General features: G+C 43.9%; 9 protein-coding genes and 1 long non-coding RNA gene across 17 annotated transcripts in view; 4 read left to right on the forward strand and 6 right to left on the reverse strand.

The window, feature by feature from the left end:
• Nucleotides 1–9501, reverse strand: part of LOC110496523 (rap guanine nucleotide exchange factor 5) — a 57416-nt gene extending 47915 nt beyond the window's left edge. The window contains exons 1-3 of one of the 3 annotated variants that reach the window (XM_036953253.1): nt 8892–9501; nt 2120–2167; nt 1299–1405 (exon numbers count right to left, since the gene is read on the reverse strand). In XM_036953253.1, coding sequence (XP_036809148.1) covers nt 1299–1405; nt 2120–2167; nt 8892–9047 — 311 coding nt within the window. In that variant the 5' untranslated portion in view covers nt 9048–9501. Of the gene's footprint in view, nt 1–1298; nt 1406–2119; nt 2171–8891 lie in introns of all 3 variants that reach the window. The other 2 variants (XM_021572478.2, XM_021572479.2) reach the window with 2 other exon arrangements.
• Nucleotides 9502–31176: 21675 nt separating this feature from the next.
• Nucleotides 31177–33745, forward strand: LOC110496949 (interleukin-6-like). Its single transcript, XM_021572949.2, has 4 exons — nt 31177–31638; nt 31779–31895; nt 32127–32270; nt 32734–33745. Exons 1-4 carry the CDS (start codon nt 31219–31221, stop codon nt 32986–32988), a joined length of 936 nt encoding a protein of 311 aa, XP_021428624.2. The 5' UTR covers nt 31177–31218; the 3' UTR covers nt 32989–33745.
• Nucleotides 33746–36072: 2327 nt separating this feature from the next.
• Nucleotides 36073–40798, reverse strand: tomm7 (translocase of outer mitochondrial membrane 7 homolog (yeast)). Its single transcript, XM_021572480.2, has 3 exons — nt 40608–40798; nt 37580–37628; nt 36073–36621 (listed from the first exon to the last, which is right to left on the reverse strand). The coding sequence occupies exons 1-3, from the start codon at nt 40708–40710 to the stop codon at nt 36606–36608; spliced, it is 168 nt and encodes a 55-aa protein (XP_021428155.1). The 5' UTR covers nt 40711–40798; the 3' UTR covers nt 36073–36605.
• A 422-nt stretch (nt 40799–41220) lies between these two features.
• fam126a (family with sequence similarity 126 member A) lies at nt 41221–62194 on the reverse strand. Of its 4 annotated transcripts, none has more exons than XM_036953255.1 (13): nt 61986–62194; nt 57318–57402; nt 55579–55680; nt 55176–55358; nt 54753–54833; nt 54488–54603; nt 54270–54365; nt 51827–51943; nt 49189–49276; nt 48830–48936; nt 47046–47104; nt 44554–44853; nt 43382–43803 (listed from the first exon to the last, which is right to left on the reverse strand). In XM_036953255.1, the coding sequence occupies exons 2-12, from the start codon at nt 57366–57368 to the stop codon at nt 44573–44575; spliced, it is 1281 nt and encodes a 426-aa protein (XP_036809150.1). In that variant the 5' UTR covers nt 57369–57402; nt 61986–62194; the 3' UTR covers nt 43382–43803; nt 44554–44572. The 4 variants fall into 4 exon arrangements, with proteins under 4 accessions (XP_021428156.1, XP_036809149.1, XP_036809150.1 ...); XM_036953256.1 differs by having other exon boundaries at nt 43668–43803; nt 44539–44853; XM_021572481.2 differs by lacking the exon at nt 44554–44853 and having other exon boundaries at nt 41221–43803.
• Nucleotides 62195–65327: 3133 nt separating this feature from the next.
• si:ch73-345f18.3 lies at nt 65328–67831 on the reverse strand. The gene is made up of 4 exons (XM_021572485.2): nt 67559–67831; nt 66986–67172; nt 66573–66782; nt 65328–66079 (listed from the first exon to the last, which is right to left on the reverse strand). The coding sequence occupies exons 1-4, from the start codon at nt 67610–67612 to the stop codon at nt 65688–65690; spliced, it is 843 nt and encodes a 280-aa protein (XP_021428160.2). The 5' UTR covers nt 67613–67831; the 3' UTR covers nt 65328–65687.
• Nucleotides 67832–68580: 749 nt separating this feature from the next.
• Nucleotides 68581–75908, forward strand: klhl7 (kelch-like family member 7). The gene is made up of 13 exons (XM_021572484.2): nt 68581–69188; nt 69255–69357; nt 69491–69584; nt 69668–69792; nt 69885–70060; nt 70183–70357; nt 73198–73340; nt 73506–73668; nt 74100–74177; nt 74322–74523; nt 74744–74841; nt 74910–75093; nt 75202–75908. The coding sequence occupies exons 1-13, from the start codon at nt 69036–69038 to the stop codon at nt 75338–75340; spliced, it is 1833 nt and encodes a 610-aa protein (XP_021428159.1). The 5' UTR covers nt 68581–69035; the 3' UTR covers nt 75341–75908.
• aste1b (asteroid homolog 1b) lies at nt 75902–82857 on the reverse strand. Of its 2 annotated transcripts, none has more exons than XM_021572482.2 (8): nt 82753–82857; nt 82059–82321; nt 78872–79005; nt 78634–78766; nt 77466–78535; nt 77029–77254; nt 76674–76839; nt 75902–76596 (listed from the first exon to the last, which is right to left on the reverse strand). In XM_021572482.2, the coding sequence occupies exons 2-8, from the start codon at nt 82294–82296 to the stop codon at nt 76332–76334; spliced, it is 2232 nt and encodes a 743-aa protein (XP_021428157.2). In that variant the 5' UTR covers nt 82297–82321; nt 82753–82857; the 3' UTR covers nt 75902–76331. The 2 variants fall into 2 exon arrangements, with proteins under 2 accessions (XP_021428157.2, XP_021428158.2); XM_021572483.2 differs by having other exon boundaries at nt 82059–82316; nt 82753–82815.
• Nucleotides 82858–87847: 4990 nt separating this feature from the next.
• Nucleotides 87848–115665, forward strand: LOC110496530 (SWI/SNF complex subunit SMARCC1). Of its 2 annotated transcripts, none has more exons than XM_036953257.1 (26): nt 87848–88147; nt 88728–88847; nt 98797–98882; nt 99038–99212; nt 99416–99491; nt 99658–99730; nt 101899–101974; nt 102063–102188; nt 102352–102437; nt 102561–102682; nt 102766–102825; nt 102923–102960; nt 103076–103188; nt 103455–103526; nt 103639–103752; nt 103843–103996; nt 104344–104514; nt 106533–106791; nt 106940–107014; nt 110620–110675; nt 110779–110911; nt 110995–111140; nt 112601–112735; nt 112883–113012; nt 113097–113183; nt 115372–115665. In XM_036953257.1, exons 1-26 carry the CDS (start codon nt 87971–87973, stop codon nt 115455–115457), a joined length of 2946 nt encoding a protein of 981 aa, XP_036809152.1. In that variant the 5' UTR covers nt 87848–87970; the 3' UTR covers nt 115458–115665. The 2 variants fall into 2 exon arrangements, with proteins under 2 accessions (XP_036809152.1, XP_036809153.1); XM_036953258.1 differs by having other exon boundaries at nt 87849–88147; nt 99416–99485.
• A 451-nt stretch (nt 115666–116116) lies between these two features.
• LOC110496534 lies at nt 116117–117988 on the reverse strand. The gene is made up of 3 exons (XR_002469563.2): nt 117759–117988; nt 116798–116922; nt 116117–116550 (listed from the first exon to the last, which is right to left on the reverse strand). It is a non-coding gene; the product is annotated as an uncharacterized LOC110496534 (long non-coding RNA).
• Nucleotides 117989–126190: 8202 nt separating this feature from the next.
• Nucleotides 126191–141234, forward strand: part of LOC110514975 (SWI/SNF complex subunit SMARCC2) — a 16581-nt gene continuing 1537 nt past the window's right edge. The window contains exons 1-23 of the mRNA XM_036951071.1: nt 126191–126211; nt 127338–127423; nt 127579–127753; nt 127932–128001; nt 128184–128256; nt 130411–130414; nt 130471–130556; nt 130676–130797; nt 130881–130940; nt 131028–131065; nt 131189–131301; nt 131565–131636; nt 131749–131862; nt 131955–132108; nt 132669–132839; nt 134873–135131; nt 135213–135287; nt 136977–137032; nt 137170–137302; nt 137389–137534; nt 138822–138956; nt 139104–139233; nt 139316–139402. Of these exons, the coding sequence (XP_036806966.1) occupies nt 126191–126211; nt 127338–127423; nt 127579–127753; nt 127932–128001; nt 128184–128256; nt 130411–130414; nt 130471–130556; nt 130676–130797; nt 130881–130940; nt 131028–131065; nt 131189–131301; nt 131565–131636; nt 131749–131862; nt 131955–132108; nt 132669–132839; nt 134873–135131; nt 135213–135287; nt 136977–137032; nt 137170–137302; nt 137389–137534; nt 138822–138956; nt 139104–139233; nt 139316–139402 (2380 nt within the window). The remainder of the gene's footprint in view (nt 126212–127337; nt 127424–127578; nt 127754–127931; nt 128002–128183; nt 128257–130410; nt 130415–130470; nt 130557–130675; nt 130798–130880; nt 130941–131027; nt 131066–131188; nt 131302–131564; nt 131637–131748; nt 131863–131954; nt 132109–132668; nt 132840–134872; nt 135132–135212; nt 135288–136976; nt 137033–137169; nt 137303–137388; nt 137535–138821; nt 138957–139103; nt 139234–139315; nt 139403–141234) is intronic.

Here is a 141234-nt window from a genome sequence, read left to right on the forward strand (position 1 = left end):
TCTCTGTTTCTCTCTATGTCTATGACACTGACTCTCTCTGTTTCTCTCTATATCTATCACACTGACTCTCTCTGTTTCTCTCTGTCTATCACACTGACTCACTCTCTGTTTCTCTCTATGTCTATCACACTGACTCTCTCTCTTTCTCTCTGTGTATCACACTGACTCTCGCTTTCTCTCTGTCTATCACACTGACTCTCTCTCTGTTTCTCTCTATGTCTATCACACTGACTCTCTCTCTGTTTCTCTCTATGTCTATCACAATGACTCTCTCTGTTTCTCTATGTCTATCACACTGACTCTCTGTTTCTCTCTATGTCTATCACACTGACTATCTCTCTGTTTCTCTCTATGTCTATCACACTGACTCTCTCTCTCTCTCTCTGTATGTCTATCACACTGACTCTCTCTATGTCTATCACACTGGCTCTCTCTATGTCTATCACACTGGCTCTCTCTATGTCTATCACACTGGCTCTCTCTATGTCTATCACACTGACTCTCTCTATGTCTATCACACTGACTCTCTCTATGTCTATCACACTGACTCTCTCTCTGTTTCTCTCTATGTCTATCACACTGGCTCTCTCTATGTCTATCACACTGACTCTCTCTATGTCTATCACACTAACTCTCTCTCTGTTTCTCTCTATGTCTATCACCCTGACTATTTCTCTGTTTCTCTCTATGTCTATCACACTGACTCTCTTCATGTCTATCACACTGACTCTCTCCATGTCTATCACACTGACTATTTCTCTGTTTCTCTCTATGTCTATCGCACTGACTCTCTCTGTTTCTCTCTATGTCTATCACACTGGCTCTCTCTACGTCTATCACACTGGCTCTCTCTATGTCTATCACACTGACTCTCTCTATGTCTATCACACTGGCTCTCTCTATGTCTATCACACTGGCTCTCTCTATGTCTATCACACTGACTCTCTCTATGTCTATCACACTGGCTCTCTCTATGTCTATCACACTGGCTCTCTCTCTGTCTATCACACTGACTCTCTCTCTATGTCTATCACACTGACTATCTCTCTGTTTCTCTCTATGTCTATCACACTGACTCTCTCTCTCTCTCTATGTCTATCACACTGACTCTCTCTCGCTCTGTTTCTCTCTATGTCTATCACACTGACTCGCTCTCTGTTTCTCTCTATGTCTATCACACTGACTCTCTCTCTGTCTATCACACTGACTCTCTCCATGTTTCTCTCTATGTCTATCACACTGACTCTCTCTCTGTTTCTCTCTATGTCTATCACACTCACACACTCAAAGATTCACACCTTATGATCCTGGCGAGGTGAATCTTGTCTTTAGCAGGGTACGGACCATGAGACAGGAACGCATTCCTCACGGCACGCCCTGCACACGGGAAACTCTGGGAGCAGGACTGACAAACATACACACGTGAGTCAAATAATACATAGTTGTTTTCACAGACGTGTTTCTCTCTCTGTGTGTGTGTGTGTGTGTGTGTGTGTGTGTGTGTGTGTGTGTGTGTGTGTGTGTGTGTGTGCGTGTGTTGACACAAGAGAACTCTGTGATATCAGTGTAACTATTGATATTGAAACAAAACATGTAGGTGAAACAGAGGCTAGGTGAAACTATGACGTCACCATTTTAACTTGGGTCAAGTACTATCTATATCAGGATTCTCCAACCCTATTCCTGGAGAGCAACCGTCCACTCCAACCCTAATCTAGCACACCTGATTCTAATAATGAGCTGGTTAATAAGCTGTACCAGGTTAGTTACAACTGGGGTTGGAGCGAAAACCTGCAGCAGGGTAGCTCTCCAGGAACAGGGTTGAAGTCCCCATACATAATGTCAAATAGCCTACTTCCAAATATTTGAGGTGTAAAGGCGAGGGGATTTTGTACTTTTGGGACTATTCTAGAGATTCCATCGTACTAATCCAACTGAAATCAAGAAAAGAGCACTAAAACAAAGTATTTGACATAAAGTATGTATTTGACCAATATGTATTTGACTATGAAGTCACGCCATCTCTGTTTGGTGAGACACAAACATTCTTTATTTGCTGACGTTTGATAACCTATGCATGCATGTGTGTGTATGTCTCTGTGTGTGAGAGTGTGTGTACCTTGTGAACAGTAGGGCTGGTGCTGGGTCCGGGGATGGTATCCGGTGACTGCTATCGAGACACAATCAAAACACAGTCAGAACACACAGTATTAAACCACACATTTCCAGACAATGTTTGGGTTAGGAGAGAAGTAGAGCATGAAATGCAGCCTACAAACTATGTACAGATCTATAATCTGTCTACATCTGTCTCCATCCCTCCGTCTCTCGCCTGACAGAGAAGGAGAAAAGACAGTCTTCTACCCCCACCTCCACTTCTTCATCATCATATTTCCCCTTTGGACAGAGACATAAGAAACCAGTTTGTTACCAATATTGATAATTCAATATATCGATATTGTTTGATATCGATATGAGCCAGGCATATTGTAATATCGGTTTATCCTTGCTGTTAACCTACACTATTACGTAAAAGAGCATACATGACTGTTCCTGCAAGCAAAAAATCCTCTCACAGACTCAATTTAGCATAGGCCCACTGACCTGCCTGCTGATGCGCCATCAACTGGCTTCTCTTTGTATTCAAACTGGTTGGGTAGGTTAGGCCCACAGAACATTCACACTTGGTCCAACGGGCAATTAGCAAGCAATTGTCTGAACTTCACAAAGCTGTCGAAGTCCACACAGTTGCAATGTTATTCATACAAACCGATGTGATGTCATTACCCATCACTAGTGCATATCCCCTCTCACACACACACCTCATCTCCTCCTGGACAGGATAGAAAGCAGAGCTGTGCTGTCACAGAGCCTGAGGCCACTACTGACAGAAAGAACGGGAGAGAGGTGAACAGGAGAGAGAGCAAGAGAGAAATATGGAGGGAGAGAGAAAGAAAGAAAAAGAACTGGAGAGATTAGACAGACAGACAGACAGACAGACAGACAGACCTAGAGAGAGAGAGAGAGAGAGAGAGAGAGACAGCACACCCCAACATGTTTATCTATGTGATGACTTCAAAGCGAGAAGGGTATGTGTGTCAGTGAATGAGTGTGTGTATATCTGGTACACACTCAGACAGAGTGTGGTACACACTCACATTTTGCAACATTTGCACATACATGTTATTCAAACCTTTCGTCCAAACTGCTGTCACATCAAAGAGCTTCTCTGTAGCCAGGAACGAAACAGAACTTGGATCTATTTTAGCGCCTGGCTACGCAGACACTCGTTGACGCGAATGTAAGTCCTGCATCTCCCATCTCCTCATTGGTTTTAAGGAGCACTCCCCCTCAGTGGGTGATTGAAAGATCAAATCAAATTGTATTTGTCACACTCGCTATATACAACAAGTCTAGACTTTTAAAAGCTTACTTACAAGCCCTTAAGCAAAAATGCGGTTTTAAGAAAAATATGAGCTAAGAAAACATTTACTAAATAAACTAAAGTTTAAAAAAGTAACACAAAATTACAATAACGTGGCTATATATACAGGGGGTACCGGTACTGAGTCAATGTGCAGGGGTACAGGGTAGTTGAGGTAATTGAGGTAATATGTACATATAGGCAGTGTTAAATTGAAGAGTTCCACACTCCAAAACATTTGGTGGTGGTAATGCACAGTGTTGTAGTAGTCGAGACCGGTCCCGGTGTTGAGTCCGGTCTCGAGACCACATAGAGTGTCTTGGCCTTGTCTCGGGGTCGGATACATTTGTACTCGGTCTTGACTGCATCTGATAATGTCTTCCCAAGACCAGCATAGTAAAAAAACAAATAATTATCAGCTCCCATAAAACCACTTAGCCATGTCAAATATATACATACACTCCTTTCTTTAAACATTGATACAGTATCTTAACAGCCTTTATACCTGTTATAGACATGTTGCGCAGTGGTGAACCTATAGATCTTCAGTATGTAACAGGTTAGTACAGTGGTGAACCTATAGGTCTTCAGTATGTGACAGGTTAGTACAGTGGTGAACCTATAGATCTTCAGTATGTAACAGGTTAGTACAGTGGTGAACCTATAGATCTTCAGTATGTAACAGGTTAGTACAGTGGTGAACCTATAGGTCTTCAGTGTGTGACAGTGGTGAACCTATAGGTCTTCAGTATGTAACAGGTTAGTACAGTGGTGAACCTATAGGTCTTCAGTATGTAACAGGTTAGTACAGTGGTGAACCTATAGATCTTCAGTATGTAACAGGTTAGTACAGTGGTGAACCTATAGATCTTCAGTATGTAACAGGTTAGTACAGTGGTGAACCTATAGATCTTCAGTATGTAACAGGTTAGTACAGTGGTGAACCTATAAATCTTCAGTATGTAACAGGTTAGTACAGTGGTGAACCTATAGATCTTCAGTATGTGACAGGTTAGTACAGTGGTGAACCTATAGGTCTTCAGTGTATGACAGGTTAGTACAGTGGTGAACCTTTAGGTCTTCAGTATGTGACAGGTTCGTGATTCTGAAAGGACCGTAACACCAGAGCACTAATGTAGGAGAGTACACTTTTTGTAAAACACAAAGGGCCAGTGGTCTAGTTGAGGGTATACGCAGGTATAAGCCATATACCCACTTTTGTTTTAGTGGGCATTGCTTATACTCTTAATCCCTACTGATGTGTATCAAAGTAGTGTAGTGGAGGTGTACGACTTATCAAATATGTAGCATTATAGAGAAATCATGCACAAAGTAGCCTACACAATCGCAAAGCGCGTGAAATACAGTCACATGCGTTCCACACACATAGGCAGCAAATGTGCAGCTCTCAACTGCTTTTGGCATGGAGCAGCTCACAGAAGAATGACATCGGTAGCCGGTAGGGTAGGAAAGACGTTTCAACTTATGATATCTACCAGTAAATGCTAACTAAGGCAACAATGGGTATGCAAAAAGTTTTGTCCAAAGTGTTGGTTAGTAGGCTATTTGTGATGCGCAATTGTCATCATGCACTGTTTGAATCAGGGGTGTAGACATGGATGGGCCTAGATGGACAGAGGCCCAACCACTGGGGAGCCAGGCTCTGACTGGCCCACACATCCAGATTGATGGGGTTTAAGCATTGTTGTGGATGAGAGCGAAAATCTGAAAAATCTATAGGAAAACTCGTTAAAAAAAACATAGGAAAACATGATTTTTCACACAAAGTGCCTTTCCTTCACTGGGTGGGAAATTTAAAAACTTTTTGGCAAAATGTTAATATATCCACTTCTCCAGCTACCACTGCACCATTGCATAGGGCCGATGGAAAGACAGGATAAGCAGTCCATAAACTCTGACATAATAATCCAGTTGGTCCCAATCATAAGAATACAAAAACACAACCATTAAGCATTTCCCAATCAAAATGTACAAGTATTACTTCCCATTGCAAAAAACATTTCACGTTTAGCAAACAAAGTAACCGGTGACAAGGTTTAAAGTGGAACTGACAGAGTTTTAACTACTTTGCAGATATCAAACAAACAGACAATCATAATATCAGTCAAAAATATCAAATTCCCAGTTTATGCTAAAAAAAAAAAACTTTATAAGAGGTTTTAAAAATAGGTTCAATTTGACTCAACGTTCCATGACGTACACTAAGGCATTGTTGGCAGATAGATGGATGCAGTTCAATGCATGATTCATATAATTCACCAATACATTTCTTGGTAGACCAAAAAATATTGCTATCAGGTTGTGAATCACAGATGTAACTAAGGCTGGGATTGTCAATACAATCAAAATATCAAGGGCAACGATCACAAGTCAGTCATAATGTGGCTAACAGGCTAGCGTATCTATTTATGTAGCAAGCTAAAAACACAGAGCTTAACATTAGCTAGATAGCTAGCTAGCTGCTAGGAGGATGTCATGCCATTGGAGTGGGTGAGCGACTGACTTTTCCAACTTATATCGTTTTTCAGTGGCTATAAACAGCTAGAGATGCAGGTGTCATTTGGTTAGCTTGCAAGAACTTGAACGACTGTTATCCAGTTAGCATATCTCTTGCATTCGCAAATTCACTCTGGCTATCTACTCCGATTTCAGAGCACTTTCATCTGAGTATGCCAGAGTGCAGAACAACTGATGAATTTACGAACGTGCAACATCGTTCTGTGTAAACTCCGGTCCTGAATAAGAGATAGTTTATTTGGTTTTATTTACTGCAGTGTCTATTAATTGTCCAAACGCACGGCCGCTTTCCCACGCTATATTGCTATAGAATTTCCATAAATGCCTTAGTATGACCATATCTAAGTGGTCGCTTGTCAGGAAATGTCATATTCTTCCTGAACAGATTTTAATAAGAATAATGAATAATGTTGCTAAAATGCTGTCAGTTCCACTTTAATTTCAACAATGTTTCACAAACATATTTTCAAAGATATGGCTAACAACAGCAAGCTTGCTGCAATAAAAAACACAGTTCCACTCACCAGATAATGATAATTTGAAACTTCTTGTTGAAAGTTATTCTTGAAAAAGGAGAAGCTAACAAATTTGTCACGCCCTGACCTTAGTTATCTATGTTTTCTGTATTATTTTGGTCAGGTGTGACGAGGATGGGTATGTGTGTTTTCGACTTGTCTAGGGTTTTTGTATATCTATGTGGTTTTGGTATGTCTAGGTAAATGTAGGTCTATGGTGGCCTGAATTGGTTCCCAATCAGAGGCAGTTGTTTATCGTTGTCTCTGATTGGGGATCCTATTTAGGTTGCCATTTTCCATTTTGGTTTTGTGGGTTATTGTCTATGTGTAGTTGCATGTCAGCACTTGTGTTATATAGCATCACGGTTGTTTTGTTACTTTGTTAAATGGTCTTTGTTTATTAATAGAAGAATATATTCTTATCACGCTGCGCCTTGGTCTCCTCGTTATGACGAACATGACAGAATAACCCACCAAACCAGGACCAAGCAGCGTGAAAGGGAGGAACAGCGCTTTGTGGAAAAATTGACCTGGGATGAAATACTGGACGGTAAAGGATCATGGACGTGGGAGGAGATTTTGGCAGGAGAGGATCGCCTACCATGGAGGCAGGTGGAAACAGCGCAGGAGGAACAGCGAAGTAAGAGAGGACAGCAACGATGTTGGGGAGGTAGGCCACAGAAACCCGTCTGAGATTGTCAAAGAGTTATTGGACAGATTGGAGGAGAGTGAAGAGAGAGAGCTGTTGGTTTGGCATAATATGCACGGCATTCCCCCTGAGGAGCGTGTTAGCTGTCCGATGCCACCTGTGTCAGTTCCTCGTACTAATCCTGAAACGTGTTAAAGTTTCGGAACAATTGATGCCGGCTATACACACCAGGTCTCCAGTGTACTTTCACAACCCGGTGTGTCCTGTTCCTACTCCTCGCACTCTTCCTCAAGTGCACCTCCAGAGTTCAGTACATCCTGTTCCCCCTCCCCGCACTCGCCCTGAGGTGCGTGTCCCCAGCCCGGTACCACCAGTGCCGGCACCACGCACCAGGCCCAGAGTGCGCCTCTGCAATCCAGAGCGTCCGGCGACAGTACCGTAAAAACAAACTAGGTTTCCCCTTTTCATCTGTGGATGAATTGTTGGAGTAGAGCACATACGATTTGGTATGACTCAACATGGGTAAAAATTCTACAAAGACTCAGCAACAAACAAAAAAAGGACATGCATTTCAGGTAAAATAACAAACCAATGTTTATCTCCAAGGACAAATTAGCTAAAAATCCATGAATGTTTTGTGTGTGTTTCAACCTGTCCCCAAATGAATATAGTTGGTTCACAGTTGGTTTTGGTATTTTAACCTGCGTGCCATGGAAAGCATCTGGTGGGGATAGACAAAATCAACATGCAGATGCACACATGGAGCCGCAATTAGCATAAAATAAATATGCTATAGGCTATGCAGAGCCGTGGTCAGGTCCAGTCGGGCCTATCAGCTGTAGTTACATAAACCCGAGACCTGATGACAATCAAACAGGACCCGACCCAAGGGAAAAGTTTGTATTTTGGACCTGCTCAGGTTCTGGTTCGGGTCTTGGGTGACCCATGAAGACCTCTAATACATACACTGGGCACACACACACAAACTCATCTTGTGTTGCTCTCTGGTAGATCCGTAACACAGGGGAGTCAAAATGGAAACATGAACTCAACCACACACAAAACATCCCTTTAGGACAAACACACACTTGACACCTTCCTACTGTGATCTTTCTACTACAGCTGTTGTCTGATAACACCTCTAAAACATACATCACAAGATCTCTATGCTTTCATCTGTGTTATACAACTATTAATTCGATTGCTGAACATGTCAGGACAGACCTAATCTCTTGTTTAGTCTCTTCACAGCCTTTCCTTCAAACCCTGGGCTCACACCTTGGACAGTCATTCAGTTCTTTATTATTGTGTGTGTAGGTTAGGTGTGTGTCCTTCCCTCCTCCAGGACAGGTCTTAGCAGAGCTACCATACCTTCACGCTTCAACATATACACTATACACTAACATACACCCACTTGAGGAGAGTTGAGAAACACCTTTAGTACCACTGTCATTGTCAGATAACATATTCGCTCCCTAGAATCCAAGGGGGCATTACAGTAGGCTACATGAATGGGCAAGTAACATCTTGCCTTGTGTGTTGCCTTGGCTACTGCATAGGTACGGCATCTAAAAACACATTCTGGACGTAACCAATGAATGGCGGGAGCCTGTAGAGCACGAGCGTACACACACGGTGGTACAGTGAGGTTGTGTGTGGAACAACAGCACATCTAGGTGAATCGTGACAGAGATAGGAGGTAACTCGACGGTAAAGAATAACCAAAACACACACACGGAAGGGACATTTTTCTGTCGATACTCACGCTTTTCTTCCTTAGGTGCAGTCCATGTTTCAACAGTCCCGGTAAATCCCGGATCTTCTGCCTTAGCTGAGTCTGGTCTCGAGCTCCGGTGTTTCGGTTATTCCACCGCCAGCCGCCGACCATACCATCTTCTCCACCGGACTCAGAGTCCTCCATGTCTGTCTCTCTCTCTTTCTCTCTTCTACTCCTGCTCCTCTCACACACAGACACACCAGCTACGGTTCATTGTCGCCTCTCTTATTCACACACACACCGACCTACACCTGTTCTGCAACAGACGAACCGCGCGCGTTAACGACCTAGAGTATCCGCTGCAGCACGCAACGCTGCTCCACCCGAATGTCCTCCTCCCTTGTACTATCAATGTGTTATGTGTGTGTGTGCAGAGGAGGGGGACTTGCAGGTGCAGAAGAACATCATTGCATAATTTCCATCAGTCAGACGTAGAGGAGTCGTAGCACCTTGCTAAACATTCAATACATTTTCGATTTAACATATCCCCGTTTTTTAAAATCCGAATGAGATAAATCTTGATAATATTAACACATTTAGGCTGCGTTTTTATGTTGACAAATGAGGGCCTGTGTATAAATGTTGTATTAAAGAGTTGTAAATGCTGTCTTTTCTGTTGCATTTAGAAACAAAATGGTGGAAAGGACGAACTGGAGGCTACGTCATCGCCTCACCTGCGGCTCAAATTTCGATAGGTAAACAAAGGGCCATTAGGCTACACCATCAGGGTGTAAGTGTGTGAGAGCTATGAAATCTACTCTAAACCTACATCACACACACACACATGCATACACACACGGGTCTGAGTGAATGGACTGAAGTCAATGCAATAGGCCAGTAGGTGTGTGTTGTATAACTGAGATGTCATGTGTGTTATCCTGATAAGAGTCTTAATCTCACATAATTGGCCATTTTCAGCCACTCTGATTACACACACACACACAGCCCATTTCTAGATAATGTAAGTGTATTTGAGTGTTTCACCCTACATACTCACTTTGTCTCAACGTTGTCCCGGTGCACTCTGGGTAGTAGCTAGTTTGGATCTCACTACAATTGTGCACAACAAGTGCACAAATGCTGCATCCCAATTCTCCACACTTCTCCGAAAGCATGCACTTGCACACTCCCATCGTGGATTTAAAACCATTGGATTGGTCTAAGTATTGACTGGAGGGAGTTTCCACCATTGATAAATCCATGACGGAGTGTACACGTGCACACTTTGAGAGAAGGGTGGAGAATCAGGATTTAGCCTACGTAAGGCTATGGTCAGACCAGCGAGGTCAGGGGTTAGGGGTCAGTTAAGCCCATACTCTCTCAGACAAGAGAGATTTTGGGTTTAGGTGTTGTATGTGGTATTATTACTTGGTCTGTATGTACTGTACAGAGAGCGTGGGGAGACTGGGAGAAGAGGGAGAGAGACTAGAGGAGGAGGGGTGAGAGAAAGAGCGAGAACAAGAGTAAACCTATTTTCCATCATAGAGCTCTTCAAACAAACTTGATTAAATATTGAAAAGTGCATGTGGCTACTGGGGCGTGGATACAATTCACTTCCAACTGAACACTGGAGAAAAAGGAGTGGAGTGGAGAGGAGGGAGAAGGAGAGGACAGAAGAAGGAATGGAGAGCAGTGGGGAGGAAAAGAGGATAGAGGAGAGAGCAGTGGGGAGGAAAAGAGGATAGAGGAGAGAGCAGTGGAGAGGAGAAGAGAGCGCAGTGGAGAGGAGAATAGGGAGCAGTAGAGAGGAGAGGAAAACAGAGAGGAGGAGAGAGCAGTGGAGAGAATAGAGAGCAGGGGAAAGGAGAAGAGAGAGCAGTGGGGAGAAGAGAGAGCAGTGGAGAGGAGAAGAGAGAGCAGTGGAGAGGAGGAGAAGAAAGAGCAGTGGAGAGGAAGAGAAGAGAGAGCAGCTGAGAGGAGAGGTTAGAGCAGTGGAGAGGAGAGGTTAGAGCAGTGGAGAGGAGAATAGAAAGCAGTAGAGAGGAAGAAAGAGCAGTAGAGAGGAAGAAAGAGCAGTGGAGAGAAGAGAGAGCAGTAGAGTGGAAGAAAGAGCAGTGGAGAGGAGAAGAGAGAGCAGTGGAGAGGAGAGGTTAGAGCAGTGGAGAGGAGAAGAGAAAGCAGTGGAGAGGAGAAGAGAAAGCAGTGGAGAGGAGAATAGAAAGCAGTAGAGAGGAAGAAAGAGCAGTAGAGAGGAAGAAAGAGCAGTGGAGAGGAGAAGAGAGCAGTAGAGTGGAAGAAAGAGCAGTGGAGAGGAGAGGTTAGAGCAGTGGAGAGGAGAAGAGAAAGCAGTGGAGAGGAGAAGAGAAAGCAGTAGAGAGGAAGAAAGAGCAGTGGAAAGGAAGAAAGAGCAGTGGAGAGGAGAGGTTAGAGCAGTGGAGAGGAGAGGTTAGAGCAGTGGAGAGGAGAAGAGAAAGCAGTGGAGAAGAGAATAGAAAGCAGTAGAGAGGAGAAGAGAGAGCAGTGGAGAGGAGAATAGAAAGCAGTGGAGAGGAGAATAGAAAGCAGTGGAGAGGAGAAGAGAGAGCAGTGGAGAGGAAGAAAGAGCAGTGGAGAAGAGAGAGCAGTGGAGAGGAGAAGAGAGAGCAGGGGAAAGAAGAGGAGAAGAGCAGTGGAGAGGAGAAGAGCAGTGGGGAGAAGAAGAGAGAGCAGTGGAGAGGAGAATAGAAAGCAGTAGAGAGGAAGAAAGAGCAGTGGAGAGGAGAAGAGCAGTGGAGAGAAGAAGAGAGAGCAGTGGAGAGAGGAAGAAAGAGCAGTGGAGAGGAGAAGAGAGAGCAGTAGAAAGGAGAAGAGAAATTAGTAGAGAGGAAGAAAGAGCAGTGGAGAGGAAGAAAGAGCAGTGGAGAGGAGAAGAGAAAGCAGTGGAGAGGAGAAGAGAGAGCAGTGGAGAGGAGAAGAGAAAGCAGTGGAGAGGAGAAGAGAAATTAGTAGAGAGGAAGAAAGAGCAGTGGAGAGGAAGAAAGAGCAGTGGAGAGGAGAAGAGAAAGCAGTGGAGAGGAAGAAAGAGCAGTGGAGAGGAGAAGAGAAAGCAGTAGAGAGGAAGAAAGAGCAGTGGAGAGGAAGAAAGAGCAGTGGAGAGGAGAAGAGAGAGCAGGGGAAAGAAGAGGAGAAGAGCAGTGGAGAGGAGAAGAGCAGTGGAGAGGAGAAGAGAGAGCAGTGGAGAGGAGAATAGAAAGCAGTAGAGAGGAAGAAAGAGCAGTGGAGAGGAGAAGAGCAGTGGAGAGGAGAAGAGCAGTGGGGAGAAGAAGAGAGAGCAGTGGAGAGAGGAAGAAAGAGCAGTTGAGAGGAGAAGAGAGAGCAGTAGAGAAGAGAAGAGAGAGCAGTGGAGAGGAGAAGAGAAAGCAGTGGAGAGGAGAATAGAAAACAGTAGAGAGGAAGAAAGAGCAGTGGAGAGGAGAAGAGAGAGCAGTGGAGAGGAGAGGTTAGAGCAGTGGAGAGGAGAAGAGAAAACAGTAGAGAGGAAGAAAGAGCAGTGGAGAGGAGAAGAGAGAGCAGTGGAGAGGAGAGGTTAGAGCAGTGGAGAGGAGAATAGAAAACAGTAGAGAGGAAGAAAGAGCAGTGGAGAGGAGAAGAGAGAGCAGTGGAGAGGAGAGGTTAGAGCAGTGGAGAGGAGAATAGAAAACAGTAGAGAGGAAGAAAGAGCAGTGGAGAGGAGAAGAGAGAGCAGTGGAGAGGAGAGGTTAGAGCAGTGGAGAGGAGAATAGAAAACAGTAGAGAGGAAGAAAGAGCAGTGGAGAGGAGAAGAGAGAGCAGTGGAGAGGAGAGGTTAGAGCAGTGGAGAGGAGAAGAGAAAGCAGTGGAGAGGAGAAGAGAAATTAGTAGAGAGGAAGAAAGAGCAGTGGAGAGGAGAGGTTAGAGCAGTGGAGAGGAGAAGAGAAAGCAGTGGAGAGGAAGAAAGAGCAGTGGAGAGGAAGAGAGAGCAGTGGAGAGGAGAAGAGAGAGCAGGGGAAAGGAGAGGAGAAGAGCAGTGGAGAGGAGAAGAGAGAGCAGGGGAAAGGAGAGGAGAAGAGCAGTGGAGAGGAGAAGAGCAGTGGGGAGAAGAAGAGAGAGCAGTGGAGAGGAGAGGTTAGAGCAGTGGAAAGGAGAAGAGAGAGCAGTGGAGAGTAGAATAGAAAGCAGTAGAGAGGAAGAAAGAGCAGTGGAGAGGAGAAGAGCAGTGGGGAGAAGAAGAGAGAGCAGTGGAGAGAAGAAGAGAGAGCAGTGGAGAGGAGAAGAGAGAGCAGTGGAGAGGAGAATAGAAAGCAGTAGAGAGGAAGAAAGAGCAGTGGAGAGGAGAAGAGCAGTGGAGAGGAGAAGAGCAGTGGGAAGAAGAAGAGAGAGCAGTGGAGAGAAGAAGAGAGAGCAGTGGAGAGGAGAAGAGAGAGCAGTGGAGAGAAGAAGAGAGAGCAGTGGGGAGAAGAAGAGAGAGCAGTGGGGAGAAGAAGAGAGAGCAGTGGAGAGGAGAAGAGAAAGCAGTGGAGAGGAGAGGTTAGAGCAGTGGAGAGGAGAAGAGAGAGCAGTGGAGAGAAGAAGAGAGAGCAGTGGAGAGAAGAAGAGAGAGCAGTGGGGAGAAGAAGAGAGAGCAGTGGAGAGGAGAGGTTAGAGCAGTGGAGAGGAGAAGAGAGAGCAGTGGAGAGGAGAGGTTAGAGCAGTAGAGAGGAGAAGAGAGAGCAGTGGAGAGGAGAAGAGAAAGCAGTGGAGAGGAGAAAAGAAAGCAGTGGAGATGAGAATAGAAAGCAGTAGAGAGGAAGAAAGAGCAGTGGAGAGGAGAAGAGAGAGCAGTAGAGAGGAGAAGAGAAAGCAGTGGAGAGGAGAAGAGAAAGCAGTGGAGAGGATAGGTTAGAGCAGGGGAGAGGAGAAGAACAGTGGGGAGAAGAAGAGAGCAGTGGAGAGGAGAGGATAGAGCAGTGGAGAGGAGAAGAGAGAGCAGTGGAGAGGAGAAGAGAGAGCAGTGGAGAGGAGAAGAGTAAGCAGTGGAGAGGAGAAGAGAGAGCAGTGGAGAGGAGAAGAGAGAGCAGCGGAGAGGAGAAGAGAGAGCAGTGGAGAGGAGAAGAGAGAGCATTGGAGAGGAGAAGAGAAAGCAGTGGAGAGGATAGAGCAGTGGAGAGGAGACGATAGAGGAAAAGAGAAAGCAGTGGAGAGGATAGAGCAGTGGAGAGGAGACGATAGAGGAGAAGAGAAAGCAGTGGAGAGGATAGAGCAGTGGAGAGGAGAAGAGAAAGCAGTGGAGAGGATAGAGCAGTGGAGTGGAGAAGATAGAGCAGTGGAGAGGAGAAGAGAAAGCAGTGGAGAGAATAGAGCAGTGGAGAGGAGAAGAGAGAGGAGAAGAGAAAGCAGTGGAGAGGAGAAGAGAAAGCACTGGAGAGAATAGAGCAGTGGAGAGGAGAAGAGAAAGCAGTGGAGAGGAGAAGAGAAAGCAGTAGAGAGGAGAAGAGAGAGCAGTGGAGAGGAGAAGAGAAAGCAGTGGAGAGGAGAAGAGAAAGCAGTGGAGAGGAGAATAGAAAGCAGTAGAGAGAAGAAAGAGCAGTGGAGAGGAGAAGAGAGAGCAGTAGAGAGGAGAAGAGAAAGCAGTGGAGAGGAGAAGAGAAAGCAGTGGAGAGGATAGGTTAGAGGAGAAGAGAGAGCAGGGGAGAGGAGAAGAGAGAGCAGTGGAGAGGAGAAGAGAGAGCAGTGGAGAGGAGGAGAAGAAAGAGCAGTGGAGAGGAAGAGAAGAGAGAGCAGCTGAGAGGAGAGGTTAGAGCAGTGGAGAGGAGAGGTTAGAGCAGTGGAGAGGAGAATAGAAAGCAGTAGAGAGGAAGAAAGAGCAGTAGAGAGGAAGAAAGAGCAGTGGAGAGAAGAGAGAGCAGTAGAGTGGAAGAAAGAGCAGTGGAGAGGAGAAGAGAGAGCAGTGGAGAGGAGAGGTTAGAGCAGTGGAGAGGAGAAGAGAAAGCAGTGGAGAGGAGAAGAGAAAGCAGTGGAGAGGAGAAGAGAAAGCAGTAGAGAGGAAGAAAGAGCAGTAGAGAGGAAGAAAGAGCAGTGGAGAGGAGAAGAGAGCAGTAGAGTGGAAGAAAGAGCAGTGGAGAGGAGAGGTTAGAGCAGTGGAGAGGAGAAGAGAAAGCAGTGGAGAGGAGAAGAGAAAGCAGTAGAGAGGAAGAAAGAGCAGTGGAGAGGAAGAAAGAGCAGTGGAGAGGAGAATAGAAAGCAGTAGAGAGGAGAAGAGAGAGCAGTGGAGAGGAGAATAGAAAGCAGTGGAGAGGAGAATAGAAAGCAGTGGAGAGGAGAAGAGAGAGCAGTGGAGAGGAAGAAAGAGCAGTGGAGAAGAGAGAGCAGTGGAGAGGAGAAGAGAGAGCAGGGGAAAGAAGAGGAGAAGAGCAGTGGAGAGGAGAAGAGCAGTGGGGAGAAGAAGAGAGAGCAGTGGAGAGGAGAATAGAAAGCAGTAGAGAGGAAGAAAGAGCAGTGGAGAGGAGAAGAGCAGTGGAGAGAAGAAGAGAGAGCAGTGGAGAGAGGAAGAAAGAGCAGTGGAGAGGAGAAGAGAGAGCAGTAGAAAGGAGAAGAGAAATTAGTAGAGAGGAAGAAAGAGCAGTGGAGAGGAAGAAAGAGCAGTGGAGAGGAGAAGAGAAAGCAGTGGAGAGGAGAAGAGAGAGCAGTGGAGAGGAGAAGAGAAAGCAGTGGAGAGGAGAAGAGAAATTAGTAGAGAGGAAGAAAGAGCAGTGGAGAGGAAGAAAGAGCAGTGGAGAGAAGAGAAAGCAGTGGAGAGGAAGAAAGAGCAGTGGAGAGGAGAAGAGAAAGCAGTGGAGAGGAGAATAGAAAGCAGTAGAGAGGAAGAAAGAGCAGTGGAGAAGAGAGAGCAGTGGAGAGGAGAAGACAGAGCAGGGGAAAGAAGAGGAGAAGAGCAGTGGAGAGGAGAAGAGCAGTGGAGAGGAGAAGAGCAGTGGGGAGAAGAAGAGAGAGCAGTGGAGAGAGGAAGAAAGAGCAGTTGAGAGGAGAAGAGAGAGCAGTAGAGAAGAGAAGAGAGAGCAGTGGAGAGGAGAAGAGAAAGCAGTGGAGAGGAGAATAGAAAACAGTAGAGAGGAAGAAAGAGCAGTGGAGAGGAGAAGAGAGAGCAGTGGAGAGGAGAGGTTAGAGCAGTGGAGAGGAGAAGAGAAAACAGTAGAGAGGAAGAAAGAGCAGTGGAGAGGAGAAGAGAGAGCAGTGGAGAGGAGAGGTTAGAGCAGTGGAGAGGAGAATAGAAAACAGTAGAGAGGAAGAAAGAGCAGTGGAGAGGAGAAGAGAGAGCAGTGGAGAGGAGAGGTTAGAGCAGTGGAGAGGAGAATAGAAAACAGTAGAGAGGAAGAAAGAGCAGTGGAGAGGAGAAGAGAGAGCAGTGGAGAGGAGAGGTTAGAGCAGTGGAGAGGAGAATAGAAAACAGTAGAGAGGAAGAAAGAGCAGTGGAGAGGAGAAGAGAGAGCAGTGGAGAGGAGAGGTTAGAGCAGTGGAGAGGAGAAGAGAAAGCAGTGGAGAGGAGAAGAGAAATTAGTAGAGAGGAAGAAAGAGCAGTGGAGAGGAGAGGTTAGAGCAGTGGAGAGGAGAAGAGAAAGCAGTGGAGAGGTAGAAAGAGCAGTGGAGAGGAAGAGAGAGCAGTGGAGAGGAGAAGAGAGAGCAGGGGAAAGGAGAGGAGAAGAGCAGTGGAGAGGAGAAGAGAGAGCAGGGGAAAGGAGAGGAGAAGAGCAGTGGAGAGGAGAAGAGCAGTGGGGAGAAGAAGAGAGAGCAGTGGAGAGGAGAGGTTAGAGCAGTGGAAAGGAGAAGAGAGAGCAGTGGAGAGGAGAATAGAAAGCAGTAGAGAGGAAGAAAGAGCAGTGGAGAAGAGAAGAGAGAGCAGTGGAGAGGAGAAGAGAAAGCAGTGGAGAGGAGAATAGAAAACAGTAGAGAGGAAGAAAGAGCAGTGGAGAGGAGAAGAGAGAGCAGTGGAGAGGAGAGGTTAGAGCAGTGGAGAGGAGAAGAGAAAACAGTAGAGAGGAAGAAAGAGCAGTGGAGAGGAGAAGAGAGAGCAGTGGAGAGGAGAGGTTAGAGCAGTGGAGAGGAGAATAGAAAACAGTAGAGAGGAAGAAAGAGCAGTGGAGAGGAGAAGAGAGAGCAGTGGAGAGGAGAGGTTAGAGCAGTGGAGAGGAGAATAGAAAACAGTAGAGAGGAAGAAAGAGCAGTGGAGAGGAGAAGAGAGAGCAGTGGAGAGGAGAGGTTAGAGCAGTGGAGAGGAGAATAGAAAACAGTAGAGAGGAAGAAAGAGCAGTGGAGAGGAGAAGAGAGAGCAGTGGAGAGGAGAGGTTAGAGCAGTGGAGAGGAGAAGAGAAAGCAGTGGAGAGGAGAAGAGAAATTAGTAGAGAGGAAGAAAGAGCAGTGGAGAGGAGAGGTTAGAGCAGTGGAGAGGAGAAGAGAAAGCAGTGGAGAGGAAGAAAGAGCAGTGGAGAGGAAGAGAGAGCAGTGGAGAGGAGAAGAGAGAGCAGGGGAAAGGAGAGGAGAAGAGCAGTGGAGAGGAGAAGAGAGAGCAGGGGAAAGGAGAGGAGAAGAGCAGTGGAGAGGAGAAGAGCAGTGGGGAGAAGAAGAGAGAGCAGTGGAGAGGAGAGGTTAGAGCAGTGGAAAGGAGAAGAGAGAGCAGTGGAGAGGAGAATAGAAAGCAGTAGAGAGGAAGAAAGAGCAGTGGAGAGGAGAAGAGCAGTGGGGAGAAGAAGAGAGAGCAGTGGAGAGAAGAAGAGAGAGCAGTGGAGAGGAGAAGAGAGAGCAGTGGAGAGGAGAATAGAAAGCAGTAGAGAGGAAGAAAGAGCAGTGGAGAGGAGAAGAGCAGTGGAGAGGAGAAGAGCAGTGGGGAGAAGAAGAGAGAGCAGTGGAGAGAAGAAGAGAGAGCAGTGGAGAGGAGAAGAGAGAGCAGTGGAGAGAAGAAGAGAGAGCAGTGGGGAGAAGAAGAGAGAGCAGTGGGGAGAAGAAGAGAGAGCAGTGGAGAGGAGAAGAGAAAGCAGTGGAGAGGAGAGGTTAGAGCAGTGGAGAGGAGAAGAGAGAGCAGTGGAGAGAAGAAGAGAGAGCAGTGGAGAGAAGAAGAGAGAGCAGTGGGGAGAAGAAGAGAGAGCAGTGGAGAGGAGAGGTTAGAGCAGTGGAGAGGAGAAGAGAGAGCAGTGGAGAGGAGAGGTTAGAGCAGTAGAGAGGAGAAGAGAGAGCAGTGGAGAGGAGAAGAGAAAGCAGTGGAGAGGAGAAGAGAAAGCAGTGGAGAGGATAGGTTAGAGCAGGGGAGAGGAGAAGAACAGTGGGGAGAAGAAGAGAGCAGTGGAGAGGAGAGGATAGAGCAGTGGAGAGGAGAAGAGAGAGCAGTGGAGAGGAGAAGAGAGAGCAGTGGAGAGGAGAAGAGTAAGCAGTGGAGAGGAGAAGAGAGAGCAGTGGAGAGGAGAAGAGAGAGCAGCGGAGAGGAGAAGAGAGAGCAGTGGAGAGGAGAAGAGAGAGCATTGGAGAGGAGAATAGAAAGCAGTAGAGAGGAAGAAAGAGCAGTGGAGAGGAGAAGAGAGAGCAGTAGAGAGGAGAAGAGAAAGCAGTGGAGAGGAGAAGAGAAAGCAGTGGAGAGGATAGGTTAGAGCAGGGGAGAGGAGAAGAACAGTGGGGAGAAGAAGAGAGCAGTGGAGAGGAGAGGATAGAGCAGTGGAGAGGAGAAGAGAGAGCAGTGGAGAGGAGAAGAGAGAGCAGTGGAGAGGAGAAGAGTAAGCAGTGGAGAGGAGAAGAGAGAGCAGTGGAGAGGAGAAGAGAGAGCAGCGGAGAGGAGAAGAGAGAGCAGTGGAGAGGAGAAGAGAGAGCATTGGAGAGGAGAAGAGAAAGCAGTGGAGAGGATAGAGCAGTGGAGAGGAGACGATAGAGGAAAAGAGAAAGCAGTGGAGAGGATAGAGCAGTGGAGAGGAGACGATAGAGGAGAAGAGAAAGCAGTGGAGAGGATAGAGCAGTGGAGAGGAGAAGAGAAAGCAGTGGAGAGGATAGAGCAGTGGAGTGGAGAGGATAGAGCAGTGGAGAGAATAGAGCAGTGGAGAGGAGAAGAGAGAGGAGAAGAGAAAGCAGTGGAGAGGAGAAGAGAAAGCACTGGAGAGAATAGAGCAGTGGAGAGGAGAAGAGAAAGCAGTGGAGAGGAGAAGAGAAAGCAGTAGAGAGGAGAAGAGAGAGCAGTGGAGAGGAGAAGAGAAAGCAGTGGAGAGGAGAAGAGGAAGCAGTGGAGAGGAGAATAGAAAGCAGTAGAGAGGAAGAAAGAGCAGTGGAGAGGAGAAGAGAGAGCAGTAGAGAGGAGAAGAGAAAGCAGTGGAGAGGAGAAGAGAAAGCAGTGGAGGGGATAGGTTAGAGCAGGGGAGAGGAGAAGAACAGTGGGGAGAAGAAGAGAGCAGTGGAGAGGAGAGGATAGAGCAGTGGAGAGGAGAAGAGAGAGCAGTGGAGAGGAGAAGAGAAAGCAGTGGAGAGGAGAAGAGAAAGCAGTGGAGAGGAAGAGAAGAGAGAGCAGCTGAGAGGAGAGGTTAGAGCAGTGGAGAGGAGAAGAGAGAGCAGTGGAGAGGAGAAGAGAAAGCAGTGGAGAGGAGAATAGAAAGCAGTAGAGAGGAGAAGAGAGAGCAGTGGGGAGAAGACGATAGAGCAGTGGAGATGAAGAAAGAGCAGTGGAGAGGAGAAGAGAGAGCAGTGGAGAGGAAGAGAAGAGAGAGCAGCTGAGAGGAGAGGTTAGAGCAGTGGAGAGGAGAAGAGAGAGCAGTGGAGAGGAGAGGAGAAAGCAGTGGAGAGGAGAAGAGAAAGCAGTGGAGAGGAGAATAGAAAGCAGTGGAGAGGAGAAGAGAAAGCAGTAGAGAGGAGAAGAGAGAGCAGTGGAGAGGAGAAGAGAAAGCAGTGGAGAGGAGAATAGAAAGCAGTAGAGAGGAGAAGAGAGAGCAGTGGAGAGGAGAAGAGAAAGCAGTGGAGAGGAGAATAGAAAGCAGTAGAGAGGAGATGAGAGAGCAGTGGAGAGGAGAATAGAAAGCAGTAGAGAGGAGAAGAGAGAGCAGTGGAGAGGAGAAGAGAAAGCAGTGGAGAGGAGAATAGAAAGCAGTAGAGAGGAGAAGAGAAAGCAGTGGAGAGGAGAAGAGAAAGCAGTGGAGAGGAGAATAGAAAGCAGTGGAGAGGAGAAGAGAAAGCAGTGGAGAGGAGAATAGAAAGCAGTGGAGAGGAGAATAGAAAGCAGTAGAGAGGAGAAGAGAGAGCAGTGGAGAGGAGAATAGAAAGCAGTAGAGAGGAGAAGAGAGAGCAGTGGAGAGAAGAGAAAGCAGTGGAGAGGAGAAGAGAGAGCAGGGGAAAGGAGAGGAGAAGAGCAGTGGAGAGGAGAAGAACAGTGGGGAGAAGAAGAGAGAGCAGTGGAGAGGAGAGGATAGAGCAGTGGATAGGAAGAAAGAGCAGTGGAGAGGAGAAGAGAGAGCAGTGGAGAGGAGAAGAGAAAGCAGTGGAGAGGAGAAGAGAAAGCAGTGGAGAAGAGAAAGCAGTGGAGAAGAGAAAGCAGTGGAGAGGAGAAGAGAAAGCAGTGGAGAGGAGAATAGAGAGCAGGGGAAAGGAGAGGAGAAGAGCAGTGGAGAGGAGAAGAGCAGTGGGGAGAAGAGGATAGAGCAGTGGAGAGGAAGAAAGAGCAGTGGAGAGGAGAAGAGAGAGCAGTGGAGAGGAAGAGAAGAGAGAGCAGCTGAGAGGAGAGGTTAGAGCAGTGGAGAGGAGAGGTTAGAGCAGTGGAGAGGAGAAGAGAGGGGAGTGGAGAGGAGAATAGAAAGCAGTAGAGAGGAGAAGAGAGAGCAGTGGAGAGGAGAAGAGAAAGCAGTGGAGAGGAGAATAGAAAGCAGTAGAGAGGAGAATAGAAAGCAGTAGAGAGGAGAAGAGAGAGCAGTGGAGAGGAGAAGAGAAAGCAGTGGAGAAGAGAAAGCAGTGGAGAGGAGAAGAGAAAGCAGTGGAGAGGAGAATAGAAAGCAGTAGAGAGGAGAATAGAAAGCAGTAGAGAGGGGAAGAGAGAGCAGTGGAGAGGTGAAGAGAAAGCAGTGGAGAGGAGAAGAGAGAGCAGTGGAGAGGAGAAGAGAGAGCAGTGGAGAGGAGAAGAGTAAGCAGTGGAGAGGAGAAGAGAGAGCAGTGGAGAGGAGAAGAGAGAGCAGCGGAGAGGAGAAGAGAGAGCAGTGGAGAGGAGAAGAGAGAGCATTGGAGAGGAGAAGAGAAAGCAGTGGAGAGGATAGAGCAGTGGAGAGGAGACGATAGAGGAAAAGAGAAAGCAGTGGAGAGGATAGAGCAGTGGAGAGGAGACGATAGAGGAGAAGAGAAAGCAGTGGAGAGGATAGAGCAGTGGAGAGGAGAAGAGAAAGCAGTGGAGAGGATAGAGCAGTGGAGTGGAGAGGATAGAGCAGTGGAGAGGAGAAGAGAAAGCAGTGGAGAGAATAGAGCAGTGGAGAGGAGAAGAGAGAGGAGAAGAGAAAGCAGTGGAGAGGAGAAGAGAAAGCACTGGAGAGAATAGAGCAGTGGAGAGGAGAAGAGAAAGCAGTGGAGAGGAGAAGAGAAAGCACTGGAGAGAATAGAGCAGTGGAGAGGAGAAGAGAAAGCAGTGGAGAGGAGAAGAGAGAGGAGAAGAGAGAGCAGTGGAGAGGAGAAGGGAAAGCAGTGGAGAGGAGAAGAGAAAGCAGTGGAGAGGAGAGGAGAAGAGAAAGCAGTGGAGAGGATAGAGCAATGGGGAGGAGAAAAGAGAGCAGTGAGGATGAGAAGAGAAAGCAGTGGATAGGAGAAGAGAAAGCAGTGGAGAGGAGAAGAGAAAGCAGTGGAGAGGAGAAGAGAAAGCAGTGGAGAGGATAGAGCAGTGGAGAGGAGAAGAGAAAGCAGTGGAGAGGAGAAGAGAAAGCAGTGGAGAGGAGAAGAGAAAGCAGTGGAGAGGAGAAGAGAGAGCAGTGGAGAGGAGAAGAGAAAGCAGTGGAGAGGATAGAGCAGTGGAGAGGAGAAGAGAAAGCAGTGGAGAGGATAGAGCAGTGGGGAGGAGAAAAGAGAGCAGTGAGGAGGAGAAGAGCATTAAGCTTCTGATGGAACACATGAAGATTCTAAAAATGGAACAGACTGAGATGTTGACCCATTCTAGAAGACACACTATAAACCATTATCTATTAACCATAAATATTTTCCTCATTGTTCCACACACACATCAAAGTTTATTGGTTACATACACAGTTTAGCAGATGTTAAAAGCATGTGCAGCCAAATGCTTGTGTTACTATCTCCACACACACACACTCCTCTCAGGTCTTGGGGTCAGTTCTGCTGTGGTGGGTGCAGAGCTGCAGTCTATCTCTTTGACCAGTAGATGTCCCTGCTCGACTGTAGAGGTTGAGGTCATGTATGGTTATCATTTATTTCGGTGAAATGCTTCATTGCCCTCTAGCGATCACTACTGGAAGACACTTATCTCACCAAATAGTGCAGCAGTGGTATGCACTCAGAGTAGGAGTGCTGATCTAGAATCAGGTCCCCTCTGTCAATGCAATTGTATTTATTGTGATCTAACAGGCAAAACTGATCCTAGATCACTCCTACTGAGACGCTTCATGAATACAAGCGCTATGATCTAGCATGGCATCCCTCCTACAGTATCTCTCGCTTCCCTATTAAAGCATTCTTTCTCTGCATCCCTCAATTTCGCCATCTCTCGATCACAGCAACTCCCTCTGATTAACTATAGTTATTATAAACTGCTGACTATGACTATAGTTTTCCTCTCCTAACTTTTACCCAGTCACACTCACCCTCTACTTACTGAAACAGTGTACTACTAATATTGTATTACAACTAGTCCACCACTAACTACTCTTACTCCTAGTCTACTACTAACTAGTCCTAGTCTACCACTAACTACTCCTAGTAGGGACTATGGGAAATGCCTAGTGCCTAGGGAAGTGTTAATTGCATAGGGGCTGTTTCTGGATAAGGGCCTACATCTCCCCTCTGTAGACACAGTCAGTGTTCAACTACTTAGCACAGAATCTCTGAGTTTAGTTTTTACACAGAGTCATGAATTGGAAGAGCAATACAATGGGGGGCAGAGAGGGGGAAAAACATATTCTGAGAAAGAGATACTGTATAAATCAAAGAGGATTTCATTAAGTGATTACGCAAGCTTCTTGACACAAGCCTAGTAGTTCTGTGGAATCGGAGCCCGTCACAGACTGCCAGAGTTTTCCGAGAATACGTAAATAGAGAGAAAAAAACTGAGAATAGAGAGTTTGTAAGAGCATGAGAGGACAGGAAATAATGTAGATAAGGAAAGTGCAACTAGCTGACAAAGTTTATCAGAATATGCAGTCATAAATACAATTGCAACTTATGTGATGACTTATATCCCCACCATTACACACATACTTTGATCTAGCAAAATTAGGGCCTTAATTGTTCAGCTCTTCAGGAGAAGTGTCTGCATTCTAGGAGGGGGGGAGACATGTGTTTCACTTTGACTCAGGGTCTCAGCCCCACAAGTAGACACTAACGCTACAATTTAATACAAACAAAACTAACCACAGGAATGCTTTAATAACATAACAAACCTGAACTAATAGTGTTACATTAGTGTGGATATGAATGTGTCCTCGTAATAGGGTCAGTGTCAATTCCATTTAAATTCCAGTCAGTTTGGCGTACTTTCTGAATTGACTGGAACTGTGAAATCTAACCAGGGCAGATCCTAATAGTGAATTGTTGCTTTGAGAATGACACTTGAACCCGCAACCCAGCCGATTCCCAGGAAAGAATTCTTCAAACATTTAGCCTGACTAAGTCTCATCCTGAGAGAGAAGATGTCAGGGAAGTCCAATCGTCCCCTCAAACACTGACAAATTGACATCATAGACACTGGACCTTGGACTTTCAATTGCCATGTGCATGGACATTTCTTATAGGACATCATGTTTAGGACAACCAGTGTGTGTGTGTGTCAAAAGCAGAATACTAGAATCACACAGCAAACCGCCACAGATGCAGGCCAAAGAAGAAACAAAGATTCCATATAAATTCAGCTTTTAAAACTATAGGCCAAATACAAGCACCGTGGCAAACTAACACAGCAGTTGACTCACTCACAGAGGGGTGGCCAATATTCGTTCGGCTCTACCTGAGCAGGGTTCATTAGGCTCTATACTACCTGCCCTGAGCCTGCCTGCTGTTTTGTACCTTGTCACACCACCCTGGATTACTGACCTCTGCCTGCCCTGAGCCTGCATGCTGTTCTGTACCTTGTCACACCACCCTGGATTACTGACCTCTGCCTGCCCTGAGCCTGCATGCTTTTCTGTACCTTTTGGACTCTGCTCTGGATTTCTGACCTCTGCTTGCCCTGTTGTTTGCCTGCCACCCTGTTTTTGCAATAAACTTTTGTTACTTTGAAATAGTCTGCATCTAGGTCTTCTCATGAGCCTTGACAGTACGAACTGGCCATGACGGACGTAGCAGACTCGGACCAGCTCCGCAATGCCGTGTGAGCGGACCAAGTACTTTGAGGTTGCTCTAAAGCGAAAAGGTGGAATAAACAAGTCGGGAGCAGGTTTTCTTACATTGAACAAAGTTCTCTATTGAGGTATTTCTTTCTTCTCAAACAATCCCACACAATCAAGGATTGGAAAACACAAATATTCTTGACAGGAACAAGGAACACAAGTAACTTTTAACTATAACATAAATTACGGGTGTGTCACCGCCTTAAATATCAGTTTGAAGAGAGCTCCCTTTGGGTGGTGGTGCGGATCCGTGGTTGCCATTCCCAAGAGGTAGTTTGTCCTCTTCTCCCTTCTGTCCGGTAAGTCCTCTCCTTTGGAGAAGCAATCATTATTTTTTATCCCTTTTCCCCCACTGCCGGTTCCCTCCTCTCTCTTGTAGGGGGAAGAGAATAGGTAATTGGTACCGTCAGCTGTGCTTAATTGCCTCTGATCACCTTGACTCACATGCCGGGCTGGGCTACAATCCGTGGGACCAGCCTGCCCCCTTGTGGTCCTTCCACAGCCGTCTCCTTGCAAGGAGCCACCATTGGAAGGCACGAGGAGTTGCTTCGTGGTCTTACGGAAGGGTTCCAGACCTTGATCGAACGCCATGACCAGGTGTTGAACACATTGCTGGAGCAATTCTGCGGGTTGTCTGACAGGCAGCCTACCACGACGGTAACCCGGCTGTTAGCAGCGGGGCCACCCCGGTTTCCCGGGAACCCTGCTTACCTCCCCCGGAACGCTTCACTGGAGAGTTGGGAACCTGTCGGCGTTTCTCACGCACCGTTCTCTCATCATCGAGCTGCAGCCCTCCTCCTTCCCCTCGGTCTGCTCGAAGATAGCGTACTTCATCACGCTGATGTCCGGGAGGGCTCTCACGTAGGCTACGGCCGTGTGGGAACAACAGTCAGCCGTATGCTTCAGTCTGGAGGAGTTTGTGGCGCAGGTGAAGGTTTTTGATTCTCCATTGTCCGGGAGAGAGGTAAGACTCCCACAGTGTGGCAGACTATGCAGTGGATTTCCGCCCGTTGGCAGCTCAGAGTGCCTGGAACCCGGAATCGCTGTTCGACACGTTCCTGCACGGATTATCAGAGGAAGTGAAGGACGAGCTAGCAGCCCAGGAACTACCCAAGGATCTTGACTCGCTCATTGCCTTGACCATCCGGATCGATGGGCGGCTACGGTAACGTAGGAAGGAGAGAGGTGGTCCAATTCCACTCACTCGCCCAAGGATTCCACCTCGCCTCCAAGGCATCCCGGAAGTCCCTGATGTCTCCGTGGTCAAGAGGACCCGAGGCTACCCGAGTTTCCCCAAGAGTCTCCGAAGTCTGCCAGTTCTCCTCTTCCTGAGCCGATGCAACTAGACAGAGCTAGGCTGTCCCCAGCTGAACGTCTACACCGGATTCACACAAAGAGTTGCCTGTGTTGAGGGACTACTGGTAATTTTGTGTCCTCCTGTCCACTAAAGACCAGGCTCACCGGTAGGGACGAGTACTCTGGTGGGCCATACAGAGAACATTTCCTCTCCCCTTACTCGCACCCCTTTCCATGCGATCCTGCTGTGGGGGAACCAGTTGAAATCTCTCTGGGTACTCATCAACTCTGGGGCCGATGAGAGTTTTTTGGACCCTACCCTGGCGTCCGAGCTGGGCATCCCCACTCAGCCCCTCTCCATTCCCATGGACGTTAGAGCGCTGGACGGACGCTCTATAGGTCGGGTCACCCACAATTCCACTCCCATCACCCTACCAGTGTCAGGGAACCACAGCGAGGCTATCATATTTATGCTAATTAAGTCTCCTCAGGTTCCCGTGATATACAGTGCCTTGCGAAAGTATTCGGCCCCCTTGAACTTTGCGACCTTTTGCCACATTTCAGGCTTCAAACATAAAGATATAAAACTGTATTTTTTTGTGAAGAATCAACAACAAGTGGGACACAATCATGAAGTGGAACGACATTTATTGGATATTTCAAACTTTTTTAACAAATCAAAAACTGAAAAATTGGGCGTGCAAAATTATTCAGCCCCCTTAAGTTAATACTTTGTAGCGCCACCTTTTGCTGCGATTACAGCTGTAAGTCGCTTGGGGTATGTCTCTATCAGTTTTGCACATCGAGAGACTGAAATGTTTTCCCATTCCTCCTTGCAAAAGAGCTCGAGCTCAGTGAGGTTGGATGGAGAGCATTTGTGAACAGCAGTTTTCAGTTCTTTCCACAGATTCTCGATTGGATTCAGGTCTGGACTTTGACTTGGCCATTCTAACACCTGGATATGTCCTTTGTGCGGCAACGCTTTTGGTGGCCTAACATGGTTCCGAATATCTCCGAGTTTGTCGCCGCCTGCATGATTTGTGCACAAAGCAAGACTCCTCTGCAAGCTCCGGCTGGTCTCCTTCAACCACTGCCTGTCCCTCACAGTCCCTGGACTTCTATCCCCCCGTCTGATGGCAACACCACCATCCTGACTGTAGTGGATCGGTTTTCCAAAGCCGCCCATTTCTTCCTTTCCCCAAGCTACCCTCTGCCAAAGAGACAGACCAGCTCATGGTGCAGCACGTCTTGCGGATCCATGGACTCACGGTGGACATGGTCTCCAACCGGGGTCCTCAGTTCTCGTCCCTGTTCTGGAAGGCGTTCTGCACACTCATTGGGTCGTCAACCAGCCTGTCCACCGGGTTCCACCCTCAGTCCAACGGCCAGTTGGAGCGAGACAATCAAGACCTGGAGACGACTCTTCACTGCCTTGTCTCCGACAACCCCACCACCTGGAGCCAGCAACTCATATGGGTTGAATACGCCCGCAACACCCTCCTCTGCTCTGCCACCGGGCTCTCGCCTTTCAAGCATTCCCTGGGTTATCAGCCCCCGTTCTTCCCGGAGCAAGAGGAAGACGTCGGCATATCCTCTGCCCAGATGTTTGTCCACCGCTGTCGCCATACCTGGAAGAGACCCCGGTCGGCTCTTCTCAAGACTACCTCCAGGTATCGGCAACAAGCGGACTGCCATCCGACCCTGGCTTTGTGTTTGGCTGTCCACTCGAGATCTGCCCCTCTGGGTGGAGTCCCGCAGCTTTCCCCCCGTTTTATCAGCCCTTTCCCCATATCCAAGTTCATTGCCCCCCCTGCTGTTCATCTTCTGTTGCCCCGTACCCTCCGTATACATCCCACTTTTCATGTCTAGAATTAAACCTATGTCCCACAGCCCACAGTTTCCTGTTTCCAGGCACACCCCTCTCCCCCGTCTCATCAAGGCCACTCCTGAATGTGTCCCCGCTAGGGACATCCTGGGTCCCTAGGCAGTCTGGGCCTCATCGCTGAGTTCCAACGCCGGTACCCGGGGCAACCAGGTATGCACCCAGGTAGGATGCCAGGTGTCGCCCCTAGAGGGGGGGTACTGTCACACCCTGATCTGTTTCACCTGTCTTTGTGCTTGTTTTCACCCCCCTCCAGGTGTCGCCCATCTTCCCCATTATCCCCAGTGTATTTATACCTGTGTTCTCTGTTGCCAGTTTGTTTTGTTTCATCAAGCCTAACCAGCGTTTTCCCCGTGCTTCTGTCTTTCTCTAGTTCCTGTTTTCTAGTTTCCCAGTTTTGACCATTCTGCCTGCACTGACCCTGAGCCTGTCTGCCGTTCTGTACCTTGTGACACTGCCCTGGATTACTGACCTCTGCCTGCCCTGACCCTGTCTGCCGTTCTGTACCTTTCGGGCTCTGGTCTGGATTACTGACCTCTGCCTGCCCTTGACCTGTCTTTTGCCTGACCCCATTTTTGTAATAAACTTTTGTTACTTTGAAACTGTCTGCATCTGGGTCTTCTCATGAGCCTTGACAACTAGAGAATGTACAGTGCATTCGGAAAGTATTCAAACCCCTTCACTTTTTCCACATTTAGTTACGTTACAGCTATATTCTAAAATAGATTAAATCGTTTTTTCCCCTCATCCATCTACACACAATACCCCATAATGACAAAACAAAAACAGATTTACATATCACATGTATTCCGACCCTTTACTCAGTACTTTGTTTAAGCACCTTTGGCCGTGTCACGATCGTTATATAAATAAATGGACCAAGGCGCAGCGTGAGTAGAGTTCCACATTTTTATTCAAGTGAAACTTCCCAAAACAACAAAGAATTAACGAACGTGCAAATACGTAGTGCAAATACGTAGAGCACATAGGCACTATACAAAAACAATATCCCACATCGCAGGTGGGAAAAGGAACACACTAAGTATGATCCGCAATTAGAGGCAATGATTATCAGCTGCCTCCAATTGGGAACCATACACACACCAACACAGAAACACAACACCTAGAAAACCCCCTAGTCACCCTCTGACCTATTACACCATAGACAACCCCGAGGGCTCTCTATGGTCAGGGGGTGACAGTACCCCCCCTGAATGCCGGAGGTGATAGGGAGTTGGCATGCTGTGATAGGGAATTGGCATTAAAAAAAAAGTAAAGAAAGAAAGCAAAGCAGACCTGAGCTTGAGAATGTCTACATAGTCTGGGAGAGGGTCGACCTCTTTGCAGTCACTATGGCCCCTGCTGTGGAGAATACCCTCTTGCTTGTGTCCTTGCTCATAAAGGTCTCCCCGAAAAGCTCCTTCATGGCCAAATGATTTTGTGGAGGAGATGCCTCTGAGTCTGCTCCTGTCGGCTCTGTGGCTTGACCCTGCAGAAAAAAATGACTTGATCTATTAAACTAATTATTTAGTTTCATATTTCATATAACTATAATTGTATAAATAACTTTTAATATGCCATTGTAATTCCACATTTAAAATTGATTGCATGTAATTCACTCTTATTTATTGTTTTACCTCTTCAGTGGCCACAATCTCAGTAGTGAGCTCACTGTATGTTTTCCAGCGTGGGGCAGGGTCTAGGTGAGACAGGGATTTGAACCTTGGATCCAGTGCAGTAAATCTATGAAGGTAGTCCTGTACATTAGGGGGGGTATCTGGGGTTCAGGTCCTCTCTAATGGCAGCCTTGGCATCTCTAGTGATGGTGCTGTCTTCCTCACTTGCGGCCATGAATTGTAGAATCCTTGTTTTCAGAGGTAGGATCATAGACACAGACAGTGCCATTTCAGTGCTTAATTATGATATTTTCCTGTTCATAAAGATCTGGCACGATCTTCATACTGCAGTTAGTGCGCCAGGGGATTTCGTAGTGTGGCTCAAGCACTTTCACCGTATTTTAAGTTTTGTTTTCCACAACAAAATATGGACTCATGTCTGCAGCGATAAACATCCCAATAGATTTGGTGATGGCTTTAGTTCGGTCTGATTCTGCAGCAAAGGACTGCTTAAATGTCGCAGTGAGAAGTTGTGTCTCTTGGCTGAGTTGGCTCCCGTCACTGACACACCAGGCTGATGACGCTTTAAATGTGTGGCCATGATCATACCGCTTTCTCGTGGCACAATGCCTAAACACCGTAATGGTGTTGTCCACCACCCTTCTTCCGTCATCGTATTTGACAGGGAAGCCAAAATGCTCCCATACATGAGACTTGAATGAAGCGAGAGGCTTTTCCAGTTCTTCAGCTTCTCCGCTAGCCGTGGCTGTCACTGCTCTTTTTTCTTTGCAACGCGAGCATCCAGGATTGATTCGTTGGGATTCAACATGCCCCGTTCACGTGAACAGTACACGCAACTGCTTTAAAAAAAAAAATCAAATCAACCTTCAGGCGTCAGAGTAGAACACAGCACGCATCTGTCTTGTCTTTATCTTTTCACTGCAACCCTGCATCGAGATTTAGGGAATTATTACTTTGAAAAGTAACAGCGGCAGTAAAACTGTAAGGATCACCCCCCACGGTTCGGCACCCATGTGAACCGCCGATCAATTGCAAAGTTTAACCATCATAGTGTGAAATACAGTTTTACGTAACGGATCAACTACGGTCCGTTGCACCACCCGTCTGAATACTTATGTAAATATGATATTTCCATGTTTTATTTTTAATATATTTGCAAAAAATTCGTAAAACCTGTTTTTACTTTCTCATTATGGGGCATTGTGTGTAGATTGATGGGGACAATGTTTTATTTAATCAATTTTAGAATAAAACTGTAACGTAACAAAATGTGGAAAAGGTGAAAGGGTCTGAATATTTTCCAAATGCACTGTATTAATGTCTTTCGAAAAGAAGGACACTTAGAGGGGTTTTCTGGGAATTTTCTTAGTGAAGTGAAACTGCCCCATGATGCTCTCAACCACTAGACAGCACAAAATAGCCCTATTAGATTATGAATAATTTGTGGGGCTGGGGTGCAGCCCCATATTACAAGACAACGGACACACCTTTATTCCTCTCTCCTCACCTCTCTTTATCTTGTCTCTTCTTCCCTATCCTCACATCTCTTCTATCTCTCATTGAGTTGCATAAATATACAGAATACAAGAATGAACAGAACTTAATTCTTGAATTTGATTAAACACATGCATTGAGAGAACTACCCCAACCCTGCATTCTAGATTATTAGGCTTGATTACCTGTCTGAGTGTTCCATGGTGCAGAGTAGAGACCTGGTGACATGTGTAACGTTACAGGTTATATGATGACAGAGTAATATCTCTCCATTAGAGACTTCCTGTAGTAATATTTTTGTAAGTTCTGTCCCAAATGGCACCCTATTCCCTTGTGCACTACTTTTGACCAGAGCCCTAGATAGTGCACTACTTTTGACCAAAGTCCTAGCCCTGGTCAAAACTAGTGCACTATGTAGGAGTGGAGTGTCATTTGGGACTAAGACAATATCTCTGACTGATAATGATGGAGTGATGATAAAAAAAGGAGAGAGGAGGGGTGAGTGGAAGGAGATGAGGAAACACTTGCAATGTGTAAGAATATAAATGCTTGCGCATGTAGCATCGGTCAGACAAACAAGTAGCCTACCAACTTCAGCATCTCTCAAGAGTCACTGGACACAGCACCGACAAACAATTAACTGGGACATGACTTCTACATACTGTAAGTCGGAGGTCACACTATTCTACCGTTCTACCTGGTCAAATAAACTGGGTTGTGTTTTGTATTTTATCACTAACTCCTCTCTTGCTCTCCTCCTTCATTCAGACCTCTCACTCCTCTCCGTGCTCGTGGTGATGGTAGTTAACGGGAGTCCCGTGCCCAGCGCGCCAGGTTGGACCTCTGGAGAGGAGCTCGCGGTAGAATCGTTCTCCGGTGAACCGGGCGCGCCGCCGATATGGGAGAACGTGATCAAGGTGATCAAGCTGCTCGTTCAGGAAGTGATCAACTTCCGAGACCAACAGGTGAGTTGTTTTACATGTACTTTGTATTATATTGTAAATGGCTCTTCAAACGTTATAATTGAAAACAACAATACTAACTTTGAAAATAATAAATTAAACCAATCTGAAAAGTCTAACTTTTATTCCTCCTTGTGTTGTAGTTTGTGGAGGAGTTTCAGAAGCCAGTGGAAGAGATGTCATCATTCATACAGTACCAGGTCCCTTCCATCCCCACACACCTCTCCAAGACCCCCTGCTCCGCCTCAAACTACAACAAGGTATAGATAAAGTTGAATGAATGGCTAAGACCTGTGTCTGGAATTAAGTCCAAATCATGAAGCCAAGCTATTCCTTTTGTGATCTAAATGAAAAATCCTAGAAATGAAACCTTGAGGCAGCATCATTTTGTGTCTGGTTTCTCTCCTTGTTTCTTCCTTCTAGATGAATCTAGGGAGTACTTTTTTATTTGTATTAATTTATTCAAAAGTATTTGTTGTCCCCTCCTATAGGAGGCATGTCTGCAGAAGATCAGTCATGGTCTGCAGGTGTACCATGTTCTTCTCCAGCATGTTAAGGCTGAATACCCACAATCCACCCTGCTCCCCTCTGTCATGCACCAGACTACTGTCTTGATAGGCCTGTTCAAAGACAAGGTATGTAATAGTTATATTATGTTATAGTACTACTTAAATACAATCATTATACTACTTCATTATACTACTTAAAGGTGCAATCTGCAGTTGAAACAATAACAAACCTCCTCACCGCCACTGTTTTGGTAAAGAGCTGAGGGACGGGCCTGGACAAATGTAACTATCAAATTCATAGACAGAGCTATGGATGCAAGGACTGACCATCCATGATATCAAAACTAAATGTAATTTTTATTTGATTTTTTATTTTACAAACATTGGAGTAAGAAATGACTACATATAATTTATTTATAAGTCCTAAAATGGATGTAGCAACTGCAGATTGCCCCTTTAAATACCCTTTAGAAAGTTGACTTTCATTGTGGGCAGATTTTCCCAGACTTGCTTTAGTTCCAACAGATACCTAGGATTTAGCAAAATCTTGTGGCACACAGATGACCTAATGTATCATCTCTTTCTCTAGATGAAGGCTGCTGAGGTAGTAGAGGACCTGTCTGCCAGTGAGAGGGAGCGTGTGCTGGGTGAGGTGTCTACAGGGATAGAGTGGGAGAGGAAGACCAGCGTTCACGCCATCCTTAGGGAACTACGTCACTTCCTGGTCGACACCAAGACAGCCCTCCGCGCATGGGGAAGAGGGGCGAAGGCTGCCAGTAACCATGACATCACGATGGTGGGCAGAGGTGTGTTAGATCAGGCTTGGAGTAAAAACCTGCACTGATGTCTTATTCTCTGAATCAGCTGTTTATTTTTATTTATTGAATGTAATACTTGACGGAACTTCAAAACAAAGTTATTTATATATTTATTCATGTATTTATGGTTGATGAAAAATGTATTGAATTTATTTAATCTGATTAATTTATTTGATCTCGAGCAGCTTTGTGCCTCTTGTACCCAACTTTCGAGAAACTTGTTATAAAAATACATATTTATATATTTTTTATAGCAAATAGTGTTATTTATTTTCACACAAATGGACTCAATGTATTTTTCTAATTATGACATGTTGGTGGATTTCAAGCACAGACTTAAATTTATCTCTAAGTGCCTTTACAGTACATTAGTGACTACATTGATTGTGACTACTACTAGTTTGATCGTTGTAGCCTTCAATTGTCCAATTAACAACCAACCATATTAGCAAACTTATTTCATTTCAAACTTAACATTTCTCTATTATAGGTTACTTATCGTAATGAACGATATCAGCAAAATGCCTGCGATAATTGATCAGTATGGTCGGTGTCGATAATTGTTAGTTCATCGTCCCAGCTCTAACTGTGACAAATGTTTTGGATATAAAAATGAATAATAAATGGTATCTGAGAGAATAGAGAAATGTGTTGCTCATATGTTGCTCACTAAACATTGTTTCAACATGATGGTTATTTTCACATGTGGTCATCACAAAAACAAAAAAAATCTATTTCCACTTATCGGTAGGTGTCATTCTGTCAGCAAGACGCATACATTAATTCAGGCGACAAGAATGTGTTGACTCAATGACAATCGCCAAATGTCATTACACTTTTTGGTATTTTTTAACAGATGCTTTTTTCCATTAATCAAGCGGCACGAGTGCATGGAATTATTTGAGTGGACGAACATGCGAAGGTAGCCTATTTTAAGTTATTTGTTTGACAGTAGCTAGGTTTCCATCCAACTGGAGAGATTTCGTTTTCCCACCAGTGGTGTTTTTCACTTAAGTTCTCATATACTGAATAAAAATCTAAAGTTCAATGTGTTTCCATCGCATTTTCAACTCTACCGATAGTTTTGTCACAAAAACTTAAATAGCAAATGTGCCTACTCTGGTCTGGTGTCATGCGCTCTAGCCAAAAGCTCGCAGATACAGTGCGGGTAGGCTAGTCTACATGAGAAATTGATTAAATTATTTAGGGGGGAAACTATCTACACACAATACCCCATAATGACAGAAAATACAGGTATTTAGATTTTTTTTAAAAATATTTTTATTTATTTATGCAGTATATCAAATTTACAGAAGTATTCAGACCCTTTACTCAGTACTTTGTTGAAGCACCTTTGGCAGCGATTACAGCCTTGAGACTTATTGGGTATAACACTACAAGCTTGGCACACCTGTATTTGGGGAGCTTCTCCCATTCTTCTCTGCAAATCCTCTCAGGCTCTGTCAGGTTGGATGGGGAGCGACACTGCACAGCTATTTTCAGGTCTCTCCAGAGATGTTAGATTGGGTTCAAGTCCAGGCTCTGGCTGGCCCACTCAAGTACATTCAGAGACTTGTCCCGAAGTCACTCCTGCGTAGTCTTGGCTGTGTGCTTAGGGTCATTGTCCTGCTAGAAGGTGAACCTTCGCCCCAGTGTGAGGTCCAGAGCGCTCTGGAGCAGGTTTTCATCAAGGATCTCTTTGTTCTTTGCTCCGTTCATCTTTCCCTCGATCCTTTCTTATCTCCCAGTCCCTGAAAAACATCCCCACAGCATGATGCTGCCACCACGCTTCACCGTGGGAATGGTGCCAGGTTTCCTCCAGAGGTTGGCATTCAGGCCAAAAAGTTCAATCTTCGTTTCATCAGACCAGAGAATCTTGTTTCTCATGGTCAGAGTTCTTTAGGTGCCTTTTGGCTAACTCCAAGCAGACTGTTGTGACTTTTACTGTAGAATGGCTTCCATCTGACCACTTTACCATAAAGGCCTGATTGGTAGATTGCTGCAGAGATGGTTGTCCTTCTGGAAGGTTCTCCCATCTCCAGAGAGGAACTCTGGAGCTCTGTCAGTGACCATCGGGTTCTTGGTCATCTCCCTGACCAAGGCCCTTCTCCCCCGATTGCTCAGTTTGGCCGGACGGCCAGGTATAGGAAGAGTCTTGGTGGTTCCAAACGTCTTCCATTTAAGAATGATGGAAGCCACTGTGTTCTTGGGGACCTTCAATGCTACAGAATTATTTTGGTACCCTCCCCCAGATCTGTGCCTCAAGACAATCATGTCTCGGAGCTCTACGGACAATTCCTTCCACCTCATGGTTTTTGCTCTGACATGCAGTCAACTGTGGGACCTTAAATAGACAGGCGTGTGCCTTTCCAAATCATGTCCAATCAATTGAATTTACCACAGGTGTTCTCCAATCTAGTTGTTGACACATCTAAAGGACGATCAATGGAAACAGGATGTACCGGAGCTCAAATTTCAAGTCTCATGGCAAAGGGTTTGAAAAATACATTTGAAATACAAAATACAAAATACATCAAACATACAAAATTACATTTGCAAACATTTTTAAAAACCTGTTTTCGCTTGGTCATATTTGGGTAGTGTGTGTAGCTTGATGAGGGAAACAAATTATTTAATACATTTTAGAATAAGGCTGTAACTTAACAAAATGTGAAAAAAGTCAAGGGGTCTGAATACTTTCCGAATGTACTGTAAGTTATTTCATCTGTAGCCTAATAAAAATGCACATTTTCCCAAGTCGTAGTTGGAGGACCACACACCATAACATCCCGTGACTCCAAGTTTACTTCGATATGGGTTATCATATAAATATTTGCGCATAAAGGCGTTTCCACCACCATCTCTCACAAAATTAATTTTACAGACACAAAAAGATCACACTTTGTCTAGCGTATTTTGCTTTGTCGACATTTGGAAAGTTGACCGACAAATGTTCTGTTTCCATAAGGCCAGTCATGACATTTTTTGCCCGACATGTACTTTACCCCCATAAAAAGGTTGGTTGGAAAGATGGTTAATTAATAAGATGAAAACGTCATGACTGGTTGTGTTAATGAGACATTTAAAAGATAAATGTTTTTTTTTTTTACCGTTTACCGGATTGCTTTAGGCTACTATTAGGCCCATAAAAATGTATAGGTTCCATGAAAAAAATAGAATGTCACGGTATAAATCGAAAATCAAACCAAACAGTAATCTTCTCTCAAAAGGTGATTTATAGACCAACTCAGGTCCATTTTCAACCAACAGGCAGACATTTTATACAGGATGATTTAAGGTAAATAGACAAACACAGATCCATGACCAAATGAAAAGACTAGGTTTTACATGTTTCCAAACTGACAGGAAACAAAATGAGAGAAAAATGGTCCGTCACCAAGCAGTAAAGGTGCAGTTTCAGAATAAGATGTCCATCCCGCCATTTGGTGTTTCAGAGTGAGAGGGAATTCAGCGCTTCAGGTCTCCGACCCAAACGTGAAGTGACAAAGAAAGTTCCAACCAGCCTAAAATATATGGGCCATATAGAAATTGTTGAGGGAAAGATGGCATCCACTTCTGTGGTGACAGCTGGGAGTCACATGACCATTGTGGGAGGAGGTGATTGGGTGGGTCAGGGTTGTCCTTAGCCCCACAGCAGACTGGAAGAGAGAAAACAAGGTCAGAGGTTACATTTGTCTTAATGGCATGGCCAGAGATGGTAGAGAAAGCAAGACACCCCACTCCCTCCTCTAGGGGGTGCCACAGGGTGAGACATCTCTCTGGCAATTTTTTTCTGGCCGGGACAGGTGGGCACAATAAGTAGAGCAGAGCCATCTATTCCCGCTCTCGCGTGAGCATGCCAGATATTACCGAGGAACCATGAGATCAGGCAGGAAAAGCATGCTCACACGTAAGTAGAAATGCCCACTTAGACAGGAACCATGACCATTTCTTTCAATGGAAAACAGCCTGAGTAAACAATCTTATTTATGGTATTGCTACCTATTCCCTATATAAATGCACTACTTTGACCAGAACCATTGGCACACTATTCCTTATGTATTTAACTACTTTGCCCAGCGTCATGATACCGTATTCAAATCAAATCAAACTTTGTCACACGCCGAATACAACAAGTGTAGACCTTACCGTGAAATGCTTACATACAAGCCCTTAACCAACAGTGCAGTTCAAGAAGAGTTAAGAACATATTTACCAAATAAACTAAAGAAAAATAACACAAAGTAGAACAATAACGAGGCGAGCATAAAATGAATTAAGCTCGTCTGGTAGGCTTGAGTCACTGGGCAGCTCGCGTCTGGGTTTCCCTTTGTAGTCCGTAATAGTTTTCAAGTCCTGCCACATCCAACGAGTGTCGGAGCCGGTGTAATAGGGTTCAATCTTAATCGTGCATTGACGCTTTGGTTGTTTGATGGTTTGCAACATTATGTACAAAATAAGTTACAAACAAAAACAAACCAAATAGCACAACTGGTTACGGCATGTAAAACATCAGCCAACTTAACATTCCCTGTTCCCAGATGGCCAAACCAAAAACAGACAGACACACACAGATGGACAGACACACACAGAGATGGACCGATAGACACAGCGCACCTCAGGATGTTGGGCTCCGGCATACCAGGATCCCCCCCTCGTGCGAAACCTGTACATCAAAAACAAAAGAGAGCAGTGATGAAGAAAAGCAAATCATTGTAGAAACATTAATTGCACTCCCGAGCTTCGTTTTTCAAAGCCTGCGTAATGTGACGTCTGTTCATATCAGAGCGGTTTCCAATAAAACAATCTCAAACACAAGTGATGTAGTTATCTAGCATCAGTAGCGTGTTCCTGAGAAGAGGTGAACATGCCTGTTGCGTGGCCAGCTCTTGACGTGTCATAACATTCCGAACTGGAGCTTCAGACGGACAGCTTTGGGATTTCCCCACCCACCCACCCACCCACCCACCCCTCCCTCTCTCTCTCTGTCTCTTCGTCCACCCCAATCTCTCCCTCACGTTTCCCCGCTCTCTTATCCCTTTTAACCAGCAGTTCTCCCTGTGGTCCAATAAAGATGTCCGGGAAGGAAAGTGAATGTTGGAACTGACTACCCTAATAGCTAAGACATATTGCAAAGATGAACGGCTAAAAGCTGTGGGTGTCAACGAATGGTGGCGATTAAACATCTAGAATCTTCTGGAAATTAACTGATTATGACAGCCAATCTTCTGGTCAGAAGCGATAGGACAGCCACCCGCTGCTTCTGACTGTTGAGGGTTGGGTAAATTGTAGGCGTTAGAGACTAAACACGTTGGGGTCAGTTCTAATTTAAGTCAGTCAATTCAGGAAGTAAACTGAAATTCCAATTCAATAATTGAAAAAAATTGGCTTCTCAATAAACCCGAAATTGAGAAAATATTATTCCAATGTTTTTCTATTAGTTAATGTCAAAATTCCAATCTCTTCCTGCCTTGATCGACTTCAATTCAAACTAACCCCAACCCTAGTGTTGAGTCTCCAACACCTACTATTGGACCTGAGAGAGGGGGAGGGGAATAGAAAATAGCAGCAATGCTCTATGAATTAACTCATAAGTCACATTTCGGTTTCTGCAACACTTCATTCACTCATGCTAGAACATTGCATCAACGTCCTCAATCCTGACACATGCAGACATTCTGGGTTTCCCCATCACTTTCTCTGAAGATAGTTAGCGTGTGTGTGTACTGTGTAGCCATGCCAGCTTGTGGCACTCAGGGTTTCCCCAGTGTAATTATCTCCCTCCCAGAGAAGCTGTAACTATTTCCTTCCTACCCTGGAGCTAAATGTAACTACTGATCAGGTACCGAAACTGGCAGGGTCCTCCGTGGCCTACCCTGGGTTAGCTGTGGTTAGCATTAACATTAGCCCAGCCTGTAGCAGGTTGATGACAATAGCAATCTGCACTGGTCTATGAATACATGTCATGATGCACGCACACACTAACCCTCAGTTAGCACATACAGGGACACACACTAACCCTCAGTTAGCACATAGAGGGACACACACTTGGAAAGTAGGGATGCAGTTAAGAGGGAGAGGGGTAGAAAGTGAGAAGGCAGTAGGAGAGGTTGAAGAAGGAAAGAAGTAGAGAGAGGTGTTGCTGGACAGAAGGCAGAAAGTCGGGCTCACAGTCTCATGAGGTAGCCCTGCTTGTGATTTAAAAATCAATCTCACCCTCGACCCAAGAAGGAATTTCCTATTGGGTTAACGAGTGAACATTTTGTTTTCTCCCCTAGCACTACACCACTGATTCAAATAAGGGTAAACCCATTTGAATTCAATCACTTTTTGAAGGCCTCTTTTGAACTTCACCAAACCTTCCATACCCATTGTAGAAGCGCTCATAAAGTGACTTGGGACCTGAATGCCAAAACATTTGAGAGATAAAGGGGCTGAAAGTTGACCCATTTTGCATACCCCACCATACCATAAGATATCCATGTCATCACTGGAAAAGATAGATGGTTGTCAAAGCATTTTATAGGTTCTGGGGGGAAAAAAGCATATTTTGTTATATAAAATTGACCTTTCCTCCTTTGACATTCAACATGATTCATTTAAAAGGTCACCGGTGTCCCAGCTAAATTGCAGTGGTAAGGTATGTCAATTCTATGAAGTCTATTTTATGATTGAAATGACACCTACCCTGTATTCAAGAGCATGTTGTGTCTCAACTGGCACAACACAAAAACCTCAAATGATGTGAACTAGGGTCTAAGCAACAACAATATGCTAATATGAAAAAAATCTAAGTTAACACGTTTTTACATTGACGTAAAAGGTTTAAAAATGACTATAATAAAATAGTTTGACAACACTAAGCTTTTAAATTATATCAAACGCAACCGTTTATATTTTCGAGTGATGAAGACAGATTTCTCATGGTATGGTGGGGTATGAAAAGCGGACACCTTTTTGAGCCCCTTTCATCTCCTGAATGTTTTGCCCTTCACGTCCACCTCTTCAATGGGAAAACGTATCGAAAGTTGTTTAAATCTAAAGGGATGCTGTCAAAAAGTTATTGAATTCAAATAGATTTTCCCATAGTCAACTCAAAGTTTCCATTATTTTTATCAGCTCTGTAGTGCTAGGGCAAACGTTTGGGAAACGCTGGGCTTATGGTTAAGATGTTGGTTTCTCCCGTGGGAGATCTCACCCGAGAAACACGCAAAGCCGCACAAACACACCGACCAACAGCAGGAGTCCCAAACGTGTGTTTTGCCTAATTTTAGTTAGCTAGCTTCCCTTGACAGCTGGGGTGTTCCTGCGGTAGCTAATTCAGGAAATGTCTCACTGGCTTCGTTTCCCCATTCACACCCCTGGCTATGATCACCGACCACTGTGAGCTGGCTGTGGTTTAGCTGTTATATGACAGAGTCCCCGGGCCACAAATCTCCATACATTTTCGGACGTTGTTTAGCTAACTGAAATTGGGAAAAACATAGAGCTGATTATGCAATTCCAAATGCATGCAGTGGTCGCGTTACACAAACGAGGTTCCCCTAACTTGAATTTGTTAATCATAAACAAATACTGTCACTTGGACATACCCCCCTACCCGAACTGCTATCACTCTAAGCTAACCGACTTGCCACATACTGACCAAGGTAGAGCACCGTGGGGATGAAACCCCAGCGGATGACGAACTGTCCGGCCTGAAACACCGTCTGCAGCCGCTGCTTGGTCTCTTTGCTGAGCTTCGCCATGGTAGCTAGTTGGTTCACTGGTTCTGGTTCTGAAGGACGTGAAAAAGAGGAAGCCGACGCATTGCCGTAAAGCGTGGCATGTGGTTTAGATTTTTTGCGATAGTTGGTTCAATCAGAAATATGACGAGCGCCACTTTGTGGACGCAATAGGAAATGTTCATCTGCGCCTACATTAGCAAACTCATACTTAAATCAACATTACGCCTAAAATGGTCATAAATACACATAAATACATACATACACAGATGGTTGCATACTTTCACTCAGATGTTTTGGATTGAGAGCTTGGCCATCATGTTAGGATGATAGTAAAAGCAAAAACAATCCTTGTGTTCTCACAAGGACAGTAAAACAAGGAAAATTCAGACATGTGTGAAGAGGACAAAGGCTATTTTAGAGTTAAAATTATGGTTAGGTTAAGGAAAATCGGATTTTGAATGGGAATAAATGATTTGGTCCTCACAAGGAGAGTAAAATAAATGTGTGTATGATGAAGAACAGGGTCAGGCATATAGTGAAATATAGAACAATTTTATTCTCAGAGTAGCTCTAGCAGAGCGTTATCTTCAGACAGAAAGGCCAAACCAACAACTGAAGTCCAACAACAATATGTACAGATTCATGACATTCCATAAAGCAACAGAATACAGAAACATGATTGTTATTGTTCCACCGTATGAATATAAAAACAGATCTAGAACACAGACTGACAGAACACTGGTTCTAGAACAAAGGTTCCAGTAGGGCAGACGTTATTCTGCATTCAGATGTCCAGTAGTACATGACCTACACCCGACACTCTTCTCTCCCTCTGCACCACAGTGAACTTCATTGCCACCAAATGGAGTGTGACTGTCGTGCAATCGTTGACTTAAAATGTTCAGCCAGTGCGCCTCTCCTCAAAGGGAGCGTGTTCTTCGTCTGTATCCTCAATTTCCATTATGTTATAAAGCAGGTGATGATGAACCAGAGAACAGACAAACACAGTCAAGTTCATGTTAACATAAAAAATATATAATAAGTTAAATCAACCAATCACTCAATAAAGATCAACCAAACACAACATTACTGTACTGATACTTCAGAGTAGAAAGGGATTGGAGGAGAGGACAGTTTACAGGCCTAATCCCAAACCAACTCCTATAAACCTATTCCCTAGCTTGTATAAGCATACCAATGTTCCCTAGCCCCTATAACCACTACTCCTAGACCTAGGGGTGTGTTCGGTTTGGTGGTGGTGTGGTTTGGGAGTCAGGCACGTATCGTGCAGGTTTGGGTTGGATTCTTCTTGTTCTTTAACACTGAGGAGATTCAATACAGCTCAAACAACAACTGGCTCTCCCTCCCTCCCTCCCTCTCGTAGGAAAATACCACATTTCTAACCACTGTCTGCCGTACATAGAACACCACAGTTAAAGGTAGACGCAGCAATATGACATCAGCATTGACAACAGGGTGACTTCCTGCTTATGCATATCAATACCGTAAGCAGGTAGGCGCCCCACTGCTTTTGATATATTGTTGCATCTACATTTAAAAACCCAAGACTCTCAGTCATAGGAAAATTCCACATTTTACATCATACAAACAGTTTATACATTATCATACAATCTTAACAAACCCATCCCCAATCAATTTATTGATGAGAAACATAAATGACCCCAATCAGCTTGTTTGTTGATCAGACCTGGGAGAAAATAACCACAGAGAGATAAATATTGCTTCTAGTAGGATGACATCAATCAATACTCTTCACATGTGAACATGAAAGACTAATGATTATTTTTGGTTTCTATCATTTGTGGTCTGTCATTTAATCATTTTTGTGGAATGCAGAATTATTCAGACTGGATGAATAGATATTTGCTATGGCAATGGGAGTGTGGAGGTCACATTGTGTTAGGGTTAGATCAAACCCTAGTCACTAGGGCCTAGTGCATGATGAGTAAGGAGAGGGGAAAGAGAGGGCATCTGAGAAAAAAAAGAAAAAAAAAGTTTCACTAGAGACTATATTTATTTTCATTTTATTTTTGGGAGTATCACACCTTGTTCATTGCAGCAATCAGCAACCTTTATTCTAAAAACAGTCGCCAACACTTTATTGCATTCACACTCACATGCAAGCTCCCACACACACAAGCTCACAAACACCGTACTTGCCCGGTGATGGGGGCGTGGTCGGGAGGGATGTACAGAAAGCCAAACAAGAGTCTTAAATACTCAATTTCCAAACACTCTCAGAAAACAGTCTGCAGATCTGTCTGGTGGTTCTGTAGTTCCAGGGCGGAGGGATGGACACAGGCTCCCTGCTCTCACACAAGGCTCTCGCTTTAGAGAGAGGAACGGTAGGAGAGAAGCCAGTTTTTAGAGGGGGCAGCTGTCCTACTGAAGAAGAAGAGAAGGAGATGAAGAATGGTATGTATAGGAAATAAAGGGGGATGGTGAGGAAAGGAGGGGGAGAAGAGGGAATGTGTTCCAGTCCTTCTGGCAGGCTGGTAATACAGGTCACAGGTACAGGGGCATGGGGTTAGAGGATTGAGATGGGGGTGAGAGCTCAAGAGTTAGAGGTCAGGGTTCACAGGTCACTCCTAAAGTGCACGCTGATGCTGGGCGAGCGCTGGTTGTGGTTGGGGGTGGGGCTTAGATAGCCTAACTCCTCCTCCTGCAGGCTGCCACTGCACGAATAGCGGCCAGCCTCGGGGTTGCCACGGTTTCCTCCGGTGTTGTTTCCCTCAAAGGAGCGTGAGAACACAGCGCTGGCTGTACGCGATAGGCTGCTCAGTGCGCTATGGCTCGGCCCCTTGGGCACCGATTGGCTGGACGTCAGCGTCAGACGTTTGATTGACAGATCCAGGTTCTCGCCCAGGGTCTGCCCCCCTGGAGGACAAGCCTCCTTCTCCTTATGCGACCATCCGCCTAGATGCCACTTCCTGCTTCCTGTCTTGGCCCCTCCCACCCCAGGGGTAACGCTGTTGCTGATAGTGATGGTAGGTGGAGTCAGTGAGTCCGGGCCAGCCCCTCCTGTAGGCCACACCCCTTCGTCCACTTCAGAGATATCCATCAACTCATCCGGGGAACCCAAATCCACTGCGTCTAAAGAGATAGAGAGAGGGGTTAGTTATCGTTAAATGACAGACAGAATAGTAGAGCAGGCTACAGGACAGTGGGCTGGTGCTGACCTTGGTAGTGAGTAAAGACACCTATTTACATGGTTGCCATTCAGCTGTACTACAGTTAGTGGTGCTATGATTAGTTAACTACTAACTGTTGATACTTGATAACTTATCTGAGAACAGCAACAGGCAGAGGTCTGGGCAGCAGGAGTTGTAGAAAGCAACACATACCAACCAACCAACCACACACACACACACACAAAACACACGACTAACAACTCACATCTGACTGCAATCTACAATCTTATACCAGCAGACAGACAGATAGGCAGGTTCTTCAGACACACTGAACTGATATACATACTGAAATTAAAACAAAATAAATACTGGGGAAGAGACTAATGACCAATCCAGAGCTGCCTATTGTCCTCAGCTGCTGCAACTAACCAATCAGGAGAAAGCAGTCTGTCTCCCCCGGCAACCCAGGGATGTGTTGGAGCTAGGCGTTTTAGAGACCAAAATACCTCCACCCCCCCGCCACACACACACACACACACACAGAGAGAGAGAAAATGGATGGAATGAGTGATGAGGAGGAAGGGATCTCTCAAACTGAGTAAATCGGAGAACATGTCAGGAGGCAACGCAGTGCGGCGAAAGTTAGTCAGCCAACCAATCAACCGTCATGCTTAGAGAAGATCACGCCTCCACACACTGTTACTTAGGTTACCCCGGGGATGGGGAGGGTCTTAGTACTGGGCCCTTCCAGCAGAGGAGGGCCCAGAACTCTCGTCCACCAATCGCCTCACAGACTTCTGCCTCCTGACCTCCTGACCCCTAGGACTGGGGTCGTGGGTGGGGCTGACCTCTGAGGCTGACCCCAGCGGCTCAGGCTCGGACTGGGTTAAAGGTCGGGGGTCGCGGGGTCGTAGAGAGTCTCCGTTGGGCATCGTCACACTGATCTCTGGGATGGATGACCCTTGACCTCCAGGGGTCGCCGGGTCACCATCTACACTGACCTCCTGGGACTCTGGGGTCATGGAGATGGAGACAGATATAAAACACACACACACGAAGACACAGATAAGAGACACACACAGACAGTAAAATAAATGTGATGGAGAAAAAAAAATCCTAGACAAAATCATGATGATCACACAGTATACAGAATATAGTGACACTGCACATGCAGACAGTGACAATGTACAGTTGAAGTCGGAAGTTGACATACACTTAGGTTGGCGTCATTAAAACTCATTTTTCAACCACTCCACTAATTTCTTGTTAACAAACTATAGTTTCGGCAAGACGGTCAGGACTTTGAGCATGATACATTTTCCAACAATTGTTTACAGACAGATTATTTCACTGTGTCACAATTCCAGTGGGTCAGAAGTTTACATACACTAAGTTGACTGTGCCTTTAAACAGCTTGGAAAATTCCAGAAAATTATGTCATGGCTTTAGAAGCTTCTGATAGGCTAATTGACATCATTTGAGTCAATTGGAGGTGTACCTGTGGATGTATTTCAAGGCCTACCTTCAAACTCAGTGCCTCTTTGCTTGACATCATGGGAAAATCTAAAGAAATCAGCCAATCCCACAGAAAAACAATTGTAGACCTCCACAAGTCTGGTTCATCCTTGGAAGCAATTTCCAAACACCTGTAGGTACCACGTTCATCTGTACAAACAATAGTACGCAAGTATAAACACCATGGGACCACGCAGCCATCATACCCCTCAGGAAGGAGATGCGTTCTGTCACCTAGAGATGTACTTTGGTGCGAAAAGTGCAAATCAATCCCAGAACAACAGCAAAGGACCTTGTGAACAACAGCAAAGGACAGCAAAGGACCTGGAGGAAACAGGTACAAAGTATCTATATCCACAGTAAAACGAGTCCTATATCGACATAACCTGAAAGGCTGCTCTGCAAGGAAGAAGCTACTGCTCCAAAACCGCCCAAAAAAGCCAGACTACGGTTCGCAACTGCACATGGGGACAAAGATCGTACTTTTTGGAGAAATGTCCTCTGGTCTGATGAAACAAAAATAGAACTGTTTGGCCATAATGACCATCGTTATGTTGAGGAAAAAGGGGAACGCTTGCAAGCTGAAGAACACCATCCCAACCTTGAAGCACGGGGGTGGAAGCATCATGCTGTGGGGGTGCTTTGCTGCAGGAGAAAATGGTGCACTTCACAATATAGATGGCATCATGAGGTAGGAACCTTTTGTGGATATATTGAAGCAATATGTCAAGACATCAGTCAGGAAGCTAAAGCTTGGTCACAAATGGGTCTTAGAAATGGACAATGACCCCAAGCGACTTCCAAAGTTGTGACAAAATGGCTTAAGGACAACCAAGTCAAGGTATTGGAGTGGCCATCGCAACACCCTAACCTCAATCCTATAGAAAATGGGTGGGCAGAACTGAAAAACCGTTTGCGAGCAAGGAGGCCTACAAACCTGACTCAGTTACACCAGCTCTGTCAGGAGGAATGGGCCAAAATTCATCCAAATTATTGTGGGAAGCTTGTGGAAGGCCACCCGAAACGTTTGACCCAAGTTAAACAATTTAAAAGGCAATGCTACCAAATACTAATTGAGTGTATGTAAACTTCTGACCCACTGGGAATGTGATGAAAGAAATACAAGCTGAAATAAATCACTCTCCTATTATTCTGACATTTCACATTCTTAAAATAAAGTGGTGATCCTAACTGACCTAAGACAGGGAATATTTACTAGGATTAAATGTCAGGAATTGTGAAAAACTGAGTTTAAATGTATTTGGTGTATGTAAGGTGTATGTAAACTTCTGACTTCAACTGTACATGCATGAATAATGCATACAGTAATGCATACAGTAAACTATTAAAACAGACGAGGCAGTGATCATGTGTAAACGTTAAATGTAATAATGTGTCTAGGTAACATGTACAGACAGTGATAATGTCTAGAGAAGACAGATGAGCAGAGCTGTAGTGAATGACAAGAAGCTGAATAAAACGTCCTGATGCGGAGAACCCATGGCATGCTGAACTCCGGCAGAGAGTAGTCAGTAGAGATGGGTGAGTGGGAAAGGTCTGGAACTGAGAACCTCTTATTGCAGACAGACAGCCTAATGTCTATAATCACAACTAGCTCCAGATAACAGGCCAGATACCCTACTGACTCTAGGTTAGAGTTTCTAAACCGTCCATCCGTCAGAGCCTTACCATGTCGTTTCCAGCGGTGTCCTCTGATAGAGAGTGACGTGACCGCATTCCGTGAAATCCTACAGGAGGGAATTCACATTCAATTATTAGTAGTTCAAAAGAGGTAAACAGGAAAATCAATATAAAATGCAGTTTATCAAAATCATCCATCAAAAAACATGAAAATACAAAAGACAATTTTCCACTAAAAAAATAACAATCAATCTATGAACCTATGACTATAGATCAAAATGGATACTGTGTATACTGTATTTTATTTATCTCCTTTGCACCCCAGTATCTCTACATGCATACTCATCTTCTGCACGTCTATCACTCCCAGTGTTTAATTGCTGCAATATAATTATTTCGCGACTATGGCCTATTTATTGCCTTTACCTCCCTTATCCTACCTCATTTGCACACACTGTATATAGACTATTGACTGTATGTTTGTTTATTCCATGTCTAACTCTGTTGTTTGTGTCGCACTGCTTTGCTTTATCTTGACCAGGTCGCAGTTGTAAATGAGAACTTGTTCTCAACTAGCCTACCTGGTTAAATAAAGGTGAAATAAATAAAAATGTACCTGGAGGAAGTATACTGTGTAGATATATTTATTATATACACATACAGAGCCTTCAGAAAGTATTCACATCCCTTGACTTATTCCACATTGTTGTGTTAGTCGGAATTTAAAATGGATTAAATAGAAGGGAAAAAAAGTCTCTCTGACCGACACACAATGGCCGATTTACAGTTTTGACTTAAATCTACTTTAAAAATCTATGGCAAGACCAGAAAATGGCTGTCTAGCAATGATCAACAACCAATTTGATAGAGCTTAAAGAATTATGGACAAATGTTGCACAACCCAGGTGTGGAACGCTCTTAGAGACTTACCCAGAAAGACTCACAGCTGTAAATCGCTGCCAAAAGGTGTTTCTACAAATGATTGACTCAGAGGTGTGAATACTTACGTACACTGAACAAAAATATAAAAACACAACAAGTGTTGGTCCCATGTCTTATGAGCTGAAATAAAAATAACATTTGTTTTACATCCCTGTTAGTGAGCATTTTCCCTTTGCCAAAATAATGAATCCACCTGACTGGTGTGGTATGTCAAGAAGTTGATTAAACAGCATGATCATTACAGCACCTTGTGCTGGGAACAATTCCTGCAGTCCATGCAATTAGACTGCAGGAATGCCCACCAGAGCTGTTGCCTGAGAACATAATGTTTTGTAGTACGTCCAACTAGCCTCCCAACCACAGACTGCGTGTACGGCGTCGTGTGGGTGAGTGGTTTGCTGATGTCAAACAGAGTGCCCCATGGTGGGGGTGGAATTACGGTATAAGCTATGGGCAACAAACACAATTGCATTTTATTGATGGCAATTTTAACGCACAGAGATACCGTGACAAGATCCTGAGGCCCATTTATTTGTTATGTATCTGTGACCAACAGATGCATATCTGTATTCCCAGTCATGTGTAATGCATGGAGTCGGTCCTAATTAATTTATTCCAACTTACTGAATTCCTTATATGAACTGTAACCCAGTAAAATATTGTAATTTCAGTATAAACTAGATATCTGTATTTCACTTTCACCCCCCAAAAATAAAACTTTTTCATTATGTGATATTGTGTGTAGATGCGTGAGAAAAATAAACAATTGAATCCATTTTGAAGGCAGGCTGTAACAACAAATGTGGAACAACTCAAGGGGTATGAATACTTTCTGAAGGCACTGCACATACCTAGAGGAAATATACTGTGTAGATAGAGTACATACTTACCTAGAGGAAGTAGGAGTGATCTCCACCTGAATGCTGCGAGCTCCTTCTTTACTAGCGCCAGACTTCAGCGCAGCACACTGTTGGGACGACTTGATGGCATTACCCACCTAAATAACACACACAATGTTAAGTACTGACAACAACCACAGGATGCTCTGTGTGTGTGTGTCTACTGTACTGTTGAAGAACCGCTGCCTGAGGTTTGATGAAGCAGCCTTCAGGATTACAGATTAACATCTCAATGTTTTTAACACTGTGGGATTACAGGCACCACACACACACCCTCTGGTGACATGACATGGGAGAGGTCGGTGTCCTGGCACACACCTGTGTGTGTGTTTGTGTGTGATGTCACCCACCAGTAGAGCTTCAGGGTACAGTTCTAGCTGAGCTCGGTACAGAACATCATCCAGCGCCTTGGAACCCAGGTCCATCTCCCCATTACACCTGAAACACACAAACTAATCAACCCTCTCGTTCACAGGGTAGGGTTTTTTATTTATTTAACCAGGTAGGCATGTTGCGAACAAGTTCTCATTTACAACTGCGACCTGGCCAAGATAAAGCAAACCAGTGTGTCACAAACAACACAGAGTTACACACACGGAATAAACAAACATACAGTCAATAATACAATAGAAAAAGTCTATATACATACAGTGTGTGCAAATGAAGTAAGGAGGTAAGGCAATAAAAAGTAATTACAAGTAATTACAATTTAGCAAATTAACACTGGAGTGCTAGATGTGCAGATGAGGATGTGCAAGTAGAAATACTGGTGTAAAAGAGCAAAAAAGTCAATAAAAACAAATATGGGATGAGGTAGGTAGTTGGTTGGAGGGGCTATTTACAGATGGGCTGTGTACAGCTGCAGTGAGCTGCTCGGACAGCCGATGCTTAAAGTTGGTGAGGGAGATACAGTGGGGCAAAAAAGTATTTAGTCTGCCACCAATTGTGCAAGTTCTCCCACTTAAAAAGATGAGGCCTGTAATTGTCATCATAGGTACACTTCAACTATGACAGACAAAATTAGAAAAAAAATCCAGAAAAATCACATTGTAGGATTTTTAATGAATTTATTTGCAAATTATGGTGGAAAATAAGTATTTGGTCACCTACAAACAAGCAACATTTCTGGCTCTCACAGACCTGCAACTTCTTTAAGAGGCTCCTCTGTCCTCCACTCGTTACCTGTATTAATGGCACCTGTTTGAACTTGTTATCAGTATAAAAGACACCTGTCCACAACCTCAAACAGTCACACTCCAAACTCCACTATGGCCAAGACCAAAGAGCTGTCAAAGGACACCAGAAACAAAATTGTAGACCTGCACCAGGCTGGGAAGACTGAATCTGCAATAGGTAAGCAGCTTGGTTTGAAGAAATCAACTGTGGGAGCAATTATTAGGAAATGGAAGACATACAAGACCACTGATAATCTCCCTCGATCTGGGGCTCCACGCAAGATCTCACCCCGTGGGTCAAAATGATCACAAGAACGGTGAGCAAAAATCCCAGAACCACACGGGGGGACCTAGTGAATGACCTGCAGAGAGCTGGGACCAAAGTAACAAAGCCTACCATCAGTAACACACTACGCCGCCAGGGACTCAAATCCTGCAGTGCCAGACGTGTCCCCCTGCTTAAGCCAGTACATGTCCAGGCCCGTCTGTTTGTTAGAGAGCATTTGGATGATCCAGAAGAAGATTGGGAGAATGTCATATGTTCAGATGAAACCAAAATATAACTTTTTGGCAAAAACTCAACTCATCATGGAGAACAAAGAATGCTGAGTTGCATCCAAAGAACACCATATCTACTGTGAAGCATGGGGGTGGAAACATCATGCTTTGGGAATGTTTTTCTGCAAAGGGACCAGGACGACTGATTCGTGAGGAAAGAATGAATGGGGCCATGTATCGTGAGATTGAGTGAAAACCTCCTTCCATCAGCAAGGGCATTGAAGATGAAATGTGGCTGGGTCTTTCAGCATGACAATGATCCCAAACACACCGCCCGGGCAACGAATGAGTGGCTTTGTAAGAAGCATTTCAAGGTCCTGGAGTGGCCTAGCCAGTCTCCAGATCTCAACCCCATAGAATATCTTTGGAGGGAGTTGAAAGTCCGTGTTGCCCAGCAACAGCCTCAAAACATCACTGCTCTAGAGGAGATCTGCACGGAGGAATGGGCCAAAATACCAGCAACAGTGTGTGAAAACCTTGTGAAGCCTTACAGAAAACGTTTGACCTCTGTCATTGCAAACAACGGGTATTTAACAAAGTATTGAGAAACTTTTGTTATTGACCAAATACTTATTTTCCACCATAATTTGCAAATAAATTCATTAAAAATCCTACAATGGGATTTTCTGGATTTTTCTTTCTCATTTTGTCTGTCATAGTTGAAGTGTACCTATGGTGAAAGTTACAGGCCTCTCATCTTTTTAAGTGGGAGAACTTGCACAATTGCTGGCTGACTAAATACTTTTTTGCCCCACTGTCCCACTGTATAAGTCTCCAGCTTCAGTGATTTTTGCAATTCGTTCCAGTCATTGGCAGCAGAGAACTGGAAGGAAAGGCATCCAAAGGGGGTGTTGGCTTTGGGGATGACCAGTGAAATATACCTGCTGGAGCGACTGCTACGGGTGGGTGTTGTTATGGTGACCAGTGAGCCGAGATAAGGCGGGGCTTTACCTAGCAAACACTTATATATGACCTGGAGCCAGTGGGTCTGGAGACAAATATGTAGCGAGGGCCAGCCAATGAGAGCATACAGGTCGCAGTGATGGGTAGTATATGGAGCTTTGGTGACAAAAACGGATGGCACTGTGATAGACTGCATCCAGTTTGCTGAGTAGAGTGTTGGAGGCTATTTTGTAAATGACATCGCCGAAGTCAAGGATAGGTAGGATAGCCAGTTTTACGAGGGTATGTTTGGCAGCGTGAGTGAAGGAGGCTGGTTTCATGGTTAGAGGTTAGAGATAGTGTGTGTTCTCACAGTGCGTAATGTATCCCAGTGATGAGTTGGACCAGGAACTCAGAGGTGACGGTCAGACGAGAGCTGATGCCTTTATACCTCCTTAGCTGTTGCCGCGGGTAACCACAGATACACACCCTGTAGACCAATCAAAGAGCAGAGAATACCGTAATTCAACCAATCACAGTACAGAGAACACAGCCACCAACCAGAACACAAATTACAAGCTTCGAGAGTTTCTTCATAAAAGACCAGGATGATTTGAAAAATCCATGCCATCCATAATATACTGTTGTGTTTCTTCTAACAGCCGGATTCCTCTAGATCAGTGGTTCAAACGTTTTATAGTCCCGTACCCCTTCAAACATTCAACCTCTAGCTGCATACCCTCTCTAGCACCAGGGTCAGTGTAACTCACATGTTTTTTTGCCATCATTGTAAGCCTGCCACACACTACACAATACATTTATTAAACATAAGAATGAGTATGAGTTGTCACAAGCCGGCTCATGGGAAGTGACAGAGCTCTTATAGGACCAGGGCACAAAAAAATAATACAATAATTGCTCTTTATGTAGCCATCTTACAGATAAAACCTTATTTGTTCATCAAAAATTGTGAATAACTCACCACAGGTGAATGAGAAAGGTGTGCTTGAAAGGATTCACATAACTCTGCAATGTTGGGTTGCATTGGAGAGAGTCTCAGTCTTAAATCATTGTCCACACACAGTCTGTGCCTGCATTTAGTTTTAATGCTAGTGAGGGCCGAGAATCCACTCTCACATAGGTACGTGTTCGCAAATAGCATCAGTGTCTTAATAATTTGCCAAGGCAAGAAACTCTAAGCGCAGCCCTATCCAAAAATCTGACAGTGACTTCTGATTAAATTCAATTTTCACAGAACCGCTTGTTGCAATTTCAATGAGGCTCTCTTGTTCAGATATCGGTAAGTGGACTGGAGGCAGGGCATGAAAGGGATAACGTTCATGTTCGTTTTGTCCGTTTTGGGAAAGTACCTATGTAATTGTGGACCCATCTCAATCAGGACATTCGCTATATCACATTTGACATTGTCCGTAAGCTTGAGTTCATTTGCACACAAAAAATCATACAATGATGGAAAGACCTGTGTGTTGTCCTTGTTAATGCAGACAGAAAATAGCTCCAACTTCTTAATCATAGCCTCAATTTGGTCCCTCACATTGCATATAGTTGAGAAGAATCACTGTAATCCTAGATTCAGATCATTCAGGCAAGAAAAAACATCACCCAGATTGGCCAGTCGTGTGAGAAACTCATCATCATGCAAACAGTCAGACAAGTGAAAATTATGGACAGTAAAGTAAACTTTAAGATCGTTTCTCAATTTTAAAAAACGTGTCAATACTTTGCCCCTTGATAACCAGCGCACTTCTGTATGTTGTAAAAGCGTTACATGGTTGCTACCCATATCATTGCATAATGCAGAAAATAAACAAGAGTTCAGGAGCCTTGCTTTAACAAAGTTAACCATTTTCACTGTAGTGTCCAAAATGTCTTTCAAGCTGTCAGTCATTCCCTTGGCAGTAAGAGCCGCTCAGTGGATGCTGCAGTGTACCCAAGAGCCTCTCGGTGGATGCTGCAGTGTACCCAAGAGCCTCTCGGTAGATGCTGCAGTGTACCCAAGAGCCTCTCGGTGGATGCTGCAGTGTACCCAAGAGCCTCTCGGTGGATGCTGCAGTGTACCCAAGAGCCTCTCGGTGGATGCTGCAGTGTACCCAAGAGCCTCTCGGTGGATGCTGCAGTGTACCCAAGAGCCTCTCGGTGGATGCTGCAGTGTACCCAAGTGATGTCGGGAGCAACTGCTTGCGTAACCACTCCACTATGTCTCCCTGTCATGGCTTTTGTGCCATCAGTACAGATACCAACATGAGCAGCAGCTGCGTTTGGCTACATACGGACCGTTAGTGGATTTCCCGCAAGAGAGTAACGGTTAGTGTGATTAGATGTTAATTATTAGGCTACCTGTATTTGACTTTGTGTTGTTATTTTGCTGAACACTAGATAGTTTCATTTTATTGTTGTCAGTGAAACGAGGCTACTCGGGTGACAAAAAATTAAAAAACTCAACCAAATGTGAATCACATTTTTATTTGCCGTACCCCCGATGGCATTAAACGTACCCCAGTTTTGGAATACCTGCTCTAAGGCAAAGAGTAGAACTGCAGTGAGCTGATCACCTCTCTTTCTCTCTTTAGCTCAGTGTTCATCACACTAATGCTCAACCACTGCCAGCAGATTAACAACTCCTCAGACAGAGACCTTGTGTGTGTGTGTGTGTGTGTCCTAGGCTCTCAGGGAAAGTGGTAGTATCTTGGCCCAGTTCTCCGCTAAAGTCTTTAAGAGGATCAAATAAGCGGATGCTGGCAGGGGAGCGTGTGTGTGTGTGTGTGTGTGTGTGTGTGTGTGTGTGTGTGTGTTACCTGGAGCTGAGCTGGCAGAGGGACTGCAGAGATGAGGAGGTCATGTAGCTGAGAGCTGCATTGTAACACAGCAGCAGGAAGGTCAGCACCTCGAACCTACACACACACACACAGCAACGTTAACACAAACCAAGATCTTAAGCACTTCAGCCAAATTGCCATAAAACAAATACATCACACTGCAGCCCAGCTCCAATTCAACCATAACTCTGTCTGACCTGTTCTGAGCCGTGAAGGTTTCTCTCTGTAGGTGAGGCCCGCTGTACACCACTCTACGCAGCCCATGATTAGCTAGAGCCCCTTCCGTCAACGCCAGGGAGCCAATGGTGGAGGGCTGGGGGAAGGGTTTATTCATATTACTAACTTGATCTATAAAAAGTTATTTAAAGATGGTCACTCTCATCTAGGGAGGATTTAATAGTTAGCCAACCCCATCCATATACCATGTTCATAGAGAAAGACTGACTTGAAAGGTGTACTTACCTCGTGGTAGACTGAGGGTTTGGAGAGGGAGGGGACAGTGAAAGAAAGGACTTTACTCTGTCCGTCCTTATCTACAATCTCCTACAGAGAGAAAGAGAGAGAGAGAGAGAGAATGTCAGTGTGTGGGCGAGGGAAATAAAAGCTATTTTAAAGAGTACACCTTAAAGCGAAGCAGTGTCTCAGTGGTGTCTGTCTGTGTGTGTATCTGTGTGTGTGTCTGTGTGTAAAGGCCTGTTAGGCGATGTCAGAGCTGGTAATGTCAGGATGAGTAATAGCTGTGACAGGATGCTGAATGACAGCTGACCTACTCTGCTATTCTGAGACAGACAGCGAGAACGAGAGTGAGAGCGAGCAAGCTCTAATTTCTAACCCCCCAACACCCTCCTGAAAGTGTGTGTTAGAATGTGGGTGTGTGTATCTCACCAGATTATATATCCCCAGTAGCAGGGCCTCTATACAGCCGGAGGTATGTGGGTCCCTGGCTGCAGACGGAGCCAGGAGGAGGGACCAGAGCAGCTCAGGGAGGAACTGGAGAACAAACCGCTGCAGCCGTGGCTCTCCGCTACGATAGAACTCAAACAACTGGTGACACACTGGCTCCAACAACTAGAAGATAGATATAGAGGAGAGGGTTTGAGGGAGAGTTCACTTTGACATTTTAGCTTAGTTCTGTTAAATATCTAGGTTGTTAATGTTTCATTAGCTGGATATTTAGCAAAGTCCAGAAGCTCCTGGTGAGCATTTTTGCAGAATGTAGCAATGCTAGTGGAAACGGATTGTATCAGTGTATGCATTAACGTTGTATGTGCGTGTGTGTAGTACATACATCACTGTAGTTCTCCCTGATGACTTTGTAGAGCGCTGGGACCAGGGAGCCTTTCTCCTTCAGAGACGCTGCGTAGCTGGACACTGCACTGTCAGGAAGGGTCTGTACACAATCACACAGATCAACACTCTGTACCCGGGGCAACCTTGAAATAACTAAGCCCACACATCTACGTTTTGAGTGTGTGTGTGTGTGTGTTCTGACAGACAGAGATATAGTGAACACTGATGAGGAGACAGTGATACTGGCACTCCCCTAACACACACAAACACAAACACCAGTGTTTCCGTGAGGAAAATGTGGCGTCAGACAGCGGACAGGCAGAATTGAATTTTCTGGACCCATTTTCATTGGGTGCATAACCCACTAGGGCGACCACCCACGGTGTTCAGAATGACAGACTTCACACTTAGATTATGGTAATGCATCTTAACAGAACATGCAACTCGAGGATGCAACGGCGTGCTTCCTTCTTACCGAATTCTGATGCATACTTTGAAGATGTACTTTTCCTCAGCCAACAAGACGAGTAACGAACAACAAAATCACTAGCCCCCCATAGTAGAAAAGTTGACCTATTCTATTGGTCAGCTTGTCGTTCTGTGCGAGAAAGAAATAGCCTATTCCAAACAGACTCTAGGACAGTTGTAGGACGATAGATCCCAAACTTCACACAACCAGTAGGCCTAGACTTCCCCAAAACATCTTTAAAAAGAGGCTGATGCAACAGATCAGAACATTTAGCATAAAAATGTTGATTAACTATTATTTCTTCACAGTATAAGCTCAGCAATGCAGACAAGGCAGTATGCTAAGCGCAAATGTTCGTTGTATAATGCAATTAGCGGGACAACAGTTGTCAAAAGCACACCGCACATCAGCAGTTTCATATGACAGACGAAAATATAATTTACAAAATGTCGAAAAAGGGGAGATCTAAAGATGCAACTAGCATTGGTTGCTAATATGATTAGGATGGAAGTTTGGCTAAAGGACAATGAAAGAAAATTGATTTGAAAACCAATAGCTACTGGTTTCAATGGCATATGGAAGTCTTTATAAAATACTTTTGTCTAGGCTACTTTGAAGCAAGGTAAGACATGCCTCATAATATGATGTAAAATGTTCAGGTTTCAAACAATTAAGAATATGTTTTCAAAATGCATACTGCCTCCAGCTCATTGTAAAGCGGTGTGTGATGGATTAAAGCCTGCCTATCATTGTCTATGTACTTGAATAGCGAATGGGAAGCAAGCTTCAATTACCAGTTGAGAAATAATTTTTTTTTAATATATTTTTTAATTGTCGACATCAAAACTATTTTAAAGACGCGATGGCTTTTCCAATTGTTGTGTAGCGATGGCTTTTCCAATTGTTGTGTAATGATTGGGCTTATAGAAGCATGCTTTACCCCATTAACAACGAACGAGCTGTGTGATCAGCTGTAGCAGCAGCTCTGGCGCTGATTTTCCGCTCATATACAGGCTCTGTATCCGTTTGCTGTACGTGTGATAAATAAGACACGTAATGACCAACGAAAATACACACGCACCAATTTAATTCCACAAAATTATGCAAATGAACCAAGAGACCGATAAGACCGGTCAAATGCATTTCCAGCGACTGGTATTTCCATCAATGAATAGGCTAAAAGGCATAATTTTTTTTATTTATGGGCTTGGGGGCGGGGGGGGTAAAAGCTTACCGGCTAACGGAAAACCTGACTGACAGACACACACCTTAAACTCTGACAGCCACTCCTCCACCACTCCTTGGTCCATAGCCAACATCTTCCCTCATCTGCTGTTGTGGACACACCTCTACCTGGGAAGCAAAGAGAGACGGTAGTTAGTACACTCTAAGACAGACACACAATACAAAATCCATCTCTCTTTCCCCTCACTCTCCCTTAGTTACAGCTTCACACAATCTCTGCTGTTTCACACCTCTCTCACTATCAACAGCACTCTCCCTCGCTCTCTCCTTATAATGTTACTTCAGGCTCTCCCGCAGTTACATAAGAGTGTGTGTGTGAGAGAGATAGGGAGGAAAACAGTGCTAAGCCCCCACTCCCCCATCCATGTCTCCATCCCTCCCCTCATGGATTTGATATGTTTGTTCAAGACAATGAAGTACAGCACTGCATCTGTGTGGTGTGTGTGTGTCGTGAGAAGTGGGTGCAAGGAGAGGAGATGGACCATGTCCACACACCGTGTGAAAGAGAGGGGAAGAGAGTGAAAAAGAGAGGGGAAGAGAGTGAAGAGGGGAAGAGAGTGAGAAAGAGAGTGAAGAGGGGAAGAGAGTGAGAAAGAGAGTGAAGAGGGGAAGAGAGTGAGAAAGAGAGTGAAGAGGGGAAGAGAGTGAAGAGGGGAAGAGAGTGAGAAAGAGAGTGAACAAGAGAGGGGAAGAGAGTGAAAAAGAGAGTGAGGAAGAGAGTGAAAAAGATAGGGGAAGAGAGTGAAAAAGAGAGGGGAAGAGAGTGAAAAAGAGAGGGGAAGAGAGTGAAAAAGAGAGGGGAAGAGAGTGAAAAAGAGAGGGGAAGAGTGAAAAAGAGAGGGGAAGAGAGTGAAAAAGAGAGGGGAAGAGAGTGAAAAAGAGGGGAAGAGTGAAAAAGAGGGGAAGAGTGAAAAAGAGTGAAAAAGAGAGTGAAGAGGGGAAGAGAGTGAAGAGGGGAAGAGAGTGAGAAAGAAAGGGGAAGAGAGTGAGAAAGAAAGGGGAAGAGAGTGAGAAAGAAAGGGGAAGAGAGTGAGAAAGAAAGGGGAAGAGAGTGAGAAAGAGAGGGGAAGAGAGTGAGAAAGAGAGGGGAAGAGTGAAAAAGAGGGGGTGAGAGAGACAACTCTCATGCAGGAACATGTGCTCAGATTGGAATTATTCTTTCTTCAACTACTTCTTAAGATTATTTACATTCACATGATGTCACACAAACACAACACATTGGTCTGGTTCCACGAGACTACACACAAAGTCACGCACACACACAGCTCCTCGTATGGTATAAACAGAGCTAGATGAATCATGCAAATATCATCCATCTACAGTGTGTTTCCATGAGCTCAGATCTGGCCTACTAGACTAGAACACATAATGACCAAACGTTGACCATGGTACCGGGGATCACCGAGCTAAAGCAGCATGTAAAGTGCTGCTCCCATGTTTCATGAGCTGAAATAAATTATCACAGAAATGTTCCATACACACAAAAAGCTTATTTCTCTCAAATGTGAACAAATTTGTTTACATCCCTGTTAGTGAGCATTTCCCCATTGCCAAGATAAATCCATCCACTTGACAGGTGTGGCTGATTAAACAGCATGATCATTACAATGTGCAGTTTTGCCACAACACAATGGAACAGATGTCTCAAGTTAAAGGAGCGTGCAATTGGCATGTTGACTGGAGGAATGTCCACCAGAGCTGTTGTCAAATAATTTTATGTTCATTTCTCTGCCATAAGCCGCCTCCAATGTCACTTTAGCAGTATGTCCATCCGACCTCACAACCACAGACCATGTGAACGGCGTCGTGTGGGCGAGCCGTTTGCTGATGTCAACGTTGTAAACAAACAGAGTGCCCCATGGTGGTCGTGGAGTTATGGTTATTGAGAGGACAATGAACACAATTGCATTTTACCAATGGAAACTTTAATGCACAAAAATACTGTAACGAAATCCTGAGGCCCATTGTGAGGCCCATTTTCTATGACAACAGATGCATATATATATTCCCAGTCATGTGAACTCCATAGATTAGGGCTTAATACATTTATTTAAATTGACTGATTTCCTCATTATGAACTGTAACTCAGTACAAATCTTTGAAATTGTTGCATTTTGCGTTTTTATTTTTGTTAGTATAGGTGGAGACACAGTGGAGTGTTGCGAGGCGGCTGGTCAATATTGCCCAACACCAAACAGGAACGTGGGCGTGTGTGTGTGTGTATTCTAATATTCACCTCCATGTTTCACAAAACCTGTTTCAGAGAGCCTGCCAACCGGTTATAACTGCAATCACAAAGACTCCATTCACAGTCTCACACACGCACTGACCTCTAGGTTCCTACCACAGAGCTTAAAACAGGCAGCCTTTCCTCATAATCCTCTCTATTTAAACAACACATTCCTCTGCTAGTTTACACTTCTAATCTTCTCTGTGTGTGTGTGGTCCAAGAGGTACAGTAAGCCCAAACAAGAGTAGCAGCCAAACAAACAACCTTTAACATCAATAGGCCAGCCACACACACTCCAGGTGGATGCTATGTCCACAGTAGTAGTTTCTTCTCCATCTATCAATCACAGCACCAATACCATCAAACTTGTCCTATAAACACAGCCTATCAGAAACAAGCTAACAGACAGCACAGCCAATCACATACTCTTACACTGGCTAACTGGAGAACAAGCTATTCTGAATCAATGTTATTACACAACACACTACTTACTGCGCTGTCAGTAGGAGATCTTTTATCGCAAGACTGTATACCAACGCACACAGGACAGACACATCCACCCACTCCTCCTAGACAACTCACTCACTATGACATCCCTTTCCAATACATAGGCCTACTCACACTATGATGCGTCCCAATTCTCTGTCCTTTCTCTCAAAGAATGCACTCCTCCCCACGCACTTAAAAACAATGGGTTGGTGTAAGCAAGGGCTAGCCGTGTTCAAAGCAATTTTCCACCATATTTTCTTACACGTCTTATTCCTTATGAATCAAGGAAGTGAACAAGTGAAAAATGGACAGGGCAAGCCAAGGGCTGCTCTGGCATGTTATCAGACCGGAGCAAAAGCCAGGAAGTGAATGGGCCAATCAGAAAACCCTGTTTTGGAGAGCTTGGAGGATAGAAGAAAAAGCTGCCCGAGCCGCTTTTTCCTGTGTTACGGGGTAAAACACACACACACACACACACACGGCAGTCATATAATTGTGCCATGCCCTAGAGGAAACAGAGGAGCGAGAAAGAAAGAGCGCTGTAGCCCAAATGAGGTGAAGGAATGTCCTGAAAATAGTCTACATCATCCTCATACTCACTCACACGAGTACACACACAATCCTAGCAGATCTCCCTCTCCTTTGGAAATAATGCCCCCGCTTTCCTAACCTCTTACTTCCTCCAGACTTCCTCTCCTCATCGCTCAATCACCCGATTCTGCAGAATCTGCACCCCCCTTCCCCCGCAGTAGTTTCTCTGCCAGCAGCAGTAGTGTGCCTAACTCTAATTAGTAGCTGTGTGTGTGTGGTCTGATAGCTGTGGGTTCTGAGAGAGAAAGTGGACAGGCTGGAATCGTCTTATAGCAGCCTACACTCCTGTTCTCTCTCCCTCTCACTCTTTCTTCATCCCCCTCTGTCTCAGGTAACTATAGGCTCGGCCCTGATCATATTTACAGAGAGCTCCTCATACTGCTGTTTGGCAAACTGTCCTATCATTCTGTATAGCAGAGGGACTGTGTGTGCACCATCCTACAGAGGTTCCACTGCATTAGAGCCGTGTTTCTCGCCAGTCTCTAGGGCTTTACTGAGGAAAGCTGCGTCACATGTCAGCTATTGCAAAAATCTGAACAATGCATTACTCAACCTGCCCGACAGGCAGGGCTGAGAGAGAGCGCGCACACACACGTGTGTGTAACAGCAACATTGATAATGAAACAAAGGATTTTAATCAAACATGCTTGACAGAGCGAACACAGACAACTGGCTAAAGACTCAGTATAGGGTACACACCCACACCTATGTCTATGTAGTGCCCACCACTGATCGATCCTACAGGACTATTGATCAGCGTACAGCCACAATATCCACCGGCAGAAACCCTAAGCAGTAGTTAGACCATCACTATAAACATCATCCTTGCCATCATCATTTAGCTACATCATGTGGAGACTAAACCACTGACTGACTGAAAAGGATACTGCTTGAAATTAGACTATGGGTACTTGCTAGCTAACCAGAAGACGAGCTGAGGGACAAACTTTTTGACAGCCTTCTGGCTAAGGAAGCTACCTGTCCTGGGCTTGTCAGGCCAATGACAGTTAAACCTGATAGCTAGCTTGCTGACCAACGTAGTGACGGAACTAAGTTAGCTGCTAATTGTTAGAGTTTAACTTCACGCCTGTCAGTTGGCTAGCTAGATGCTAGCGGGCAAGATCCTTCACCTTTCACACAGCTTCGCAAGTCTGGTCGACAGCTATACACAAGCTCGCTACATACAAACTGTAGCTATTTAACTATTCTCGCAAATTACTTTGTGTGAGGTCGCTAGCAGATCTAGCTAATTTATATGCTTCCGAGCTCGACATAATCTCTAGCCGAATCGGCCAGGTTTCAAACTGAAAATGTGCATGCAGAAAGCGCTCTCCAAAAAGACGAACTAACTAGCTGTCTGGAAAGTTGTTTGTTTACTTACTATCATGCTATCTCGAGATTTCCTTTGTCTCCAAGTCCACTATTGTTCCGTCCGAGGAAATGGGTAGATATCAATTACTCCATAAAGACACTAGCAAGCTAAATCATTAATCCACATCAAAACCTCCATTTTCATTTACTCCCACCACTCGCCAACACTAGAGTGAACTCGAGAAGGACTAATTCGGAATGGCAGGAATGGTAAGCCAATGGCTAAGCAGTATAAAAAGTAAGAACCGCGCCTCCAGAAATAGCGACCAATTAAATTTGGTGTATGGGCGGGACATAATAATTTTTACAAATAGGGTAGATTGTCGCTGTCATCGCTGTTTGACAAGTCCGGCCATGGTCATAGTTATATGATTTATTACCTTTGTGTTTTAGCCATCATATCTTATAGTTGTAACTTTTAAATTAAACAGGAAAGTATACTAAAAAGTAAAAAGGTTTTTTTTTTTAACTTTAAAAAAAAAGTATACTATGTTCCATATTAAATCAAATCTATTTTTATTTGTCACATGCCCCGAATACAACCGGTGTAGTAGACCTTACAGTGAAATGCTTACTTTAAGAAAAATACCAAAAAAAGTAATAGATAAGAAAAACAAAGGAGCAGCAGTAAATAACAATAGCGGGGCTATATACAGTGGATACCGGTTCAGAGTCAATGTGTGGGCACCAGTGTCGGGGTAATTGAGGTAATAATGTACATGCAGGTAGGGTTATTAATGTGGCTATGCATAGATAATAACAGAGAGTAGCAGCTATGTTGTCAACTCTTTAAAGGGTATGTATTTATAATATGCTGGATTATAAATTGTATGTACAGTGCCTTGCGAAAGTATTCGGCCCCCTTGAACTTTGCGACCTTTTGCCACATTTCAGGCTTCAAACATAAAGATATAAAACTGTATTTTTTTGTGAAGAATCAACAACAAGTGGGACACAATCATGAAGTGGAACGACATTTATTGGATATTTCAAACTTTTTTAACAAATCAAAAACGGAAAAATTGGGCGTGCAAAATTATTCAGCCCCCTTAAGTTAATACTTTGTAGCGCCACCTTTTGCTGAGATTACAGCTGTAAGTCGCTTGGGGTATGTCTCTCAGTTTTGCACATCGAGAGACTGACATTTTTTCCCATTCCTCCTTGCAAAACAGCTCGAGCTCAGTGAGGTTGGATGGAGAGCATTTGTGAACAGCAGTTTTCAGTTCTTTCCACAGATTCTCGATTGGATTCAGGTCTGGACTTTGACTTGGCCATTCTAACACCTGGATATGTTTATTTTTGAACCATTCCATTGTAGATTTTGCTTTATGTTTTGGATCATTGTCTTGTTGGAAGACAAATCTCCGTCCCAGTCTCAGGTCTTTTGCAGACTCCATCAGGTTTTCTTCCAGAATGGTCCTGTATTTGGCTCCATCCATCTTCTCATCAATTTTAACCATCTTCCCTGTCCCTGCTGAAGAAAAGCAGGCCCAAACCATGATGCTGCCACCACCATGTTTGACAGTGGGGATGGTGTGTTCAGCTGTGTTGCTTTTACGCCAAACATAACGTTTTGCATTGTTGCCAAAAAGTTCAATTTTGGTTTCATCTGACCAGAGCACCTTCTTCCACATGTTTGGTGTGTCTCCCAGGTGGCTTGTGGCAAACTTTAAACGACACTTTTTATGGATATCTTTAAGAAATGGCTTTCTTCTTGCCACTCTTCCATAAAGGCCAGATTTGTGCAATATATGACTGATTGTTGTCCTATGGACAGAGTCTCCCACCTCAGCTGTAGATCTCTGCAGTTCATCCAGAGTGATCATGGGCCTCTTGGCTGCATCTCTGATCAGTCTTCTCCTTGTATGAGCTGAAAGTTTAGAGGGACGGCCAGGTCTTGGTAGATTTGCAGTGGTCTGATACTCCTTCCATTTCAATATTATCGCTTGCACAGTGCTCCTTGGGATGTTTAAAGCTTGGGAAATCTTTTTGTATCCAAATCCGGCTTTAAACTTCTTCACAACAGTATCTCGGACCTGCCTGGTGTGTTCCTTGTTCTTCATGATGCTCTCTGCGCTTTTAACGGACCTCTGAGACTATTACAGTGCAGGTGCATTTATACGGAGACTTGATTACACACAGGTGGATTGTATTTATCATCATTAGTCATTTAGGTCAACATTGGATCATTCAGAGATCCTCACTGAACTTCTGGAGAGAGTTTGCTGCACTGAAAGTAAAGGGGCTGAATAATTTTGCACGCCCAATTTTTCAGTTTTTGATTTGTTAAAAAAGTTTGAAATATCCAATAAATGTCGTTCCACTTCATGATTGTGTCCCACTTGTTGTTGATTCTTCACAAAAAAATACAGTTTTATATCTTTATGTTTGAAGCCTGAAATGTGGCAAAAGGTCGCAAAGTTCAAGGGGGCCGAATACTTTCGCAAGGCACTGTACATGGTTATTACTGCCGGTTCCATTATATAAAAATTAGTTATGGTAGGTCTGTAATAATAATGATAAACTGGGTGGTCGAGCCCTGAATGCTGATTGGCTGACATCCGTGCTATATCAGACCATATACAAAACATTAATTTTTACTGCTCTAATTACGTCACAAATGGGATACCACAGCTAAGGGCTGTGTCCAGGCACTCCATGTTGCGTTGTCGGCAGGTAGCCGAGTGGTTAAGAGCGTTGGGTCAGGGTCACTGGTTTGAATCCCCAAGACAACTGGGTGAAACATATGTTGATGTGCCCTTGGCCAAGGTATTTAACCCTAATTGCTCATGTAAATCACTCTGGATAACAGCATCTGCTAAATGACTGAAATGAAAGAGCAGCCCTTAGCTGTGGTATGGGCCTTATTGCTTAATTATATAAGGTTGACATAATAATTAACCTGGGGAAAGCCTGTCTGCCCGTCTCAGTATGAGGTGCATAGCTAATGGCCATGCAAAAGGTTATGGATGCATAAAAACAGTGGGCCTTCAGATAATTGCAGTACTTAACATTTGAGCTAATACATTATGTAAGTTATTGACTGGCATGCCCTAGCCCACACTACAGCAGCAACATATCAGTAGCAAAGCTTTTTCTTCCATCCTCTCATCTCCCTTTATTCCCTCTTAACACACACGCACATCTCTCTCGCTCGCTCTCTCCAACCCCTAACCCCCCACGCAGTCTCTCCCTACCCCTTCCTCCATCCCCTTCTCCTGCTGCAGGGTCTAGTCAGTACCAGTAAGGAGTCTCTGTGTGCTAAGTGGTTGTGATGTGTGGAATAAAAATGTTTAATACTCAACTACTGTATGTCACTCAAACATATTCATTCAAACCTTAAGACACTAACAACAGTTTGCAGTTTTTATTTGTTATAAAATACAATAACATACAGTATTAACATAGAAAAAACACTAACATGATATCTAACATTGACAGTGGTTTAATCAACACAGTGTTTGATTAGATTAGGATTTAGATGAGGAATTCCTGTCCAGAATACATTAGGATATATCACAGCTAATTTCTCTAACATGTTTATAGACATACTCGCTATATAATACTGAAATACTATCTAGTGTGTTGGGTAACAGTGTAGGTCCATAGTGTGCTTTTACATGATAGTAAAAATAGCCTAAATTAATTCCCATAAGATTTAAATGTGACATTTATAGATTCAGTGTTACCAGAGTGTGTCTGTATGTATGTGTCAGGCCAGCCCTGCTATCTGTGCAGCCTCAGTTTGGATCTCTCTAGCCTGCTGGCAGTACCCTAGCGAAAGCTCCCTCACCCTTCTCACTTCCTGCATGGTCTCAATCAGGTTCTCCTCCAGCCTACAGTGGTCCTGATGAGTTGGTGCCACCTCCCTGACCTGCTCCGCCATTCGCTCCCCCCGACTAAGCAGCCAGTCTATCAGCACCTGGAGCTTGGTCCCGGCAGCGACAATTGCTATGGCGCCCTGGGAAAAGCCCCTGAGCTCATCCTGAGCCAACCGGAGTAGGCGAGGCAGAGACTTCTCTCCCTCATCCACAGACCTCAGCGGAACCACAGAGAGAGAGAAGTCATACCCCTTTATCACCACGGTTACCCTGTAGCTGTCCTCTGGCGAGAGAGAGAGAGAGAGAAGGAAAGATAAAAAGTTATATGGCTTCATCTGTAGTAGGAGTGAGAGGGGTAAAAAGAGGACAGGAAGAGGTATCTTTTGAAAAATAGATTTTTAGCTCAACGAAACTAACCAGGTTAAATAAAGGTTAAATAAAAGAGAGAGAAATAAATAGAAAGGGGGTGTGTGTGTGTGTGTGTGTGTGTGTGTGTGTGTGTGTGTGTGTGTGTGTGTGTGTGTGTGTAACGGATGTGAAATAGCTAGCTAGTTAGCGTTTCAATCGGTGACGTCACTTGCTCTGAGACCTTGAAGTAGTGGTTCCCCTTGCTCTGCAAGGGCCGCGGCTTTTGTGGAGCGATGGGTAACGCGATGGGTAATGCTTCGTGGGTGACTGTTGTTGATGTGTGCAGAGGGTCCCTGGTTCGCGCCCGGGTATGGGTGAGGGGACAGTCTAAAGTTATACTGTTACATGTGTGTGTGCGTGCGTCTCACCGTATTCCTCCTTGATCTTCCTCACACACTCAGTTAGAGTCAGGGTGCTGTCGTTGCTACAGTTGTAAGTGCGGCGAAGAGATATGATGCGTTCCTTCATGACATTATAGCTCTCATGTTGTTGGTTGAATGTCTCGGTCACATCAGAGAACCGCTGGTCCAAGTCCTTCACACCCACACGCTTCGGGACCAACTGACCACTCCGACTCACTGAAAAACACACACACACACACACACACACACACAAACACACACACACAAACACACACACACACGCACACACACACACGCACACACACACACACACAGTCAATAACACACACACACACACGCGTGCGCGCGCACACACACACACACAGTCAATAACACACACATACACACTTGTAATATGATGGTAATATGTGTGATTGAACCTGTGGGTGCTGGTCGAGGCTGTCTGGCCGAAACTGGCTTCTCTGATTCTGGAAGCTTGGGGTGCAGTAGGGGCTGTCTGGCCGAAACTGGCTTCTCTGATTCTGGAAGCTTGGGGTGCAGTAGGGGCTGTCTGGCCGAAACTGGCTTCTCTGATTCTGGAAGCTTGGGGTGCAGTAGGGGCTGTCTCTGTAACACACAAGTTCCACTATGTGTGAATGAGGTATAGGGCGGGTTATACTAATCCGATCAATGTCTAATACTGTAACAACATACCTATTCTATTCAGTAGTCTGTGTTTCACCCAGTTGGTAATATTGTGGCATAACACTTCCTGATGCAGAAACATGTAGGTTGTGTGTTGTCATACATGCAATGAATGACCTATTGGCTTAACATGATAGGTTTTTAAACAAGCCTATTTGAAAGTAGCATAATGCATGAGTGATTATAATGTGCTTGTATGTACCTTATTCCACAAATGCCTCCCTCGGGTAAAATGTTTTGGTTGTAGTGTTACTGTAAGCACACCCAGACAATAAATAATGTTTATTTCCTGTTCCCGTATACAATACCTCGTCGGTGTCTTCGGATGGAAAAACACAGCGGCAACAAAATAGCACAGACATGGCGGCTGAAATAAATGATCCCGACACCCGACAGTTAATCCCCGCAATCAATCTCTCGTTATTGTTTGTCACAGACTTTATTTTTCTCTCTCGTTATCCAGGTCAATCCATCACTGCCCCGCATTCCTGGTGACGTCATCTGTCATGGGACTTGCGGGAAAGTTTTGTAGCTGTACTACAGTAGATGGGACAGGTGCACCCAACTTCTATGCCAGAACTGTACAGGTGAAATGCATAACTATACGTTTTAGCATTCAGTAGTGAACAACACAGACATTTGACACGTCAGCTCCGTCTTTTTGCGGTAGTGCATTTCAGTGGTATAAAGTACTCAAAGAAAAATTAATTAAAGTACTAGTTAAGTATTTTGGGGGGGTATCTGTACTTTACTTTACTATTTATATTTTTGCCAACTTTTACTTATACTTCACTATATTCCTAAATAAAATAATATAATTTTTACTCCATACATTTTCCCTGACATCCAAAAGTACTTGTCACATTTTAAGAGAACATTACTGGTCATCGCTACTCTCTGATCTGTCGGATTCACTAAACACAAATGCTTCGTTTGTAAATTATGTGTGAGTGTTGGATGTGGGCCCCTTGCTATCCGTCAAACTATCTGGTTTGCTTAATATTAGGAATTATAAATTATTTATACTTTTACTTTTGATACTTTAGTATATTTAAAACCAGATACTTTTAGATTTTTACTTAAGAAGTATTTTACAGGGTGACTTTCACTTTTACTTTACTCGGTGACTTTCCTTTTCTATTAAGTTACCTTTACTTTAAGTGAAGTATGATAATTTAGTACTTTTTCCAACGCTGGTGCCTTTATGAAACGACAAACGGTAGGCTGCCTGTAAGAAATACACTTTTTTCCATTCAGAAAGACAACAGACAAACGGAGGCGGTCTGTCAACTGACGCTAGAGGGCGATATTTGACAGCCGCTGCTACTGATTCTACCACAACAGGGAGCCGGAAGAAGTGATCAGTGCCAGAGATACTCTGGCAGTGCTAGCCGGCTCGCTAACACATAAAATCAGAACCCACTTTTCTTAACTTCTTCTGTCAGCAAACTAAACTAATATTATAGCCCAGCGGTTTACTCGCAGCGAGTCAACATCAAGATTAGTGTATATACGAGCTGGACATGCCTATGTATGTAGCTAGCTGCTGAACTGCACGCAGTCTATATAGCTAGCTAGCTACGTTAGCGTAATTACTATCTCCAAAACAAACAGGGTGTGCTGTGCAGTGCAGTGGACTTTGGTAGCAGCAGAGTGGGAGTTCTAGCTACTATTGCAAGCTAGCCAGTTTATCCATACACATTATTATTGGGGCGTTTTTGAATGTCCTGTCTTATGAGGCTATTGACAACCCTAAATATACACCAAATTTAGTAGCCAGCAGCTATGGCCAGCACCAGCATGGCTTCTGCAGCTGTAACAGGAGACAAACCCTCAGGTTCGGGTTCTAAGAAGAAGAATGAAAAGAAGTTGGCTTCCAAAGAGGAGTCCAGATTCCTGTCCAGTATCATGGGCGTCATGAACAACCTAAGGAAACAGGTGTGTGCGTGCGCGCCGTGTGTGTGTCTCTTACAGTGTATGTCTAACAGTGTGTGTTTTCTGCAGGGTACCCTATGTGATGTGATCTTGGTGGTTCAGGGGAAACATATTCCTGCTCACAGAGTGGTCTTAGCTGCAGCCAGCCACTTCTTCAGCCTCATGTTTACTAGTGAGTACATTACAAACACACTCGCATGCACACTCAACCTTGTTGTATCCCTATCTCTTTCTCCCTTACCTCTAATTACCCAATGTGACACGTGTGTCTCTTTATCGCTCCCCCTCCATCTCTCTCTCTCTAGCCAGCATGATGGAGTCTACCAGTCACGAGGTGGAGTTGAGGAGTGCTGAGCCTGAGATCATAGAACTGTTGGTGGAGTTTGTCTACACCGCTCGGTAAGACACACACACACTCAAATGTCCATCCATATGGGACACTTAAGACACAAAACACACCCCAAACCGTGTGTGTGTTTCAGTATCTCAGTGAACAGCAGTAATGTCCAGTCTTTGCTGGATGCAGCCAACCAGTACCAGATAGAACCTGTGAAGAAGATGTGTGTTGACTTCCTAAAAGAGCAAGTCGATGCAACCAACTGTCTGGGTAAGACATGTCTAGATTCTATACATCTATAATAGTGTCTCTCAAATTCACCTCTACACAAACCCACTCCTTAACCTCTGGTCTCTCTCTAGGCATCTCTGCTCTAGCGGAGTGTTTGGACTGTCCAGAATTGAAGCTGTCAGCGGATGACTTTATCCATCAACACTTCACTGAGGTCTATAAATTGGATGAATTCCTCCAACTGAACGTCACCCAGCTCACACAGCTACTGCACCAAGATACACTCACTGTCCGGGCCGAGGACCAGGTAACATACACACACCAAGATACGTTACCATGTTGTCATTAATGTGTGTAGATCAGTGGCTCAAGTATGACATGCCCCCCCCCCCTATTTCTCTCTCCCTTTCTGTGTGTTTGTGTGTGTAGATCTATGAGTCTGCGGTGCGGTGGCTGAAATATGATGTGTGTAACAGACAGAGTCACATGGTGGAGGTGTTGGGCTGTGTTCGCTTCCCTCTGGTGTCCAAAGCCTTCCTGTCTAAGACTGTCCAGGCTGAACCCCTCATACAGGACAACCCAGAGTGTCTCAAGATGGTCATCAGTGAGTACACACAGCTGTATATGGGTCTTACTATAAACTGGGGTACCAGTGAGGATTTCCTACACTGGACAACTTGTTACAGCTTTTGATAAGTCGTTGATAATAATCTGCAAACCATTTATGTCATTTCATTATGATATAGGTGGGATCATAGCTATGGTTGGTGCCTTGAAGGATTTGTCCAAAATCATGTGACATAAAACATTACTTTTCTGTCCTTGCATTTATGGCAATGTAAGTTGTCTTCATATCATATATTAATCATTAATCAGTTAAATTAGACATTGAACTTGAACCCTGTAAGAATCCTGGATCTACAGTGAGGGGGAAAAGTATTTGATCCCCTGCTGATTTGGTAGGTTTGCCCACTGACAAAGAAATGATCAGTCTATAATTTTAATGGTAGGTTTATTTGAACAATGAGAGACAGAATAACAACAAAAAAATCCAGAAAAACGCATGTCAAAAATGTTATAAATTGATTAGCATTTTAACGAGGGAAATAAGTATTTGACACCCTCTCAATCAGAAAGATTTCTGGCTCCCAGGTGTCTTTTATAAGGTAACGTGCTGAGATTAGGAGCACACTCTTAAAGGGAGTGCTCCTAATCTCAGCTTGTTACCTGTATGAAAGACACCTGTTCACAGAAGCAATCAATCAGATTCCAAACTCTCCACCATGGCCAAGACCAAAGAGCTCTCCAAGGATGTCAGGGACAAGATTGTAGACCTACACAAGTCTGGAATGGGCTACAAGACCATCGCCAAGCAGCTTGGTGAGAAGGTGACAACAGTTGGTGCGAATATTCGCAAATGGAAGAAACACAAAAAAACTGTCAATCTCCCTCGGCCTGGGGCTCCATGCAAGATCTCACCTCGTGGAGTTGCAATGATCATGAGAATGGTGAGGAATCAGCCCAGAACTACACAGGAGGTTCTTGTCAATGATCTCAAGGCAGCTGGGACCATAGTCACCAAGAAAACAATTGGTAACACACTACGCCGTGAAGGACTGAAATCCTGCAGCGCACGCAAGGTCCCCCTTCTCAAGAAAGCACATATACATGCCTGTCTGAAGTTTGCCAATGAACATCTGAATGATTCAGAGGACTGGGTGAAAGTGTTGTGGTCAGATGAGACCAAAATGGAGCTCTTTGGCATCAACTCAACTCGCTGTGTTTGGAGGAGGAGGAATGCTGCCTATGACCCCAAGAACACCATCCCCACCGTCAAACATGGAGGTGGAAACATTATGTGTTTTTCTGCTAAGGGGACAGGACAACTTCACCGCATCAAATGGACGGGGCCATGTACCGTCAAATCTTGGGTCAGAACCTCCTTCCCTCAGCCAGGGCATTGAAAATGGGTTGTGGGTGGGTATTCCAGCATGACAATGACCCAAAACACATGGCCAAGGCAACATAGGAGTGGCTCAAGAAGAAGCACATTAAGGTACTGGAGTGGCCTAGCCAGTCTCCAGACCTTAATCCCATAGAAAATCTGTGGTGGGAGCTGAAGGTTCGAGTTGCCAAACGTCAGCCTCGAAACCTTAATGACTTGGAGAAGATCTGCCAAGAGGAGTGGGACAAAATCCCTCCAGAGATGTGTGCAAACCTGGTGGCCAACTACAAGAAACATCTGACCTCTGTGATTGCCAACAAGGGTTAATAGTTATAGTTATTTCCCTCATTTAAAATGCAAATCAATTTATAACATTTCTGACATGCGTTTTTCTGGATTTTGTTGTTGTTATTCTGTCTCTCACTGTTCAAATAAACCTACCATTAAAATTATAGACTGATCATTTCTTAGTCAGTGGGCAAACGTACAAAATCAGCAGGGGATCAAATCATTTTTTCCCCTCACCGTTGCTGTCAGTTTTTGTATAGAGATCTCAGAAATGCAGTGTAACTACATAACATTTTGTAAATGCTTATAAAAAGTAAATACTATTGAAAAATTAAATGTCTCTAACCGAGAGGGACTTTACCTTGATACTTAAAACCTAAATACATACTGTCATTAACGTGCTTCTTCAATCATTATGCATAATACTTGTTGTATTTGGTATCCATTTATTTCATTTTTGATCTGTTTTTGTCAGATGTGACCACTTTCATTTGTTTTCCACTGCTTCAATTGAAGGGCCCTGCTCAACTCTGTTGTGGTAAAACCATGTGCGGTTATTATGATGACAACATCTCATGTTGGCTTCAACTTGGCTTTCCATACAAATCCTTCCTGTTTTTTGGTCACTTTCTCATGATAACAGCGATGGTGAGATTAATGCTACTGCTATTCATGGCTTTATATGTGCCTGCGTCAGCCACATAGGCTACAGAAACATTGCCATGCATGCATCCAATCTATTTCGTCAGGCAATGTCCACATTATTCTCACATATTTTAGAATGTAATATCATTTGAATATCAAGGCCTAAAAAATGCATTATTCTTAAAGTGACATGGGCCTACTTTTCTTTTACACTTTTTGCATGCTTTTTGGGGGAGGGGGTCTATATAAGGCCCAATACTGTATGTGCAGTTATATAAATTATACAATTGTAAAACATTGAGGTCCTTGAAAATTACAATTAAGTGCCTGGAAAAAGTCCCCATAAGTCCTTGAATTTGACTTGCAAATGTCTGTATGAACCCTGCTTAAAGATGTGGTCCTCGGCCTAAGGGAGAAGTATAATGGGAGTTATGGGACAATTTGCATATGTGGAACTGCATTTAAACTCATATTTTGTTGTTTCAAACCATTTTGACATGTGGATCCCAATGTCACACATTGGCCCCATTATTTATGTGGGTGTGTGTAACCTCTTGTGTATCTAGGTGGGATGCGGTACCACCTGTTGTGCCCAGAGGATCGTGAGGATTTGGGAGAGAACAGTCACCCGCGACGTAAGAAACACGACTACAGGATTGCTCTGTTTGGAGGCTCGCAACCACAGTCCTGCAGATACTTCAACCCTAAGGTACACAAACACACACACACCTTTGTAATCCTACATGTGCTTCAACGCAAAGAACATTACGTCACTTAGATAAGGCCAGTCTGTAGTCCATCTGCTCTCATTCAAGTATGTGGAGATGTTAATCAAACGGCTGAATCATTTCAAGTACGGGCCGTGTGTGTCCAGGACTACAGCTGGTCAGACATTCGTTGTCCGTTTGAGAAGCGTCGTGATGCCACGGCGGTGTTCTGGGATAATGTTGTTTACATCCTGGGAGGATCTCAGCTGTTCCCCATCAAGAGGATGGACTGTTACAACGTACTGAAGGACAGCTGGTACTCCAAACTAGGTACTGGAAAGTGTATGTGTGTGTGTGTTGTATTAGTGACTGAAATGGGAGTAGTGTGACTTGTGTTGCAACATAGAAAAATGTGTGTGTGTTTGGGCTGGGTGATATATTGTGAAAACCAGAATACCCCAGTATGGATATAATACCATCTATAAAGGTATTTTGATACAGTGCTAAATAAATGAAAAGTTCTACAAATTGGACTACTTCACTGTCAGTTTTGTCCTAGTTTGGTTGTGTATAAAACCATCAGGATGAAGAAAGCCCATTAAAACCACTTGGAACAATTTTTTTGCCATTCTAGGGTCATTTCCTATTCATAAAACATGTAGTATTCGGTGTCTTTTAATACCATTAAATACTCACTCCCATGTGGTCTAAAATGAGAAAAATATTGTGTTTGTTCTTACATTTTCTCTTCTGTAAACCAGGCCCCCCTACACCACGGGACAGTCTGGCTGCTTGTGCCTCTCAGGGCAAGATCTACACCTCTGGAGGGTCGGAAGTAGGTGAGTTTCACACACACACCGGAGAACAGGGAAGTATTGTGCTGATGGCTTATCTATATTAGTATTGTAGCGTACCTTTGTATCTCCTTTGTATTGAAGTGTTTGTGCTCCTTTCTGTGTGTGTCTGTCCGTCTCTCCCTCCAGGCAGCTCAGCGTTGAACCTGTTTGAGTGTTATGACACGCGGTGTGAGTCATGGCAGACCAAAGCCAGTATGTTGATGCCTCGCTGTAGCCACGGCAGCGTGGAGGCCAATGGGCTCATCTACGTCTGTGGAGGGTCCCTAGGCAACAACGTCTCTGGGAGGGTCCTCAGCAACTGTGAGGTCTATGACTCTGTTAAGGAGGAGTGAGTCTAATCACACATACTATGGCAGCCCCCCGCACCTCTCTGATTCAGAGGGCTTGGGTTGAATGTGGAAGACACATTTCAGTTGAAGCCATTCAGTTGTACAACTGACTAGGTATCCTCCTTTCCCTTTCGTACGTACTCGCTCACACACACACACACACACACCATACTCCTCTAGAAGTTAATAAATGTGTGTATCTTCTGTGTGTGTTTTTAGATGGAGGGAGCTGAGTGGGATGAGGGAAGCCAGGAAGAACCACGGTCTGGTGTTTGTCAACAACAGAATCTATGCTGTGGGAGGAATGAACGGACTGGGTATGGCACACACACACACACACTCTTTTGGGTATGTTTGGGGTATATTTTTATGTGTGAGTGTATAGGTGGGCTGGACTCGGTGGAGTACTATGACATCGGCAGGAATGAGTGGCACGTTGCCGCGGCGATGCCGTGGCGTGGGATGAATGTGAGGTGTGCTGCAGTCAGCGGAGTGATATACGTACTGGCAGGTTTCCAGGGGGTCGGACGACTAGGACACATCCTGGAGTACCACACTGACACTGACAGGTACACACACACACATTTGTGTATGATTTCCTGTGTGTTTTATCTTACTCCTTCGTGTGTATGATTTCCTGTGTGTGTTTTATCTTACTCCTTCGTGTGTGTTTGTAGGTGGGTGACGTGCAGTAAGGTGAGGGCGTTCCCCGTCACCAGCTGTCTGATCTGTGTGGTGGACACCTGTGGGGCCAAGGAAGAGGAGACTGAGTCAACACACACTCACACAGTACCCCCATCATCATCCACAGCATAACCCAGGGTCTTGAAAATGTTTTATTTGGAGGACGAGAGCTGTCAGTGTGGTATGAAACTGCTGTAGTGGGATCATGTTGAAGCTTCACATTGACAGAAATCATAGAGAACACACTCTTTGAGGCGAGGTGCTGACTAGCAGAACATAGAACTGGGAAAATAGTAACATGAAAGTCACTCAGTGATGATTGTCTTCAGACAGAAGCTCATTGTTAAAGCTACAGATGAACGACTGATCTAAGAGCTCTCAGCTGATACACTTGGTCTCAACTAAACATGTTTTTATCAGACCTGGGTCAAGTACTTTTAAGTACTTGAAAGTAGATAGCACTTTTGGAACTAATCCATTGGTTGTATTTTACCGTGTAAATGAAATCAAGTGCAGCTCAAGAATTTGAAAATATGATCCTATACTATGTATTTTATGCTATTGTGTGTATTTAATTGTGCTGTTTTATATTGTACTGCAATGAAATGTAATGTCTGAGGTTATAGAAGAAACATTTTTACTACTGTATGTATGTGATGACTGTTACATGAAATTGATAATAAACAAAGCTGGAACTGAACATGTTTTTATTTGGTTACTAATAGTTAGGTTGCTATGTGGACATTGAGACTAATGATAAGAACAATATGCACATCATTGAGTTTACACATTTTAATTAAAAACAGTTTAAAGGCTCAATGTTTTGTGTAGACTCATATGCTGACAAGGTGACATCAGCTGCTGTAAAGGCCTCATGAAGGCCATATGTATACGTCCTAATTAAAAGGAAGAGTTTCATCAGAAATAGAACTGTTAATCATTTAGAATCGTCATTGAAACGCCTGAGTGGGTTTAAATCATGGATTAATGCTTCCTAAAATAGTGTACCACAGGCCATCTCTTTCTTTTCATCCCACTCCTCTCTTTCTAAGCTGTGAAAAAAGGAACAACGTTTATTTATGAGCACCACGTTGACTAGAAAGAACCTACAGTCTCCTCACTCTCACTCTTCATCCTCTTCCTCAGTCATCAGCAGAGCAAACCTGTTGTTGATCTCCTGGGAGGAAGGGGCTCCTCCTTTTTCTCCTCCTCTCCCCCTCTTCCTCCTCCCTGATGAGGGTAGTGTATTTAGCATGCAGTCCTCCAGAGCAGCCAGTAGGGAGCGGTAGATATGCCCAGAGAGAGGAGCTGCAGCCAGAACAGATTCAGGAGAACAACCCCCTCTCAGACGGCCAACCAAACCATGGACCAGACTACCACTGAATAACCTGGGGGACAGAGGGACAGTATGGTTCAAACGGGTAGGGGCAGTTTGTGTGTGTGTGTGTGTGCTTGCATTACCTACCATGCTGTGTCTGGTTCAGGCAGGGGCAGACACAGTAGCTGGTTCAGACTGAGTACACTCCACAGGCAGGCCTGCCATTGGCTGAGGGAATGAGCCACGCCCACATCGAAACCCCGCCTGTCTCCTGGCCGCAGGCGAAGCTTCATCCACAGGTTCTGTTCTGTGGCTGAGTTAGAGCGAGAACTGGTTTAGTGTGTATGTTGGTGTACGAAAGACAAGACTGTACAACCAAATATTTGGGCACTTTGCAATGTGATGTTTTTTTGTGGATCTAACTAAAGTGTTTGTGTGTGTGTGTTTGTGCACACGTTTATGCGCGTGCCTGTGTGTTTGCATGTGTGTACACTGCCCCTACCTGTGTTCTGGTTCTGTCCAGGATGAGTGTTCCGGGCCATCTCTCCATGGACCATTCCCAGCAGCAAAGCCTGTACCTGGGGTAGAGAGGGAAAAGGTCTGGCCTCTCTCCTCCAGAACCCAGTCACTCCAAGGGCCAGCCTAAGGTGAGGAGGTAGGGGGGACAGAGAAGACTCCTTCACCCCCAGAACATCATACAGCACTCCCAGCCGAACTGACACAGGAGCCTATAGAGAGATGGAGCGAGAGAGAGGGAGGGAGAGAGAGGGAGGGGTGGGGATTAGTATAATCAAAAGGAAGATGACACTATGGACAAAAAAGTAACACTCTTGGAAAAAATGTAGACTGAGTGTGTTGTTATGGTTACCAGGCATAGTGTGTTGATATTGTTACCTGCCAGTGTGTTGCTATGATTACCTGCCAGAGAGTTATGGTTACCTGGCAGAGTGTCTCAAGGTGTAGAATGGTTCCAGGGGTCCGTGGCTCCACCTGGCACTTCCTCAGGTTCAGATTGTGTCTGTCGTACTCCTCCACAAACACACTCATACCTCTGTCACTCTCCACAGCGCTAGGGGCAATGTTCTCCCCCTGACCACTGCCTGAGGAAGGCTCTGCACCCGCATGACCCACTCCCTGTTTCTGACCTCTGCCCCTTCCCCTCTTCCCCCACTGCCTTCCTCCCCTCCCCCTTTCTCCCTGTCCCTCTACCTGGGTCTCCTGTCCACCTTGTCTCTGGACCCTGTGACACTCTCCCCACCCCGTCTCTCCCCTCTCCCCCTGCTCCTGATTGGCCAGTAGGATCCCGTAGAGGGCCTGTCGTATGGCCGTGGCACTGCAGTGGCTACTGGGTAGTCGGCTGTTCTCCACCTGAGGGATGAGCAGCACCCTCCTGAGCTCCAGGACATCCAGCACCAGGGGGGCCATCGCCCCACTCCCTGCGGCCCAGCACAGCCACTCTGGCAGCGGGCAGGGAGTAGCGGTCCACAGCCCCTCTGGCGACCTGGATGAGCCTCCAGAGAACCAGGTAGAGAGACGGCTCTGAGGAGTCAGATGGTACTCTTGCATGCCTGACCAGAGCACAGAACACAGGCCGGACTTCTCTCCTCCACTCCCTGCTCTTCCCCTTCCTCCTCTCCCTCTCCCTCCTCCTCCTCCTCTTTCTACTCCTCCTGTCAGTCTCCCCACCTCCTCCAGAGCCTCCTCAGGTCCAGGGAAGGAGGAGAGCCAGAGAAGGAGGCCCTCTATATGGGATGGGCTCCCTCTGCCCCTGCCTCCCCTCTTCCCTCCCGTGGTTAGCTGAGGAAGGAGTGTGTGTATGTGTTTGTAGGTTTGTTTTGTGGTGTAGTCATTCCCTGCCAGGACAGCACACAGCGGCAGAAGTTCCCGGTTCATTCCCCTGAAATGCTGGCACATCCCACTGACCGTGTACCGTCTGGCTGGGATGTAGTGATGTGGAGGGGAACCGCTAACACTGGCCCATTGGAAGAACCGGAACGGAATATAACCACCTGGAAATAGAGGGGGGAGAAAGGGATGAGAGAGAGGAGGGGGAGGGGTAAGATAAAAACTGGAAGGAGACATCACTTCATGGTCTGGCTCCACCCACCTGGCAAGTCAAAGATGTAAAAGTCGCTGTCATTGGTGAGAACTGGACAACCCCACTGATTGGCCAGGCAGGCAATCTCCCAGTCTGCCTCGGCGGGGCACTGGACCAACGGGACACCTCGCTGGGAGAGGACCTGAGGGAGGGACAGAAAAAAAAAGAATGTGATGTGAAAAAGGAGAAGAGTGGTGTGTATGAGTTCACCTGTATTTTGTACGGGTCCGTCTGTGTGTGTCTGTACCTGGATAAAGACGTGTCTTGTGAGGAGGGGGAGGACGGAGCCGTGTCGGCCCCGGGACAGAGACTCAGCCTCTTGGATCTTACTCTGCAGCCGCTGCCTCAGGGTGGACAGCTTCTTATCACTGGGGTCCATGCCTGACACACACACACCATTCTAAAACAGCACACCTGGGAAAACACCATTCTAAAACAGCACACCTGGGAAAACACCATTCTAAAACAGCACACCTGAAAAAACGCCATTCTAAACAGCACACCTGGGAAAACACCATTCTAAAACAACACACCTGGGAAAACACCATTCTAAAACAGCACACCTGGGAAAACACCATTCTAAAACAGCACACCTGAAAAAACACCATTCTAAAACAGCACACCTGGGAAAACACCATTCTAAAACAGCACACCTGGGAAAACACCATTCTAAAACAGCACACCTGGGAAAACACCATTCTAAAACAGCACACCTGAAAAAACACCATTCTAAAACAGCACACCTGGGAAAACACCATTCTAAAACAGCACACCTGGGAAAACACCATTCTAAAACAGCACACCTGGGAAAACACCATTCTAAAACAGCACACCTGGGAAAACACCATTCTAAAACAGCACACCTGAAAAAACACCATTCTAAAACAGCACACCTGGGAAAACACCATTCTAAAACAGCACACCTGGGAAAACACCATTCTAAAACAGCGCACCTGGGAAAACACCATTCTAAAACAGCACACCTGGGAAAACACCATTCTAAAACAGCACACCTGGGAAAACACCATTCTAAAACAGCACACCTGGGAAAACACCACAGCACACCTGATAGCGGTTATAAAGAGGGGGAATTTAAAGATGCCACAACTAGAATGGGTTGCTAATATGACTAGGATTGTGCGGAAAGGAAGTTCATATGAAAACCATTAGAACAGGAGTGAAATTGCATAGTGGTGGATCGAATAGGAAAGTAAATGGAAATACATGTGCCAAATTGCTCCTATAATTGCTCCTGTCTGTACAGAAATAAATAAAATAATTCAAAATACTTCACCAGAAAATATTATTTAGCCACAGAGGAAACAAGGATTATTAGCTTATTTAAAAAAATAGCTAGCTGTGGATTGTTTCAAATCATAAACTCGTAGGCATATGCCTATTTGCGAAGTCCGCAATTTGGGCCGCACGCGTGGGAATAGGCCAAGCTGGTTATTGAGTTGCGGGTGTCAGTGAAAAACATCTCAAATATGTGTGGAGATAATGTGTCTTGAGTTTAATTTAAAATGTTGAGACATGAAGAAGGGGAGGGATGTGTGGCGAAGATACTGTATAGGCGAGTCTCTCTCGTTTCATTGTGTGAATTGTTTGCACTTTGATTATATATTTTTTTTATAAATTCCCCATTACATATGTCACAAGTAGTTCATTCCCGTCATTTGGTTACATCAATTTCTGTTAATGCATGTATTAATTACAGTTTTCACCGTTCTCATGCGTGGAGTAGAAACGTTTGTTTACAACCTGCTACACTTGCGAGAAACAAGTTTGGGTTTATTTCATAACCATCATTTACGAGATTTGTATATGTTTTCATTGTCTTGTTTGAAGTGCTCCATGTGAGCAATGAGCATGTGTCTAGTTTCTCTGTTCTGATAATGTTGGGGGACGTCGCACGCATAGAAGTACCTGGCCTGCTGCGTGGAAATGTAGGAAAGTGTTGTTGTTGTTTGTTACATCCTTTGCGAATTATAATATATTAAAACTTTACTTCCTCACAGTAAGCTACTTCAAAAATATTTCCAACAATCTACCGCTCGATAATCACCAGTTATAGGCTACTGCTGCATTGGCCTATAGGCTACTGCTGCATTGGCCTATAGGCTACTGCTGCATTGGCCTATAGGCTACTGCTGCATTGGCCTATAGGCTACTGCTGCATTGGCCTATAGGCTACTGCTGCATTGGCCTATAGGCTACTGCTGCATTGGCCTATAGGCTACTGCTGCATTGGCCTATAGGCTACTGCTGCATTGGCCTATAGGCTACTGCTGCATTGGCCTATAGGCTACTGCTGCATTGGCCTATAGGCTACTGCTGCATTGGCCTATAGGCTACTGCTGCATTGGCCTATAGGCTATGAGTTCCATACACTCATTTCTTTAGCCGCCAATGGATCACGGTGTATCAATGTGTCCGTATGGCAGAGGCTGGTGATCTCGCATTAGTTGACTTAACTTTTAGAATTTTAATTAGATGTTTATGATTAACCATTTGATAATGATTTTGAGAAATGAAAACTTTATTATTGAAATGGTTCCACAAAAATGTGCATATGAAAATCATAACTGGCACGCAGAACGGTAGAAATGGTAGGATAAATTGTCACCTTCCCCAAACTTGAAACTCACGCGCCTTTCATAAAATAATTGCCTCCACGTTTCCATGGTCAGATTTTGCCTATAGGCTACATTGAAGCAATGTAAGACATGTCTCAATATGTAATAAAACATTCAGGTTTCAAACAATGAAGTATGTTTTCAAAATGCATACTGCCTCCAGCTCACACTGTAAAGTGGTTGGTGACCCACTGATAGCCTGTTGCCTGCACTTGAATGGTGAATGGGTGGCGCACTTCAATTACCAGTTGAGAAATAAAAAAGCTATTTTTAATTTAGAACCAAAACTGTTTTTAACACGAGATTACATTTAGAATTGTTGTGCAATGAATGGGTTTATAAAAGCACGTTTTACTCCAGCACCAACCAGCTGTGAATCTGCAGGAGAAATCCCCATCAAAATAGGCTCTAAATGATAGTTGTGTTGAATAAATAAGATATTAGATGACTAACAAAAATACACAAAGGCCAATTTAATTCCACTAAATTATGCAAAGTAACCTATAGAATGATAAGCATTTCGGTCAAATGTATTTACATGAATTAATAAAAAAGCGTTATTTTGCAACGGGATTTGTTTTTCTACCGGTCTTTTTGCCCGGCAACAGTTTTATTTATCGCCTTTGAATTTTTGGGGGGTGCGGCCAAAAGCCAGCTACCATAAACCCTGACACACACATCATCATCATCGACGGATTTTATTCAAGGGGCTTCAGAAGTTACTGAAGAGGCCGATTCGTGAGCCACAGATCCTGTTGCACACACACCAGACACACACAAACACCTCCTCCTCCTTACCGCCATCCAGCACCACATAAGGCTGTATATTGCAGGCCTCCAGTGCAGAGATGAAGGTAGACAGTAGGGCAGCGAAGGCATCGTAGTCCCCTCCGTGTGCCTGATCCAGTCCATGGTTTAGATAGAGCCTGAAGAACAGACTACAGCCATCTATCACAAGTCTGCTGTCTCTGAACCTGACGTCCTGGAACAAGCCCCTGTTACCCTCCACATAGCTGGTCAGACCATGGACACCCATCACATCACATCATATATAGACTGCCCTGGAGGGAAAGAGTGAGGGGGAAAGAAAGAGAGGGAAGGAGTGTTGCGAAAGATAGGAGGTGTGGAGAGAGAGATAACGGTTCTTACAACCAATTTTACACGCAAGTATACAGAGTTACAACAAAGGGATTAAAGTATACACTGTGTACTCTTGTCTAAACTACACATTATTGCTATTCTGGAGAATGTGTTCATCCTGATCTTGTTTAGGGGCTGACTGTGGTCAGGGAAAAACATATTTCCTGGAAAACATTAACGTGACGAGGCGCAGACTTTACAAAGCCTATTATTGTATTAACGTGAAATATAAAACGACACAGATATATATGAACTACATTAGATATAATCCAGACGTTGCTGTGCATATTGTATTGACGTGAAATATACAATGAGACAGATAAATGTGCACGTTAATTGTCATAAAACTCACCCGTTTCACTTCAAAAGAACCTCCCCTATCGACATGACAAGTTTACTTCCTGCTACGTCAAAACACGCGCAAAGGGAACCATGGGAGATTGAGTTTCAAAATGTATTTTTGTTTAACTAAGCCATTTAAGAACAAGTTCATATTTGCAATGACAGCCTACCCCCAGCCAAACCCTAACGACGCTGGGCCAAGTGTGCACCGCCCTATGGGACTCCCAATCATAGGTTTTGATACAGCTTGGAATTAAACCAGGGTCTGTAGTGATACCTCCAGCACTGAGATGCAGTGCCTTAGACCGCTGCTCCACTCGGGAGCCCCTAAATCCACTTGCCAAATTCATTGTATAAAAAAACAACCCATTGCAAAATAAAATATAATTTTATTACTCTCACTGAAGATTTTATGTAAAAGAGTTGTCTCCTTGCAATGTTCACTGTTCAGCTGGCCTTAGGGTGACCACATTTAAAATACCCAAATGTGGGACAACAGGATGATTTTGCGAGTCATTCGCAAGACAATGTAGTCTACATTAATATATTTTGTGTTGAGCACAGTCATTGCTGTTGAGAGAGCACTGCAGCAGACAGACGGCAGTTGAGTATACTTTAGCCAACACAGAAAGGGAGAGAAACTGAGAAATAGTCCTAATCATTCAAATAGTTTCGGGAGAGAGGATTGAAAGATGTGCTTTCTCTCTAGCTAGCTCATCCATTTCCGGGGGAAGATCAAAGTGGCTATGTCTGGGACCGTTCAAACAGGACCATAGATACACCATTTCAGTGGAGGCTGCTGAGGAGAGTACGGCTCATAATAATGACTGGAACAGAGCGAATGGAATGACATCAAACACATGGAAACCATGTGTTTTATGTATTTGATACCATTCCACCGATTCCGCACCAGATATTACCATGAGCCCGTCCTCCCCAATTAAGGTGCCACCAAGCACCTGTGCAACGTTCATACAACAAGGTATACTTTACGTCAACAAATGTTAAAAAGCAATGAGCCTGATGCAACAGATCAGAATGCTTAAAATGTTGAAAAACGATTATTTCTTCACATTATAAGCGCAGCAATGCACACATGGCAGTAGGCTATGCTCGAATGTTCCTAAATACAATTAGGGGGAACACACCATTCTAAAAAGCGCACCACATATGAGAGTGGTTTCATGTAACAGAGGTGAAACTATCCCTTAGAAATTTAGAGAGGGTAAATCTACAGATGCAATAAACAACACCAGGATTGTGAATGCTGACTGTCTCCACTCAGATTGCAAGGTGGGTGACATGTGAGGTGCACAGCTGCAACCTGGTATCAGAGCATTTCGTATTATTATTTCCGTAAATCAGGGGACTTTTCGTATGATATGTATTACTTTGTGGATATTCAGCACCCATTTCATATGATATGTTATTAGGAATTTGCAAAATGATGTGTTATGAATTCTAGCTAGGTGGCTAGGTGGTTAACGTTAGCTAGCTGGCTAAAGGAAAGGGGATACCTAGTCAGTTGTACAACTGAATGCCTACAACTGAATGCCTTCAACTTAAATGTATCTTCCGCATTTAACCCAATCCCTCTGAATCAGAGAGGTGTGGGGGGCTGCCACGTCTTCGATGCCCAGGGGAACTAATGTTAGCTACACTAGGGGTTGGGGTTAAGGTTAGGGTTAGGTTAAAGGGTTATGGTTAGGGTTAGTAGAGGGTTAACTAACATGCTAAGTAGTTGAAAAGTTGCTAATATGCTAAAGTTGTCCTTGATGTGATTCAAACTAACAACCTTACGGTTGCTAGATGTTTCTACTATTCGCCCACCCATCCACCCTGACCTTAGTTTTTGCCTTAAGTAAACATCTGTCTTATGTAACCATAACAAACATAACAATACCACACACCAATTTTAGTGTCACTGATTTACTTTTACTATGTTACGTCTAGTATATGAGACCAGGCTGCAAATATACATAGCTTATATAGCCTAAAAGCCCATTTATGCTTGATCCAAAAATGTGGTCGGAGGCTCAAAATGGACGGTGTGACGCAATTGCGGAGCCTCCGGCAGCTTGCAGAGGCCAAATTGAGCTCTTTACCTCTGTGCCATGCACCTCCCAAATTGTGTAACAATGTTGAGGGCTCTGTGTAGCTCAGCATTGACATGATTGGTTGACTGTAGGGTGGGAGATCTTGTATAAACACAAAATCACTTCCTTGAGAACAACTCTGCACTGCTCTGTGAAGTGCAAGAGGTATGAATGCCCTGACTTCTGCAGAGGCCATATCACCTTAAATGCTGCATGGCCAATGCAGACATCTGTGCCTTTTCAAGCCAGTTCATGCTTGAATCTAAAATGTGGTTGGAGGCGCCACATGGATGGTATGACGCAATTGCGGAACCTCCAGAGGCACTCAGAGGCCAAATTGAGCTCCATACTGCATCGCAATGCACCTCTCAAATGTTTTAACAATGTGGAGGGCTCTGTTTAGCTCTGCATTGACATGATTGGTTCATGGTAGGTGAGGGCGGGAGGTCCTGTATAAACACAAACTCACTTCCTTCACAACAACTCTGCACTGCTCTGTGAAGTGCAAGAGGTATGAATGCCCTGATTTCTGTAAAGGCCATATCACCGTAAATGCTGCACAGCCAAGGCAGATGTCAGATTACCAAGCAGCGCCTTTAACCCAGGCTACAATTTTACATGTAGGCAAATTATTTATGTAGGCTACATTTAGGCAAAATATATTTAAATATACGATTTAAATGTTGGCCTTTTAGATGCAATTTATTTGTATTTTTTTACATGTGAATTTCTAGCTCAGACAGCCCAATTTATCAATTTCAGTTATAGTCTACTCTTATTAGCCTTTTAAATGTGTGAATGACCTAGGTCCAAGAATAGACCCATGTTGCCATATGAAAATATATTGTAATGAAACAGCAGGGAGCAGGTCTCGACCGGCGAGCCCGAGGTCCGGCGCGCTATCGACTGTGCCGCAAAAGCATGCTTGGTGCGGTAGCGACGATTTCCGTGCTTATAAACCCAGGGTCGTTACACTATATTTGAATTTGGGATGGTTCATCTTCAGTTTGGGACAATTTAAATTACACTTAAATTACACTTCTGGATGGTGATGAAAAAAGTTGAGCCCTGTATGTAGCAGGTTAGCTGGCATTGGCCAGAAAGTTGAAGTCACACTGGAGCTTGGGCTGGAGCTGTCCAGGGCGCCATTCTGGCACCTCCAATTTTTGGGGAATTGCATACTGCCTCCGTTGTAAAACAAAGTGAACTATCGCCGGCCTGGATTCACACACGAGCAAAAAATGGTTGATCAAAATGCAGTGAAGGCGGATCTGCATTGAATAGCAACGGAGAGTGCATTCATATCCGCTTTGTTCAATCTTATTTGACACTAGTCTGTGAATCCGGTGTATGCGTGGAGTTTGATAATGCGCAGGATGGTTCCTATGGTCATGAAAATTCTGGAAAAGTAATGGAATTGTATTATTGTGTTTTCCTTTTAAATTATATTATCTACATATCAGCCATGATCAAAATTAGGCCTACCCTTCAGGGCGTCTGTGTGTGTGGGTTGTGCAACATCTGCGTGTGTACCACTGAAAGTGGACAGTTGACGGAGGAGAGAGATTTCATCAGCAGGTAGCTTATAAAATAATGATAGACTAACTAAATAGCTAATTCAAAACATAATAAGCCATGCTACAACTAGTTAGTTAACTAGTTTTAGCTAGTTAACGTTTTAGCTATAGGACTAAGCATTATTGTAATTGACTCGTTGTCGCCTTTCCACTGGCACTGTTGAGAAATACATCGGACACATTATTTGAAAGCTGGGATTCCCCTCTATTAAAAACAGTAGGCTATGTAATTCACACATAAAACATTTAAACATCCAATTGACAAATAGCTTCCATGGTGTGCATATATATCGCCCCTAAAGCATTAATATTTTAGCCTTATAAGGTTATAGATAAACATGTCTTAGCTACCTTGCTTTGAATTAATTACTTTGAATTTAACCTTTATTTAACTGAAGTAGCCTACCTTATCCATTTATCCCTGATTCATTGAATGAGGGAATAATTATATAAAGACATGAAAGTATTTGGTTGTAATGTTGATATTTTATATTAAGGGTGACCAACCATCCTCCAGGAGAGCTACTGGATGTGCAGGCTTTTGTTCGAGCCCACTCTAATACACCACATTGTAGCCCAAACATCAGCTGCTCAACATGACCTTGATAGGCAGACTTGGGTGTGTTTCAGGGCTGAATCAAAAGCTGGCACACCCAGTAGCTCTCCAGATGGAGGGTTGATCATATGTATTTTATGCAGTAGCCTAACAGTGCAGTTATTTTACTTTGTGAGGGGTTAAGTGTCTTGGCAGGAGATAGTAGGATTACATGGGATCAGAGACCAGCAGCCTTCTAGTGTCAATTCCACATTCGTGCTGACTTTTTCATATAGGCCACATAGACACCACCAATTGTTGGTCATGGAAATTTGGTTAAAGTCATGGAATTCCATCTGTCAAAAATGTGTATGAACCCTTAACTGTCAATAATCAGGAGTCTCTATAGCATAATATAATTTGGGAGTTTCTGTGAACATCTTCTAACGGACCGACTTGAACAAAAGCTGAATATCAAATTATAATAGTTTTCTAGTGAGTGATTGATTGATTTATAGTAGAGTAAAACTATCTTAATGTAGCCTACTGGACATAATGGATGATGGATCTCTCTCTTTCCTTTCCATCTTGCTCCAAAGGGATGGATGACTGAGGCATCTGGCTGCCTGCCTGCAGCAACACATGAATTTACATGTTTTATTGAATAAAATAAGCCAAAAAGCAAACTGAAGAAAAAAAGAACAACACGTTTTAACCATTCACTATCAATAGCTCAGATTAAATAATGTGGTGTGATGAACCAATAACAAAGGAGAAAATGCAGAGAACACGGTAAAGCTGTTTTACCAGTTGTATTTAGATTGTTATAATGGAGACACCTATTGGATAAATGTGTCAACTCGTCTCTTGTTGCAGAAAAAAAAAAAAAATCGGCAAGTTTTCGGGCCTTGTGGGCGGGTTTAAGTGGTTCTTGTGCAAAACAGTTTTTTTTACCCCTGGCAACCCTGCTGATTTACAGCTGTAACAGCTCTTGAGCGGGCTAGTTCTCCACCCGTTATTATGGCGACAACGTCTGGGGGACCCAACATCGGGACTCCCGGGACCAGCCAGAGTCCACACACCACCACGGCACAGCGGAAAAAAGACGGGAATCCGTCCGCGAGGTACTGGGAGAGCCACGACTCCCTGGTTCAGCTCGAGACGGTGCGACAGTGGATCGGGAAGCACTACAAAAAGGTGCGTGAGCTAACACTAGCGTAGCGGCTAACTATTTACATTGGTAATCATGGGCTAGTTAGCATAGCGGCTAACTATTGTTGACATGATGAATACTGCTAGTTAGCTAAGCAATTTATCGCTACTTAACTAGCTAACTAAAGTAAGTTATTAAATACATTTGCTGTATGCCTTAGCTAGCTAACTGCCCGAGGTGGGAAGCTACTTCTAACTAACTAGCAAGATTGCAAGTAAGCTAGCAGCTAACATTAGCCAGCTAACTGCGTTACAATAGCAGGGTTGCGATCAATTTAAATTCAGAAAGTAAACCAAATTCGAATTCCAGTGTACTTCCTGAATTGACCCCACTCATGTACAATAGCAACTGTTTATAATCTGCAAACAGTAACATTGTAACTAGCTTGCTAGGAAACTACGTATGTATGTTTTCAGCTGCTGTTAAAACACTATATAGCTAGTTTTGTGCTCAGTATTTCATAGAGTAGTGACTGTACAATGTAGCAAGATGCTCAAGCTATACCAGATGTCCTACTGTTAGGCATGTCCTTCTGCATTACTGATGGTGTGTTTGTGTGCGAAGTATGTGCAGGCAGATTCTCCATCCTGCCAGGCTCTAGCCTCCCTCACCCTTCAGATGCTTCAGTTCCAGGAGGAAGTGTTCGGCAGACGGGCTGAAATACGCACACACACCAAACTACCTGTGAGTATACAAACACACTAGGGTTTCTGTAAGGACAAGTGACCGGGAAGATTTTAATTTACCGGACATATGCATTGTGTGTGTTGTGGAAATTACCACCAGGGACACCTGAAGTCAATCTTAAATGAATCACTCTTTATTTACAGCAAGCTGGAGAGGTCACAGTCAAAACTTAGATGCATAAAGTACTGGTCTGAAGTGAGCTCCCTCGGGGCGGTCCCATTAGATCTGTTATACTGCTTAAACAGACAAGTAGGCATGGTTCATAGGGTTGGTTCCTGTGTGTGTGTGGCATAGTATCCTATCTTTTTTTATTTTTTATTTCACCTTAATTTAATAAGGTAGGCTAGTTGAGAACAAGTTCTCATTTACAACTGCGACCTGGCCAAGATAAAGCATAGCAGTGTGAACAGACATCAACACAGAGTTACACATGGAGTAAACGATAAACAAGTCAATAACACAGTAGACAAAAAGAGTCTATATACATTGTGTGCAAAAGGCATGAGGAGGTAGGTGAATAATTACAATTTAGCAGATTAACACTGGAGTGATAAATGATCAGATGGTCATGTGCAGGTAGAGATACTGGTGTGCAAAACAGCAGAGAAGTAAATAAATAAAAACAGTATGGGGATGAGGTAGGTCAATTGGGTGGGCTATTTACCGATGGAGTATGTACAGCTGCAGCGATCGGTTAGCTGCTTAGACAGCAAATGTTTAAAGTTGGTGAGGGAGATAAAAGTCTCCAACTTCAACGATTTTTGCAATTCATTCCAGTCACAGGCAGCAGAGAACTGGAAGGAAAGGCGGCTAAATGAGGTGTTGGCTTTAGGGATGATCAGTGAGATACACATGCTGGAGCCCGTGGTACGGGTGGGTGTTGCCATCGTGACCAGTGAACTGAGATAAGGCGGAGCTTTACCTAGCATGGACTTGTGGATGACCTGGAGCCAGTGGGTCTGGCGACGAATATGTAGCGAGGACCAGCCGACTAGAGCATACAGGTCGCAGTGGTGGGTGGTATAAGGTGCTTTAGTAGTAAAACGGATGGCACTGTGATAAGCTGCATCCAGTTTGCTGAGTAGAGTATTGGAAGCTATTTTGTAGAGGACATTGCCGGAGTCGAGGATCGGTAGGATAGTCAGTTTTACTAGGGTAAGTTTGGCGGCGTGAGTGAAGGAGGCTTTGTTGCGGAATAGAAAGCCGACTCTAGATTTGATTAAATATTGGAGATGTTTGATGTGAGTCTGGGAGGAGAGTTTACAGTCTAGCCAGACATCTAGGTACTTATAGATGTCCACATAATCTAGGTCGGAACCATCCAGGATGGTGATGCTAGATGGGCGTGCGGGTGCAGGCAGCGAACGGTTGAAACGCATGCATTTGGTTTTTCTAGCGTTTAAGAGCGGTTGGAGGCCATGGAAGGAGTGTTGTATGGCATTGAAGCTCGTTTGGAGGTTCGATAGCACAGTGTCCAAGGAAGGGCCAGAAGTATATCAGAGAATCAGAGAATCGCCCGCAGCAAGAGCAACATCATTGATATATACAGAGAAAAAAGTCGGCCTGAGAATTGAACCCTGTGGCACCCCCATAGAGACTGCCAGAGGACCGGACAACATGCCCTCCGATTTGACACACTGAACTCTGTCTGCAAAGTAGTTGGTGAACCAGGCATGGCAGTCATTAGAAAAACCCTAGACTACTGAGTCTGCCGATAAGAATATGGTGTTTGACAGAGTCGAAAACCTTGGCCAGGTCCATGAAGACGGCTGCACAGTACTGTCTTTTATCGATGGCGGTTATGATATTGTTTAGTACCTTGAGCGTGGCTGAGGTGCACCCGTGACCGGCTCGGAAACCAGATTGCACAGCAGAGAAGGTACGGTGGGATTTGAGATGGTCAGTAGTGATCTGTTTGTTGACTAGGCTTTCGAAGACCTTAGATAGGCAGGGCAGGATGGATATAGGTCTGTAACAGTTTGGGTCCAGGGTGTCTCCCCCTTTGAAGAGGGGGATGACTGCGGCAGCTTTCCAATCCTTGGGGATCTCAGACGATATGAAAGACATGTCTTAACTTATAGAACATATTCTGGGCGTTCGGCCAGATGGTCCTAAGGATGTCTTCATGTCGCCTCCTCATATATTTACCAAGGATTATTTATGACACGAAAGACAAGATGAACATTTTCCATCAATAAACAAGGGATATTGGCCAAATGCGCCATATTGATGTGTCCTTAAAAACAGCCTATAATATAACAAAATGTAAAAATATTCCTTGTGTTTCGATGTGTGCAAAACTTTAGCCTATTGGTTTTTACTTTGCTAAAACAATAATTGTCCACCTCCACAGTGATTTGATATAGGCTTAGGTGTCCACTGTCTTCATTTTATCTTTATTATTTATTTTAAAATAAATATAAACTAAGAGAAGCTTCGGCCTAGCCCCAGAGAGAGAGAGAGATATGCCGGTGGCATGTTATGCCACCAAAATGCATTTCTTTACCCTTGTCAGATAGGCTACTGCATCTGCTATACAGATATAGGTGTACAGAAGGAGGCTAATTCGTTTTTTTTTAATCCACATTTTTTACATGAATCATTATATTGTTAGATTATAGGACTGACTCTGGTAGGCCTAAAACATTCTTCCTCACATCAAGTTCAACTGGCGGAGTCAGTTGGAGCACCAGTGTGTACAACCTTCATATCATAGGCCTGCAGCATAATAGGCTAATAGACACACCACAAACCTTCACAAAAGATTCCAAACGTTATTAGGGTACAGTTTAAGTCGGAAGTTCACATACACCTTAGCCAAGTACATTTAAACTCAGTTTTTCACAATTCCTGATATTTAATCCTAGTAAAAAGTCCCTGTCTTAGGTCAGTTAGAATCACCACTTTATTTTAAGAATGTGAAATGTCAGAATAATAGTAGAGAGAATTATTTATTTCAGCTTTTATTTATTTCATCACATTCCCAATGGGTCATAAGTTTACATACACTCAATTAGTATTTTGTAGAATTGCCTTTAAATTGTTTAACTTGAGTCAAACGTTTCGGGTAGCCTTCCACAAGCTTCCCACAATAAGTTGGGTAAATTTTGGCCCATTCCTCCTGACAGAGCTGGTGTAGCTGAGTCAGGTTTATAGGCCTCCTTGCTCCCACATGCTTTTTCAGTTCTGCCCACACATTTTCTATAGGATTGATGTCAGGGCTTTGTGATGGCCACTCCAATACCTTGACTTTGTTGTCCTTAAGCCATTTTGTCACTACTTTGGAAGTATACTTGGGGTCATTGCCCATTTGTAAGACCCATTTGCGACCAAGCTTTAATTTCCTGACTGATGTCTTGAGATGTTGCTTCAATATATCCACATAATTTTCCTTTCCTCATGATACCATCTATTTTGTGAAGTGCACCAGTCCCTCCTACAGCAAAACACCCCCACAATGTGATGCTGCCACCCCGTGCTTCACGGTTGGGATGGTGTTCTTCGGCTTGCAAGCCTCCCCCTTTTTCCTCCAAACATAACAATGGTCATTATGGCCAAACAGTTCTATTTTTGTTTCATCAGACCAGAGGACATTTATCCTAAAAGTACGATCTTTGTCCCCAAAGGTGCAGTTGCAAACCGTAGTCTGGCCTTTTTATGGCGGTTTTGGAGCAGTGGCTTCTTCCTTGCTGAGCAGCCTTTCAGGTTATGTTGACTAGTTTTTCTGTGGATATAGATACTTTTGTGAAAGTATTGATTCTGTATTGATTCTGGGATTGATTTGCACTTTTCACACCAAAGTACGTTCATCTCTAGGAGACAGAACACGTCTCCTTTCTGAGCAGTATGAGGGCTGCTTGGTCCCATGGTGTTTATACTTGCGTACTATTGTTTGTACAGATGAACGTGGTACCTTCAGGCATTTGGAAATTTCTCCCAAGGATAAACTAGACTTGTGGATTTCTTTTGATTTCCCATGATTTCAAGCAAAGAGGCACTGAGTTTGAAGGTAGGCCTTGAAATACATCCACAGGTACACCTCCAATTGACTCAAATGATGTCAATTAGCCTATCAGAAGCTTCTAAAGCCATGACATAATCTTCTGGAATTTTCCAAGCTGTTAAAGGCACAGTCAACTTAGTGTATATAAACTTCTGACCCAATAGATTTGATGCAGTGAATTATAAGTGAAATAATTTGTCTGTAAACAATTGTTGGAAAAATTACTTGTCATGCACAGAGTAGATGTCCTAACCGACTTGCAAAACTATTGTTTGTTAACAATCAATTTGTGGAGTGGTTGAAAACCGAGTTTTAATGACTCCAACGTAAGTGTATGTAAACTTCTGACTTCAACTGTATATCATATCAAATGTATTCATAAATCCCTTCCTACATCAGCTGATATCTCAAATTGCTGTACAGAAACCCAGCCTAAAACCCCAAACAGCAAGCAATGCAGGTGTAGAAGCACGGCGGCTAGGAAAAACTCCCTAGAAAGGCCAGAACCTAGGAAGAAACCTAGAGAGGAACCAGGCTATGAGGGGTGGCCAGTCCTCTTCTGGCTGTGCCAGGTGGAGATTATAACAGAACATGGCCAAGATGTTCATAGATGACCAGCAGGGTCAAATAATAATAATCACAGTGGTTGTCAAGGGTGCAACAGGTCAGCCCATCAGGAGTATATGTCAGTTGGCTTTTCATAGCCGATCATTCAGAGTATCTCTACCGCTCCTGCTGTCTCTAGAAAGTTGAAAACAACAGGTCTGGGATAGGTAGCACGCCCGGTGAACGGGTCAGGGTTCCATAGCTGCAGGCAGAACAGTTGAAACTGGAGCAGCAGCACGGCCAGGTGGACTGGGGACAGCAAGGAGTCATCAGGCCAGATAGTCCTGAGGCATGGTCCTGGGGCTCAGGTCCTCCTCAAAGAGATAATTAGAGAGAGCATATTTACATTCACACAGGACACCGGATAAGACAGGAGAAATACTCCAGCTATGACAGACTGACCCTAGGCCCCCGACACATAAACTACTGCAGCATAAATACTGGAGGCTGAGACAGGAGGGGTCAGGAGACACTGTGGCCCCGTCCGACGATACACCCGGACAGGGCCAAACAGGCAGGATGTAACCCCACCCACTTTGCCAAAGCACAGCCCCCACACCACTAGAGGGATATCTTCAACCACCTACTTACCATCTTGAGACAAGGCTGAGTATAGCCCACGAAGATCTCCCCCACGGCACAACCCAAGGGGGGGTGCCAACCCGGACAGGAAGATCACGTCATTTCTAAAGTAAGTCAAGCCATTGCTTATAGGGAAAATACGAGTAGGATATTATATTGTGGCAAACACAACATTACATTTGGAACAGAATGAAACAAAACACTTGCGAACTGGTTTAAAACTTCACATTTTTGTAGCAATTCCCTAGAAAGGCTAGTGCCTACCGTACCCAACAAATGACAGCAGTAGGCTAATGGCATTTATTTTACAACAGGCCTACTTAGAACCTTAAACTAAACACGGATAACACATTTAAAAAGACAGATCGGACTTAATTTAGCCAGTGACAATTTCTCAACCGATGTAACAGAACACGTTTTGCTTATTTAAAGAACTGGTTTAGATTAATAAATACGCATACAATAATAACAATGATATACAATAAGGATAAAACAAATAATTATAAATGTGAAAAAAATACACAAAATAAAGTTCCAAAATTGCATCCTACCTGAATAGCTACTTGCACAGTAGCCTGCATTTGGCCAAGCCAACATTCTTCTCATCTTTGTCCAACACAATATTGAAACTTGTCCATACAGAGGACATTCCCCTTGTGGACTTTTCACTATAGGCATGTACTCTAACTTTCGTTTTACTTCAGTGCAAAAGACCTACATCCTCGCAATAAACAGTATCCAAAGGCTCCTCTCTAGCTCTCTTTCTCTCTTCTGCAGCAGGCGCATGCGTGTAAGGCAGAGGGTAATGAGTGAGAGAATGGTGCTGAAGAGTGAAATCGGGATGTATGATAGGCAGCCCTGGACAATTTGGCCGGCTACGATTTAAGTTGTCTTTTAATTGATTTAAGCGGCCAAAAGCCTGCATTTGCCAGCTAGCGGAAAATGTGTGGGTTTCAAATCTTATTTTATTTGTCACATTCGCCGAATACTGTGAAATGCTTACTTACAAGCCCTTAACCAACAATGCAGTTTTAAGAAAAATAAGAGTTAAGGAAAAAAACATTTACTAAAGAAACTACATTTTCATAAAATAAAAGAGCAACAATAAAACAACAATAACGAGACTATATACAGGAGGTACCGGTACCGAGTTAGTTGGGTTAATTGAGGTAATATGTACATGTAGGTAGGGGTAAATTGACTATGCATAGATATTAAACAGCGAGTAGTAGCAGCAGCATAAAAAGGGGGGGTTAATGCAAATAGTCCAGGTAGCCATTTGATTATCTGTTCAGCAGTCTTATGGCTACAGGGTAGAAGCCTTCTGGACCAAGACTTGGCACTCTGGTACCGCTTGCCGTGCAGTAGCAGAGAGAACAGTCTATGACTAGGGTGGCTGGAGCCTTAGGCAATTTTTAGGGCCTACCTTTGACACCGCCTGGTATAGAGGTCCTGGATGGCAGGACTCTTGGCCCCAGTGATGTACTGGGCCATACGCACTACCCACTGTTGTGCCTTGCGGTAGGAGGCCGAGCAGTTGCCATACTCTCGATGGTGCAGCTGTAGAATGTTTTTGAGGATCTAAGGACCCATGCCAAATCTTTTCAGTCTCCTGAGGAGGACTGGGCATTGTCGTGCCCTCTTCACGACTGTCTTGGTTTGTTTGGACCATAATAGTTTGTTGGTGATGTGGACACCAAGGAACTTGAAGCTCTCAACCTGCTCCACTAAAGCCCCGTCGATGAGAAGGGGGCGTGCTCGGCCCTCCTTTTCCTGTAGTCCACGATCATCTCCTTTGTCTTGATCACGTTGAGGGAGAGGTTGTTGGCATGGCAATACACTTCCAGGTATCTGACCTCCTTATTGGCTGTCTCATTGTTGTCGGTGATCATACCTACCACCGTTGTGTCTTCGGAAAACTTCATGATGGTGTTGGAGTCGTGCTACGGGTCGGTAGTCATTTAGCCAGGTTACTTTAGTGTTCTTGGGCACAGGGACTATGTTGGTCTGCTTGAAACATGTAGGTATTACAGACCCGGTCAGGGACACGTTGAAAATGTCAATGAAGACACTTGCCAGTTGGTCAGCGCATGCTCAGAGTGCACGTCCTGGTAATCCGTCTGGCCCTGCGGCCTTGTGAATGTTGATCTCTTTAAAGGTCTTGCTCACATCGGCTACGGCGAGCGTGATCACACAGTCATCCAGAACAGCTGGTACTCTCATGCATGCTTCAGTGTTGCTTGACTTGAAGCGCCTATAGAAGTAATTTAGCTCGACTGGTAGGCTTGTCACTGGGCAACTCGCGGCTGAGCTTCCATTTGTAGTCTGTAATTGTTTGCAAGCCCTGCCACATCCGACAAGCGTCGGAGCCGGTGTAGTAGGATTCAATCTTAGTCCTGTATTTACGCTTTGCTTGTTTGATGGTTCGTCTGAGGGCATAGCGGGATTTCTTATAAGCTTCTGGGTTAGAGTACTGCTCCTTGAAGCGGCAGCTCTACCCGTTATCTCGGTGCGGATGTTGCCTGTAATCCATGGCTTCTGGTTGGGGTATATACTAGAGGTCGACCGATTAATCGGCATGGCCGATTTCAAGTTATCATAACAATCGGTAATCTGCCTTTTTGGACACCGATTATGGCTGATTACATTGCAATTGTGTCACATCTCTTGCATTCAGTGCAAGCAGAGTCAGGGTATATGCAGCAGTTTTGTCCGCTTGGCTCGTTGCCAACTGTGTGAAGACCATTTCTTCCTAACAAAGACTGTATTTAGTTTGCCAGAATTGTACATAGTTATGACATAACATTGAAGGTTGTGCAATGTAACCGCAGTATTTAGTCTTTGGGTTGCCACCTGTTAGTGAAATACGGAACCGTTCCGTATTTTATCGGAAAGAATAAACATTTTGTTTTTTCGAAATGATAGTTTCCGGATTTGACCATATTAATGACCAAAGGCTTGAATTTCTGTGTGTTTATTATATTTAAGTATATGATTTGATAGAGCAGTCTGACTGAGCGGTGGTAGGCAGCAGCAGGCTCGTAAGGATTCATTCAAACAGCACTTTACTGCGTTTGCCAGCAGCTTTTGCCAGTGCTTGATTCACTGTTTATGACTTCAAGCCTACGAACTCCCGAGATTAGACTGGCAATACTATAGTGCCTATTAGAACATCCAATAGTCAAATACAAATACAAATGGTATAGAGAGAAATAGTCGACACGTCATCATTCCTATAATAACTACAACCTAAAACTTCTTAACTGGGAATATTGAAGACTCATGTTAAAAGGAACCACCAGCTTTCATATGTTCTGATGTTCTGAGCAAGGAATTTAAACGTTACCTTTTTTACACTTGTACTTTCTTCTCCAACACTGTGTTTTTGCATTATTTAATCCAAATTGAATGTTTCATTATTTATTTGAGACTAAATTGATTTTATTTATGTATTATATTAACTTAAAATAAGTGTTCATTGTTCATTCAGTACTGTTATTGTCATTATTTTATATGCTTTTTGGTCCTCCAATAATCGGTATTGGCGTTGAAAAATCATAGTCGGTCGGCCTCTAGTATGTACGTTATTGATGCACTTATTGATGAAGCTGGTGACGGATGTGGTATACTACTCAATTCCATCGGATTAACATATTATAGTCTGTGCAAGGAAAACAGTCCTGTAGCTTAGCATCTGCGTCATCTGACCACTTCCGTATTGAGCGAGTCACTGGTGCTTCCTGCTTTCATTTTAGCTTTGAAGCAGGAAGATAGAATTATGGTCAGATTTGCCAATTGGAGGGTGGGGGAGAGCTTTGTACGCGTCTTTGTGTGTGGAGTATAGGTGGTCTAGAGTTTAATTTAAAAATGTTTTCTTGTTGCACATGTAACATGCTGGTAGAAATTAGGTAAAAACAGATTTATGTTTCCCTGCATTAAAGTCCCCGGCCACTAGGAGCGCTGCCTCTGGATGAGCATTTTATTGTTTGCTTATGGTTTTGTACAGCTCGTTTAGTGTGGTCTTAGTGCCAGCATTGGTTTGTGGTAGTAAATAGACAGCTACAAAAAATACAAATGAAACCTCTCTTGGTAAATAGCGTGGTCAACAGCTTATCATAAGATACTTTACCTCAGGCAGGCAAAAATTAAAGGCTTCCTTGATATTAGATTTTGTGCACCAGCTGTTATTCACAAATACACAGACCGCCACCCCTTGTCTTACCGGTGGCAGCTGTTTTTTCTTGCCGGTACACAGAAAACTCAGCCAGTTGTATGTTATCCATGTCGTCGTTCAGCCACGTCTCTGTGAAACATAAGAAATTACAGTTTTTAATGTCCCGTTGGTAGGATAGTCTTGAACGGAGCTCCTTCAGTTTATTCTCCAATTATTGCACGTTGGCCAATAGGACAAATGGTAGAGGAGGGTTACTCACTCGCCGACAAATTCTCACAAGGCACCCGGACCTGCGTCCACTGTATCTACGTCTTCTCTTCACACGAATGACGGGGATTTGGGCCTTGTCGGGTATCTGGAGTAAATCCTTCGCGTCTGTATTAAAGGGGAGTAATCACTGTTCTGATGTACAGAAGCTCTTTTCATTCATAAGAGACTATGGCAGAAACATTATGTACAAAATAAGTTACAAATAACGCGAAAAAAAAACACACAAAATAGAACAATTGGTTCGGAGCCCGTAAAACAGCACCCAACTCCGGCGCCATTATTGGTATGTTTGTGTGTGTGCTCCTCTCTAGTCTCAGTGCTTCCTGGACCTGCGCCCAGGAGGCGGGCTTTGCCACATCCTTGGCACTGCATACAAGTTCAAGACTGATCAGGGCTGGTGAGTGACAGATCTTATCCCCTATCACTTACCTCCTAGCCCCCATCCCCTGTCTCCTATCTCCTCCCTCTGATAGGGCTGGTGAGTGACACCTTTGGTAACGTCCTGTTTCGGGGCCTGCTTGGTAACCTGCATGGGTACTCTTCCTCCCCCAGGAGAAGGTTTGACCTACAGAACTCCTCCAGGACGGACCGAAACGTAGAGATGTTTACTATTCTGGAGAAGACCCTGGTCCAGAATAGCTGTCTGTCGAGGCCCGTCGTGTATGTGGACCAGGAGGTGGATCAGAACCTGAACAGCAGACTGGCTGACATCATCACCAAACACCAGGTGAGGGAGGGAGGGCAGCAAGAAGGGAAGATATATGGAGAGCAGGGGGAGGAAGGAAGATTTATGTAATTTTGCCATGGGTGCTGTTGTTTTCTCTCTTGGGCTGTTATCTCTGTTGGGAAACGCAGTTCTTTGTCTCAACTGATGGGTAATGTAGTTCTTGCTCTAAGTGGATGGGTAATGTAGTTCTTTGTCTGTCTCAGGGTTCGTTGACTGAGGACAGAACCCAAGCCTCTCACCACATCTACCCCCGTCCAGCTGTCACAGACCAAGGTCAATGTGTGGGGTCATCGCATAGAATTACATATCGTAACTAATTTAATAGGATCTTTGTGGGTCATAGCCTGTTGGCAGCTTTGATCCAAATTCACAGTTTTAAGTAATTTTGTGAGTTCTGTTCTTAGTTTTTGACCGTTGGTGTGTGTTTGTGTGTCCTTATTTCCAGATTGGGAGTGGGTGCGCCCTGTTATGCGGAAGGACAATTATGTGTTGGTGCACTGGGGCAGGCACCCTGACAGGTAACACACACACACACACTAGGGTTGAATGGTGGGAACCCAGTTACCGAGATTTACCAGGATTTACCACCAATACCACTCCCTTTTCCGGGGTTAAATAACTGTGAGAAACCGGTAAACTATAATAAATTATTTATATGAAAGCATTATTTTAATTGTAAAGATTTTTATTTTTTATTTTCAGCTGCAGAGTTTTAAAACAGCCTCACTCGAATATCGTTGCTTTAAATCGATGCACGCGCGAGCACTCTGTTTTTCTCTCTATCAACTCCAATCAAATTGCATCCAAAATAGATCATCCTGTTCTAGATTGATATATAGCTCTATATATATATATATATATATATATATATATATATGTCCTAGACTGCCTCTTTCAGGTTATACATTCAATGCAGTATTAGCCTTATATTTAGCTAATTAATGATTGGTTATGCATAATAAGCTTCTAACTTATAGCCTCGGTCTCTTGGTGCAATACGCACGCACCTGCCTCTCACCTTTAAAAAACTCAGCTCTTGGAATCCCATGCAGGAAAAGCTTCCTACAATACCTTGCTGGACATAATTTCTTATGCCAATAGACTATTTGAAGAGGGATGCAAGCTCTTGTTTGCTGAATGTTTTATACAGCAGCCAATAGAACTCACAGGTAGTTTGAAAGAAGACCGAAGCGCTATGGTGGTAGGCTGTAGCAGTTATTTATTCAGACAAACAACCATTCCATCTTCCTGAAGAGAAGTGAAAGCCTCCTGCATCTAATTCTAGTCCTATATTATTCAAGGATGTCATTAGAATGATGAAGATGAGGACAACCAAACTTATTTCATTTAACTGTTGAAATGGAGGAAGGAATGAAGCAGCAATAGAGAAAGAAAGAGGTAGGCTAATAACATGGGGAAATGTTATCATAGGTATATATGCGTCAGCCTACTAATTATACAAATATTAAAATCAAATTCGCTAGCCTAAACTTGTAACTTTGTAGGCCGCATGTGCTGCACCAGAATCACATGTTCTCTCCCTGCTCTATCATGGTTTGAACAATTCCAGTCCATATAATACAGTCCACAGTCAAAAAGATTAGCCTACTGGAGCGAGTTTAACTTATGTACCCAAGAGAGCATATAGCTAGGTACATCTATGGGCTTTTATGTTTTTCTGTTGTGCGTAATGTGCAGTAGCTTATATCATAGCTGTATTGGATAATGGCACGATCATGTGGGCTTGGTCATTTAAATGCCTTTTTAATATAGGGCTCATAAAATGTATGGCTCTAAATGTATTTAATGTTTGGCTCAGGTAGCATCAGGCTTGAATTTCCGATCAAAGCTCTAACCCTGGATTGTATACTGTCATGGTCAAAACATATTGATACAACAGTAGCTAAGATGGGGAGAAGTCTGTCCATAATAAAACGCTGCTCTACCTTCTTAACAGCACTATCAAGAAGGCAGGTCCTACAGGCCCTAGTTTTGCTGCACCTGGACCACTGTTCAGTCGTGTTGTCAAGTGCCACAAAGAGGGAATTTGCAGGAAAATTGCAGTTGGCTCAGAACAGGGCAGCCATGCATACCCCACAAGACATGCCCACACGTCTCTTCACAGTCCCCAAGTCCAGAACAGACTATGGGAGGGGTACAGTACTACATGAAACTCTATTCCACATCAGGTAACTGATGCAGCAGTAGAATCAGATTTTAAGAGCAGGTAAAAACACACCTTATGGAACAACAGGGACTGTGAAGAGACACACACAAAGGTGCAGACACATGCATATGCACACATTGTGATATTGTTGTATGGTGGTATTGAACATTTTGTATTGTGGATATGTGGTGGTGTAATAATGTCACATTACGTATAAAACAGTACATCTTATAGGTGCCTTAATGTTTTTGGCCCCCAGGAAGAGTAGCTGCTGTGTGCATGGCAACAGCTAAAGGGGATCCCTAAAAAATACAAATCTAATCCAGACATATGCCTATTTATATGCCTTATAATGCTTTTGAATGACACTTCCGGTTGGTGGAAAATACTGGGTTACATGTGAGAGAAGTGATTTATTCTCAGGATGGAACATGTTGTAAAATACCGTAAACATTTTCAACCCTAACACACAAACACACACCCTCCATAATCATGTGTATGACTGTTTGTTTCCTGTAGCTACGATAGCTGGCTGTCCTCCAGTGACGTAGAGGGAGAGGTACAGGAACCTCCACACACACACAGACCTTGGAGGGTAAGAAAACACACACACACACACACACACACACACACACACAGTTCTATGACTATTTCTCACAAGTGATGAATACGTGTGTGTACAGGTGCATGCAGGCTGGGTGTTGGATACGGAGGTGTATAATGAGTGGATGAATGAAGAAGACTACCTGGTAGATGACAGAAACGTTCCTCTCATCCTCCGCCGGAGAGTCCACGTCACAGACCAACAGGTGTGTGTGTATGTGTGAGATCCTGTGGCTCTGGGCTAGTTGTGTGCTTGTGTGTGTGTTGCTCTCCCTCCACTGTCTTTTTTTTTAACAGGCCTGTGTGAGCACTTACTTAGTTGGTATGTCTACCATCACTTGTCTCTCCCTCCCTCTCTTCCTCCACCAGGACCGTAAGTTTACTCCAGTGAAGAAGAGAAGACGCTCCCCCTCTCCTCCCTCTTCCGATGGCAAAAAGAAAGGAGGAAAGAAGAGGTGAGGTTTCTGTCTCTTCTTCCACCCCTAGCTCAATATTGATGGAATTTTCATATTTGTTCCTTTTAACCCCTATTCTCTACCTATTGGCCCTCTCTCTATAACCCTGCCTTCCCTCCCTAGTGGTGGGTTTAAGAGGCGTGGGCCAAAGGAGGAAGAGGAAGACGTAGAGGAGGATCTGACTAAAGATATGGAGGATCCAACACCTGTCCCTAATATGGAAGAAATTATACTGCCTAAGAATGGTACATGTGTACACACACAGACACTCAGACAGACAGACACACACACAGACAGATGTTTACTTGTTGTGTCTCTCTGTCTGCAGTGAACCCAAAGAAGGACAGTGAGAACACTCCTGTCAAAGGAGGGATGATGACCGACCTGGGTGAGTGAGAGAGAGGTTTTGTGTGTGTGTGTGTGTGTGTGTGTGTGTGTGTGTGTGTGGTTATAACTCATTCTCCACTCGTCCCTCTTTTCTTCAGATGAAATTGAGGATGACTCTCTGCTTCCTGGTGGAAGGGTAACAATTCAATTAGAACTGCAAGAATTTTATTGAATTATCTAATTTTGATGAGGAATTTAGTGTGTCCTACACACCGATATATCAATTATGTACTGTATGTGTGTGTGTGCAGGAGGATGAGGAGGGCAGAGAGGGGCTGCGTCTGTCAGATGGAGAAGACAACATCACAGAACAAACTCACCACATCATCGTCCCGTCCTACACCGCCTGGTTCAACTATAACTGGTTAGTACACACCAGTTATAGTTGTTTCCACCATAATTTGCAAATAAATTCATTACAAATCCTACAATGTGATTTTCTGGGTTTTTTTATCTCTAATTTTGTCTGTCATAGTTGAAGTGTACCTATGATGAATATTACAGGCCTCTCTCATCTTTTTAAGTGGGAGAACTTGCACAATTGGAGGCTGACTAAATATTTTTTTGCCCCACTGTATATTCAAAATGAGTGTTGTCGGATTCTATCCTAACTTTGTGTACATGTTCCAGTATTCACCAGATCGAGAAACGAGCTCTTCCAGAGTTCTTTAACGGACAGAACAAGTCCAAATCTCCAGAGATGTGAGTAACAATTTCAGGTGTTTCTCAGGGTTCAGTGCTTGGGCCCCTGCTGTTTTCTTCAGACATGATTGTACCCCTTCAGAGACATAATGAACACAATGTGTGTGTGTAGATACCTGGCATATCGTAACTTCATGATTGACTCGTACCGGCTGAACCCCCAGGAGTACCTCAGCTCCACCTCCTGCAGACGGAACCTGACAGGAGATGTCTGCGCCGTCATGAGGTGTGCTATGAAGTTTAAACCACCACTTAATGTGTTTGTGTTGTGTAACAGTGTTTATTGTAACAGTGTTTATTGTAACTGTGTGTGTAGGGTCCATGCGTTGTTGGAGCAGTGGGGGTTAGTGAACTACCAGGTGGATGCAGAAAGCAGACCTCTCCCTATGGGACCCCCTCCCACCCCTCACTTCAACACACTGGCTGATACACCCTCAGGACTGGCCCCGCTGCAGCACAGACCTCTACAGGTAACACACACACTTATGTTTTTTGGCTCCTGATTGGCGCAGCGGTCTAAGGCACTGCATCTCTGTGCAAGAGGCGTCACTACAGTCCATGGTTCGAATCCAGGCTATATCACATCCGTGATTGGGAGTCCCATAGGGCAGCACATGTTCTTTACTGACTTGCCTAGTTAAATAAAGGTAAAAAGAAAATAAATAAAAAAATATGTATATATAATCAAACACTAACAGTGAAATTGAGGTACAAATTGACAGCCTGTATGCTTGTTTTGACCCTCTCAAATCTTTCCCTCTCCATCCCACTCCATCTCTCTCTCTTCCCCTCCATCCCTCACTCTCTCCCTATCCAGGTGTCGTCCTCCCAGCAGATGTTGTTCTTCCCTGAGAGAAGTGTAGAGAAGCCCTCAGACTCTCAGAACTTTGGCCTCAGAACAGACCTGTATGCCAGGAAACACCCCAAGAGTAAAGGAGCCAGTTCAGGGAGGGATTGGACAGAACAGGAGACCCTCCTACTGTTGGAGGTGAGCCAATCATCTCTCAGTTTATCTTCCCTCTACTCAGTGATGTAGTCAAGTCACTGGTCGGAGTCATCACTGGTCGAGTCTCGAAAATTGTGACTTGATTCCGGTTCAAGTCTGACTCCTGGACTCGAGTAATACAACACTGTCATATCAGAAAGATATTTTCCTCTTTCAGACACTACCTATTCTGGTCCCAGAATCCATTTCTCAACAATTAGACTGTCTAATTTTAATGTTTCTTTGGCAATGTAAAAAACAGAGGGTGAGGTACAAAACACTCCAACTGCCAAGGAATCAGGTGACCTAGGGTTACCAAACTTTACGTGGTGCTACTGGGATACACAATCGCAACTAATGATTACTTGGATAAAACATTCATCTAGATGGCTCGAAAATAGTACAAATCTATGGTGATCAATACGCAACAGTAGTAAGACCTTTTCTGGGAAAGAAGATCAACAGTAAGAACCTGTAGTCCAATCATCTGCTCCAGATTAGGAGGAAGTACCACGCAGTCTCCATCAGCCTATGGCTCATCACCCCTAACTGGTATTGTATATCTTACTGACTTCGCCCCACTATCACTAGATTCAGGTTTTCAAAGGTGATCATTGCTTCATTTGTACCCCAAGTCTATACACCACCCATAGAAAAACACCTAATCAATACTCATAAAAGGACAACTGGTAGTAAACCAATAACACAGCTATAACAATCTATTGCTCTCATGACATAGAATAATACTATGCAAACTAAGTGCAAATGGGAATCTGAATCTGAGAACATTGAAAATGATTATTATTACACACTCATTCATATGGAAAGAGTATCAATGGAATATCATTAGTAGGTCCATTCTATCTCGAGACAGAATGGTGAAGACCAGAAACAACCAATGAATGCTGGAGAAAATGTGGGGAATTGTCTACCTACATCGTTTTTTGATCTTGTCATAGAATAATGAAATTCTGGAATGGTGTTTTCGTCTGTAAACAATGTATTTAAATGTTTCCTGGCAAAGAATCAAAAACGTGCCATAGTTAGTTATCCCTGAACGGTTTCAAAACCTATTAAATATACTCTTGTTTGCTTCAAAGAAATGTATTACAGCACATTGGTTAAATAAGGACATTCCTACTATGGAAGAATGGACTTGTAGAGTGAAAGAAATGTATTACAAGCACATTGGTTAAATAAGGACATTCCTACTATGGAAGAATGGACTTGTAGAGTGAAAGAAATGTGTTTAATGGAGAAGATCACCCATAAAATTAAACTGCAAACATATATGTGAAAAAAGAACAGATCCTGTAGACAACTCATTAGTCTCAAGCAACCAACCATATGATCATTTGATTGATTGATTTTTAAAAAATATTGTATTTCCTTTAGTTGTTTAATTGTATAGTTATTTGGTTTGCTGTGTACTTGCCTGTATCTCAGAAAACCAGATCCTTAATGAGAACCACCATATTTACTTCACAAACAATAATTATACTAGTTGACTACACAGTACTGATACGCCGCAATGGTTGGAAACGGGTAGGGGATGACTCAGGGTAGTTGAGGTGCTGGATCATAATGATGATGATGCTGATAATGTTGTTTCTACTACCTCTATTTTATTATTTATTTAACTAGGCAAGTCAGTTAAGAACAAATTCTTATTTACAATGACGGCCTACCAGAAGGCCTCCTGCGAGGACGGGGGTCTGGGATTAAAATAAATAAATAAATACAATATAAATATAGGACAAAACACATCACGACAAGAGAGAAGACTACATATAGAGAGACCTAAGACGACAACATAGCAAGGCAGCAACACATGACAACACAACATAACAGCAACTGATGAATTGCTGTACTGTAAACCTATGCTTGAAAAAAAAATGTTGGTACTTATATTTGTATTAGTTATCTGGCCAATAACCTTCTTTTCTCCCTCATGCCTCTCTCTCTTATCATCCTATTTCTCTTCTTCCCCTATCTCTCTTCTCTCTCCCCCTCCATCCCAGGCGTTAGAGGTCTATAGAGACGACTGGAACAAGGTGTCAGAACACGTGGGGTCTCGTACCCAGGACGAGTGCATCCTCCACTTCCTGCGCCTGCCAATAGAAGACCCTTATCTGGAGGACTCCGCCTCCTCTCTTGGCCCATTGGCCTACCAGCCCGTTCCTTTCAGCCAATCAGAGAATCCGGTGATGAGCACCGTGGCGTTCTTGGCGTCCGTGGTTGATCCCCGAGTTGCCTCCGCCGCCGCCAAGGCTGCTTTGGGTACGTGTGTGTGTGTGTGTGTGTGTGTTCATGTGAGAGAGAGAGAGCGTTTGTGTTAACCCGATCTCTGTCTCTCTGTAGAGGAGTTTTGTTGTGTGTGTGTGTGAGAGAGAGTGTTTGTGTTAACCCTGTCTCTGTCTCTCTGTAGAGGAGTTTTGTCGTGTGCGTGAGGAAGCTGACAAGGTTCTGGAGTTCCCTGCACTCAATGAGGCTGAGAAGGCAGGTAGGAGTCTGAAACACGGCAGATATACAGTACCAGTCAAACGTTTGGACACACCAACTCATTGAAGGTGTCGCGATACGAAACCTTCAGCCCCGCCCCTTGGCCGGCAGCGGGGTGCTAGAGGTGGTTAGCGTCCCGTTCCCTGGATTGGACAGGGCACTATAGATACTTCAGGTTATCTCGGTATAACCAGGACCGCTCGCGTAGCCCTGCCTCCCTTTCTATATCGATACGTTGTCCGCGTAGAGAGGTCTTTTGCCTTGTCACTCTCAACGGTCTAGCTCTAGCTGGGATGTGTGAACCCCACCTTTATCCTCTAGACTCTTTGTTTCACCACTAATTGGTCCTTGTTATTAAGCACTAGTCCTACCAGTCTCTATATGATTTCCCTGTGGTTGAGTGTTTCCCCTCTGTGATGTATCTAGTTTAAAGTGTGAAGACCTTTAGTCAACTTAGTCTCACTACTCTGCCCGTTGGCTATGTATCGCTTGGAAAATAAAACTTAGATAGATCGATAAGACAATTAAATGAATCACTACTGGACACACCTTCCTCCTTGTCTTTTAATGGTAACTCATTCTGTCCTAGAGCATTGATCCCCGTTTCCAGTGTCCCGGTAGCGGGGAGTGTCAGAGTTGTTATCTCCCGTGCCGTTAACTGTCTTTGAGAGAACCTTTTACTCGAGACAAAATAAGACTACCGTTTATTTTTGAAAACACTGTTTTTTGTCTTTTACAATCAAACACACTTCAAAATACACAATTTGTTACTCGGTCACACACAGCGTTAATCAAAAACATGCAAATTACTTAATGCTCTTATAAAATGCCTGGTACAATGATAACACTTATCTCTATATTAAATACTTATAATAGTTATTTAATTACCTTTGAGAGATGACGAGGAGACCCACAAGATCAGGAGCAGAGTTTCAATCGGTCAGAGTTATTTTGTTTTAAATTTAGTTAGTAGCGACTCCCCTCTACTGGCTGAGAGGTTGACTTGAAGTCGGTACTTTACTAAATTGAGAGATTCAAGTTTGGCTCGGATGGGAGAACCCGCTGGTGATTCCCTGCCCCAAATGGAATACCAAAAAGTCTGTGTCCGCAACGAGGTCGCGATACTGAGCTCAATCGAGAGGCTACAGAGAACTCTCTGGATATATTTGCATCAGCACCCACGTACCTGGCGCAAAACCACAGGGTCAATTCAGACATCCATAAGAGAAAGCAAGGGATAACCTTAAGGACTAGAGTGCCTCTCAACCCCGTTGAACTACCGCAGTGTCAGCGGCTCGCAACGAGGTTGAGATGCTGAGCTCAATCGAGAGGCTACAGAGAACTCTCTGGATATATTTGCATCAGCACCCACGTACCTGGCGCAAAGCGACAAAACAACTGTTCGATAGTTAAACGGTATATCGGAGAGTTACTTCTCAGATCCAACAAGTTAGAATCTTTTAAGTAATTTGAGTCAGGTGTCAATTTACCCGAAGTCAAATGGTTGTCTAAATGAATTCAGAATTCAAGAAGTCAGCGCCAAAGTAATGGCAAATGTCTCTTTATATACCATTTGATTCTCTGCACCCGATCCGCTGCTCCTCCCATTCCCTCAGAGCAGAGAGGGTGATGACATATCTTACAACAGGAAATACTTTTCTTACAGTGCATATATGGGCCTCTGGTTATGACAGAGCCTATTACTTTAGCAACAATGAGGAAATACTTTTCTTACAGTGCGCATATGGGCCTCTGTTTATGACAGTGCCCTTACTCTATCAGCAATGAGTCTATCAGCTGTTCCCATTCAGAGGTGTCACTTGAGGCAGAGGGTGATTCTTCCTGACACCAGTCAGGTTCAATAGTTGGTTGGCTTGAGTCGTCTTCTGGTGGTTTTGCCCAATCCGGTATTTCAGTAGGCGAGGTCATCTCTGTCTCTACCCTTGGTGGGTGAGACAGGGGAAGAGGACCAGGAGGTAGATCCATTTGGCGTTTTACTACAAAGGGTTTTTCTTAATTTGACTATTTTCTACATTGAAGACATCAAAACTATGAAATAACCCACATGGAATCATGTAGTAACCACAAATGTGTTAAACAAATCAAATATATTTTATATTTGAGATTCTTCAAAGTAGCCACCCTTTGCCTTGATGACCGCTTTGCACACTCTTGGCATTCTCTCTACCAGCTTCACCTGGAACACTTTTCCAACAGTCTTCAAGGACTTCCCACATATGCTGAGCACTTGTTGGCTGTTTTTCCTTCACTCTGCGGTCCAACTCATCACAAACCATCTCAACTGGGTTGAGGTTGAGTGATTGTGGAGGCCAGGTCATCTGATGAATCACTCTCCTTGGTCAAATAGCCCTTACACAGCCTGGAGGTGTGTTGGGTCATTGTCCTGTTGAAAAACAAATTATATTCCCACGAAGAGCAAACCAGATGGGATGGCATGTCACTGCAGAATGCTGTGGTAGCCATGCTGGTTAAGTGTGCCTTGAATTCTAAATAGATCACTGACAGTGTCACCAGCAAAGCACCCCCACACCATCACACCTCCATGTTTTACGGTGGGAACCACACATGCAGAGATCATCCGTTCGCCTACTCTGCGTCAGTGGGAACCAAAAATCTCAAATTTGGACTCATCAGACCAAAGGACAGATTTCCACCAGGTCTAATGTCCATTGCTTGTGTTTTTTGGCCCAAGCAAGTCTCTTCTTATTGGTGTCCTTCAGTAGTGGTTTCCTTGCAGCAATTTGACCATGAAGGCCTGATTCATACAGTATCCTCTGTACAGTTGATGTATCTGTTACTTGAACTCTGAAGCATTTATTTGGGCTGCAATTTCTGAGGCTGGTAACTAATGAACATATCCTCTGCAGCAGAGGTAACTCTGGGTCTTCCTTTCCTGAGGTGGTCCTCATGAGAGCCAGTTTCATCATAGCTTTTGATGGTTTTTGCGACTGCACACGTTTTCTGTATTGACTGACCTTCATGTTTTAATGTAATGATGGACTGTTGTTTCTCTTTGCTTATTTGAGCGGTTCTTGCTATAATATGAACTTGGTCTTTAACCAAATAGGGCTGCCTTCTGTATACCCCCTACCTTGTCACAAAACAACTGATTGGCTCAAACGCATTAAGAAGGAAAGAAATTCCACAAATTAACTTTTAACAAGGCACACCTGTCAATTGAAATGCATTCTGGGGTGACTACCTCATGAAGGTGGTTGAGAGAATGCCAAGAGTTTGCAAAGGGTGGCTACTTTGAAGAATATCAAATATGTTTTGATTTGTTTAAACATTTTTGGTTACTACATGATTCCTTCCAATGTGTTATTTCGTAGTATTGATATCTTCACTAGTATTGTGCAATGTAGAAAATAGTAAAAATAAAGAAAAAACCCTGGAATGATTAGGTGTCTCCAAACTTTTGACTGGTACTGTACATATTACACACACTCCTCAACCCTCAAACACTGCAGTAGAGAATCCTTCCATCACACTTTCTCTCTCTAGGCCGTCATTGTAAATGAGAATTTGTTCTTAACTGACTTGCCTAGTTAAATAAACTCTATCCCTCCCTCTCCTTCCCTGTAGATGTGATGGATGGTGAGAAGATGGAGACTGACTCTGGCTCCCAGCAGTCTTTGCAGGTGAGACTAGAAGTGACCTGTGGGTCAGAGGAAGTGAGACAGGAATTTACACTGGTGTTTCTGAGAATCTGATTGTCAGTGTGTGTGTGTGTGTGTGTTCCAGGCGGATAGACAGACGGTTCTAGAGCCCAGTGGAGGAGAGAGATTAGTGGAGGGAGAACGAGTTAAGAGAGAGAATGCTGAAATGACAGTCACAGAGGAGAGAGACTGCGATAGCGGAGGGAACCGCGAGTCAGGTGTGTGTGTCTAATTTATATTTTTACAGACAAGAGAGGTGTGTAATGATGTAAGTTCTAGATGATCTCCTTCTCCCTTTTAGACCGAGGGGAGAAGGATGAGATTGCTGGACGATGGAGGGAAGTAGAGCAGGATGAAGGGAGGAGACTAGCAGAGCTGGAGTTGGTAGATGGGACCGTTACCACGGCAGCAGCTGCTGCTCTAGGCGCCGCTGCTACTAAGGCCAAGGTAAGCCCCGCCCACAACCCTCAAACCACCCTATCGCTGCTCACTTACCCCACCCATCAGCCAATCCCTGTCAACTGCCCATTAATGAGGATAGGGGAGACGCTAGCGTCTCAACTGGCCAATTTCCAGGGGAAATGCAGAGCGCCAGATTCAAATAAAATGCTATAAAATTAAAACTTTCATTAAATCACACATGTAAGATACTCAATTAAAGCCACACTCGTTGTGAATCCAGCCAACATGTCAGATTTTTTAAATGCTTTGAAGCTATTATCTGATAGCCTGCAGCCATCCTCACCAGCAGTAAACAAAGGGGCTAGCGTAGCAGGCGCTACACAAATGCTGAAATAAAATATAAATTCCCCTTGACGAGCTCCAGTATGTCCCATAAACATCACAATTGGTCCTTTTGTACGATTAATTCCGTCCATATATATCGAAAATGTCCATTTATAAAGCGTGTTTGATCCATAAAAAAACAGCTTTGAAAAACGCAACATCACTACAAAATATTTCAAAAGTTGCCTATAAACTTTGCCAAAATATTTCAAACTACTTTTGTAATACAACTTTAGGTATTTTTAAACGTTAATAATCGATCAAATTGTAGATGGGGCAATCTGTATTCAATACATGAACGAAAATAAAAAAGCTCTGCTCTTCACGTCTTGTGCAACTCACAAATGTGTCCCCTGTTCCGAGTTGGCCGACTTCCTGTTAAGACAAAGAAATAACCTCAGCCATATTCCTAACACTGGCGACATCGTGTGGAAGTGTAACAGTATAACTTTAGAACGTCCCCTCGCCCATACCCGGGCGTGAACCAGGGACCCTCTGCACACATCAACAACAGTCACCCACGAAGCATCGTTACCCATTGCTCCACAAAAGCCGTGGCCCTTGCAGAGCAAGGGGAACAACTACTTCAAGGTCTCAGAGCAAGTGACGTCACCGATTGAAACGCTATTTAATGCGCACCACCGCTAACTAAGCTAGCCGTTTCACATCCGTTACAGAAGTGGTAGGAACTGAAAGTATGTTCCTATTAAATTTCCAATGGCAAAGACCATATAGGGAAGAGAGATGGCGGAGGGGGGGGGGGGGGGATTCTGAACAGTTAGTCCTTGGGGTTTTGCCTGCTACATAAGTTCTGTTATACTCATACTCATGATTCAAACAGTTTTAGAAACTTCAGAGTGTTTTCTATCAAAATATATTAATAATTTACATATCTTATATTCTTGGCATGAGTAGCAGGAAGTTGAAATTGGGCACGCTATTTATCCAAAAGCGAAAATTCTGCCCCCTAGCTTTAAGAGGATTTATTAACAAGCGATATCAATAAGGGATGATTGCTTTCACCTGGATTTACCTGGTCAGTCTGTGATGGAAATACATGTTTTGTATTTTGTGTACAGCAAATAGATACAGTAATTCTCTCTCTTGACCTCTCTCTCTAGCACCTAGCAGCAGTAGAGGAGAGGAAGATCAAGTCTCTGGTAGCTCTGCTGGTGGAGACTCAGATGAAGAAGCTGGAGATCAAACTGAGACACTTTGAGGAGCTGGAGACCATCATGGACCGAGAGAAAGAGGCTGTGAGTATACAGATCTACATCTAGCCAATTGGGCTCTAGTTTGGGGGAGCTACTAAACATGACTTTGGGTATTTCATTATGGTTCCTTATAAATGTAACATGTATCTGTGCCCCTCTTTCCCTGTTCCTCTCTCACTGTGTGTGTAGTTGGAGCAACAGCGTCAGCAGCTGTTGTCAGAGCGACAGAGTTTCCACTCTGAGCAGCTGAAACATGCAGAGATGAAGATTCTACAGCAGAGAGAGCAGCAAGCACCATACACTCCACAACAACACACAGGTCTGTACACGCACGCAAACACACATGTTGTGTGTGCGAATGTCATGGTAAATATGTAACATCCATCTCTCACCTCTCCTTTAGGCCAGTCCATGCCCAGCCAGATGATGCCTACTGGGGGAAACTCTCTCACCATGGCCCCCCGACACCCTGGAGCTCCAAACGGCATGTGTGAGTACCCTCACCCAACACTGCCCCTTACCTCTAGAAAATGTTCACAAAAAATGACTTGGCATTCTGGCCAGATTTCAATATTGGTTTCATCAGACCAGAGAATCTTGTTTCTCATGGTCTGAGAGTCCTTTAGGTGCCTTTTGGCAAACTCCAAGCGGGCTGTTATGTGACTTTTACTGAGGAGTTGCTACCGTAAGGCCACTCTACCATCAAGGCCTGATTGGTGGAGTGCTGCAGAGATTGTTGTCCTTCTGGAATGTTCTGCCATCTCCACAGAGGAACTCTGGAGCTCCTGTCAGTAACCATTCTTGGTTACTTCCCTGACCAAGGCGCTTCTCCCCCGATTGCTCAGCTTGGCCGTGTGGCCAGCTCTAGGAAGAGTCTTGGTGGTTTCAAACTTCTTCCAGTTAAGAACTGTGTTCTTGGGGACATACAATGCTGCACAAATGTTTTGGTACCCTTCCCCAGATATTTATCTCGACACAATCCTGTCTCGGAGCTCTATGGACAATTCCTTCAATCTCATGGGCTTTGACATGCACTGTTAACTGTCAGGATGTTATATAGACAGCTGTGTGCCTTTCCAAATCATGTCCAAACAATTCAATATACCACAGGTGAACTTCAATCAATTTGTAAAAACATCTCAGGGATGGTCAATGGAAACAGAATGCACCTGAGCTCAATTTCGAGTCTCAGAGCAAAGGTTCGGAATACTCAAATCAAATCAAAGTTTATTTGTTACGTGTGCCGAATACAACAGTGAAATGCTTACTTACAGGCTCTAAGCAATGGTGTGTGTGTGGGTAAGTAAAGAAATAAAACAACAGTAAAAAGACATTTGAAAAAGAGTAGAAAAGCTATATACAGACACCTGTTAGTCAGGCTTATTGAGGTAGTATGTACATGTAGGTATCTTTAAAGTGACTGCATATATGATGAACAGAGAGTAGCAGCAGCATAAAAGAGGGGTTGGGGGGGGCACACAATGCAAATAGTCCGGGTAGCCGTTTGATTACATGTTCAGGAGTCTTATGGCTTGGGGGGTAAAAACTGTTGAGAAGCCTTTTTATCCTAGACTTGGCACTCCGGTACCGCTTGCCATGCGGAAGTAGAGAGAACAGTCTATGACTGGGGTGGCTGGGATCTTAGACAATTTCTAGGGCCTTCCTCAGACACCGCCTGGTGTAGAGGTCCTGGATGGCAGGCAGCTTTGCTCCAGTGATGTACTGGGCTGTACGCACTACCCTCTGAAGTGCCTTGTGGTTGGAGGCCGAGCAATTGCCATACCAGGCAGTGATGCAACCAATGCTCTCAATGTTGTAGCTGTAGAACCTTTTGAGGATCTCAGGACCCATGCCAAATCTTTTTAGTTTCCTGAGAGGGGAGTGGCTTTGTCGTGCCCTCTTCACGACTGTCTTGGTGCGTTTGGACTTATTTACATAAGGTATTTCTGTGTTTTACTTGTAAAAAAAAATTGATACAATTTCTAAAAACCTGTTTTTGCTTTGTCATTATGGGATATTGTTTGAAGAAAATGAGTTTTAATCGATTTTAGAATAAAGGCTGTAACGCAACACTGTGGAAAGGGGACGGGGTCTGGATACTTTCCGAATGCTCTGTATGTTGACTTAGTAATGCAGACGGAAGTTGACGATTGAAGTTTGGGGAGGTGTATCTGCCACAGCCAAAAGTTGGTCATTGTTGTTGTTTTCCAACAGGAAGCCCCAAATCAACATAGCTGCCATTGTTTTATTAAAGTTTCTTATTAATAAGATCAAAATAAACTTGTCTCTACCACCTGTATCACACACTCACGAACTGAAAACATTTGTACAATTCATTGGTTAGAAAGGTTTCAAATATCACTTTCATTTGTATCCACTGTCTTTTAAATCTCAGCAAAGTTGGTTCCTGTTTGTCATGGCTTTGGTCACGTTCGCGTGGTCAATCAAAAACACCTTAATTGACTATAGTGCCTTCCACAATGCAAGCAATGGCCTTTGAGCACATGGATTTTACGACGTTCATGCAGTTGATATGTAGGTGCAAGTCGGACAATTTTTTTTATCCCTATAATGCCACCCACTTTTTAAAAGGCGGTGACCAACGCTGGTAACTAACTGCATGAAACTGATCCGCTGGAACGTGCCCGCTCATGTAGTTTCTTCTTCTCTTCTGTCAGACCCACCACCACAGCCTGATGGGATAGCTCCGACCCAGCCTGGTCCTCCAAGCACAGCCATACACAGCCGGGGAACAGAAACATGAGACCACACCTTGACCCCAGTCACCTTATGAATACACACAGTACATATTTTGGATCCACAGTAAGAAACAGTCAAGGAATCTAATCTTCACATTGGACAGGTCCTCATGTGACTGTCATTTTGATGTCATTCAACCATTGTTACACACGTGCTTTATTGACCAGTGCTGAAGAGTATAAGCAAATCATTGTGTTTTATATGAAACTATCGATCTGTGTACGTGTCCTTTTTTAGTGTGTGTGTGTGTGTGTGTGTGTGTGTGTGTTTAGAGTTCAATGATGTTGGACGTGATACTCTATTTTACAGGACATTGACATCACACAGATACAGTACTGGATACTGACCAAGTATGAAAGAAATATTGCACCATACTCTAACTAGCTGAAACAGTACTAGTGGCTAGTTTGGGAGAATATCAGTCATCTTGTGTCTGAGGGTGAGTGTTTTAGAGAAAGTATTATAGGTTGGTTTCTTTCATTGACTGTAGAGTTTGATAGGACCAAAACCACAGTATAGCAGCCCTACTGGACCAGCGCTGCACCTCACCCTCATGATGGTCTTTCATAAAAACTAATTGTCATATCCCTTTTTCTTTCATTGATCCCTCCCTCCCACCCACCCAGACATGTAGTTTGAAAACCATTAAAGTCAAACGGAGGATGAGGGATGAATACATTTAATTGCCACACATTACAATTAACTTTTAGGTTGTTTAAATGTCTTGATAGACACGGGAAACAATTGAAAAGGACAATATGAACAGGTGATACAGATTTTTTTTGTTCATCTAATAAACAGCTGGATTCATTGGTCCACTCTATCCATTGTGGGCAGACATGTGCACTGAAATTGAAGTCATATTTATATTTTAGACATTTAGCAGAAGCTCTTGACCCTAAATGCTCTTGTAAGTCACTGGATTAGTGCCTTGCTCAAGAGCATATAGACAATTTCCCTTTACAACTCATTGTAAAAACCCATGTAATGAACAAAGCAGTAAAGAGAGACAGTAAGTCGTCGAGTTAATCAACCTCTCTCTGGCTCCTCTCCAGTCGTTAGTCATGTTGCTGAGGTTTAAGCCGCCTTCTGTTTCTCTGTTGAATTATAAACAGTACCAGCCCAATCAGTAGGGTTTTCTATTGCATCAGTGTGATTCAAAGCAAAGGGATTCTTGAATGTATAGGCCAATATGGACAGCATTCATTTTCTCCTTGTTTTGATCAGGACCAAAAAGTGTAGGACAAATCACACACAACCATCGGACAAAAAAATACATCTTCAACTTTTTACAAAATGCATTGTATTGGTCATTGTATACATTTTAAACCTAGCCTTACTCACCATAAAGCGATTTGGCAAGGTAGTATGTTGCAGTTCCTACAACAGCGAAAATTCCAATAACGATGAGAGTTTTAGTTGATACTGCCAGCAGACCGATGTTTAAGCCCCAGATAGCCAATCCTTGACTGTTGAAATTAAGGGAAATGTCCATTAATAATTTAATGACAAGCTCACCATTTGACATTTTCACAGGGTCACAGTGATGAGGGAAATGGTGACAAAGACAATTACACTACTCACAGAACAAAAACCCTCGTTTGAGAGTCAGTATGTATTTTGGAGATAGGTGCTCAGTTCAGACTCCACACAGGTGAATCACTCCACAGAACACTTTCACTTGTTTAACCTAATGATGATAGCCTGGGAGTGGCAGTGTTGCTTAGACTCAAGTGGCCTCGGTTATGAAATAGGCGAAAATCACAGACATGCATGGACGCACTGCACTCTAGTGATAATTTAGCTGTCAATTATCTTGTCTCGTCTCCCTTCATTTTAGTTAGCTGGCAATATGATCATTTTAATGATGCGTCAATACAGCGCCGACATTCCATTGATTAGAGCAACACAGAGCCATATAGTTTGTCCTAAATATAAGGCTCTGTTGCTTTTATCAATAAAATGTTACACCTAATCTAATATGTCCAGTCCATGTCCAACAAATTAATTGTTTGAATTAGTCTCCCATCACATGCATAACTTGAAATGAGTACAAAAACATCTATAACCGCCGTTACACGATGCCGTTTGTACGTAATTTTAGTTGCTTCGTGAAGCACCCCCCCCGCCAAAAAGCTAGTGGTGACAATCAGCGTTTGGGTCAATTCCCATTTCACCTTCCCCCAATGATTCTTTATGATACAAATTAGGAATTTGAATTCTTAGTTCTTGAATTGACTGAAGTGAAATAATATTGATCCGAACCCTGGTGACAAGTACAGTATAACACATATTTGCTACTCACATAACCAAAGCCATCTTGTCTGAGATAATGAATATGTCCCTTCAAGAGCCCAAAGGTGTGTGTTCTGCGTTAATGATCGCTCTGGAAAACACCTACATCGCGACGACATTCACACGGAAACGCCTTAATGCCGCGTTCCAACAACTGGGAACTTTAAAAAAAAAAGATCACGTCAGTGATCTTCGAGTCGGAAAATCATTGCTCTAAACTCAGAGCTCTGCGAGTTTCCAGTACTTTTGAACGCTCGGAAGTCTGAGATTTCAGAATCAGTCACTTTCGGTTGTGATGTCACAACTGACTTATAGGAAACTAGGCCCATTTCTTTGAAATGTTTTGTTCACATACACACACACCATATGTATGTATAAAGCCCATTTTACATCAGCAGGTCTCAAAAAGTGCTATACAGAACCCAGACTAAAACCCCAAAGAGCAAGCAATGCAGATGTAGAAGTATGGTGGCTAGGATAACTCCCTTGAAAGGCAGGAACCTAGGAATAAACCCAGAGAGAAACCGGCCTCTGACGGGTGGTCAGTCCTTTTCTAGCTCTGCTGGGTGGAGATTGTAAAAGCAATCCGTTTAGAGTGTTTGGCCTAAACACTGGCTCTGTGTTGCTCTAATCCAGTAGCTCTTCATCTTGATCCTGGGAACTGAAAGGGGTGCAACCCCCCCCCCCCCCCCACCCCATTTCACACTTTATTAATATAATCAGCTGTGTACTGCTGGGACAATAACTCAAATGTGCACCTCTTTGCGTCCCCAAGAAGAAATAAGAAATATTACACTAATCAATGAAATATTCTACCTAATATATAAGATTTACAGTGATTTACAGAAAGAACACATCTGAATTTAGCATATCTCGGGATTAGTACAACCAGGGCAGTGACCAGTTAACAAAGCTGAAGCTCAATTACTGCATTTCTATACAATTAGAATTTTTTTAAATGCTATTTTGAGAACAGCTAAAACAAGCAAAAATGACCCCAGCTAGTATCACTTAGAGGCTGTACGTTCATTCACCTCAGTCAATCTATAAGCACAAAGCTTATTAGCTACAATTGTAATGTCATACAATTATGAGAAATGATTCACACTGCACGTAAAATCAGTGACAAAACAAAAACTTTACATTTTTACAACTGTATTGTTTGCCTTTTAATGTAGGCCTAAGCCTATGGGGAATATCGACCATGTGTGGAAACATATCTACCTTTTATTAAGTTCCTAACTTTTTGGTAAGTTTAGTACCGATTTTCTCAGGGGATCCCACATGGAAACCAATGTACTAATCGCTCTCTCTCTGCTTGCTTCCTCTCTCTCTCTCTCTCTCTCTCTCTCTGCTTGCTTCCTCTCTCTCTGTGCTCGCTTCCTCTCTCTCTGTGTGCTCTGGTTCATTGCACCCTGCCTCAGCCTCACCACTGAGCACCACTGAGCACCACATCACTGTCTGTCTTAGTTGCCTACTCTCTATAAAGCAACGTTAGTTATTATGAGAAGTTAGTAGTATGGCATGTGCAAAGCTGTCATCAAGGCAAAGGGTGGCTACTTTGAAGAATCTCAAATATATTGATTTGTTTAACACTTTTTTGGTTAATACAAAAAAAAACTTTCAGAGTGCACTGTATGTATTGATATTGTCCTTGTTATAAAGTATCTTCTCTCCACACAGAGATGTAACCTGGTGACTATACATTGGGAGAGTATAGTTGTATACTTTCACTTTTCACTTTTGCAACACCCAATGGTGCTCATTTACAGGATTATGATTATTTTATAGTACCACACACACACACACACACACACACACACACACACACACAATTTTATCTTAGCACTCTCTGTCCTCTGTGTGTATCTGTCTTATTAGATAAAATACTTATAGCCTACAACAGGCATATATTGTTATATATTAACATGATGAAAAATGGCACATTGATAATCAGGCCTATGTAATGTATTTAGAATCAGGTCTATTTATATAAAGAAGCTACGCTTGTCCCTCAAACAGTACAGACTGTTCTTCGTGCTGTCTGACATAAGACAATGCAACTTGGGTTCAATCAAGAAATAAAGCTAAAAACCTTTTATAGGCCTAAATGTAGAAGCTGCATGGATTCAAAAACATGTTCTTACTGAATTTCCTCAAGTGGTAAAACAAATGTACAGTTCTAGTAGTTGGTAAGGAAGTCTGACTACTCTGCCTACATGGTGCGTTCTGTTGAAAATGACGCATGGCTGACTTTTACTGTGTATTTTCATGCATACAGTTGAAGTCAGAAGTTTACATACAGCTTAGCCTAACTACAGTTTAGCCTAACTACATTTTAGCCTAACTACAGCTTAGCCTAACTACATTTAAACTCAGTTTTTCACAATTCCTGACATTTAATCCTAGTAACAATTCCATGTCTTAGGTCAGTTAGGATCACCACTTTATTTTAAGAATGTGAAATGTCAGAATAATAGTAGAGAGAATTATTTATTTCAGCTTTTATTTATTTCATCACATTCCCAATGGGTCATAAGTTTACATACACTCAATTAGTATTTTGTAGAATTGCCTTTAAATTGTTTAACTTGAGTAAAAAGTTTTGGGTAGCCTTCCACAAGCTTCCCACAATAAGTTGGGTGAATTTTGGCCCATTCCTCCTGACAGAGCTGGTGTAGCTGAGTCAGGTTTGTAGGCCTCCTTGCTCCCACATGCTTTTTCAGTTCTGCCCACACATTTTCTATAGGATTGATGTCAGGGCTTTGTGATGGCCACTCCAATACCTTGACTTTGTTGTCCTTAAGCCATTTTGTCACTACTTTGGAAGTATGCTTGGGGTCATTGCCCATTTGGAAGACCCATTTGTGACCACGCTTTAATTTCCTGACTGATGTCTTGAGATGTTGCTTCAATATATCCACATAATTTTCCTTTCCTCATGATACCATCTATTTTGTGAAGTGCACCAGTCCCTCCTACAGCAAAACACCCCCACAATGTGATGCTGCCACCCCGTGCTTCACGGTTTGGATGGTGTTCTTCGGCTTGCAAGCCTTCCCCTTTTCCTCCAAACATAACAATGGTCATTATAGCCAAACAGTTCTATTTTTGTTTCATCAGACCAGAGGACATTTATCCTAAAAGTACGATCTTTGTCCCCAAAGGTGCAGTTGCAAACCGTAGTCTGGCTTTTTTAGAACGGTTTTGGAGCAGTGGCTTCTTCCTTGCTGAGCAGCCTTTCAGGTTATGTCGATATAGGACTCATTTCTCTGTGGATATAGATACTTTTGTGAAGATGCTGGAGGAAACAGGTACAAGGTATTTTGCTGCTGTTCTGGGATTGATTTGCACTTTTCACACCAAAGTACGTTCATCTCTAGGAGATAGAACACATCTCCTTTCTGAGCGGTATGAGGGCTGCTTGGTCCCATGGTGTTTATACTTGCGTACTATTGTTTGTACAGATGAACGTGGTACCTTCAGGCATTTTGAAATTGCTCCCAAGGATGAACCAGACTTGTGGAGGTCTACATTTTTTTTCTGGGGTCTTGGCTGATTTCTTTTGATTTCCCATGATTTCAAGCAAAGAGGCACTGAGTTTGAAGGTAGGCCTTGAAATACATCCACAGGTACACCTCCAATTGACTCAAATGATGTAAATTAGCCTATCAGAAGCTTCTAAAGCCATGACATAATTTTCTGGAATTTTACAAGCTGTTTAAAGGCACAGTCAACTTAGTGTATATAAACTTCTGACCCAATAGATTTTTGATGCAGTGAATTATAAGTGAAATAATCTGTCTGTAAACAATTGTTTACAATTGTTCAAAAATTACTTGTCATGCGCAGAGTAGATGTCCTAACCGACTTGCCAAAACTATTGTTTGTTAACAATCAATTTGTGGAGTGGTTGAAAAACGAGTTTTAATGACTCCAACCTAAGTGTATATAAACTTCTGACTTCAACTGTATATCATATCAAATGTATATATAAATCCCTTCTTACATCAGCTGATATCTCAAAGTGCTGTACAGAAACCCAGCCTAAAACCCCAAACAGCAAGCAATGCAGATGTAGAAGCACGGCGGCTAGGAAAAACTCCCTAGAAAGGCCAGAACCTAGGAAGAAACCTAGAGAGGAACCAGGCTATGAGGGGTGGCCAGTCCTCTTCTGGCTGTGCCAGGTGGAGATTATAACATAACATGGCCAAGATGTTCATAGATGACCAGCAGGGTCAAATAATAATAATCACAGTGGTTGTCAAGGGTGCAACAGGTCAGCCCATCAGGAGTATATGTCAGTTGGATTTTCATAGCCGATCGTTCAGAGTATCTCTACCGCTCCTGCTGTCTCTAGAAAGTTGAAAACAACAGGTCTGGGACAGGTAGCACGTCCGGTGAACAGGTCAGGGTTCCATAGCTGCAGGCAGAACAGTTGAAACTGGAGCAGCAGCACGGCCAGGTGGACTGGGGACAGCAAGGAGTCATCAGGCCAGGTAGTCCTGAGGCATGGTCTTGGGGCTCAGGTCCTCCGAGAGAGAGAGAATTAGAGAGAGCATACTTACATTCACACAGGACACAGGGTAAGACAGGAGAAATACTCCAGCTATGACAGACTGACCCTAGGCCCCCGACACATAAACTACTGCAGCATAAATACTGGAGGCTGAGACAGGAGGGGTCAGGAGACGCTGTGGCCCCGTCCGACGATACACCCGGACAGGGCCAAACAGGCAGGATATAACCCCACCCACTTTGCCAAAGCACAGCCCCCACACCACTAGAGGGATATCTTCAACCACCAACTTACCATCTTGAGACAGGGCTGAGTATAGCCCACGAAGATCTCCCCCACGGCACAACCCAAGGGGGGGTGCCAACCCGGACAGGAAGATCACGTCATTTCTAAAGTAAGTCAAGCCATTGCTTATAGGGATAACACGAGTAGGATATTATATTGTGGCAAACACAACATTACAGTTGGAACAGAATGAAACAAAAGACTTGCGAACTGGTTTAAAACTTCACATTTTTGCAGCAATTCCCTAGAAAGGCTAGTGCCTACCGTACCCAACAAATAACAGCAGTAGGCTAATGGTATTTATTTTACAACAGGCCTACTTAGAACCTTCAACTAAATACGGATAACACATTTAAAAAGACAGATCGGACTTAATTTAGCCAGTGACAATTTCTCAACCGATGTAACAAAACACATTTTGCTTATTTAAAGAACTGGTTTAGATTAGTAAATAGGCATACAATAATAACAATGATATACAATAAGGATAAAACAAATATTTATAAATATTAAAAAAAATACACAAAATAAAGTTCCAAAATTGCATCCTACCTGAATAGCTACTTGCACAGTAGCCTGCATTTGGCCAAGCCAACGTTCTTCTCATCTTTGTCCAACACAATATTAAAACTTGTCCATTCAGGGGACATTCCCCTTGTGGACTTTTCACTATAGGCATGTACTCTAACTTCCGTTTTACTTCAGTGCAAAAGACCTACATCCTGGCAATAAACAGTATCCCAAGGCTCCTCTCTAGCTCTCTTTCTCTCTTCTGCAGCAGGCGCATGCGTGTAAGGCAGAGGGTAATGAGTGAGAGAATGGTGCTGAAGAGTGAAATCGGGATGTATGATAGGCAGCCCTGGACATTTTGGCCGGCTACGATTTAAGTTATCTTTTAATTGATTTAAGCGGCCAAAAGCCTGCATTTTCCAGCTAGCGGAAACCACCCATGTGTGGGTTTCAAATCTTATTTTATTTGTCACATTCGCCGAAATACTGTGAAATGCTTACTTACAAGCCCTTAACCAACAATGCAGTTTTAAGAAAAATAAGAGTTAAGGAAAAAAACATTTACTAAAGAAACTAAATTTTAATAAAATAAAAGAGCAACAATAAAACAACAATAACGAGACTATATACAGGAGGTACCGGTACCGAGTTAGTTGGGTTAATTGAGGTAATATGTACATGTAGGTAGGGGTAAATTGACTATGCATAGATATTAAACAGCGAGTAGCAGCAGCATAAAAAGGGGGGGTCAATGCAAATATTCCGGGTAGCCATTTGATTATCTGTTCAGCAGTCTTATGGCTAAAGGGTAAAAGCCTTCTGGACCAAGACTTGGCACTCTGGTACCGCTTGCCGTGCAGTAGCAGAGAGAACAGTCTATGACTAGGGTGGCTGGAGCCTTAGGCAATTTTTAGGGCCTACCTTTGACACCGCCTGGTATAGAGGTCCTGGATGGCAGGAATCTTGGCCCCAGTGATGTACTGGGCCATACGCACTACCCTCTGTTGTGCCTTGCGGTAGGAGGCCGAGCAGTTGCCATACCAGGTGGTGATGCAACCAGTCAGGATACTCTCGATGGTGCAGCTGTAGAACTTTATGAGGATCTAAGGACCCATGCCAAATCTTTTCAGTCTCCTGAGGAGGACTGGGCATTGTCGTGCCCTCTTCACGACTGTCTTGGTTTGTTTGGACCATAATAGTTTGTTGGTGATGTGGACACCAAGGAACTTGAAGCTCTCAACCTGCTCCACTAAAGCCCCGTCGATGAGAAGGGGGCGTGCTCGGCCCTCCTTTTCCTGTAGTCCACGATCATCTCCTTTGTCTTGATCACGTTGAGGGAGAGGTTGTTGGCATGGCACCACACTTCCAGGTATCTGACCTCCTTATTGGCTGTCTCATTGTTGTCGGTGATCATACCTACCACCGTTGTCTTCGGAAAACTTAATGATGGTGTTGGAGCCGTGCTACGGGTCGGTAGTCATTTAGCCAGGTTACTTTAGTGTTCTTGGGCACAGGGACTATGGTGGTCTGCTTGAAACATGTAGGTATTACAGACCCGGTCAGGGACACGTTGAAAATGTCAATGAAGACACTTGCCAGTTGGTCAGCGCATGCTCGGAGTGCACGTCCTGGTAATCCATCTGGCCCTGCGGCCTTGTGAATGTTGATCTGTTTAAAGGTCTTGCTCACATCGGCTACGGCGAGCGTGATCACACAATCATCCAGAACAGCTGGTACTCTCATGCATGCTTCAGTGTTGCTTGACTTGAAGTGCCTATAGAAGTCATTTAGCTCGTCTGGTAGGCTTGTCACTGGGCAGCTTGCGGCTGAGCTTCCATTCGTAGTCTGTAATAGTTTGCAAGCCCTGCCACATCCGACAAGCGTCGGAGCCGGTGTAGTAGGATTCAGTCTTAGTCCTGTATTTACGCTTTGCTTGTTTGATGGTTTGTCTGAGGGCATAGCGGGATTTCTTATAAGCTTCTGGGTTAGAGTACTTCTCCTTGAAGCGGCAGCTGTACCCGTTATCTCGGTGCGAATGTTGCCTGTAATCCATGGCTTCTGGTTGGGGTATATACTAGAGGTTGACCGATTTAATCGGCACGGCCGATTTCAAGTTATCATAACAATCGGTAATCTGCCTTTTTGGACACCGATTATGGCTGATTACATTGCAATTGTGTCACATCTCTTGCATTCAGTGCAAGCAGAGTCAGGGTATATGTAGCAGTTTTGGCCTCTTGGCTCGTTGCCAACTGTGTGAAGACCATTTCTTCCTAACAAAGACTGTAATTAGTTTGCCAGAATTGTACATAGTTATGACATAACATTGAAGGTTGTGCAATGTAACAGCAGTATTTAGTCTTTGGGTTGCCACCTGTTAGTGAAATATGGAACCGTTCCGTATTTTATCGTAAAGAATAAACTTTTTTTTTTTTCGAAATTATAGTTTCCGGATTTGACCATATTAATGACCAAAGGCTTGAATTTCTGTGTGTTTATTATATTTAAGTATATGATTTGATAGAGCAGTCTGACTGAGCGGTGGTAGGCAGCAGCAGGCTCGTAAGGATTCATTCAAACAGCACTTTACTGCGTTTGCCAGCAGCTTTTGCCAGTGCTTGATTCACTGTTTATGAATTCAAGCCTATGAACTCCCGAGATTAGACTGGCAATACTATAGTGCCTATTAGAACATCCAATAGTCAAAAGTATATGAAATACAAATGGTATAGAGAGAAATAGTCGACACGTCATCATTCCTATAATAACTACAACCTAAAACTTCTTAACTGGGAATATTGAAGACTCATGTTAAAAGGAACCACCAGCTTTCATATGTTCTGATGTTCTGAGCAAGGAATTTAAACGTTACCTTTTTTACACTTGTACTTTCTTCTCCAACACTGTGTTTTTGCATTATTTAATCCAAATTGAATGTTTCATTATTTATTTGAGACTAAATTGATTTTATTTATGTATTATATTAACTTAAAATAAGTGTTCATTGTTCATTCAGTACTGTTATTGTCATTATTTTATACGCTTTTTGGTCCTCCAATAATCGGTATTGGCGTTGAAAAATCATAGTCGGTCGGCCTCTAGTATGTACGTTATTGATGCACTTATTGATGAAGCTGGTGACGGATGTGGTATACTACTCAATTCCATCGGATTAACATATTATAGTCTGTGCAAGGAAAACAGTCCTGTAGCTTAGCATCTGCGTCATCTGACAACTTCCGTATTGAGCTGGTGCTTCCTGTTTTAATTTGAGCTTTGAAGCAGGAATCAGGAAGATAGAATTATGGTCAGATTTGCCAATTGGAGGGTGGGGGAGAGCTTTGTACGCGTCTTTGTGTGTGGAGTATAGGTGGTCTAGAGTTTAATTGAAAAATGTTCTCTTGTTGCACATGTAACATGCTGGTAGAAATGAGGTAAAACAGATTTATGTTTCCCTGCATTAAAGTCCCCGGCCACTAGGAGCGCTGCCTCTGAATGAGCATTTTATTGTTTGCTTATGGTTTTGTACAGCTCGTTTAGTGTGGTCTTAGTGCCAGCATTGGTTTGTGGTAGTAAATAGACAGCTACGAAAAATACAAATGAAACCTCGGTAAATAGTGTGGTCAACAGCTTATCATAAGATACTTTACCTCAGGCAGGCAAAAATTAAAGGCTTCCTTGATATTAGATTTTGTGCACCAGCTGTTATTCACAAATACACAGACCGCCACCCCTTGTCTTACCGGTGGCAGCTGTTTTTTCTTGCCGGTACACAGAAAATTCAGCCAGTTGTATGTTATCCATGTCGTCGTTCAGCCACGTCTCTGTGAAACATAAGAAATTACAGTTTTTAATGTCCCGTTGGTAGGATAGTCTTGAACGGAGCTCCTTCAGTTTATTCTCCAATTATTGCACGTTGGCCAATAGGACAAATGGTAGAGGAGGGTTACTCACTCGCCGACAAATTCTCACAAGGCACCCGGACCTGCGTCCACTGTATCTGCGTCTTCTCTTCACACGAATGACAGGGATTTGGGCCTTGTCGGGTATCTGGAGTAAATCCTTCGCGTCTGTATTAAAGGGGAGTAATCACTGTTCTGATGTACAGAAGCTCTTTTCAGTCATAAGAGACTATGGCAGAAACATTATGTACAAAATAAGTTACAAATAACGCGAAAAAAACCACACAAAATAGAACAATTGGTTCGGAGCCCGTAAAACAGCACCCATCTCCGGCGCCATTATTGGTATGTTTGTGTATGTGCTCCTCTCTAGTCTCAGTGCTTCCTGGACCTGCGCCCAGGAGGCGGGCTTTGCCACATCCTTGGCACTGCATACAAGTTCAAGACTGATCAGGGCTGGTGAGTGACAGATCTTATCCCCTATCACTTACCTCCTAGCCCCCATCCCCTGTCTCCTATCTCCTCCCTCTGACAGGGCTGGTGAGTGACACCTTTGGCAACGTCCTGTTTCGGGGCCTGCTTGGTAACCTGCATGGGTACTCTTCCTCCCCCAGGAGAAGGTTTGACCTACAGAACTCCTCCAGGACGGACCGAAACGTAGAGATGTTTACTACTCTGGAGAAGACCCTGGTCCAGAATAGCTGTCTGTCGAGGCCCGTCGTGTATGTGGACCAGGAGGTGGATCAGAACCTGAACAGCAGACTGGCTGACATCATCACCAAACACCAGGTGAGGGAGGGAGGGAGGGCAGCAAGAAGGGAAGATAGATGGAGAGCAGGGGGAGGAAGGAAGATTTATGTAATTCTGCCATGGGTGCTGTTATTTTCTCTCTTGGGCTGTTATCTCTGTTGGGAAACGTAGTTCTTTGTCTCAACTGATGGGTAATGTAGTTCTTTGTCTGTCTCAGGGTTCGTTGACTGAGGACAGAACCCAAGCCTCTCACCACATCTACCCCTGTCCAGCTGTCACAGACCAAGGTCAATGTGTGTGTGTGTGTGGGGTCATCGCATAGAATTACATATTGTAACTAATTTAATAGGATCTTTGTGGGTCATAGCCTGTTGGCAGCTTTGATCCAAATTCACAGTTTTATGTAATTTTGTGAGTTCTGTTCTTAGTTTTTGACCGTTGGTGTGTGTTTGTGTGTTCTTATTTCCAGATTGGGAGTGGGTGCGCCCTGTTATGCGGAAGGACAACTATGTGTTGGTGCACTGGGGCAGGCACCCTGACAGGTAACACACACACACACTAGGGTTGAATGGTGGGAACCCAGTTACCGAGATTTACCAGGATTTACCACTAATACCACTCCCTTTTCCAGGGTTAAATAACTGTGAGAAACTGGTAAACTATAATAAATTATTTATATGAAACCATTATTTTAATTGTAAAGATTTACATATTTTATTTTCAGCTGCAGAGTTTTAAAACAGCCTCACTCGAATATTGTTGCTTTAAATCAATGCACGCGCGAGCACTCTGTTTTTCTCTCTATCAACTCCAATCAGATTGCATCCAAAATAGATCATCCTGTTCTAGATTGATATATAGCTCTATATATATATATATATATATATATATATATATATATGTATGTCCTAGACTACCTGTTTCAGGTTATACATTCAATGCAGTATTAGCCTTATATTTAGCTAATTAATGATTGGTTATGCATAATAAGCTTCTAACTTATAGCCTCGGTCTCTTGGTGCAATACGCACGCACCTGTGCTCCGCTGGCCTCTCACCTTTAAAAAACTCAGCTCTTGGAATCCATGCAGGAAAAGCTTCCTACAATACCTTGCTGGACATCATTTCTTATACCAATAGACTATTTGAAGAGGGATGCAAGCTCTTGTTTGCTGAATGTTTTATACAGCAGCCAATAGAACTCACAGGTAGTTTGAAAGAAGAGCGAAGCGCTATGGTGGTAGGCTGTAGCAGTTATTTATTCAGACAAACAACCATTCCATCTTCCTGAAGAGAAGTGAAAGCCTTCTGCATCTAATTCTAGTCCTATATTATTCAAGGATGTCATTAGAATGATGAAGATGAGGACAACCAAACTTATTTCATTTAACTGTTGAAATGGAGGAAGGAATGAAGCAGCGATAGAGAAAGAAAGAGGTAGGCTAATAACATGGGGAAATGTTATCATAGGTATATATGTGTCAGCCTACTAATTATACAAATATTAAAATCAAATTCGCTAGCCTAAACTTGTAACTTTGTAGGCCGCATGTGCTGCACCAGAATCACATGTTCTCTCCCTGCTCTATCATGGTTTGAACAATTCCAGTCCATATAATACAGTCCACAGTCAAAAAGATTAGCCTACTGGAGCGAGTTTAACTTATGTACCCAAGAGAGCATATAGCTAGGTACATCTATGGGCTTTTATGTTTTTCTGTTGTGCGTAATGTGCAGTAGCTTATATCATAGCTGTATTGGATAATGGCACGATCATGTGGGCTTGGTCATTTAAATGCCTTTTTAATATAGGGCTCATAAAATGTATGGCTCTAAATGTATTTAATGTATGGCTCAGGTAGCATCAGGCTTGAATTTCCGCTCAAAGCTCTAACCCTGGATTGTATACTGTCATGGTCAAAACATATTGATACAACAGTAGCTAAGATGGGGAGAAGTCTGTCCATAATAAAGCGCTGCTCTGCATTCTTAACAACACTATCAAGAAGGCAGGTCCTACAGGCCCTAGTTTTGCTGCACCTGGACCACTGTTCAGTCGTGTTGTCAAGTGCCACAAAGAGGGAATTTGCAGGAAAATTGCAGTTGGCTCAGAACAGGGCAGCCATGCATACCCCACAAGACATGCCCACACGTCTCTTCACAGTCCCCAAGTCCAGAACAGACTATGGGAGGGGTACAGTACTACATGGAACCATGACTACATGGAACTCTATTCCACATCAGGTAACTGATGCAGCAGTAGAATCAGATTTTAAGAGCAGGTAAAAATACACCTTATGGAACAACAGGGACTGTGAAGAGACACACACAAAGGTACAGACACATGCATATGCACACATTGTGATATTGTTGTATGGTGGTATTGAACATTTTGTATTGGGGATATGTAGTGGTGTAATAATGTCACATTACGTATAAAACAGTACATCTTATAGGTGCCTTAATGTGTTTGGCCCCCATGAAGAGTAGCTGCTGGCAACAGCTAAAGGGGATCCCTAAAAAATACAAATCTAATCCAGACATATGCCTATTTATATGCCTTATAATGCTTTTGAATGACACTTCCGGTTGGTGGAAAATACTGGGTTACTGGGTTGTATGTGTGAGATCCTGTGGCTCTGGGCTAGTTGTGTGCTTGTGTGTGTGTTGCTCTCCCTCCAATGTCTTTTTTAACAGGCCTGTGTGAGCACTTTCTTAGTTGGTATGTCTGCCATCACTTGTCTCTTCCTCCACCAGGACCGTAAGTTTACTCCAGTGAAGAAGAGAAGACGCTCCCCCTCTCCTCCCTCTTCCGATGGCAAAAAGAAAGGAGGAAAGAAGAGGTGAGGTTTCTCTCTTCTTCCACCCCTAGCTCAATCTTGATGGAATTTTCATATTTGTTCCTTTTAACCCCTATTCTCTACCTATTGGCCCTCTCTATAACCCTGCCTTCCCTCCCTAGTGGTGGGTTTAAGAGGCGTGGGCCAAAGGAGGAAGAGGAAGACGTAAAGGAGGATCTGACTAAAGATATGGAGGATCCAACACCTGTCCCTAATATGGAAGAAATTATACTGCCTAAGAATGGTACACGTGTACACACACAGACACACAGACAGACAGACACACACACAGACAGATGTTTACTTGTTGTGTCTCTCTGTCTGCAGTGAACCCAAAGAAGGACAGTGAGAACACTCCTGTCAAAGGAGGGATGATGACCGACCTGGGTGAGTGAGAGAGGGTGTGTGTGTGTGTGTGTGTGTGTGTGTGTGTGTGGTTATAACTCATTCTCCACTCGTCCCTCTTTTCTTCAGATGAAATTGAGGACGACTCTCTGCTTCCTGGTGGAAGGGTAACAATTAAATTAGAACTGCAAGAATTTTATTGAATTATCTAATTTTGATGAGGAATTTAGTGTGTCTGTACCCTACACACCGATATACCAATTATGTACTGTATGTGTGTGTGTGTGCAGGAGGATGAGGAGGGCAGAGAGGGGCTGCGTCTGTCAGATGGAGAAGACAACATCACAGAACAAACTCACCACATCATCGTCCCGTCCTACACCGCCTGGTTCAACTATAACTGGTTAGTACACACCCGTTATAGTTGTTTCCACCATAATTTGCAAATACATTCATAAAAAATCCTACAATGTGATTTTCTGGATTTTTCTTCTCTAATTTTGTCTGTCATAGTTGAAGTGTACCTATGATGACAATTACAGGCCTCTCATCTTTTTAAGTGGGAGAACTTGCACAATTGGTGGCTGACTAAATACTTTTTTGCCCCACTGTATATTCAAAATGAGTGTTGTCTGATTCTATCCTAACTTTGTGTACATGTTCCAGTATTCACCAGATCGAGAAACGAGCTCTTCCAGAGTTCTTTAACGGACAGAACAAGTCCAAATCTCCAGAGATGTGAGTAACAATTTCAGGTGTTTCTCAGGGTTCAGTGCTTGGGCCCCTGCTGTTTTCTTCAGACATGATTGTACCCCTTCAGAGACATAATGAACACAATGTGTGTGTGTAGATACCTGGCATATCGTAACTTCATGATTGACTCGTACCGGCTGAACCCCCAGGAGTACCTCAGCTCCACCTCCTGCAGACGGAACCTGACAGGAGATGTCTGCGCTGTCATGAGGTGTGCTATGAAGTTTAAACCACCACTTAATGTGTTTGTGTTGTGTAACAGTGTTTATTGTAACTGTGTGTGTATTGTAACTGTGTGTGTAGGGTCCATGCGTTGTTGGAGCAGTGGGGGTTAGTGAACTACCAGGTGGATGCAGAAAGCAGACCTCTCCCTATGGGACCCTCTCCCACCCCTCACTTCAACACACTGGCTGATACACCCTCAGGACTGGCCCCGCTGCAGCACAGACCACTACAGGTAACACACACACTTATGTTTTTTGGCTCCTGATTGGCGCAGCGGTCTAAGGCACTGCATCTCTGTGCAAGAGGCGTCACTACAGTCCATGGTTCGAATCCAGGCTATATCACATCCGTGATTGGGAGTCCCATAGGGCAGCACACAATTTGTTCTTTACTGACTTGCCTAGTTAAATAAAGGTAAAAAGAAAAAAAATATGTACATATAATCGAACACTAACCGTGAAATTGAGGTACAAATTGACAGCCTGTATGCTTGTTTTGATCCTCTCAAATCTTTCCCTCTCCATCCCTCTCTCTCCCCCTCCATCCCTCACTCTCTCCCTCTCCATCCCTCTCTCTCCCCCTCCATCTCTCTTCCTCTCCATCCCTCTCTCTCCCCCTCCATCTCTCTCTTCCCCTCCATCCCTCACTCTCTCCCTCTCTCTTCCCCTCCATCCCTCACTCTCTCCCTCTCCATCCCTCTCTCTCCCCCTCCATCTCTCTTCCTCTCCATCCCTCTCTCTCCCACTCCATCTCTCTCTCTTCCCCTCCATCCCTCACTCTCTCCCTATCCAGGTGTCGTCCTCCCAGCAGATGTTGTTCTTCCCTGAGAGAAGTGTAGAGAAGCCCTCAGACTCTCAGAACTTTGGCCTCAGAACAGACCTGTATGCCAGGAAACACCCCAAGAGTAAAGGAGCCAGTTCAGGGAGGGATTGGACAGAACAGGAGACCCTCCTACTGTTGGAGGTGAGCCAATCATCTCTCAGTTTATCTTCCCTCTACTCAGTGATGTAGTCAAGTCACTGGTCGGAGTCATCACTGGTCGAGTCTCGAAAATTGTGACTTGATTCCGGTTCAAGTCTGACTCCTGGACTCGAGTAATACAACACTGTCATATCAGAAAGATATTTTCCTCTTTCAGACACTACCTATTCTGGTCCCAGAATCCATTTCTCAACAATTAGACTGTCTAATTTTAATGTTTCTTTGGCAATGTAAAAAACAGAGGGTGAGGTACAAAACACTCCAACTGCCAAGGAATCAGGTGACCTAGGGTTACCAAACTTTACGTGGTGCTACTGGGTTACACAATCGCAACTAATGATTACTTGGATAAAACATTCATCTAGATGGCTCGAAAATAGTACAAATCTATGGTGATCAATACGCAACAGTAGTAAGACCTTTTCTGGGAAAGAAGATCAACAGTAAGAACCTGTAGTCCAATCATCTGCTCCAGATTAGGAGGAAGTACCACGCAGTCTCCATCAGCCTATGGCTCATCACCCCTAACTGGTATTGTATATCTTACTGACTTCGCCCCACTATCACTAGATTCAGGTTTTCAAAGGTGATCATTGCTTCATTTGTACCCCAAGTCTATACACCACCCATAGAAAAACACCTAATCAATACTCATAAAAGGACAACTGGTAGTAAACCAATAACACAGCTATAACAATCTATTGCTCTCATGACATAGAATAATACTATGCAAACTAAGTGCAAATGGGAATCTGAATCTGAGAACATTGAAAATTATTATTATTACACACTCATTCATATGGAAAGAGTATCAATGGAATATCATTAGTAGGTCCATTCTATCTCGAGACAGAATGGTGAAGACCAGAAACAACCAATGAATGCTGGAGAAAATGTGGGGAATTGTCGACCTACATCGTTTTTTGATCTTGTCATAGAATAATGAAATTCTGGAATGGTGTTTTCGTCTGTAAACAATGTATTCAAATGTTTCCTGGCAAAGAATCAAAAACGTGCCATAGTTAGTTATCCCTGAACGGTTTCAAAACCTATTAAATATACTCTTGTCTGCTTCAAAGAAATGTATTACAGCACATTGGTTAAATAAGGACATTCCTACTATGGAAGAATGGACTTGTAGAGTGAAAGAAATGTATTACAAGCACATTGGTTAAATAAGGACATTCCTACTATGGAAGAATGGACTTGTAGAGTGAAAGAAATGTGTTTAATGGAGAAGATCACCCATAAAATTAAACTGCAAACATATATGTGAAAAAAGAACAGATCCTGTAGACAACTCATTAGTCTCAAGCAACCAACCATATGATCATTTGATTGATTGATTTTTAAAAAATATTGTATTTCCTTTAGTTGTTTAATTGTATAGTTATTTGGTTTGCTGTGTACTTGCCTGTATCTCAGAAAACCAGATCCTTAATGAGAACCACCATATTTACTTCACAAACAATAATTATACTAGTTGACTACACAGTACTGATACGCCGCAATGGTTGGAAACGGGTAGGGGATGGCTCAAGGTAGTTGAGGTGCTGGATCATAATGATGATGATGCTGATAATGTTGTTTCCACTACCTCTATTTTATTATTTATTTAACTAGGCAAGTCAGTTAAGAACAAATTCTTATTTACAATGACGGCCTACCAGAAGGCCTCCTGCGAGGACGGGGGTCTGGGATTAAAATAAATAAATAAATACAATATAAATATAGGACAAAACACATCACGACAAGAGAGAAGACTACATAAAGAGAGACCTAAGACAACAACATAGCAAGGCTGCAACACATGACAACACAGCATGGTAGCAACACAACATAACAGCAACTGATGAATTGCTGTACTGTAAACCTATGCTTGAAAAAAAAAATTGGTACTTATATTTGTATTAGTTATCTGGCCAATAACCTTCTTTTCTCCCTCATGCCTCTCTCTCTTATCATCCTATTTCTCTTCTTCCCCTATCTCTCTTCTCTCTCCCCCTCCATCCCAGGCGTTAGAGGTCTATAGAGACGACTGGAACAAGGTGTCAGAACACGTGGGGTCTCGTACCCAGGACGAGTGCATCCTCCACTTCCTGCGCCTGCCAATAGAAGACCCTTATCTGGAGGACTCCGCCTCCTCTCTTGGCCCATTGGCCTACCAGCCCGTTCCTTTCAGCCAATCAGAGAATCCGGTGATGAGCACCGTGGCGTTCTTGGCGTCCGTGGTTGATCCCCGAGTTGCCTCCGCCGCCGCCAAGGCTGCTTTGGGTACGTACGTGTGTGTGGGTGCATGTGTGTGAGAGAGGGAGAGAGAGCGTTTGTGTTAACCCGGTCTCTATCTCTCTGTAGAGGAGTTTTGTCGTGTGCGTGAGGAAGCTGACAAGGTTCTGGAGTTCCCTGCACTCAATGAGGCTGAGAAGGCAGGTAGGAGTCTGAAACACGGCAGATATACAGTACCAGTCAAATGTTTGGACACACCAACTCATTGAAGGGTTTTTCTTAATTTGACTATTTTCTACATTGAAGACATCAAAACTAAATAACCCACATCAAAATAACCCACATGGAATCATGTAGTAACCACAAAAGTGTTGAACAAATCAAATATATTTTATATTTGAGATTCTTCAAAGTAGCCACCCTTTGCCTTGATGACCGCTTTGCACACTCTTGGCATTCTCTCTACCAGCTTCACCTGGAACACTTTTCCAACAGTCTTCAAGGACTTCCCACATATGCTGAGCACTTGTTGGCTGTTTTTCCTTCACTCTGTGGTCCAACTCATCCCAAACCATTTCAATTGGGTTGAGGTTGAGTGATTGTGGAGGCCAGGTCATCTGATGCATCACTCTCCTTGGTCAAATAGCCCTTACACAGCCTGGAGGTGTGTTGGGTCATTGTCCTGTTGAAAAACAAATGATAGTCCCACTAAGAGCAAACCAGATGGGATGGCATGTCGCTGCAGAATGCTGTGGTAGCCATGCTGGTTAAGTGTGCCTTGAATTCTAAATAGATCACTGACAGTGTCACCAGCAAAGCACCATCACACCTCCATGTTTTACGGTGGGAACCACACATGCAGAGATCATCCGTTCGCCTACTCTGCGTCTCACAAAGTCCGGCAGTGGGAACCAAAAATCTCAAATTTGGACTCATCAGACCAAAGGACAGATTTCCACCAGGTCTAATGTCCATTGCTCGTGTTTTTTGGCCCAAGCAAGTCTCTTCTTACTGGTGTCCTTCAGTAGTGGTTTCCTTGCAGCAATTTGACCATGAAGGCCTGATTCACACAGTCTCCTCTGTACAGTTGATGTATCTGTTACTTGAACTCTGAAGCATTTATTTGGGCTGCAATTTCTGAGGCTGGTAACTCTAATGAATGTATCCTCTGCAGCAGAGGTAACTCTGGGTCTTCCTTTCCTGAGGTGGTCCTCATGAGAGCCAGTTTCATCATAGCTTTTGATGGTTTTTGCGACTGCACACGTTTTCTGTATTGACTGACCTTCATGTTTTAATGTAATGATGGACTGTTGTTTTCTCTTTGCTTATTTGGGCTGTTCTTGCTATAATATGAACTTGGTCTTTAACCAAATAGGGCTGGCTTCTGTATCCCCCCTATCTTGTCACAACACAACTGATTGGCTCAAATGCATTAAGAAGGAAAGAAATTCCACAAATTAACTTTTAACAAGGCACACCTGTTAATTGAAATGCATTCTGGGGTGACTACCTCATGAAGGTGGTTGAGAGAATGCCAAGAGTTTGCAAAGGGTGGCTACTTTGAAGAATATCAAATATATTTTGATTTGTTTAAACATTTTTGGTTACTACATGATTCCTTCCAATGTGTTATTTCGTAGTATTGATATCTTCACTAGTATTGTGCAATGTAGAAAATAGTAAAAATAAAGAAAAAACCCTGGAATGATTAGGTGTCTCCAAACTTTTGACTGGTACTGTACATATTACACACACTCCTCAACCCTCAAACACTGCAGTAGAGAATCCTTCCATCACACTTTCTCTCTCTAGGCCATCATTGTAAATGAGAATTTGTTCTTAACTGACTTGCCTAGTTAAATAAACTCTATCCCTCCCTCTCCTTCCCTGTAGATGTGATGGATGGTGAGAAGATGGAGACTGACTCTGGCTCCCAGCAGTCTCTGCAGGTGAGACTGGAAGTGACCTGTGGGGTCAGAGGAAGTGAGACAGGAATTTACACTCTGGTGTTTCTGAGAATCTGATTGTCAGTGGGTGATGATTGTGTGTGTGTGTGTGTGTGTGTGTGTGTGTGTGTGTGTTCCAGGCGGATAGACAGACTGTTCTAGAGCCCAGTGGAGGAGAGAGGTCAGTGGAGGGAGAACGAGTTAAGAGAGAGAATGCTGAAATGACAGTCACAGAGGAAAGAGACTGCGATAGCGGAGGGAACCACGAGACAGGTGTGTGTGTGTGTCTAATTTATATTTTTACAGACAAGATGGTGTGTAATAATGTAAGTTCTAGATGATCTCCTTCTCCCTTTTAGACCGAGGGGAGAAGGATGAGATTGCTGGACGATGGAGGGAAGTAGAGCAGGATGAAGGGAGGAGACTAGCAGAGCTGGAGTTGGTAGATGGGACCGTTACCACGGCAGCAGCTGCTGCTCTCGGTGCCGCCGCTACTAAGGCCAAGGTAAGCCCCACCCACAACCCTCAAACCACCCTATCGCTGCTCACTTACCCCACCCATCAGCCAATCCCTGTCTACTGTCCATTAAACTGGCCTATCCCCTACTTTTTTCTTTCTACTGGCCTGTCACAACATAACTTATGACCAAGCCAATCAACCACACCACACCACACTCTCTCTCCCCTTTTATGTGATCATATTTTTTGGAAAAGTTTAAACTTATTTGGTAACTCACACACTGAGTTTCCCAAACAACAGGAACACCTTCCTAATATTGAGTTACACCCCCTCTCTTTTACCCTCAGAACAGCATCAATTCGTTGGGACTCTACAAGGTGTCCAAAGTATCCACAGGGATGCTGGCCCATGTTGACTCCAATGCTTCCCACAGTTGTCAAGTTGGCTGGATGTCATTTGGGTGGTGGACCATTCTTAATACACATTGGAAACTGTTGAGTGTGAAAAACTGTAGAAGGAATTCTAAATTCCTCTGTTTTAATTCCCAATCAAAATTAAACACTCTGTCAATGCATTCGAAGGGTTTGTAAGACCCTATATTTTATAAGAATGGACAGAGCCCCGGTATTAAAAGTCAGGTAACAGCCTTTAATTCAAGAGAGTACTACCTTCATACACATTTTACCACAGGTTATAAACTGAAAATGACGTCAGCGTTTTCTAAATGTTCCGTCTCTTCTTGACACTGGTAGAGAGGCCCTATAGTTCGAGCCTTCCCTCCTCGCCTAAAGCCAAGGTCAATCAGTGTAGATAAGCATTCTAGACAGTCTGGAGATAGTTCATTCATTTGTACCAATGAACAGACTGCCCCGTTCAAAGGCACTTTAATATTTTGTCTTACCCATTCACCCACTGAATGGCACACATACACAATCCAGTTCTCCATTGGCTCTTACCCTCTCTCCTGAGTGGTCTAAGGCACTGATTCTCCGTGCTATAAGCGTTACTACAGACACCCTGGTTCAAATCCAGGCTGTATCACAACCGGCCGTGATTGGGAGTTCCATAGGGCGGAGCACAATTGGCCCAGCGTCGTCCATGATTGGCCGGTGTTGGTCGTCATTGTAAATACGAATTTGTTCTTAACTGACTTGCCTAGTTAAATTTAAAACACCTACACTGATTTTTGAAGTGTATTTAACAAGTGATATCAATAAGGGGTCATTGCTTTCACCTGGATTTACCTGGTCAGTCTGTGATGGAAATACATGTTTTGTATTTTGTGTACAGCAAATAGATACAGTAATTCTCTCTCTTGCCCTCTCTCTCTAGCACCTAGCAGCAGTAGAGGAGAGGAAGATCAAGTCTCTGGTGGCTCTGTTGGTGGAGACTCAGATGAAGAAGCTTGAGATCAAACTGAGACACTTTGAGGAGCTGGAGACCATCATGGACCGAGAGAAAGAGGCTGTGAGTATACAGATCTACATCTAGCCAATTGGGCTCTAGTTTGGGGGAGCTACTAAACATGACTTTGGGTATTTCATAATGGTTCCTTATAAATGTAACATGTATCTGTGTCCCTCTTTCCCTGCCCCTCTCTCACTGTGTGTGTAGTTGGAGCAACAGCGTCAGCAGCTGTTGTCAGAGCGACAGAGTTTCCACTCTGAGCAGCTGAAACATGCAGAGATGAAGATTCTACAGCAGAGAGAGCAGCAAGCACCATACACTCCACAACAACACACAGGTCTGTACTCGCGCAAACACACACGTTGTGTGTGTGAATGTCATGGTAAATATGTAACATCCGTCTCTCACCTCTCCTTTAGGCCAGTCCATGCCCAGCCAGATGACGTCTACTGGGGGAAACCCTCTCACCATGGCCCCCCGACACCCTGGAGCTCCCAACGGCATGTGTGAGTACCCTCACCCCACACTGCCCCTTACCTCTAGAAAATGTTCACAAAAAATGTACCCATAATTTTAACATATTGATGGTGTTTGACTTTTTCTACATTTTGTTACGTTGCAGCCTTATTCTAAAATGTATTACATTGTTTTTTTCCCTCCCTCAATCTACACACAATACCCCATTATCAAAAAGTTAAAAACAGGTTTTTATGCCATTTCTGCAAATGTAAACATTTTTTTTAAATCACATTTACATAACTATTCAGACCCTTTACTCAGTACTTTGTTGAAGCACTTTTGGCAGCGATTTACAGCCTCAAATCTTCTTGGGTATGATGCCACAAGCTTGGCACACCTGTATTTGGGGAGTTTCTCCCACTCTTCTCTACAGATCATCTCAAGCTCTGTCAGGTTGAATGGGGAGCGTTGCTACACAGCTATTTTCAGGTTTCTCCAGAGATGTTCGATTGGGTTCAAGTCCGGGCGCTGGCTGGACCCCGCAAGGCTATTCAGAGACTTGTCCTGAAGCTACTTCTGCGTTGTCTTGGCTGTGTGCTTAGGGTTGTTGTCCTGTTGGAAGGTGAACCTTCGCCCCAGTCTGAGGTCCTGAGTGCCCTGGAGCAGTTTCTCATCAAGGATCTCTCTGTACTTTGCTCTGTTCAACCTCCCAGTCCATGCCGCTGAAAAACATCTCCACCGCATGATGCTGCCACCATGCTTCACTGTAGGCATGGTGCCAGGTTTCCTCCAGACTTGGCATTCAGGCCAGATTTCAATATTGGTTTCATCAGACTAGAGAATCTTGTTTCTCATGGTCTGAGAGTCCTTTAGGTGCCTTTTGGCAAACTCCAAAACCATAACCAACTGTTATGTGACTTTTACTGAGGAGTTGCTACCGTAAGGCCACTCTACCATCAAGGCCTGATTGGTGGAGTGCTGCAGAGATTGTTGTCCTTCTGGAATGTTCTGCCATCTCCACAGAGGAACTCTGGAGCTCTGTCAGTAACTATTCTTGGTTACTTCCCTGACCAAGGCGCTTCTCCCCCGATTGCTCAGCTTGGCCGCGTGGTCAGCTCTAGGAAGAGTCTTGGTGGTTTCAAACTTCTTCCAGTTAAGAATGATGGAGGTCACTGTGTTCTTGGGGACATACAATGCTGCACAAATGTTTTGGTACCCTTCCCCAGATATTTATCTCGACACAATCCTGTCTCGGAGCTCTATGGACAATTCCTTCAATCTCATGGCTTTGACATGCACTGTTAACTGTCAGGATGTTATATAGACAGCTGTGTGCCTTTCCAAATCATGTCCAAACAATTCAATATACCACAGGTGAACTTCAATCAATTTGTAAAAACATCTCAGGGATGGTCAATGGAAACAGAATGCACCTGAGCTCAATTTCGAGTCTCAGAGCAAAGGTTCGGAATACTCAAGTCAAATCAAAGTTTATTTGTTACGTGTGCCGAATACAACAGTGAAATGCTTACTTACAGGCTCTAACCAATGGTGTGGGAAAAAAAGGTGTGTGTGTGTGTGTGTGTGTGTGTGGGTAAGTAAAGAAATAAAACAACAGTAAAAAGACATTTGAAAAAATAGTAGAAAAGCTATATACAGACACCTGTTAGTCAGGCTTCTTGAGGTAGTATGTACATGTAGGTATCATTAAAGTGACTGTGCATATATGATGAACAGAGAGTAGCAGAAGCATAAAAAGAGGGGTTGGCGGGTGGTGGGACACAATGCAGATAGCCCGGTTAGCCAATGTGCGGGAGCACTGGTTGGTCCGGCCAATTTAGGTAGTATGTACATGAACGTATAGTTAAAGTGACTGTGC

The sequence above is a fragment of the Oncorhynchus mykiss genome, chromosome 18 (assembly GCF_013265735.2).
Source record: "Oncorhynchus mykiss isolate Arlee chromosome 18, USDA_OmykA_1.1, whole genome shotgun sequence".
NCBI classification, from domain to species: domain Eukaryota; kingdom Metazoa; phylum Chordata; class Actinopteri; order Salmoniformes; family Salmonidae; genus Oncorhynchus; species Oncorhynchus mykiss.

Coding starts and splice junctions, on each gene's coding strand:
- si:ch73-345f18.3 (XM_021572485.2), bottom strand. CDS start 67,612: ATGTCTGTGCTATTTTGTTGCCGCTGTGTTTTTCCATCCGAAGACACC. Junction 67,173..67,558: donor CATCCGAAGACACCGACGAG/GTATTGTATACG, acceptor TGTGTGTTACAG/AGACAGCCCCTACTGCACCC. Junction 66,080..66,572: donor GAAGATCAAGGAGGAATACG/GTGAGACGCACG, acceptor CTCTCTCGCCAG/AGGACAGCTACAGGGTAACC.
- LOC110496949 (XM_021572949.2), top strand. CDS start 31,219: ATGCTTGCGCATGTAGCATCGGTCAGACAAACAAGTAGCCTACCAACT. Junction 31,896..32,126: donor CCGCCTCAAACTACAACAAG/GTATAGATAAAG, acceptor CCCCTCCTATAG/GAGGCATGTCTGCAGAAGAT. Junction 32,271..32,733: donor TAGGCCTGTTCAAAGACAAG/GTATGTAATAGT, acceptor CTCTTTCTCTAG/ATGAAGGCTGCTGAGGTAGT.
- aste1b (XM_021572482.2), bottom strand. CDS start 82,296: ATGGGTGTCCATGGTCTGACCAGCTATGTGGAGGGTAACAGGGGCTTG. Junction 78,536..78,633: donor TTACATCTTTGACTTGCCAG/GTGGGTGGAGCC, acceptor CTCTATTTCCAG/GTGGTTATATTCCGTTCCGG. Junction 76,840..77,028: donor TGGACAGAACCAGAACACAG/GTAGGGGCAGTG, acceptor GCTCTAACTCAG/CCACAGAACAGAACCTGTGG.
- LOC110496530 (XM_036953257.1), top strand. CDS start 87,971: ATGGCGACAACGTCTGGGGGACCCAACATCGGGACTCCCGGGACCAGC. Junction 88,848..98,796: donor GCACACACACCAAACTACCT/GTGAGTATACAA, acceptor GCTCCTCTCTAG/TCTCAGTGCTTCCTGGACCT. Junction 99,492..99,657: donor TGTCACAGACCAAGGTCAAT/GTGTGGGGTCAT, acceptor CCTTATTTCCAG/ATTGGGAGTGGGTGCGCCCT.
- fam126a (XM_021572481.2), bottom strand. CDS start 57,368: ATGTTGGCTATGGACCAAGGAGTGGTGGAGGAGTGGCTGTCAGAGTTT. Junction 55,681..57,317: donor AGTGGCTGTCAGAGTTTAAG/GTGTGTGTCTGT, acceptor GATTGTGTACAG/ACCCTTCCTGACAGTGCAGT. Junction 49,277..51,826: donor ACTGGGATACATTACGCACT/GTGAGAACACAC, acceptor TGTGTGTTTCAG/GTGTAATGGGGAGATGGACC.
- tomm7 (XM_021572480.2), bottom strand. CDS start 40,710: ATGGCGAAGCTCAGCAAAGAGACCAAGCAGCGGCTGCAGACGGTGTTT. Junction 37,629..40,607: donor CCCCACGGTGCTCTACCTTG/GTCAGTATGTGG, acceptor TTTGATGTACAG/GTTTCGCACGAGGGGGGGAT.
- klhl7 (XM_021572484.2), top strand. CDS start 69,036: ATGGCCAGCACCAGCATGGCTTCTGCAGCTGTAACAGGAGACAAACCC. Junction 69,358..69,490: donor CTTCAGCCTCATGTTTACTA/GTGAGTACATTA, acceptor CTCTCTCTCTAG/CCAGCATGATGGAGTCTACC. Junction 73,341..73,505: donor GCAGATACTTCAACCCTAAG/GTACACAAACAC, acceptor GTGTGTGTCCAG/GACTACAGCTGGTCAGACAT.